General features: G+C 34.1%; 5 protein-coding genes across 5 annotated transcripts in view; 4 read left to right on the forward strand and 1 right to left on the reverse strand.

Moving 5' to 3' along the window:
* Positions 1-15,525, forward strand: part of LOC136822954 (14 kDa phosphohistidine phosphatase-like) — a 16,532-nt gene extending 1,007 nt beyond the window's left edge. Inside the window, exons 2-3 of the mRNA XM_067079256.1 lie at positions 15,039-15,157; positions 15,401-15,525. Of these exons, the coding sequence (XP_066935357.1) occupies positions 15,039-15,157; positions 15,401-15,496 (215 nt within the window). The 3' untranslated portion in view covers positions 15,497-15,525. The remainder of the gene's footprint in view (positions 1-15,038; positions 15,158-15,400) is intronic.
* Positions 15,526-17,863: 2,338 nt separating this feature from the next.
* Positions 17,864-21,345, forward strand: LOC136822955 (intraflagellar transport protein 74 homolog). The gene is made up of 5 exons (XM_067079257.1): positions 17,864-18,110; positions 18,446-18,652; positions 19,435-19,653; positions 19,926-20,060; positions 20,557-21,345. The coding sequence occupies exons 1-5, from the start codon at positions 17,912-17,914 to the stop codon at positions 20,778-20,780; spliced, it is 984 nt and encodes a 327-aa protein (XP_066935358.1). The 5' UTR covers positions 17,864-17,911; the 3' UTR covers positions 20,781-21,345.
* Positions 21,346-29,988: 8,643 nt separating this feature from the next.
* Positions 29,989-41,371, forward strand: LOC136822869 (cilia- and flagella-associated protein 299-like). Its single transcript, XM_067079179.1, has 2 exons — positions 29,989-30,109; positions 40,538-41,371. Exon 2 carries the CDS (start codon positions 40,557-40,559, stop codon positions 41,253-41,255), a length of 699 nt encoding a protein of 232 aa, XP_066935280.1. The 5' UTR covers positions 29,989-30,109; positions 40,538-40,556; the 3' UTR covers positions 41,256-41,371.
* Positions 41,372-41,499: 128 nt separating this feature from the next.
* On the forward strand, positions 41,500-97,622 carry LOC136822956 (coiled-coil domain-containing protein 180-like). The gene is made up of 43 exons (XM_067079258.1): positions 41,500-41,688; positions 41,975-42,066; positions 42,188-42,245; positions 42,515-42,566; positions 42,823-42,889; positions 43,596-43,633; positions 43,835-43,969; positions 44,423-44,518; positions 44,812-44,878; positions 45,302-45,398; positions 45,764-45,883; positions 46,814-46,893; positions 47,609-47,697; positions 48,783-48,830; positions 57,735-57,809; positions 58,088-58,216; positions 59,147-59,251; positions 59,797-59,852; positions 63,425-63,551; positions 64,889-64,909; positions 65,124-65,277; positions 65,786-65,861; positions 69,172-69,253; positions 69,851-69,944; positions 70,467-70,579; positions 70,922-70,989; positions 71,522-71,564; positions 71,993-72,096; positions 72,685-72,745; positions 73,149-73,264; positions 87,609-87,693; positions 87,963-88,061; positions 88,457-88,638; positions 89,007-89,077; positions 89,296-89,399; positions 89,952-90,049; positions 91,021-91,125; positions 91,430-91,499; positions 91,687-91,831; positions 92,366-92,526; positions 93,880-94,129; positions 94,722-94,835; positions 97,267-97,622. The coding sequence occupies exons 1-43, from the start codon at positions 41,552-41,554 to the stop codon at positions 97,605-97,607; spliced, it is 4,425 nt and encodes a 1,474-aa protein (XP_066935359.1). The 5' UTR covers positions 41,500-41,551; the 3' UTR covers positions 97,608-97,622.
* On the reverse strand, positions 49,792-53,325 carry LOC136822923 (uncharacterized). Its single transcript, XM_067079229.1, has one exon. It carries the CDS (start codon positions 53,310-53,312, stop codon positions 50,265-50,267), a length of 3,048 nt encoding a protein of 1,015 aa, XP_066935330.1. The 5' UTR covers positions 53,313-53,325; the 3' UTR covers positions 49,792-50,264.
* Positions 97,623-111,671: the final 14,049 nt, after the last annotated feature.

Raw genomic sequence — 111,671 nt, forward strand, 5'->3', positions numbered from 1 at the left:
TCCAAGAAACTGAGTAAAGTGATTTTTTGTCCAAATTTTTGAGCAAATTTTCCCTTACAGATTTAGCCTGAGTAAGTTTACAACAAACAATGAAAATTTATAATTCTAGTTGTAAACAAGATATCGAAAAGCAGTTTTTTGCAGGTTACGGGAAATTTATCTCAAAATCATTATTCGAAACCATGTTATTGTATTTTGGCGCGAAAAGTGTTAAAATCTTTTACAAAGCTATGGGCCACCCGGTGGCCCGTGCGTCATATAGGAACACGATTCATGGGCCACCCAGTGGCCCGTGCGTCCGGAAAGGGTTAAGAGAAATGGGTCTGAGTGAAGAGTGTCATGGCCGACCTTTTGGGTCGGGAGATACGTCAAGTTCTCTCAAAACAAATTCAAGTACAACAGTCAGGCGCATCCTGGCAAATGAACGGGGTGAGCATTTGCATGGGGTTTTCGTCACCCACTGCAAATGAGATAGGACGTCTCAGGCTAAAAGTGTGAAAATGAATAAAAATGAACATCAAACTGAAAACGGGAAAAAAGGTAGAAAGCCGGGAACTTTATTTTTTTGTTAAAAGTTTCTTCAATCTTTGAAGAAAAAATTGACCCATGGAAAAAAAGTTTCATCTATGCAGTTCTTCAAAATGAAGCAAAATATTTCAAACCTGGTTCAATTGCCTGGGGTATTCAGCGCTATTACATCACTTTTGTTTTCGACCCCTTGCATTTGCCACCAATCACAAGTGAAAAATACCCCGTTCATTTGCCAGGATGCGCCTGACTGTACAAAACTTTTTTGGGAAAATAAGCACGCAAAAACGTTTACAGTATTGTATTTCACAAACAAGGTTCATAAATCAGTCGAGGATTATGCCCTAAATAAGAGTTATACTCTATTTAAGAGAAGGTCTCTTAAGTAGGAGATTTCTTTCTCTTAACTAGGAGACTTTTCTTTCTTTGTAAATTTTTGGCCTTCTCATCATTTTGCGCAAGTTTTGAACTTCATAGATCGACTCAGCACGTTTTTTTCTCCCTTCTAGCAAAATTTGGTTGAGTTCTGCTTTTGTTTCGTGGACCTAGGATGGTTAGGGTCTATCAATCTAAAGGCCGATCTACATCATGAGAATTTCGTGAAAAGTAATAATATAGATCGGGCCATATTTAAGAAACGCATTTAAGCGCAGTCAAAACGGGGGTCAAACAGAAAGGGCCATTCCAGAATTTGTCTGTAACAGGGGGGCGGACGACACAGGATTTCCGAGGGTAAAAGTTTTCATTAAAATTCGAAATTTCCAAGGCGAGAGAAGAAAATGTATGAATTTCCAAGGCAATTGAGTTAAAAAGGGCAAAAAAGAGTGGATTTTCCGATGCATTTTGCAAAAGTACATGAATTTTTATCGGAATTTCCAACCACCACTGGAAAAGAGAAATTATTTCCGACGCTAGAAAAAAATGAAAAATGCACGTCGTCCGACGGGGGGTAACAAAAATTTTCTGCAATGGCCCAAAGTGAGTCGCTCTTGTCTCTCCTAAATAAGGGGGTTTGAGAAAAAACGAGTTTTGAAGGTCGAGGGTGTTTCTTCATTATTTTAAAAATTACGTCAACACATGCAAATGAGGCTATTTATGGTTTTTCGAAGTTTGAAAAAGAATTTGGTTTTGGGTCATCGGAATCATGGAAACGTGACGGAAACGTGATCTTTCACGTAATCTTATTTTCATATTGCGCAAATAGTCTGCTCTGAAGTAAATTTGTGAAACGTACAGAATTCTCCTAGTTTAGGTAACGTTCTCTTAAATAAAAGACTGAAAATCTCCCAAATAAGGTAATCCTCTAACTTGGGTATTCTCTTATTTAGGGCATAATCCTTGACTGTAAATACGACGGGTATAAAATGCATAAAACATAATGCATAATGCATAATAGTAACAAGGATCATAAATACGACGGGTACAAAATGCACAAAACATAATGCATAATGCATAATAGTATTGTGTAATTTACAGAATGATTTTAAATTTTCTAAAACTCTCCTTTGTAGAGGCTAAAATCCCTTTGTAGAGGCTGAAACCGTGATAAACCTCTTTATTAGAAGAGTTTCTTAGTAAACATTCCGATCAGAGGGGTTTCCCCAGACATGATATTTACTTTTCGAATCCGAACGAAAGAGAAAACATTCGAATCATAACAACAAAGGGTTTTCCGTCAGCATAAATAACAAGAAGATGCAACAGATCAAAAGGCATACAGGAAAAGTGGGAGCCGGGAGGCGGGAGGCTGAACCGGGAGTCGGAAGGCTGAAATCGAAAGTGGGAGGCGGGAGGCTGAAAACGAAAGTAGGAGGCGGGAGGCTGAAAATGAAAGTGGGAGGCGGGAGGCTGAAAACGAAAGTATGATGAAATTGGGGAGGTGGGAGGCTGAAAACGAAAGGTTGGAGGCGGGAGTCGGGAGGCTGAAATCGAAGGTAGGAGGCTGAAAACGAATAGACGAAAGGCCGAAAGCGAGAACTAAGTTGCAAAGATAAACAAAATCTTGTGAAGATAAACAAAGACAAAGGTTTAAAAAGCAGTCTCTCGAGTTCCGTATCGTTTGTTAGTATATATACGATTTTTCAATACAATAAGGAACCTTAACTTGGTTCCGAGCTAGCTCTGAGCCTGGAGTTCCTTATTTTTCCAGAGAATTTCACTCTCAAAGTTCCTTATATACTTACTTTATTTAGTTAGCTTGAAGGGGGGGGGGTGGTCACATTGAAAAATTAAAGCATGTTGCCTTTTAGTCATTATTGATCTAAACAGTTAGCCTAGCCTGTGAGGTCTGTTCACCCGTATATGTAGTAGTGTCTTTTATAAAAAATTTCAAATTTCGTATTCTTCGTATCGGCTCAATAGCACATTGCTAGCGTGCCGTACTCAGAATCAGTGATAAGAGACTTTGGTGGTTCGAGCCGGGGTCAAATTCACAGTTTTGAAACAAAATTCTAAGCATTTAGCTACATTTCACTGTTGGTGTTTTCAAGTTAGTCTTTGATTATTGGAAACGGCAGGTTCATAATGCATATTGCATAATGCATAATTAATATTTGAAAAATGCCAATTTTAGAGGCTATAATAAGGAGAATTTGAAAGATAATACTTTCAACAAAACAAATATACTATTTTCTACCAGAAAATAAAGGGAAGAAAGCTGTAAATTTGAATTTTGGATGATGAAGAAAATCCATGATCCACTGAAAATGCTTGTCGCCATTTTGGTTTTCATAGTTGTATTTTACAGAACGTAGTTTAGTGTAGAAAAAAACACGAAAATATCTCCTCCGTATGTTACTTTTCTAAACTCGAAAACGTAAATTTTATAGCAAGATCTTTATTCTGGGTTTTCTCAGAGATCTTTTCGAACGAACAATATTGCTAACAAGCCGTATATGTATAAAAGTTGCGAAGCGATCCAGTGCCACCTCGATTCGCAAGTTGCAAGCAAAACATTTAGTTCCAAATAATAGGAAAATTTCATATTTTCAAAAAATGGAATAACTAAAAATGTTTAAAAGGAAAAAAACTTTCAAAACAAGAAGCAATTTCATATTATACTTAAGTTCAACAGATTGCAAGGATGGAAAAATGTCTTGTATATTTGGAAAAAATTTTAATCTGAAAGAATGCCCTAAGGGAAAAAACTCCACTCTCAGAAGCCATTTTCCATTTCAAAAGCATTCTGAAAAGTTATAAAAACATTTTATAAGGCCACAATCACAAATTACTAGTGTTCGCACTGTCCAACTGACTGATAATATTTTTCTTAATTTTCCGAACACTGCAATACAGTAGTAGCTATTTATTCAAAATTTTCGTTGGATTTGATTTCTGCCCGACACATAGTTTGAAAATCCAATTTTTCTGACGTTTTATCTGCCGACCAAACGATCAATTAATTTTTTAACCTAAAAACGACGCAAACCAGCGCAAAAACCAGTTATTAGTGATGGTGGCTTATTTTCAGAAAAGATATCAAAAAGGAAAAAAAAATTCATACTGTACCAGGAATTATTTCCTTATTTTCAATTAGTACGTAAAAAATTGCAATTGTAATCAACAAAAGTTTTCCACATTTTAAACGTGGAAGACAATATTATATATAGTTGACGACAAAGGTTTTCCATGTTTTAAATGCATGTCAAAAAAAAAATTATAAGCTCAGGCGAAAATAAAAAAGTGTAGCGTTACAGGAAACCGGTCTGACAAAACTTTTTTCTGACCCGGTCGCAAAAATATATACTCAAATGCGATAAACTTTTGTGGAGATTAAATTTTGCGGATTTCACGGATTTGGGTGTCATCCCCAAAAATCCGCAAAATTAAATCCCATTGAAAATTTGAGTAGGCCTTATCAGCAAAATATTTCAAAACAAAATTCAAAAAATGTTAAATAAATACTTTTTTTGGAGGGGGGGTACTAGGGTTGGTAAATGAGGGGTAGTGCAGATGACCAGACTCTCCGAAAACTGCCCTTAGAGAGACCAAATTTTTGAAAAGTGACCCTTAGCGACTTTTTCGAAAATTTTTCTCTGATTTCAAAATTTCCTACCCCATGCGACTTTTTTGTTTTTTTTCTCTCAAATTCAATTTTTTGCTAAAATCGGGTTTTTTCCCCCCTTAGAGGACCCCTTTTTTCCTGATTTTTGTACCCCTTAGAGAGACTTTGAAGGTGAAAACCCGACCAACGTCCGCAATACCCAGCGCTTTTTTGCCCTAAGTACCCCCCCCCCCCGATCTGTTTTGCATTTTCTTATTACTACAGTATGCTGAGGGAAAACCCTTTCTGTTGTTATGATTCGAATGTTTTCTCTTTCGTTCGGATTCGAAAAGTAAATATCATGTCTGGGGAAATCCCTCTGATTGGAATGGTTACTTAAGAAAGAGTTTCTTAAGTAACCATTCCAATCAAAGAAAGAGGGTTTTACACGGTTTTAGCCTCTACAAAGGAGAGTTTTAGAAAATATAAAATCGCTCTGTAAATTACACAATACTGTTATGCATTATGCAATATGCATTATGTTTTATGCATTTTGTACCTGCCGTTATTGGAAATATGAATTAAAAAAGTCATTTTTCTTTTTTTCTACGCCCCCACGTCAATTTTCAAGAGAGGATTTGAGGTTTGTTTAAACATCAGAGGAAACCCTGTTCTATTTGATTGTTAAAAAAATTGCATGACACAACATTCGGAAAAGTAGAATAATTGGGCTTTCCACAAATATATATAACACTCGAAAACTATCATGTTTTATTTTTTTGTAATTAAATCTTGCATCCGAGGGGCAAATCACTAAAATAAATCTCGTACACAATTTTATAAATAAAAAATAAATAAAAGATTAATCATAAATCAAAAATATCTCTTATCACACAAAATGTTGTGCTCTGCACGTGCGACCGGTGACGGTGGAGCGATGAAATTTGGCATGTTTTCCCCCTTTGATGTGCTTGACGTCTCCAGAAAGTTTCAAGTCGTGAGACCCACCCAGTCCGGCGCTAGGGGAGGGGGTCATTTACGGTCCCGTACGGGTCCTTTACGGTCCCGTAGCGCCCTTCCGTCAACTTTTCAGAACTTCAGACCTATTTTTTCGGAATCTACACCCAAAAAAACATGAAATCTCAAAACCTGGATGAAAGTTTAGAGGCGACTCTGACCCGATTTGAACTGGGACCCCTAGTACGTGAACCCATTGCCTTATACTACTGGGCCACAAGACAGTGTAAGACATGCAGCCTAAAACAGCTGTACTTTTGATTTTCAAAGGGTTCCATTTTGGGTCCATTTGATGGTCCATTTGGGGGGTCCAACTTTTGTCGTCGCTCGGAAAAAAGAGAGAACGGAGAAAACACTTGGTTTAAAAAAACATACTATTTGAAATATTTTTTATCGATGTATTGTGTTTGTAAAAAATAAATGATCTGATTTTTATTAGCTCTTTGTTCCCTATCCCTTGACCAAAAACGTTTGTGCCCTTGCCTTATAAATGAGCCTCTCACTTTTGTTTTCAGCCTCCTGCCTCCCACTTTCAACTTTAGCCTCCCGGCTCCCGGTTCAGCCTCCCTGCTCCCACTTTTCCTGTATGCCAATCAAAAAAGGTTTCCCCCTTCTTCTTTCTCAAAAAAAGGTAGACACATAAACATTCGAATGTAAGATTCGAAGTCTATATTTTCTTTGATCTAGCTTTCGCATGAAGCTCTTTAATTTATATTGGCTGGATATTGGCTTATCTAACAAAAAGCATTCACATGGTTAATGCTTTGTAAGAGGGAAAAACCGTTGAAATTTATTAGCGATTGTTCGAAAAGATCTCTGCAAAAACCCAAAATAAAGATCTTGCTATAAAATTTACGTTTTCCAGTTAGAAAAGTAATATACGGAGGAGATATTTTCGTGATTTTTCTACACTATAGTACATTCTGTAAAATACAACTATGAAAATCAAAATGGCGACAAGCATTTTCAGTGGATCATGTATTTTCTTCATCATCCAAAATTCAAATTTACAGCTTTGTACCTTTTAATTTCTGGTAGAAAATGGTATATTTGTTTTGTTGAAAGTATTATCTTTCAAATTCTCCTTATTATAGCCTCTAAAATTGACATTTTTCAAATATTATGCATTATGTACCCGTCGTTCATAAATATGATATTTTTTGCTTTAAACTGATCACACAAAGAGAAAACAAAATATAATAACATCATACACAAACAATATCCCTTAAAAAGAGAGAAATATCATAAACAAACATCTTTATATTATCAGTAGAAGAAAACTGAAGCTATAGAAAATGAATACAAACCATTACTGAATACTTTTATGAAGTTTATAAAGTATAAAGACCAAAAAACTTGAGTTTTAAAACGATAACAAATATCAATTTTCACCTTCCGCCTCCAATTTGAAATCTTTCCAGTCGTAAAGCATTGTGGGATAGAATGTTAATTCCTATCTATAAAACGCACTTTTCATTTCAGCTGATTTTTAATTTTGAAGTTTTCGGAACAAGACAAAAAGTTGACTCAAAATTTCTGTAGAGATAGGGCCTTTTTCCTCAGATGTTAGTTTTTAGCGATCTTTTGAGCTTCAGCGTGTCGCGTTAAGAGGTGCAGCGTTTTTCAACGTTTTTTGCCCTTAACTGCTGAGTCAGCAAAATTTCAAACTAAAATATCTCATGATCTAGCCTAGGAAACCCTATAAATGACCCCTCTAATCGATAGTACTCTTCGAGACGCATCTGTTAAAACTGGTGTCTTTTGCTGAAAATTTTCTCAAAAATGCTGACGTCAGCACAAAATATTGCATTTTTGAAGACCTTATGGGCCAATTCCGGTGGACTAAGTCCACTAAATGAGACAAATGACCCCATTTTGGAGATTCACTCTTCAAGCTCTATCTAATGGCACAACCAGTTTTAGCTAAATGACGGTTAGTGTAAAACGCAGGTCACAGGTCACGGGTCACAGGTCACGGGTCACAGGTCACAGGTCTTACAAATTACAGACCGGAAAACTGTAACGCACTCGTAACATACAACTCATAACATAAGCTCCTGAAAATATTTTATGTAATGTAAATGTAATATCAAAATATGTTATTTAGAAGACTTAAATGAATAATCATAAACCCCAAATATTGACAACCAATGACACTTAAATTATGTAAATAATGATTTTATCTCATGATATTTCAAGCCTTGTAATTTTAACCTGATGCAGCATATTTACTAATTGTAAGGGTGATCCTGGATCGCCGCCGGACTATATTACATCAAAGTCCCAACTTCTCTAGATCAAAAGTTATGGATGTATTTGTGGTCAAAAGCTGATGGAAAAAAATTCCCTGAATTTCACACCTTTTTTGACCACAAATATATGCCCATAACTTTTGATATAGTGAAGTTGGGACTTTACATATAAAAGCATTTAAAAATAAAAATAAAGGTTAAAGAATAATGCAAATGTTTATGTTTATTCGTATATATATAATAAAAATCTTTATAGAATAAAAAATATCTTTGTCAACAGAGAAATCTGCAAAATAATAAGTCACTGGATGTATAGTTAGCAATTGCAAAGAATATTGACTTGAAAAGAGCAGCCAGAAAAATATGAAGTGACTCAGAAATTGGGACAAAAAAACTCAGACGCAAGAAAGAAAACACACAGGGACTACACAGAAAAAATTAGAATATTGTTTTGAACATTACTAGAAATGAAATTTTGCCTTATGTAAAAATTTTTAATAAGTTTAACGATAAGTGACGTCAGACAAGCTTGAAAGTTAAGATTGATTGAGTATGAATAGAGTGTCCTGGATACAAAAGAATAGACTTAGAAGAAATAGACTTAGCTTATTAAATAATAAACTAGAAGAATGGAACCAAAGATTTAATTACATGGAGAATGGGTCTGACGTCTATAGATGATGTTAAATACTATGTGATCTAATTCTTTATAACAAAATGAGAATAAACTGCTAATTTAAAATCTTTCCTATCCTTCATATTTAAAATCTTGTTTGGTAATATAGGTAACAGTAACACTTGGTAACCAGCTAACAGTTGCTGGGATAAAAAAGTCTCTGTACTTACTTTTGATGGGTTTTTTGAGTCTCTCAATCATCCAATTTGGAAATCTGATGATTCACCATTTCTCTCGCACTGTTTAAATCTGCTCTCCTGTAGGGATAATAATTCGGGATCAGTGGTTCGTCTGGCAGTGTGGAAAGAAAAAAGTCAAGTTGTCTTTTAAATTTAATTTTAGTGCAGTTTGTGTTGTTATACGAATGTAGAATCCGAGAGAGAATTGAAAAGCTTAGGTCTTTCTTCAGATAATGAGCCTCTCCAAATGTTTTTGTGCTTAAAATTAACTTCTTTAAGGTGGCATTTTTGTCTGAGCCTCTGGTTTCTGTAGCAGGTGATACCTGTATGCTATAACTCGTCCTTGCAATGATTGGAACTTTTTACCGTCCTGGACTGATTTGGTTAAAATGCCAGGCATTGCAAGGTTACCCTTATAGCATGAAGAAGAACAACTGAGTCAACTTTTCTTAGAACATCATAGAAAAGTTGACTCAGTTCAGTTGTTCCTCTTCATGCATGGTATACTGTAAGAGAGGGTAACCGTGCAATGCCTGGTGTTTTACCCAAATCAGTCCGGGACAGTAACAAGTTCCAACCAAACGATAAAGCCTGATAAAGGAATTTGGCACAGTAAAACACAATGAACACTCTTTCCCTGCAAAGGAAATTGATTAATGTTTAAATGCCATGTCTCATGCAGTGATAATCACATTGATATATCAAAAAATACATGTTTGTAAAGTTAGTCTTGCAAAATCATGGCAATTAGTGTTCATAAGTGGGCCATATTGTGTTTAGTGAATTATGCTCTCACTAGAAAACAAAATTAGCCTGGTGAACTAATGCGCACTTAATGCAATTCTTACTGTAACACAAGTGAGTACCAAGGTTCAGAAATTGAGATGACAAGATAAGTTAAAAGTTAATAAGTTAAGTTTTTATAAGTTAAAAGTATGGCTAGTCGGTCCCCAGCCTTTCCCAATATATATAAGGAGGTCTCCCCAAATCGCCTTTTTTGGGGTGTAACTCACTGAAACTCCAAGAGACTGACACTACACTATGTAATGGTGTCATTTGAATTGTCTTTTTGATATGTTTTTTCTGCAGGCAAATCAGTGGTTTTAAAGTGCTTTTAAAATTTAGTATGGATTTAATTTTGAAAATTGGAGAATTGGATTTACAGTACATTGTTTTTGTGTTAAAGATCTGATTTTGAAAATTCCTGGATTTGATTTTGAAATTAAATTGAATCTTGGAAAATGGATAATATTAAAGTACTCTAGAAACATAATCAAGCATGTTATTATTCAAGTTTCATTTATAGATGTTTTAGTTCTAAAAATAACAGATTATATTATATTGTGCATCGAGTTTAGAATAGAATAGTGCATCCAGAAATCAGTCATTACATAAAAAGCCAGTCATTTAAACTTTCTTAAAGGAATGGTTTGGTGAAAATGGTGTTTTCTTTTTTATTATGTTGTTGCGTGAAAGCAAAAAAGCTGTAAATCAATTTCATATGTTTCCTTTTTTAAAGTGGGTGAACATGAAAAATTGCTAATCGATAATTCTCAACATTTGAATAGAAATATCTTGAGATCTAGACATCAAAACTTAACAAACTTTACCATTTTTGGATACTACTTAGTCAGGGCTATCCATCTGTGGGGTTGATTTTTTCTAAAAATGTCCCCAACAAATTGCTGATGTCATCAGAAAACGCCCAAAACATTGTTTTTTTTTGTCTTAAAAAGGCCATTTATTGGCACCAGGTGGTTTAAACTTCACAAATCAGGGGGGGGGGGTCTGTAGTAAAATGTCAGACATATATGAGTAGTAAAAGGATTTTTACGAATTTTTACATACCACCACCCAGACTCTTGGAAGAGGTATTTTACTACCCTGGTAGGAAAAGTTTTTGGGACAATTTGTTATGGAGACCACCTATTTTTTGGTTGCTTTTTAGACTGATTTTACAAAAAAGCTAAAAAATGATCATTTCTGTGACACATTTTTCACTTATAGTGCAAAAATTAATGTTTTGCCCTTAGAATTAAAGTCTTTTTTATATTGACAAAAAAATTCGAGAATTCTTTGTTTGCAGTAAACAACTTTCCAACAGAAATTTTTTTCAAATTATAAAAATTTTCAGATTTTTTCAGAAAAGTCATCCAAAAAATCTAAAGAATTACAAAAATAGCTAAAATTTGCTAGTTTTACCAGTTTTAACTACCCAGGTAGTAAAGTTTTTTCTGCATTTAACACATAGATACCACCTATTTTAGTATTTAACTACCCTGAGTAGTAAAGATTTTTTTTGATTTTTCGTCACACCACCACCGTAGTAAACGTCATTATGTCTGAGATTTTACTACCGACCCCCCCCCCTGAACAAATAGCCCCATTTTCTTTATCCACTTTCCACTTTTTGCGCTCAATCTGTTGGTAGCATCAAATTAATTTTCAGACCTCAAAAAAATCCTTGATAATTCAATTGAAAACTGCAGGAGGTCTGAGAGGCAAATATTTGTTTTCAATTCTACACCCTATTGGGTGTAGAATGCCCTGACCTAAGGCAGGCAGGGATAACTTCAAATTAGCCTATCATCTCGGAATACCAGCTAATTAGCCTAGAATAAGCAAATTAGCCCATTTTCATATAGGCTAATTAGCTCATAAAGAAGAAAAAATTTATTTTTGAGCCAAATACTAATAGTGGCATCTTTTTTTCATTAAAAAACAAATCTTATACCGGGTGCACCAAAATAAAGTATACAGGTTTGTCGAGATATTGTGAGCTTCTGGATTTATATTTTTTGTTCATTCTTTTTTATTGTACAGGGGTTGCTCTAACTTGAATTTTGAGCTATTATACATTAAATTTGAAAAAGTAGTTTGAAAGTTATTTCCAAAAAACTGAGTTTTTTTCCATGTCGAAATTTCAAAAAATCATTAAAAACAGCAATCACGCTATAAATAAGACAAAATGACAAAAACACAATCTCATAGTCTTTTTGATTCTTTTTTCTCCTATCTTATATGTTGCCAACTGTTTGTCCATCTTATTTACACGTCGTGAATATTTTCAACACCAGCAAACTCAATGCAGACCCAAGTTCTTTGAGCAACTAGTTGAAGAATGGTGATTTATTTTTTCAAAAATTTTCTCACGTAGCACACCACACCCTCTCTTGGAGATTTCCAAAAAAAATTTTCACCCTTACCAAAAATATTTTTCCACATGGGAATAGCTTGTTTTACCATATTCTTAAATTCTGTGACGAGTTTTGATGAACACCGTTGTATTTTTTTGTATTTTTATGTGTAAAGAAGGTAAGTGCCAAGAGAAAAGTTTGCTCGCTGTTTTTAATGATTTTTTGAAATTTCGACATTAAAAAAAAGATAAAAAAAGAATGAACAAAAAATTTAAATCCTGAAGCTCACAATATCTCGACAAAGTTGTATACTTTTTTTGGTGCACCCGGTATGTTTCAAAGAACCTTCTCCACTTAAAAATCTTTTCTGTTCAGCTCCCAGAAAAGATGTATTTTAAAAAAGCTAGTTGATGGGCTAAATAACTGATAATAGGCTAATTTTCTGATCTTACTACCGTGTGCAAAAAAAAAATATATAATTTCCGCGAAAAATGCATGCGCAGTTAGAAAAAATTAAATATCTCCTATTCTGGAGCTGATTAAGGGATAATATTTGGAATATACATTAATTGAGTGATTAGAGATTAATCTGAGAATTTATAGAATGCGACTATTAGTATTTGGCTCAAAAATCAAATTTTTCTTCATTATGAGCTAATTAGCCTATATGAAATGGGCTAATTTGCTTATTCTAGGCTAATTAGCTGGTATTCCGAGATGGTAGGCTGATTTGAAGTTATCCCTGCCTGTAAGGGGTGCCCTAGGAAGTGACACAATTCAGTACCTTGGCTGTTGGACATTAAAATCCTAGGCAAAATTCAGAATTCCAAAAATGATTTCCTTCTCTTACTTTGTTTTTTGAACTGGAACTTTGATAGGAGGGACTCTTTTATTTCTTGCTCTGCTCAGAGTTAAACCAGGGTACTTCTCTCATTTTGGAGGACTTTAGCTAAGATGTCAAACAACAATATTTCACCATCAGGAGACTGAACTTTGGCTCATGCGTTGTCATACATGAGTCTAACAGAGATTTTTCTAAGAACCTTTTTATGTCCGAATACCTGCCAAAAAAGATTGATTTTTTGAAACTCGATCCAAAATAGAAAAGATATTTCCTAGCAGAATTAATCTTCTTAATTCTGGGAACTTCGCCCTCTGAACACCCACCAGACCCCCAGATTTGTACAGCTTTGCTGAGTAAATTCCTTTTCAGGTATATTAAAAACTCCTCTAAGTTTACAAAACGGCCCCATCTCAAAGTGCTTAGAAAAATTCCTGAGTTAATTGGATGAGATTGTCAGGGATGCCATTTCCTTTAAGTATGACTGTGTGAAACATTTTTCCAGTGTGTTTCGTCAAACACTTTCGGAAATCAAGGAACAGTAGTACTTATTGTAGATTGTTTGACTTAACCCCTTTCTATGAATTGCCTCAATGCAAGGATCTGTGAGGTGGTCAATCTGCCTGGTCGAAATTCGTGTTGATCTAGGACTAGACTGGTTTAATGAATCATCCAATTGATCAGTTTGGTGATGATGACATTGAGTGATATGTATGTCTTTGCTTAGGTTACCCTTTTTCTTAAGTACCGGGATGATCTTGCCGTATTTTTCCATGATTCCATATTTGACATCAGCAGCTCCTTTCACAACAAGATTACTACCGCCGTTGGTGGCGTTTTGTGAGTAGCCTCTTGAAGTTAATTACCTTATTACACGAATATTACTAGGCACAGGGGGGGGTGAAGCAGTTAGTACAAGACATTATGCCTACTAACTGCTTTCTCGGAAGAAGTTAGTAACACCACCACCTTGGTACACTTAGTACAGTTGGTACTAACTGAATTTAGCCTTGAAAAAGGCTTTTGACCTTTATAAATTCAATAAAATCAAAGAAAATAAAATTTAATATCTTAAAAATGATTCAATTTTCCATAGCTTTCAATAGGAAAAAACAACATTTTAGAAAATCAAATTTCTATTGCAACCAGCAAATTGTTTTTAAGATTTTAAAAAAAATTCCGAAAATTTGAAAAAAAAATCTACTTCCCAATAATTTTTTTTGGTAAAATACGGTCTTTTTTTTTAAATTTTCTCACAAAATCCTATTTTTTACACAGTCAGTACCAAAATTTGGCAAATTTTTAGCAGGGGACCACCCTTTTTTGCAGTTAGTACATCTGAGTACTAAGTGATTTTGTCCAATTCATATGGCACACCACCACGGTACTAACCGGCATGATGTCTTGTACTAACTGCTTCACCCCCCCTGCTAGGCAAGTATTCAACGGCCTTGAAATTAACACGCAAAAAATTAACACAAATTTGATTTGCTTTTTCAGGGACACCACGGCTGGTTTTAAGGGGGTTTTTATTAACACGAAATTTTTCAATTCGTGTTAATAAAAATGACTAGTAATATTCGTGTAATAAGGTAGTACTTTCTCCTCTGAGATTAGACGTATGACTTTGTTGTCCATTATGCCAAGTATAGAAGGGTTAGAGTTATTTTTAAGAATATAAACATATTATTATTATCGTTATTATTTGGGCTCAAATAAACCGTATTTATGATGTTGTCATATATCTTCCCAGTCAGATGGTAAAAAATGTCTTAAAATTAAAAAAGTTAAGAAAAACTTTAAACAAATCTGCAAACTTGAAAGAAAGAAAATGTGTTTTGTACTTGCCATTTTCTTAGTTTTTTGTGCTTATTGAAATAACTTTCCTTATCTAGTGGCTGTTATTTTCGACTCTTTGCTTTTCTGAAGTTTCTTCTTAGCCTAATATGAGATCACATTTATGACTTCAAAAGTTTTGACGGCTACTTCCAAAGGAAATACTTTGCAATATTTTTAGGAGAATCCTAGTAGGAACATTTCTTGATGTTTGTAGTTTAAAAACTGTTTTAATAATATCAGCACACTTTACATATTGTAACAGAGAAACAGGAAAAAGGTATTTTTTCCTCTATGGTTTTTCATGTATGATACTTTTTTTACAGTATGGAAAGATTTTAAATGTCATTCAATAGGTGTAAATGTAAACAATAAGAGATTTATAAGTCAGATTAAAAATCTTTTATTTTTTCACTTTTTTTCTTTAGATGTTGAATCTATAATTTCTGTCATTTTATTGAATACTGCTGCATTTACTATCAATCTAGCACAATCCATTATTTAAATTTTAAGTAACTTCTCAGTCCAATATTTCATCAATTTGTTTGAAAATAACACTATATTAGAATTTTACAATTTCTAAATTATAGCTGATATTTATGAAGATTTTCAGAAGAGAGTGATGGCCCTTGGTATCGAAACAGAATGCTTAGGTGGTGGCCGCATTGAACACAGTGAAAAGAAACTTTTTGTATATGGATATTCTATGGTAATTCTTTTTTTATTATTAGTTTGATTTGAGCACATCTGGACTCATCTAAAGATATTGGGTCATTTTGATCGAAGAAGTATTACAAAGTAAAACAAATTACTTTCTCAATTATTTTCCCTATATGAATTTCAAGGTTAATTCTACCTCTGTATAACAGAGGAAAAAGTTTTTTGGAAATAAACCCTGAACAAAAAAAATTCTAAAAATTCAGTCAAATATTGTCTTTTTTATTGTTTATAGGGATTTGGGCGTGCTGATCATACAATAGCAGTGAAATTATTAAAAGAATCGTACCCTGATTATACTTCAATAACTTATTCAAATGATGGTTATTAGCGTTAATACACATAGCAATGTTTTTTAAATTATATACTATTTATTTTTGGAGGAGTTTTCTAATTACACCCTTTACTTTTTTGTTGCACCCTTATTTGTTGGCGTGTAGAAACCATATCACTCTTGTTAGCCTAATTCTCTTGAGATTGGTTTCCACCTAGTAATAAAAATAAGTGCTCACTTAAGGGTATCAACTGAAGTTAAGTTTGATTAAGTTGCGATATGGTTTTGCTCACTAACTGATACAAAGAACTATTTTACTATGTATCAATTTTTTGGACCTACCACTTTTGCATTTTGCAAAAAATTGTTTGGGCAAATTTGGGCCAAAAAGAGCCTAAAATGGTTTTTTTTTACTTTGTGTGAAATTGCTTCATTAGTTTTTTCTGATTTTTTGTTTTTGAATAAAGATAGAGGGCAAGGTTCTCTAAAAAGTGGCTCAAGCAGATTTTTCGGACAAATTTTTTGGCCGTAAAAATTGGATTTTTTTATTTTGGGGAAATTCCCTGATGTCATTTTTAGGGAAAAAGAGCATTTCTCGCGATTGGATAGATTTTTTTTCTGATTTGGTGCACTTTGTTGTAAAATGGTAATATTTAAAATCTGATGAATAAGTCCGATTTTCAAAAAATAATTTTTTGGGCAAACTTGGGCCAAAAAGTCCCTAAAATAGGGTTTTCTGGAAAAAATTCCCTTTTGCCATATTTAGGGGAAATGAGCAAAGTCATACGACTTTAACTATACTTCACAGGTCAATATTAATTTGAGCTGTGATACTCACCATAATCTATTCAAGCTGCTCACTACACTTTTTTACTCTCTTGCTATTTGTCCTATTTTTATCTGATTCTCATTATCAGGTAGGTTCATTCAGCATGTTGCTTGTTCATTCTTGTAAAATGATTTGCTACTTTTCAGGGGGAAGATTACCGTAATATTTTGTAACGTTCTATAACAAAATTATCAAGAATTCTGCCATTGGGTCATTCCAAGAAATTGTTACCTACGATTGGAGTTCGGCTATGCCCAATTGAACTGCCTCTATGGGTGCTATCAAATGGTGCATGGGTGGCTGGGCTTAGGTACCTATCAAAAATAAGCGTGACGTTATGTAAGGCCGTTAATTATTTTTGATTTATCTCAAAATTTGATCTTATAGTAATACATGTTTTTTTTTATAAGCAACATGCCCCTTGGTCAGGCTCGTGTATGCTTAAGTTATCAAAGCATCCAGGCATAGTTTATGCTTATTATATGCTTAAGAATCATGCTTATGATTCACCCTGAGCCAAGCTTTTAATTAAATTTCAGAAATTTTGTAAAAATTTGTTCAGATTTTGGGTGCAGTGGAATGTAGCTAGCCGTGGAATGTCTTATTTTTTACTTGACCTCTACCAAACCTTTTTAAACAGATAAAAATGACCATTTGAAAAATATTTTAGGCTGAAATATATGCTCATGTTATGCTTAGAAATTTTGCAAATCTGAGCCTTCGTATGCTTATAAGCGTTATGCTTATAAAAAAACAACATGTATCTGTGTTATTCTTCTTGTGAGAAACAACATACAGGGAAAACACTTGTTCCTTCCATTTTATTTAGTCACAGTATTATTGACGCCAGAGAGACAATTGTTATTGTATTCCATTTTCTTTCTAGAATCTAGCAGAAGAAACCTAGATAAGTTTTAAAATCATTTAGGGCACGTAATAAATATTTTAATAATAAAATACTGACCAGACCTTTGCTAGACAGACTCGTGAAAATTATTTTGAAAATCTATTGTTTCATGATAAGTTTCTTTTGTTATCTTTGATTAAACAATAGCGCTAGGTGTTATTCATCAAACATTTTTTCATCAAAATAGGAACTTTTTATTCCACTCTCCCTTATCCAACTAGTTTTAAACGTTTTGGTTGTAATAATAAGAAGAACATTTTCATGTTTCTTTTTAAGCAAAATCTCTACTTCTATTTTCCCTGTAGTTAAGCTAACCTTGAAGATTAGTTTTTTTCTATAATTTTCCCTTCTTTCTCACACAAGATGTTTTTTTCTCTCTCTTTTCATTTTCTTATTTTTAGTTTTGGACTTGAGGAATCCTGCAAGGAAATTTCATGTTATAGCTTGTAAAAGGGGAGTATAGGGGAAATGGATATACATTTACTTCAAATTTTATTCATGAATAATTTTTTATGTTTGACTTCCAGAAGACTTTTAAAAGTTGACTTCTTATCTCACAGAGAGTGTCTCTCTTTTTCTTGAATTTTCGAGATCAATCTTTTTTGGGAGGAGGGGCACTGTTTCCGAAAGTTGAATATTGAATGAAAATAGGAGTACAGTTTTAACGGTTTTATACGTTTTATTTCTTATCTACTCTTAGACCACTAAAAAAAACTAAAAAAGTGATATAAATAAAATGACAAGTACAACTGAGGATTTGACAGATTTTATTGACGACTTTATGAGTAAGGATAAGAATGCCAATATCCAGACAACTACACAAGATCAAGAAGTTGGTGTTGATGAAGATTTAATTCACATTGAGAAAGTGGAAACTGTGGAAGCCACACCCTTCTTTCCAGATACTGTTGAGCTTTCACCTGATTCTCAAGAAGGTCAGTCTAGATATTGATTTTCCTACTATACCATTCAGAAGATTTACAGAACTCCATATGAGAGGTTAAGTAGCCCCCTTTTTTATTTTTTTGCTGAATTATTTTTCTCTGGTTTGTCATTATGATGAGTTTGTCTTCTCAGAGCCAGTTGGTCTATTCTCTTATTTTCTTCAGCAAAAGAAATAATATACCATCTTACAACATTTTTTCTTTAGCAACCTTTATAATATGCCATCCTTGAAAAATAATATTATAAGATAGAAATCTCACTGGAGAAAAACTTTTCTACTGTGTACTCAGACCTTCCATAATTCATCAAATGATGTTATTTCCAGATATTTTGAATGGAGAAGATTTCAAATATGCAGTTGAACGTCAACTTTCGGAGAGTGGTAAAATCACTAGTATTGATTATGAGGTTGACGGAAATAAAATCATGATTCAAGAACTCAAAAGTTCTGTGGTTTCTCTCAAAGTTTCAACATCTCGGATTGAAAGAGAAGTGAAAGAATTGTCGGACATTGTTGGCAAATTCAATACCGGTATTCCCCTCCGTTATTTAAACACACTTATCGGCAATCCAAAAACGTATTTAGATAAAATATTGAGAATTTAGTTGGACAGTATTTATGCGTGGAGCTGGGTAGGGTAGTCTTCGGTAAATATATTATTTATTTTAGAAATTGAAACCGTAAAAAGCACAACTACTATTAATTTCACGTAAAATTTCACAATGTTAGAATGTAGATTGGAGGTATTGGAACTCAACTACATTACGATGCAGCTTCCTAGTTTTGTTCGTATCAAAGATTGGAAATTTCGTATGAACTAGATTTCTTAACTGTGTCATAAATATTTCACACCTTTGACTTTGAATTAGTTTTGACATTTTATATCAAATTGAACACGAGATAGATCTACTTTGTCTTTCTCAAACACGGTAGTTAAAGCGAAATAATGCGTCATCTTTGCTGAGTACACCACAGTGGTAGAGCACTATTCGGTACCGGCAATTTGCTCAATATGAACAAACAACTGACACGGTAGGAAAGGAGGATACGAAAAATTGGTCTTGATCAATCAAATTGCCGGCACCGAATTGTTGTCTACTTTTAAAGATGTTGCAAATTTTGTATCAGCCAGGGATGGAAAAGCTCTATCTAGCGTTTCTTTATCAGTCATTGTACAGAAAGAAACACGGGTGTGTCGTTCGACGTTTCGACGGTTGTCTTTATCCTATCAAGTGTTTTATATTAGATCTATGTGGTTTTGGCTTGAGTATAGTATGAATAATAAATTTTCTTTATTTTTATCAAATTTTCAGACAGACAAACATTGGATAATTCGTTGGTAGATTTAGAGTTTCGTTTCAACGAATTGGTCACGCACGAGGATGGGGATCTGGGAACCAGGAGAGAAACAACAAACACTTCTAATAATGAAGAAAGTGAAAAGAATGCAGATTTCCAAAAACATATAGTGACTCTAATTGAACGATTGGAAATTAAAGTCAAATTGATGGACGAAAAGATCTGCACTATTGGTATGATTTGTTTTTTCAATTCTCTTTTCTTTGTTTAGCTTTTGTTTATTTTGTTCTCTCTATTATGACGTGGAGAATCGTTGTTCGAGTTGACGAAGAATATTATAAAGATGATATTACAGCACTAAGATTAATTGTAAAAGAATTTTAACTAAGATTTTGAAAGATAGGAAAATAGGTAAATTCTACGCTGACAAGAAATTTCGATTCTTTGGTATTTTTTACCAAAGGCTGGTTTTGTTTTTAACTTCTTTGTTATGATATGGTTTCAGATCAGCAAAATGCAAAGGTGAAATCTTTATCAGAAGAAATTTTAAGACATGAGAAAATTGTCGAAGATTTGAAAAAAATGCTGACCCAGCAAGCAGACGAACTTACGAGAATCAACTCTCAGAAAGCACAACAAGGTAATATGAATCAGAAACCTTATCTGTTAAAAGACCTAGATAGGGAGAACATTCTCAATGCTATTTGTTGCTACTATTTACTTTGTTGCTTTTATCTGACAGTAAAACTAGCGAGAACCTCAATACACCTTTCCCAAGTTTTTTTCGACCTCTCCAGTTTGAAACGAGAACTTGATACTTTTGAAGCTTTTGGTGATACAAAGTCATTCTGAAAATATGAGCTTTTTTTGTTGGTTTTGTCGTAGTAGAATCTTTCTAAATTTGAATGCAAGTAGAGCAGGGTTTTGGAATAGTGTTTTTCAAAAAGTCGAAATAAACTCGGGAAAGGTGTATTTGTGCCGGAAAAGTTATTGTAAGATTGGTGTAAATATGGCTGTGAAACCAGTGAATATGAAATATATTTGAAATAAAACTCTCTGTTTGTCGGTCATGGGAGTTACGAGGCCTTATGTGAAGTGAGACGTTTAGAAATAAACTTTATCTGTTTTTTATACAGTCACCACCAAAGTGAGTGAACAAAAAACCACAACAACGGAAAACATTAAACCGTCATACGCAGCATCGTCCCCATCTAGTAACTTCGTCGCTTTACAATCATCAGTCAATGAATTCATTGCTAAAACAGAACTTAATGAGCGTAGCATTGCCACAGCTTGGGTAGGACTTGTTGGTGCGTTGCTGTTGATTCCCATGGCATGGATCATGGGAAAATTCTTCTAAATAATTCAACATGGAGATGTTGAGGATGTCAGCATCCTTCCGATTTGTTACACCAAAAACTCTTTCAGGTATGTGCAACCTAGGAGACGTGAAGTCATTACCAGAATGAGTACTGTTTACCGTTATTCCATCATCTATTAAAATGGCAGAATATATTTGAAAAATCAAAACTTAGAAAACGCCGGAGATTGGTTCCCGTCGAACTGGCCACTGGTTCGTTTTTGTTGGCTTCTCAGCGTTTCGTCCGTTTACTTTTAGCAAGACGAGTTTTGTTGATTTTGTTTTTATTTTTAGTCAATAAACATTGGACTGACCAAAGATACCATTGCAGATCTAATTAACTCTCAAAGAATTATTATCATTTGATCAATTATTGGTCAAAATTATTTATTTTAGATTTTAGAAATATATTAGTTTATTGTGACCTGAAAATATTATACATAATATATTTGTCGATTGTTCTTAACGTGTATTTATTTTAGAAGAGCGTGTTATATTGTTTTTAAGTATAGATATTTATATTTCTTGTTCATGATGATATTTAAAGAAAGTTCTGTTACATTAACATTTAACATCTACTAGTCTACTTAGTAACTATAAGGACTACCGTGGGATTGCTAAACTATCTCATTTCTTCATGTCGTCACTTTACAAAGGAAAAAGAGCGAGACTTTGGTTAGGTATGACAGTTTAGTATCAATATAATTATTTTCTAATTCGTTAATTCGAAAACTCAATCGAAAATAACTTCATTTATTTTTCGTTCAACACAATATCTTTATATATCTTTCTCGATAGTAGCAGCCGTCTAGTTACATGAGCAAGGTGAAAATACCAAATAATTAATAATAAATATTTACGTCCTAGACATAAGTTATCCGTAATCAAATAATTAAACTCTATGTTTGGCCCATATTAGAAACTCATACGTGTTAAATTTGAAATTGTAAAAGAAAGTGTACTCTGGGGGGGGGGAGGGGAGGGGCAACTAACGACTTGTGAAGACTGAATTCAGACAGCCGAATAAGTAACACGTGAAAGAGGCTATTCAGCGGAACGCTGACGACTATTTTGCGGAACGCTCAAAATACACATAAATTGCGGAACAATATAAAGCTATTTTGCGGAACGCTCAAAATAAATCCATGTATTATCAAACGACACAAAGATACAGAACTTAAATCGTCAATTTCAAACTAGCTGGCAGTGTTTTTTCAAACATCAATACATTTTGATAGAATTTGAATTATGTAGCGGTTTTGTGCTCGTTGAGACAAACAGGAGTGGGATATTGTGATAAAGAAAAAACTCAAAGATATAATTATCATTTTCACACGAGTGATTCTTTGATTTTAGAACATAATTAACCCTTAGACCACGAGGGACGCGTATATGCGTCCAAAACAAGCCACAATACTGAGTCTCAGACTTGAGGCCATAGCTCCTGATCACTTGATTTAAAGGGGCATAAACCGAATGCTTTTCGAAGTATAAAAATAGCTTTCTAATGGTAACCATCTTCTAAATCAAAATGGCACTTTAAAGTTTTGAGTTTGAAAAAAGAAATTTTAGAATGGTTAGTGAAAGAAATTTTAAATAAATTATTCCATCGAAAGATACAGTCCAAAGTTTATCAATATAATTGACTTAAAAAAAGAGCCCTTTTTTAAGTTAACCAGGGCAAAGTTTTAAGCTGTATTTTTTGATTGAATGAAAAGTTTTAAATCATTTTTCGCATTTATGACGTTCTAAGATTGAAGAGTTTCTGGTACAAAAATGATAAGATCATAGCATTATTCTACAAGAAGTTGATTTTCTTCTTCTTAATTTTTCCATTTCTTCTTTTTTGATAATATTCCCCACTCCGGATTATCTTTTTAACGAGCACAAAACCGCTAACTAATTCAAATTCTACCGAAAGTTATTGAGGTTTGAATAAACACTGCCAGCTAATTTGAAATAAAAGTCCGTGATGAAGTCTCGCTATGATGTTGAATTGACACGGATGTGTGCCAAGATTGGTCAGAAAGAAGAAAAGAAAAAATCTTTTTGCTTATATCAGCACAATATAACAATAGGCAGACACTGTCCTGGTATGAAATATATGTGTCTAATATGAAACGGGAACACTTATGTAAAAATAAAACCTTTTATTTTGGTAATCAGCAAGTTTGAAATTGAAAAAAGATTAACAGTTTGTCAATAATCTAATAAAGCAGATACAAAAAGGCTGTATTGGAAAGCGTTTTTGTATGCTTTGAAAATATAGAGTCTGCTAAATTGCGTGGGTTGCGTGGGTGCGTGGGTCGATATTTTTGCGTGGGTCATTTTTTTGCGTGGGTGCGTGGGTCAAAATATTTTTTGCGTGGGTCAAAAATTTTGCGTGGGTCAAATTTTTTGCGTGGGTCAAATTCTTTGCGTGGGTCAAAATTTTTGCGTGGGTCATTATTTTTTGCGTGGGTCATATTTTGTGCGTGGGTCATATTTTTGGCGTGGGTCATTATTTTTTGCGTGGGTCAAAATTTTTGCGTGGGTCAAAATTATCTCTGTAATTCGAAAAAATGCCTTCCCTTGAAATTCTAACTGGTCACATCCAAAATGTTGGATGTGTTTTACATAACACCTTTTGGTTTATTTTGTTTATATTGCATAGCTGTAGCTGTCTTTTTATAAGAGAAAGCTTTATAGCACGCTTTAATCTTTTGGGTTTCCTTTGAGTGTTAAAGAACAAAGCAAATGGCGACAAAATCTGAAATTTTTTCTACAAAAAGTTATATTCATTAGGCGACCGATTACTAAACAATTTAATCGTTGTTAATTATTTCGTCCACCCCACTTGTAATTTCTTTGATTTAAGTACATTAAAGGCCAATTTACAAAACTGGACGCAATAAAGACGCTGTACTTTTTTTCAAAGCAATAGAAAAGGGAGGAAAAAATTAAAGTTATAGTGTTTATTTCCATGACACTGGAATCCTGAAATATAGCATGCTAGAATTCAAAAGTGTGATCCTGAAGTGTGTCTACAAAAATTAGACGGGTGTGTATTGATTCTGTATAATGTTACAGCAAATAAGTGCAGCTATGTAAAATAAACCACAAGGTGTTACTACATAAAAACTGTGTGCTTTTGTTTAGTTTTTGTAGATATATACACAACACATTTTTGTATAAGATAACTTGAAAATTTTAATTTGACAAAAAAAACGTTTTAGCTAACTCGAAAGTTTTAATTTGGTAAAAAAATCGAGTTAGCTAAAAAATCACCAAAGAAATACTGACCCACTCAAAACCTTTGACCCACACAAAAAATAATGACCCACTAAAAAATATGACCCACGCACAAAATAGGACCCACGCAAGAAATAATGACCCACGCAAAAATTTTGACCCACGCAAAAAAAATTGACCCACGCAAAAAAATAATGACCCACGCAAAAAAAATGACCCACGCAAAAAATTTGACCCACGCAAAAAATATTTTGACCCACGCACCCACGCAAAAAAATGACCCACGCAAAAATACTAACCCACGCAAAAATATTGACCCACGCACCCACGCAACCCATGCAATTTAGCAGACTCGAAAATATATTATTATTATATCATAGTGCTCTTAATGAAATATGTCACCAGCGGTCAATATTTTTTCTTTGAAAACTTGGCCTCTGATAGGACCTGATACTCATTGTAGGAAGTCCAGGCCCCTAAAAATACCATTTTTCGGCACCAGGTGGTCGAAAACAAATAGCTCCATTTTCTTTATTTTCTTTTTTCGCGCTGAATAGACCTTTTCATCATAAATTACGTCACGAACATCACTTGCCTCGTTTTGGAATTATTACCATATAACTCCTAACTCCCAGCGGATTTTATTAAAACTACATCCTATTATGAGATTCGAAGGGCAAATTTTTTATATGTTCCTATTCACAATTACAAAACACTTCGACCTCGCTGGTCTATCTGATCTATAAACAATTTTAAAAACAATATCGAGATTATGTATCTGGAATTTTCTAGGGCTACGGTTGAACTTGAAGTGGCGAGGGTAATGGCGAATAAAATGGCGAGTGAAAGCAAGTTCGATATTTGACGTATGGCATTATGTCGACTTTGCTTCTACGGTGTTTTGGTGTTTTTCCCGTACAAAGCAAAGTAGACAACGACATGTCGCCTTTGGTGACGACCCGTACGAGCCGCCCCGCAACCGTAGCCGTAAAATATCTCCGCTAATAGCGAGATTATGTATCGTTTGTTGATTTATTTCATGTTATAAATTAGTGTAAATAATTTTTCTTTAAGATTATCGCTTATAATGTAGTATGCATTTCAAAAACCAAGTGCGATAAAATGTTCGAATGTTTTTAGTTCTAATGATATAAATCACCGAATTCAAAGAACTGTTTATCATGAGGGCCACTCCAAACAATGCATCAAACATGCCCTCAGCTGAAGGTACTCTAAAAACCATTTGAAAAGTGTTCGGAAAATAACAAACCACATAGAAAAAGGTGATTAATAATAAAGTCTTAATGCTCTTCAATTTTTGAATCCTCGACTTTTCTTCTTGGATGTTAATGTTGTTTCCATTAGCAGTGTTGGATGGATTTTGACACTTTCCAAGTCTTCTAAGGTGGAAATACGATAACATATTCATAGTGACTATTATCATTAAAGTTAGAAATAGGAGCACCCCGGATATTACTTCGATGACATTCAGCAGTTCCATAATCTCAAGGGCTAACATGACGTCAAAAAGAGCTGGGTACATACAACTAAGTAAACACGATACGGTGATAAATACCCGAACGAATTTTGACCCTAAAGGTCTAAAAGGTTTAATTAAGGAGCGATATCTTAAAATTGTTATTAGTGAAAATAAATGGACGCCTAGGATCTGGAAAAAATTCCCCAAATTGAGAATTGCAATCATTAGCCAATTGTCTTTGTCAAAACTCTCTGAGCTCAAAATGAAATACAAAGATAGGTATAAAACATCGCATATGCATAATGCTATGAACAGTTTCCCAGATGTTTTGTTATTCGTTTTGGCCAATGCGATAATCATGATAGCATTTGTGATGATTGAGAATATCAATACCAATACAAAAGCGTATTGCGGGATCATTTGGTCTTCTAATTGGTTAAAAAAGCTGTCAGTTGTATTTTGATTGGCTATCTCCATTCCTGCTTGTCCTGCTTTTGATTTTGCTCTGTTTCTTTTACCTAGCTATCTCACCAATTTTTTTATCACCAAATCTGCAAACAAGAAAATATTAGTTAGTCTTTGACGGCTTCCAGTTGGCTTTGAATTGCTGCTTTAAACTGAAAATACATATAAGAAAAAACTCGATGCTTTAACATTGATTAAAAAGGGCAAGAATATGCGAAAATCGTGAAATCTTTCTTCATACCTCGTATATCTGGTACTTTATCTATGCTGTTGTTATTCTCTTCTTGAACAAGTAACATTAGAGTTTTATTATGAACTTTCTTCGTGCTTAGCAGGTGGTTTTCATATATTGTTCATGAGTCTACAATCTAAACAAAAATGTCTATTCGCATTTTAAATCATCATAATTAGCAGATAATTTAAATATATACTGGAATATTAGCAGTATGTTCAAAATACTACACACTAAAATGTTCAGAGATTTACAACTTTCCTAAGCATAAACATAACACGCCCCCATTCAGGGCTGGGGAAACATTGAAAAAATCTCTCGGCACAACGACACAGTAATTATGTTTTCATACCACGAACAGTTGGACCACGACCTTTAGAGGAACAAACGTGAAAACGGGAGTTTTTTTCGGGGGTAGCTGACTCTTCAGCCCTGTCTACGCTACTGAAACCAGTTATCAGTAAGAATATATTTCCTGCGAAAAATTGGAATGAACTTCTCAAAGCTCCAATAGAAAACTTCAGATAAAAAAGGGGGTTGTAATTTTACGGTGTGACGGGATTGGCCCTATTTTAGTACGGTATAACGGGATTTGACGAAAAAAAAGACGGGAAAACGGTATTTAAAAATCAGACGGTGACGGTATTTAGCCTTATTTTTTGTCATTATGCCGGTATTTTATCCTCTACAAACCGGTGTGACTGTGTTATTATTTTTTCGATTTTCGGGATTCTAGGATTCAGCAAAAATTTTGACGGTATTTTGAACCCCTACAACCCTATGGGGATAAGACAGCATTATACTCATTGGTCTTGCTGGAATAAATTTGGGAATAATATAAAACGATAAAGAAGAAGCTATGTCATAAACGCATAAAGTTATAAAAAGCTTGCCCGACATTTTCTTATGTTTGTTAGTCCTCACCATAGCAACAATCATCATTCGAATGTTTGGGTTCAGGAAAAACGATCATTATTGGTACATGAAACCATAATGCAATGGCGGTAAACTGTCCATAATATAATGTCCGGCCTATTAGTATTGATACCTTCTTGTGTTTTGTTTACGTGGTTCAAAATTAAATTACTGTCCATCTTTTGGGACCCCCCCAGCGGACCTTCAATTCACGCAATCACGCAGTTTTTTCCCAAATTCACGCATTCAAACAAAAGTTTCCCAATTCGTGTATTCACGCATTTTGTTTAAAATTTCACGCATTCACGCAAGTGAAAAAGCCCATTCACGCAAACCGCTGGGGGAGTATTTCAGCTGCTCAGGTAGTATGAATTTCTTAAATTTTGATTTGAAAAAAGTCAATAATATTTGTGATTTATTTTTACTTTTAAGGTTACATACATCTTAATAGTTTATTTCAACATTTATACAAGCAATTACTGGGTAAAATGTTTAATATACCTCTTTTTAATTACCCATCGGCCTTTTCACTTGAACGTGAAATTTTCGAAAGTTTCAATTACATCGGAATTACAGTAAAGCTTGATGTATACCCTTCCTCGCAAAAGCCCAAGGCGAGATGTTTACTAAAATCAATTCTTTTACTTTGTTCTTGGGCTTCTTCGGTAATTGCCCAAACATAGTTTACGCTTTTTATCATGATCGAACGCATAATTTTCTTACCAAATAACAATAGAACTTTCGAATTTTTCTGATCCTTACTTAAAATGTACACAATCGAATTGAGGGATGCATTAGCTAAAAATACGTCCCCTAAAAACAGTGCTCCAAGTACTATTTATGTTTTTATCATCTAACGCATAATTTTCTTACCAAACCACAATAGAACTTTCGAATTTTTCTGGTCCTTAAAATGTACACAATCGAATTGAGTGACGTATTAGCTAAAAATATGTTCCCCAAAACAGTGCTCCAAGTACTATCTATCGGGTAATTGATTATCATCAGAATACTTCTTGGAAGTATGCAGATTACGTAAAGCAATGTTGTCATGAAAATTGTGTTCACACTTTTAATCTTGTTTCGGCGTGATTTCGCGTCTTCAAGACTCGTCATTCGCTTATCAAAATCACCATTTTTCGATTGAGAGTTTCCAGAGCTGTCAAGATTAGTTTCCATACACTTATGAGCCTTCTCAGGATCCAGTGATACTTTCACTGGTTTGTTTGAGTCTTAAGCCTTTGAGGACAATATAAGATACCAAATTTGCAACCAGCATTAAAAATATGAAAATACGATACGAGATACCACCAAAGAACTCGAATTCTGCTTTCGAATCGTAATAGCGCCCTATATAATTAATAGAATGTGATATAGATGACTGGGAATAGAATAGCGAAAACAAGGACAACGCTTAAATATCCATAAATGTATCCCTTTCTGATTGGAATTAAAGGTTTTGCCAGGGATCAGCATCTTATAGACTCCTTCTTTGTTTTGGCGAGTGCAATGAGCATCAGAATATTCGGTTTTAACATCAATACTAGTATTGGTAATGTCCAAAATAAGGGCAGTATTTTAAAATGCAAAATGTCGCTGTAATCTGTGGATGTTGCGTTGTTTCTTTCCATTTTGAACAATTTTCAGCAGTGATAGTCGATTTTGCAATTGATTAAACAAGAATTTGAATCAATCTCGCAACCAGTGTCTTAGTTCACAATTCACAATTTACGTTTTAAGATTTAAAGGTTTTATTTTTATTTAAGTGTTCCCGTTTCATATCAGACAAATACCAGGACAATGTCCGCTATATTATCCTGATATAAGCAAAACAAGAATTTGAATCAATCTCGTACTCAGTAGGCTACGTCATATCTTCCTTCGTTTCGAGCGTAAAACTCCTACTCTTCGGGGTATGAGCACTGCTCTTGTTTTGAATATTGAAATTCTCCAGATAAATCGCATGCGCACTGAGGTTTTAATGAAACAATAGAGAGTTTCGAAACCTAAGCCAATCAGCTGTGTTTTAAACATTCTTTTATTTAAAATCTCTATTGATGATAAACATCTTTTGTGAATGTTGTCTATTATGCCCCTATTATGTTTAAAACTATTAATAAGCAATTCCCGGTGGGGGTCACTAGTGGCCGCCTATAGCAGTGCCTATAGACCAAGAGTAAGGCCTAAAAGCCTGGATCTGTCTATTGTATAGACTAGTACTCAGTCCCTTAGTTCACAATTTACATAAACAAAAGAAATCCTGGAAATCAAAGTGAAAGATTCCATTTTGCCACAGACACGCCTTTTCGAATCGGCAGGTCCAAAATGCATAAAACATAATGCATATTGCATGATGCATAATGCATAATATTTGAAAAATGTCAATTTTAGAGGATATAATAAGGAGAATTTGAAAGATACTACTTTCAACGAAACAAATATACCATTTTCTACCAGAAAATAAAGGATAGAAAGCTGTAAATTTGAATTTTGGATGATGAAGAAAATCCCCGGGGGGGGGGTACTAGGGCAAGATGGGTTACAGGGATGCTCCGCTGGTCAGGGTACCTTTTCTAACCTCCACGAGTCCCAGGGAGGGTCGCAAAAACACCAAAATAGAAAAATCAGTCCCTCGTAGGGTGCCTTTTTTTGGAAAATTTGGGGAAAAAGTAGAACATTTGAGAACATTTTTGAATTTCAGTCCCATTCAGGGTCACTTTTTTCGCAAATTTCGAGTCCCACGTAGGGTCCATTTTTCGAACCGTCGGTCGACAAGGGTAGTACCCCCCCCGGGGGCTCTGGGAAATATATTTTACCTTATCTTTAAAAAAAGTAGCTGAAGTTGATTTACAATCTTACAAGCCGTCCTTCGATCAAGGTACGCGTACAATACAATACCCGTAATGGCAGCCGAGTTGTGCAAGTTGTTTCTCCGTTGTCAAGCAAAATGATCATTGAACTTTTCTGATGTTTTAGATTTGTTTGAGATTGGCTTTTTATTGTCTAGTAAGCATCTTTTCACTTCTTCTAACACTTTGGTAAACAAAATAGTCTACTTCTTTGATTCTTTAGCTCTAACTAGTTCTTAAGAAATTCAGAAATTCAGAGTTGCTTTTTAAAGTTTAGTTTTGGGATCACAATCACAACACACGATCCATTCACCATTGACTGATTGACCCACATGATAGACAGTAGCGGCCTGGCTTAAATTTCTTGGTGGTGCAAACTATGAAATTGGCGCCCCTGGTATTTTTGTCCTTATTTGCGCCCTCCATCATTAAGTGAAAATATTAAACTGTAAGAGAGCAGTGACTGTTTGAAAGTAACGCCCCTGATCTTTGAAATGGAAATTTTATACCTGGTAAGTCGATTTAGTCTATATTTTTGCCTTCTAAAACTCTTATCAGAAAAATTACCAGATATAATCTTTAAACTTTCGCACCACTAGTCTTACTTTACTCTCTATTTAAAGATCAATGGCTGAAAGAGGCCCCAAAAATTCAGAAGTTGGGAGGAAGGGTTCGTTGTTATTGTGGTGGCGCCGCAGGCAAAAAATTTTGGTGTAAGAAAGGTCAAACAGCTTAAAAGATAAAAACCACAGCGAGAATCAACAAGTTTTGATATTTGGCAATCTCTCATTTTGGGGGTGAGCATTCTCTTTAATCCCTGGTGGATACACAACACTTCTCTACTTCTGATTCAATATTGATAGAAGTTTTGAAAAAATTCAAGAGAGAAAGAATGTAAGAGGGTAAAATAAAGTGCCGCAGGAGAAAAAAATTAACATTGTACTCATAGAAGGCGCTATAAACGTGTCGAAGGGCGCCAAATTACCCAATTAAACATCAAAAAAATTTTGGCGCCCCCCTTAAAAAGCTCCTTTGGCGCCCCTCTCAGATCTTTCTGGGTGGTGCACTGCACACCCTGCACCCCCTGCCAGGCCGCCACTGATGATAGATATATTAGGATGGCCCAGAAGGTTCAAAATACGCACTTCTAATTTTCACGCACTTCCAGTTCTTATAAAATTTGTGAACTAGAACTGTCTAGGGTCAATGGCCCAGAAGGCTGCAGAAGGCTCAAGTGACACTGCGCGTGCACTTCTGACTTTTTGTCACGGCGGGAAATTTCCAAGCGAGCGGCCCGCCCAATGAAAATTTGTTTGGTCGTTAAAATGAATGTCGAGTTACGCAAAATGAGTTGAAATTTCCGAGTAGTTCATATCAAGAGTTATATACAGGTTAAAATTTTCAAGTTAAGTGTTGGTCAGCAAAATTCCCCCCTGGTGGCAAAAATCGGGGAATTTTCGGGCTTAAATCGGGGAAGCAAAAAGTGACCAAATATCAACTTTGTTTTTTCATCAAAAAATGTTGTTATATATGAATCACGAGTAGATTTAGAATTAAATTTAGAATCATTGATTTAACACTCACAAATATCCAAAGGAATGAACAACCTAACCAAACCCAAACAAAAGATGAGCTTGATAATGTTTTTACAGTTTGGCTGAAAGTTCCTTACTTGGGAAATACTGGTCAGAATTTAGTTAAGTCTTTGGAGAGAAAGATTCGCAGAAATTTGAAAAGAGATAAAAAACTCGTCTTCAAATCCTTCTATTCGACAACAAAAGTAAATCTATTTACAAATACTAAAGATAAAACGCCGTTTCTTTCAAAATCCAATGTTGTGTATCGTTTCCGATGTCCTGGTTGTTCCTCAGAATACATTGGCAAAACTGACCGGAACCTACACGAACGTTGTCTCGAGCACTCGTAGGCCAAAAAAAAAAGTAGTTTTGTTTCCGGAAATGCGGGTGACGGAAAAAAATCTCACCCGGGCGGCCGGAAAATATTTTTTTTTTCAATTTTCATAGAAAAACTCTAATTGACGTGTACGAAAAAATAATCCAGGTTCGATGTCTCTTTACTTGAAAAAACGAAATTTTAAGAAGAAGCTGTACTCTAAGGTAATTCTATTCACAACAACATAAAACAGGAAAGTAGAAAACATTTGTGACAGAAGATTTTCTTTTTCAAAACACAAGTGACATACGTAAATCTTTGAATACAATCGTTAAATGGATCGTAAAATCGTAAAATGGAAAATAAACTCTTTATAAATCTTTGAATACAATCGTTAAATGGATCTTCGATTGCACAAAAAAAAAGTTTTTTTCTATTTGCGGCTGGGTGAGATATATTTTTTTCCAAAAAAAAGTTCACCCGGCCGATTTCCGGAAACAAGACTACTTTTTTTTGTGGCCTACCGTAAAGATAGTGCTATATGTAGTCATCTTTTGTCCTGTTCGAACTTTAACGACATCAACAAAATGCTCTTGTTTGAACAAGAACCATTGAACAAAAAAGAACAAAATGAATATTTTTTGAACACAATAGAAAATAACACTCGTATTATTGATAGGTCTGATAAATGGAATATTCTTTTAATAAAAGAAGCAATTTATATCAAAAGGCATTCTCCTATTTTGAATAGTGGCCTTAAAGCCTCTAGAGATTTGTATCTATTTTCTTAGTTTTACTGCATTTTAACTAGTCATTTAATTGTTTTAGATTTTGAAATCGTTTTTAAGCTCAACTTTCTTTTACAGAAATCATTTGCCTGAATGATGTATATGATACTATACGAAATATAGCTGTTTTTTTAAATCCAAATTTTCATCTTTTGCTTTGAATATCTTGGCTTGATGAATTTTCTCGGACTTGCTTTTATCCTTTATTGGTCTAAATTATCAGTTGGTTATGGATTTACAACTCGTCAAACCACAAATTATTTTGCTATTATCATCAACTCATTTATTACAACTCGGTATCTATTTTGCTGACTAGAACGGCTATCTTTTTAGGGAGACTTTTTTTTCTCTAAAATATTTTTAGAAGTGCGCAGTGTTGTCACAAAAAAACTCGGAAGTGCGCAGTGTCTCTTGAGCCTTCTGGGCCATGACCCCTAGACAGTTCTAGTTCACAAATTTTATAAGAACTGGAAGTGCGTGGTGAGCCTTAGGGGCCATCGTAATATATGCCCCAATCTTTTCCAGGCTTCTCTGCAACTCGAGGGTGAAAATCCAAGATTTTGTGGCCTGAGATATTGCACGAAAAAACAGTTTTTTTGAAAAACATAACCGTCTTGGCTTGGGACGACTGGTCGAATGAAACATGGGACTGTTTATTATATGGCCTGTATTTTCACTTATACTGTTAAATCTCTTTGACAACAAATTTGTTTTGAGAACCTCCAAAATTGAAAATAAGAAAAAGAAGATCCAACTTTGACAGCTTGAATCCAATGCAATGTGATGTGAAGTTTCTAGCTCTGGTTTGAAATAACAAAGAAAACCGGTATATTGAATCTCCGGGTAGACATATATAAAAAAATTCCCGCCTTTTTATCAAATAAAGACCCTCCATAGCCCGCCACTTTCAAAACAAAACAAAAAGAAACTTATATAATAAGAAAAAAATGGTGACTTAAAGAAAACTTCTGGAAAAAAACATGCCAAACGGAAATGACAAGGGGCTATTTCAAAACAAAAGAATGAGTGAAATGAAATTTATAATGGGAAAGTTTATGAGTTTTTTATCGCCGTGATTAATCCATATGACTTTTCTATTTCTATCCATTTATTTGCATAAGCCTAAAAAAGCTAACATCGCAAATCGACTTAGTCTGCAAGTAGAGCCAGTTAGTGGAAATACTTTGATTTATGAAGCGTCTTTACGTCACACTGAACAAAAGAAAATAGCAAAAGAACAAAGGAATTACGCATACGTAGCTACCATTTCTCAACCATGGGGAATCGTGATTTTACGGAAATGAGAATATCCTCATATCGTATAAAGTATCTTCTTAAAATTTCATTCTTCCCCATAAGTGCGAAAAACGAAGAAACTTTCGTTTTATACAGTAATTGTCTTTTTAATCTGCCATGAAGTATTAAAAAATTCCTTATTGAATGACATGTTCTCCTACTAAAAGGTTTAAAAAATTCCGCAGAAACAAGAAATTGTCTATTAAAAAAAAATCGATTACAAAACCTACGTCACAACCACGAAGTGTTGACTTTTAGTTATAATGACTTCTTCTCACTTGTTTGGTTTTCCGTCATAAAAAGAAAGTCGTTATTGTGAACTTTGAACATGCTTTAAAATGGAGGTATTTCCACTAACTGAGAGCACTGATTTTCTCTAAGTGATCCACCCCAGTCTGGTACATCGGTTGGGAACTGGGCACTAGTACTCCTTACTTCAAAAGTTTTTTTTCTAAGAAGATCGCTTCAAACCAAAATCAAAACAAACCATGAAGAGCGTGTTCAAAGTTGTCTAAACGTTAGTTGAAAAGGATTTTCAAAAAAGTTAAATGTTAAGTGAAAAAATTGAATTGAAAAAATTGAATTGAAAAATTTTAGTCGCCAACTGGTCAGGGGACTCTACTAGTAGCAAAACAATATACACAGTTCGGGGATTGAGCCGAGTTAAATAAAGTCGATAGTGCCGCGAATCATCAGTTCATAGTATTCAAATATCACCATCCTTTTACTTATAACGTTGGTTGAAAAGGATTTTCAAAAAAGTTAAATGTTAAGTGAAAAAATTAAATTGAAAAAATTGAATTGAAAAATTTTAGTCGCCAACTTGGTCAGGGGACTCTACTAGTAGCAAAACAATATACACAGTTCGGGGATTGAGCCGAGTTAAATAAAGTCGATAGTGCCGCGAATCATCAGTTCATAGTATTCACCATCCTTTTACTTATAGTTTCTGGAACTTTTGCAAAAAAAAAGGAAAAATATTTAAAAGTTGTATTTTTCCTGCTGTATTCACATACTGAACTTGTAAGATCTTTAATTGTGGCCTTTTTTGCAAGTGCGTGCAACATTGCATTGGGTACAAAGTCCAATTATATGTTTCCTGTAATTTTTGTATGAAGTGTTAGGGACATGTTTTTTAATTGTTTCGTTTTTAGGGGTCTTGGGAAATCATCATTCATTTCTAATATAATGAATGAACTAAAATTATGCCCTGATGATGGTTGCTTGGAAAAGATGAACTTTAAAAATTTAAAAGAATTTTTTCTAAAGCTTAAATCTGTCATGACTTATGCTTCAACAAAGTGCGGTCCAAAAATGAGCCAATACTTAGCATTTTAGTAGGAGCAAATACTTAGCATTTGGATATAGAGGCTTGTATCTCTCTCAATTTTTCTGCTATGACTCTAATACTTTGCACATGCCTTTTTATACCTTGTAAGATCAATATACCAACATAAGCAATCACTAAAAATAGTTGTATGGTCCTATTATGAGCATGTTTTTAGCATTGGGTGTGGCTTTTTTTTAATCCACCAGCACAGTTAAGATAAACACAAAAGAACTATGATATTGATATTATGCATACTTGAGGCATTCAAAAAGATAGAAAAACCAAATTTGGCCGATATACCGGGTGGTCCAAAAAAAACTTCCATAAATTTCAAATTTTGACGTAGAGCGCTCTAATTGAGCTATCAACTTAAAATTTTGCATAGTGAATTTTCAACATCTTTTATGTCCCTCCTTGAAGATTCAGATTCCGAAAATAATTTTTTCAAAAGTTATAGCTATTTATAAATGATGTTTCAAAATTGACTTGTTCAAAAATTGGCGTCAGAAGATTCACAAATCATCAACCTGTTTAGTGCGCGTTCTTTTTATTATACATGATTGGGATAAGTAGAAGCTCCGTTAAACGTTTAGTAAAACGAAGAGGGTTTACAAACAATTTAAACTTATGAAAACGCCTCGTATGAGTGAAGTCACACGTCAGCGAAGAACAGAACGTGCTGGGAGACTTGCAGATCAATTTGAACGGAATCCACGCCTCATTGAAAAGTGCGCTTTTCAAGATGAAAAAGAGTTTTCACTAGAGGTCCCTCTGAATCATCAGAATGATCGTGTTTATTTCAAGGGAGACAAAAAGGACGTTCCTTTAGAAAATCTCTGTCATCATACAAACCGTCAATCAAAGAAGGTTATGGTTTCCGCGTGTTTGACATGGAATGGTGCCACCCAACCAGTTAACGAAAGTTCTATGAAGGTCAATGCAGTCAATCACAAAAATCATCTTGAAAAGAAACTCATCCCTCTGTTGAGAAGCTCTTTACCCTTGAACAATGGATCTTTTTACAAGATGGTGCTCCATCGCATGGTTCCAATTTGGTGCAAGATTTCATGGATGAAAGACTGCGGAAGCGTTTTGTGAAAAAGACTGACTGGCCACCCTCTTCGCCTGACTGCAATCCATTAGATTTTTATTTCTGGGACGCAGTCAAGGCAGAGGTGTACAAAGGTTGATTGAGCAACCCTTTTAAAGATGAGAATGAGTTGAAAAGAAAGATACGTACGGTATGGAAGAAAGTCGGTTCAAATCGCAAGATAATCAGAAAGGCTCTAAAAGAGTTCCTACCACGAGTGAGAACTGTAAATGAACAGAAAGGTGGTTGTATCAAATTATTTTATAGTTAGACATCAATATTAATTGTGAACCCGTGGAAGGATCTGTTGCAAAGAAATAGTCTTACAACTTAAACTTTATCGATGTTTTTTAATGATTTGTACGAAACCATTGAGTTTACGAACAAGTAAGAATTTTAATTGACGTCAGTTTTGAACAAGTCAATTTTAACCTCTTTTTTAGAAAACCACATAACTTTACAAAATATTAGTTTCTGACAATGAGATTTTCAGGAGTGCCTCGATTTAAGTTGAAGTTTAGCCATACGAAATTTGAAGTCGATAACACAGTAAGAGCGCTCTACGTCAAAATTTGAAACTTATGGAAGTTTTTTTTGGACCACCCGGTAAAGCATTCCAGGGTCCTTTTATGAGCAAAAATTTAGCATTGACTGGACACAGAGTTCTTGAAGGCCATGTCTTTATGCTAAAATTTGAAAACCAGAAGGTTATTGTTATTTCATAGCTCATTTAGGCGCTATTTGATGCTTGGATCATTCACGAAGCTTAAAAAGTCTTTTCTGTGATCTTTGTCATAGTTAAATGGACCAAAAACGAGCAGTATTTTAGCATTTTAACGGAAATATTAAGTATTTGCTCGATTCTGGACCCTGAAAAGGTTTTGAACATCAAATAAGTTATCATTAATGTTTGATACACAATTGAACAGAACTTCATGAGGTTATTTTATGTTCCTAGGTCTCAAAATGAGCTGAATTTAGCAAAAATTAGACTAGGTGTAAAGTTAATTTTAGTAAGAGAAGCAGAATAAATTGGAGTATTTCCAGTGGAAAATGCTAAATTTAGCTCCAAACGGGCCCTTTAACAGCTTGTACAACAATGTTTTATTGGTGTTAATAACTTGATTATTAAACTACTTCAAAGGAAGTTATGAAGGTTTTACACCCACTCCAGCCTTTTAATTAGGTGTTTAGAAACATACTAGTAATTCTGCTACATTATTTTTAGTGGAAAAATGCTAAATTTAGCTCCAAACGGGCCCTTTAACAGCTCAAGTGCTATATTGGTGTTAATAACTTGATTATTCAACTATTTCAAAAGAAGTTATGGAAGTCTTATACCTAATCAAGCCTTTTACTTTGGTGTTTTGGCACTTATTGTCAATGGGGAAATAGGTGCTAAAAAAGTGCTCTAAAAAGGGCCCCATAATAGGAAAATGTGGGCCTTTTAACAATAGGCTACTTTAATTGCCATCCCTCTATGATAATCATTGGTCAGATAGACAACTTCCTGGGTTTTTAGCTCTGATTTAGATCATTTTCCGAAACACATACAAATGCTAAAATTTGCTCCTAACTGGCCCCTACAACAGCTAGAATTTTGGGAAAAGAACTTTTTGGGGTCCTATCATCACTACTAACATTCTGTGAAAATTTCGGACCTCCAAGTTACCCCAATCAAAATTTAGCTTTTTTGAAAATGCCAAAAACGAAACAATTAAAAAACATGTCCTTAGGGCTTTACTGCCTAAGAATAAAAAAGAAGGGATATTCTATTCGCTGTGCGAACGTACTTTTTTTAGACAAGTCATTATAGAACTTTTTACTCGCTGGATTGATGGTTGTGTAATATTTAACTTTCTCATATACTTACTTCTACATCATCTTTTAAGGCCGACTGACAGCTGACTATTAGGCTAGGCTAACCTGAGATCAGATCGTCATGTCTTCTGCACACTACCCTGAAGCTCTAATGGGATTTGTGAAAATAAACAATTTGACATATCTGCAATCTCAATTTCGCAAGGACCTCGCTTGTTTCAAAGGACTGGTAATGACAACAAAGTGATTTTGTTTAAAAAGTGTATCAGCGCTGTATCAGAAAAAAGTTCCTTTTTGACATCGTGTCACATAAGATTTTTTTCCTCAGATGTTTAATTTCCAAGTGCCTTCAGAGGTTTTCTGTGTGTGTAAGAAAATTATGGCCATCTGTTATTGGGTTAGGCTAGGCTACACTTACCTCTTTTCTCTTTCCTATTCCAACAATATTTGATTGGCAATTGGATTGGTAATTTGGTATCTTTGTTTCGTCACAGTTACAGTTTTTGTTTTTTTTCAGTTTGTATCTTTGCAAGACCCTAGGACTTTGAGAACGGTTGTTCGATTAGGACCTCTCATGGTATCCTGGTGCCCAAAAATATACGGAAAAACAGCTTCCCTGACAGTTTTGTAGATCCACGTTTTTCATTTTCAATATATTATAGTCATATCAGAGAGAAAAGCCTTAGGTGGAAAAATATTTATTTCACACATTATGTTACACACATTATGCTATATATGCTATACCATAAAAAATTGCAGATGTTTCTCAATGTCTCGAGGTTGCTTGGATAAATGTCCCAAAGTGCTTTGAGATTTGATACTTAAAAAGTAGATATCGTAAGTAACTTAAAATTAGAGTTTTTTTTTATTTGACCTGCTAGTTCCAGACTTAATGAGCTTTAGTCATTATTCATATTTCAGGAAGTATGAAACGGGCGTTAAAATTATACAATAATTGGAAAATTTACTTATTGAAAGTCATCTTTGTTTTAAAAGCATAATTTTTATAAAGATCAGCAGTATTTCTTAAAATTTTCTCAAAAACTCCATATCAAAAACATCCAAAAATGCCTAGTTTAAAGCCCTTTTTTATGTGTCTTTTACACTTTTTTGGAAAATTAGAATTTGGCTTTAAAGCTCATAAGTTTGGAACTATTGAATAGCTCAGACTTTAAGTTGGGGTATCTACTTTCAAAATATTAAAACAAGCACTTTGATCTATTTGTTCAGCCTTGAGACATCAAGAAACATCCAATCTTTTTCATCAGCCACCAGGTAGGACCTGGAATTATTTACAGTGTAGAATAGGGACTATATTTTAGTTGGTTTTTAATATCTGGGTGAAGTTCTTGCCGGATATCATAAAAACATGCCAGATCTTTTGCTTTCATCACAATCACAATTCAAAAATAGTACCGGGTGCGCCACAAAAAGGTTTCTCTCTTTAAAGCTAATTTTCTAGACATCTAAATCTTTTAAAAGAACCATTCCAATTTCATTGGCAAGAAAGAAGATAAACTTAAATTTTGATGTGTCATTTATTAAATTCGATTCATTAGATCAAAAGTTCAATTGAATATAAAAGATACTTTCAGAAAGTGCTCGAAAACGTTGAAAATCGACCTATCAAATTTTTATTTTAAATTGGCCATCGCAATAGCCTTTTACATGATAATAAGCGTTTTCCAGTAGTTCACATAAATTTCGAAACTTAAGGGTCGAAAGGGTTTAAAATCTTTATCCAGATCAATTTAATTCTGTTTAATTAACTTTTACCGAAATTTTCCTCAGATTTTTTCTTTTACACTGGATAAAGTCTATGTAAGGCTGGATTACCTCGAAACCCATATTTGCTATATTTTAATGAATCTTACCAGGTTTTTTGGCCTTTTCGACAAATTTTCTGCCTTTTATTGAAATTCAACCTTCCTTTATGTAACAAAAGGTCATTTAGACAGCTGATTATCATTTTTAATGACTGAAACGAAAGTACTGATGTATCAAGTAATTATGCTTCTGTTTAATTTGATATGTCAATTTTTAACGTTTTTGAGCACTTTTATTTAATTGAGCATAACTTTTGATGTAATGAATCGAATTTTCAAAATTTAAGTTTATCTTTCTTCTTTCCAATGAAATTGGAATAATTCTTTTAAAATTTTTAGATTTTGAGAAAATTAGTTTTAAAGAGAGAAACTTTTTTGTGGCGCACCCCGTATTTTTCTGCTCATTAATGAATCCTGATAAGGTTATTTCTTGTACTTAAGAAAGGTACAAGAAGAAGACCTTGCTATGAGGGTCATGAGGGTTTTAGCAAGGCTTTTTATTAAGAGAAAGTATTGAAAATGTCTTTTGCCATCGTTTCAGCTTGTTCTCTGTAGAAACAATGGAAGAAGATGCAGCCCCATCAGACAATGTAGTGACAGATTTTGCAACATATGAAGATTTTCTCGATAGTCAAATCACATCTCTTGATTTATACTATCTTGAAGATGAAGAGTTAGCCCGTCAACTTGTGGAATTAGGTTACAGAGGTAGTGGGGAAGTTCTCAAAAGAGAAGAATTTATCTCAAGAAAGCAAGCAGCTGAAGCCAGTCGTCTATCCAAGAGAAGTCAGCAAAAGACACTCTCTAGCTCAGGGAAAACTATCAAAGACCCTTTCCTACTCGCACTTGCTCAAAGAGAAGAAGCAAATCGAAGTGGAAAAATGACAACTATTGTCTTCATTCGTGATCAAAATACTAAAGGACAAGAAATATCTGGCTATATAGACTTTGCTCAAAGACTAAAAACTGAAAACTTTGAACCTTATTTTTCTGGAAAGAAACGTTTCCTTCCTAGAGCTTCAGATTTAAGCTTTTACAATTGGGAAACTCAAACATGTACATCAAATCCTTCGAGTAACTATCAAGTGATTGCTGAAAATGCTAGTGGTCTGCTGTTCAAAAACAAACGTGATCGAAAGATTTTGAATGTTGATCCCAAAGCATCTTCACCTGGCGACAACTCAACAAGATTGGTGATCAACTCACCTAATTACATCCAAGTTGTACTCTATGATCATATCACTCGTAGAAAAACTTGAAATGTATTTTGTTTAAGGAATATATATAAAGTATGTGTGATCATTTGTAATTATGAAATAGTTATGTATATAATGCGATAATTTTAGAACAATAATGATGATTTTAATTAATTTAATTCTGCTTTGTCTCGGTTTTTTAAATTTGTGTTACTTGTCATTTTAAAAGTCTAAGGTCGTTATTCCTTATTTAATAATCCTTATCCCCCCTTGAAAGTTTTACTCTAGTTTTAAATATATTTTTGTCTTTTAGCCATCAAAGAATACTTTAGATAACACTGTTTGAAAATAAATAAAAAATGCCTGCAAGTGGAAAATTGGCTATTCCTCTGATTCACGATTCAAAACCTTATAATGGAATATTGACAGATCGACAACAAACATGGGTGTCTTGTGCTACAAATGACAATATCACAGAAAATCCAGTCATCTACAGGTATATGAACCGAAAACTAACGGTTGACCGGGCAACAATTTTTATTTACAATACTTATTCTTCAAAGAATCTAATATTTTTGTTCTTTCCTTTTTATAGACATGTGGCATGAAATAACGATTTTAGGGCAAAGCAAAATATCAGATTAGGATTGCTTTAGCTTGAAAATAATGATTTTTTTTTGTCTGACAATGGACAACTTGGGTTAAACAATGTTCATCCAACTGTTATTTAAAGCCCTGACACATGACTTTGTTAAGAAAGATTTTATTTTATTTCATTATAGACACAAAGCCAAAGAAGAACTAAGAAAGGAGAAGATTTCAGAAACAGAAGCAGAAACTGTCAAAGTTCGTGGACTACCTGAAGACGTTACAGGTTCGTATTGAATAATTATCTTGAAATAATTACCACAAGCACAAATAACTTTTGTAAACCTTTATCATTATTTGATGTATGAATAAAATCAATGAATTATATTTCATACTTAATTTTTCAGACAATCCAAAAAGCTCAGCTGGGTTGATAGAGAAACTACAACAAAGTCGAAGAGAAAGGTTGGACTAATACAATATTTTATTTAAAAACGCACTTACAAGATCCACACCCAACCAAACTCCTGGTTCTACAAATATGTGCTATAGAATCTGAAAGGGAAATACAGATTTTCTACAAATTGTATTTTTAGAAATATATTTGTGCAGAGTAAATCAAAATAAACTTGTTAGTTGATCGACCCTGAAAATTTCAGCACTCAATTTTCACAGGCCGTTAGTGCTTGAAAGACTTATCAGTAATTTTTGATCTTGGATTTTTTCTATTTCAGACATGATTCAGCTTTTGAAGATATGATCCAGGAATTAGCTGCAATAAGTTTTGTATGTTTTTGTGCTTTCCTTCTTAATCCTTACCTGATTTTTCCTTTTTCTTTTCATTTTGTTGTCAAAATTTTCCAATTGCTTATTTTTTGATTTTTCACTGGGTGCTTCACTTTATAACTTCATTTCGAAATTAAAAAATTGGGGTAGAAAGTTGTTCTTTCTTTTTGTTTAAAAATGCTATCTGTAATCTGATCAAATGAAAAATGTTAAATGACATCCTTTACAGTAGTTAATCTTTTTGGTTATATTTTAGGATTTAGAGCCACAAATTAGTGAAATTTGCAGAACAATTAAAGGCTATCTGGATATGGATCTAAAAGGTATGTATTATTCATTTATTTTCTGACTTTATTGATTTAACAATACACTTCTTGAGATAAATCTAAATCTTTGTGAAACTGTTGTTTTTAAGTATAATGATATGCACCACTAGAGAGTCTTCTGAGAACTTTTAAAACTTCCACCCAATACGTCACTTAAACAATAGAAAAAGTGACGTATTGGGTGGAACAAAAACAGAAAAGTTCCATAATTTCGTGAAGTCATTGCAGTGGTGCATATCATGAATATACATAAAGGGCATTTTACATATTTGTATTTCCAAAAGACAATTATCAATTTGGATACAAAAGCGCAAACACTCCATTATAAACGCTAATGATTTTATGCATTTCCAGTCATAATGATTCCAGATTTAATGTATGAAACAGTATAGAAAAGACTTTTATTCAAAAATTAGATTCCGCACTTTCTTTGTATTGGTAGTAGTCAAAACAAAAGTTTAAATGTTCCAAATCAAATAACAACATACAAAATATTTAAAACAGTCAAATATCCTTACAATATTAGAATCTATCTTACAAGCCTAAAGATATAGGCCGATTTCAAAGGAGCAGGCAATTAGTAATTAATCGGCCCTCTGAATTCTGAACTTTTGCATGAAGTGCCAATCAGTCAAGATCGCATTTTTACTCTTTTAAGATTTCATTATTAACAAATTTTTCTATCATTATCTCTTCATTTTAGAAATGGAATTTGAAATGTCTATTCTGGAGGTTGATGAGGTATGTTTCTTTTTATTCCGAGTGTTGATCCAATGCGAGCTCTTCTTTCAGTACAGAAATGGTTGAACTGTAGACCATCAATAACCCTAGTCTATACACAGACCCGGGTTACAGATGTATACTAACCCATGTTAATTGATATTGTTCAAGTTTATCTTAAGAACTTTTACTAACAGATCTTTTTTGCAATTTCATTTTTAGTCTCTGTTAATATTAAGTATGAAAGATTTGAATGGTTTATGGCGAAAGATTGAGGCTCGTGCACCACAAAGAAAAACTTGGATTGAAGGTTTGGATAAAACAATACAAAAAGTTGAACGTAACCGTGCCTTCTTAGTAAGTTCACTTTGAATTTTTAGTTTATTTCAATTGACCAATACTATATGATGTATAAGGATTCAAGTTATTAACTTTAGCATGCCTATCGGATCAAGTCTAATCTCTTAGCAGATCCTAATATTGTTCTATGCATAGTAGGCATTTGCTCTCAATTCCAGGACTCGAAGAGGATCTACCAAGGTTAGCAATCTTTTTGATGAATCTAGATTTTTGATGAATGTATGCTCTGCAGTGATCGGATGGAGTAAAACTATCGCAATAAAATATCTACTGTCATAGATATTAGAACCAAGTCACTTTTGCTTTCGCTTTCATGCAACAGTTTTGAATGTTTTGGCTGGACTTAAGCTTGTCAGATTATCACATTCGCTGTAGAGTATGGTGTTGACAGAGTGGATGATCTGTATGAGGTTAAGATCAACCTTATACATTTTGGTATCTTTTTTCCAGATTAGTGAAGTATTTAAAGCATACAAAGTCACACTAGAGAATATTGCACACATGATGCCTGCTGATGTACAACGACTAATGGAAAATGAAATTGTAGTAAGGGACTTATTCAAGTACAATGTAGTCTGTATAAGTCGAACCTCTACAAATCTAATGTCTCCTTAACTCGAAAAATTTTTATGGTCCCTTCAGTTAACAATGCCTTATAAATCTTAAATGCAATAACTTGAAATTTCCTTAACTTGAACAAGTTTGTTTTACCCGTGCATGTATGAGTTATGGACACTCCACTGTATCAGATGGACTGTGATTTCCCTACTTACTGAATGCATCTCTTCTTCAAAATACCATTTTATTATACATTGTGTATTTGTCTTTCTTGCTCATAGAAAACCAACAAGTTTATTTTAAACAATAAAAAATGCATTGCAGATCTCATTGCTAGACTTTTAATCGGTAAGGTTTTTTCACATTTTTACTATTTTTCTGTACATTAAAGTTAAAATTGTAGAATAAAATAAAAATGTGCCGCTAAGAGAAAAGCAAGTCAGTCCAATGATATGTAGGTATTCTGGTTGTTTTCAGTCAGTGAGTTTTTTAAAAGCCAGGATCTACCGGGTGTGCAAAAGGTTTTAAAGGTGTCAAAAAGGCTTTTTTTTCAGTGTTTTATAAACTTGAATTTGATCCCGTCTTTTTTCTCAAAAATTACGCTTTTTTCGAATTTTCTTTTTTTAACTTTTTAATGACGTGAAACAAATCTTAAGTATGATAGCCCAAAGTTTAAATAAGTCTTTCCTCCATGGAATGGCGAAAAGTTTCGATTTATAACATTTTTAGTTTGTCACAGTTTCAATTTTTTTTCTGTTGAACGTTCTTCAGGTGACATTGATCTACAACGAAGATTTTACATCAAATGGCAAAACCGATGTGCAGATTGGAAAACTTTGAAATTGAAGGAAGCCATTCAGAATCATAAGTATGTGTTTTTAGTATCATCCTCCTTGTGCTTGCTGCATGCAGATTTCTTTTATAAGATATTTTTAAAGCAGTGACATCACATATATCTTATATTAGCACTAAGTGGAGCTTTTCTATCTTTCTCAAGAGCAGAGCAACAGTAGGTGAAGCAAAACATTGCGTCATCTTTGCAAAATCTAGATCATTTGACCAACTTCCATGACAGGCATACTATTTAGAGGCGTTATTTTGCTCGTTTATTAAGTAAGAATTCTTTTGATTCTATTGAAGTCAATGATAATTAAACAAAGGAACAAATTAAACCAGTTTTAGATATTTAGATTTTTGTCAATTAAATAAATATGTTTTTCTCAATTTTTTTAGAGCGTACATGGAATCTGAATCGGTCGTGAACCCTCCATTAATCAACCGTCTTCTTAGTGATCTTTCTTTCAAACAAAAATCCATCAATAAAAGACGATTGGATCTGCTGACGCAATTAAGGTGAGATAAAAACATTAATCGCACGATGGGTTATTTTTTCTTATTTGGCACGCCCTCAAAGAGAGCAATTAATCGTTAATTGCATCCTGTAGAGAGCAATTAATCGTTAATCACACTCTCCAATGCGGCGCCAATGTTTACAAAATTGATTTTAATGTTTTTTCTTACATTTTTTTTGCATCGAACGTTTTAATTGCATTCGAAATTTATTTTGTGAGCAAGAAAATCAATAAACAACAATAAAATAAAGACATAAGAGAAGAGAAAAATATAAAACTCTCAGTGCAATTTCTGTAATTTACTTTCCTAACTGGGAAAAAGTAGTGAAAGCCATTGTGCGATTAGCTCGTAATCACATAATAACTCGTACAATTCGAAAATTGCACTCGTTATCATGTGGTTACATATACGTATCGTATATTTGTATTGAAAAACTTTAAATTATATATTTGATCTGTACCTCTTCTGAATAATGCTTACGGACATAATATGGAGTTACAAAATTTGATATAAAGTAGCATTCAGCTATCAAATGTCACAGAAAGAAATGTCAGAACGAAAAACCAAAACATTCGATTAATTCTATTATTCTTTTACATGCACGTGATTTCAATTATTCTGTTCAATTGTTGGTTCACGTAATGTTTACGTTTGATAACAGGCGTTTCCCTTCAAAAGGCTTTCAACAAGGCTCAAAATTTACATGTCCGTAAACCCATCTTCTGATCAGTTTTCTTCCATCGTTGCTCGGTTTTTTCCAAAACATAGACTTATATTCTTAGAAAACTACTCTTGATACAGTAGAGGAGATTTGAAGAAAAAAAGTACTGTTTTAGTGCAGTTTCGCACTTTCTGTCCCGCTTGGAGATTTGTCATGATTAAAAGTAGCCGTAAAAATGTTTTTTCCTATCTTGAAATCAAATTCTTTAGAAATATGAAGCCTCCGATATCTACTAAGACAGCTGTTTATCAATGGAATTGCGCTTTGACCATTATCACTGACGAACTAGGTATGTACATTGTAACAACAAATAACACTTTGTTTGGCAAATCCATTTATTGCCAAAAAAGTGAGTACGACGATTGACGTGAATTTTTTTCCAAACAGCAAGGTAGACAACCCTTGAATTCCTTGAAACCCTTGAATTCCTTTAAAAAAATCAAGAATGTTCCTTGATTTTTTGGGTCAGTTGAAAACGTTGGTTACCCAATATGGCACCCGAAAAATCGCTGTCACAGCCTGATTTTAAGCTGCTTAATCGTTAGATAAAAAAATAAAAAGTCAAGGCCAGTGTGAAAAAGCGGCTGGATATTCACGCCTGGAATTTTTATGACATATTTATAGAGGTTTAAAATTTGAACGAATTGATTAGGCACTTAAAGGGTTAGTTAGAAACTCCAATATGACTGCTACTAATTTCTAGAAGTGTTTCAATTATTTCGCTACTTTGGTACAGGCTACTATGATATTTTTGCAAGATTTATACCCTTGAAACCCTTGGAATTTCAAATTTTGTGGCCATTTTTTAGGAGGGAAATTACAAGTTTGTGGAAAATTACAAATTAACGTATAAGCAAAAGCGTCAATCCAGGTCAATCTGGACCCCCTCTTAAAAAAGTTATTTTTCGGAATTTTGAACATATGCTACTGCCACTTTGGAATTTGGTTAAGCAAAGAAAGAATCATCTCAAATAACTCAATATTTAAAAAAATATTCAATTTAGATTCCACAAATTCCAAGTTCATTTTCGATGTCAAGTCAGAACAAAACCGAATTTTAAAAGATTGTGACGATTATATAATTAATCTAAAGGTATATATTTTTGTGTTATTTTTATATTTACAGTTGATTAAAATTACTATTAAATATTTAAATGAAAAAGCACAATCTCTCCGACATCGGTGGACCTTCACTCAAAATAAAGAAGAATAATCAGGAAAATGATGCAACCCACTGTGTCTGGAGAGCTAAGCCTTGTGAAAGTATTTGCGATTATTATCCGACGCGCGAAAATAGCGACATTTGATTGGCTTCTTTACTGTCTAATATTTCCGAGTATATAGATTCCATGGAGGCTACGCAAATTATTTTTTCCGTACATGGACGAGAGTATCATCGACGGTCGGGAGTATCTCATCTTTGTTGTTTAGTTTTGTTGTTTGGAATTGCTTAGGTCAGGGGTGGTAGTAACGGCTTGTCACTGTGCCGGGTGCATACTCGGCGCCTTGGGCCCCGCAGGGTTGCTAGTAACGGCTCGAATTTCAGACAGGTTAAAAAAGGGGCAATTTTACCCATATTATGATAACATTACCCCCGTCTTTTTTGTCATTCTATAAGTATTTACAAATTTTGAGTTCTGCTGTGCGAGTGTGGCTGAATGGATAGCGCGCTGGGTTTCTGATCAGAAACTCTTTCATTTGGTGGGTTCGAACCCCGGTCGGGTCGATCTTTCAAGGTTTAAGATACTCCCGCCCGTCGATGATACTCCCGACCGTCAAGATGAGATACTCCCGACCGTCGATGATACTCCCGACCGTCAAAATGAGATACTCCCGACCGTCGATGATACTCTCGTCCATGTACGGAAAAAAAATTTGCGGAGGCTACATATTTCAAAAATTGTCGTCACGCGACAAGTTCAATGACAATTGAGCATCTTCTTTTTGACGTTACGTCACAAAATGAAAATAAGACTTTTGAATAAAAACCTACCAAGAAAGCAGATTTATGAGCTTATAAATTGGAATTATGCTTAAAAATTATTTTATCACATTATTTTAGTGATGGACGGATAATAAACCATTTTTATTTGGACGCAGTCTCATCCAATATGAAAAATATTTGGCGTGCGGATAGAGTATGAATATAATATGAATTTTTATCTTTTCTTTATTCAGGACAAATTATTAAACGGAAAGATAGTGAATAGTGACGTAATTGATGAGGTATATTAAGCCGTGGTTACACTACATTAATATCTTTAAAATTTTTGAAATTTTTTAATCAAAAATACATTAAAGAAATTAACTATTTTCTTTAAAGTCTTTTTGAAATTTTTGTGTTGTATCAAATCTTCAATTGTTTTTTCTCAACTCATTTTCTCACTCAACAAACGACATGAGTGGAAGGAGGAAGGCAGCTGCACACGTATTGTGTTAATTATTATCATAGTGTGGAAAGGGGTCTGATACCCCTTCTTAAATGATCCCCCCTTCTTGGCACCCCCCCCCAACCTTTAAAAATGTCTATCCTCAAGGGTTCTGGGCTAAATTTTCGAAAATATATAGTGCGATCCGATAATCCCCTTTTCGCTGCTACCCCGTAATAATAACTTGCTTCTTGTTGACTACTCAAAAAGAAAAACTTCCTTTCATGCAGACCAAACTTCATAAATAATCTACAATATATGTAAGCCCCCCCCCCTTCTTAAACGATCCCCCCTCCTTGCTATCCGCCCTTTTTAATGAAAATTTCTGATCCCCCTTCTTCACTTTTTTGGAAGGCGTCACAAACCCCCCCCCCTTATGAAAGGGCGTCCGTACTATGCTTATGAAACGGAAATTTCAGAGGAAATATTCGAAAAAGAAAAGTCGAGCTAAAAGATCTTGCTGGGTACGCCTAGTGGTTAAATTTGAGGAACGAAAAAAGTGCCTACAACAACATTGCTGAACTACGTGACCAAGAAGAATTCATACTGTATCTTATTTAGAACTTATCCTATCTTTCACCCTTATCTCTTCCAAACGCTAGAAAATCCATTCACCGAAAAAAATGTACAGAACTATCATGTCGGTGGCTTTGATCTCGAGAGAAGTGAAGAAAAAAACTTTAAACTCTTTACCAAAAAAATGGTAAAGAATCGCAAGAAATAATTTCTTTTTCAAGAATTTATACGTCTTTATTTTGTTTAAAAGAGGGCTGTTACACTTGTAAACTTTTTAATCATAAAGACTTGATTAAAAAATTTCAGAAATTTAGAAATAAATTAATGTAATGTAACCACGCCTTACATTTATCTTGGGGAAGTAAAGTGGCGAGCAGTTTGATTAATTCAAGTATCTTTTTTTTGTAATTGACCCGGCGAAAACAAAACAAAAATTATTGGCCGTTCGACTTTCTTGATCAATCAACTTTAATAATAGTAAATCGAATGTTTTGATTGGCTATGAAAATATCAGATTCAAATGTAAGTTCACAATGAGGAATATTTGAAAAACCGCAAAACACACACTAAAGGATACTTCGAGATTTTCTTAGGCCATAATCATAAGTAATGAGAAAAAGACATTGCTTTTTCACGGGTGTTTTTGGGATATATAACCCCTCCCAAACATTTGATAACTGCAATCATCCTAGAAATATAGTTCGCTTCTAGAAATTTATAAAATGAACATTCCATCAAATTTATCAATGATAGCTTTCTTAAACAAGACCATATTTCGAAGGATGATTATTAGTTCGTCCTGTGCTCTATTGCCATCGTTTTTCAGTGTTTGAAATTGTTTATGCGCAATGGCGTAAACTTCAATCCAGCAAGTTAGAATTTCAGCCTTACCAGCATGAAGCATGGGTATCATATCGAAATCGTTTATCATAAACTTTATGTAGGATAGTATGAACGATAGGTGACGGTTCGGAAGACAGTCTTCATCATTCGGTAACAATGCCCTCGCTTCGTGATGTCTGTGAAGCTTGATAAGAATTAAAGCTTTTCCGTGCCTGAATTCAGCGCCTTGTTTGTATGGCAGCGAACTCTTTTCTATAATATTCAACGCGTCTTGATATCTTTTTAGGACAAATGAATACCTAGATTTTAACGAGTTGAACCTCTGTCTGTAACCATGATTAAGCGGAATGTTATTACTCATTAAAAATTGTTCCAATTCTTCAATCTGTTTACCAGCTCTTGTTAAATTTTTGTTCTTAATCGATATCCTTATTTCAGTATCGAACATTTGGAATTTATCATGTACGGTTAAGTTAGAAATGGAAAGCCTTCCAATAATAGTTTCAGCCTTATTGTTGTCACCATTGTTCACAAAATAATCGGCAAGCTTCAATTTAATGCTGTTCATACCAGTCACAGAAATGAGACAATCGTACACTTCATTGATTCTCTTTGAAAAAGATTTGTACTCTTTTCCTTTCAAGTGATTAAATGCAAAGGCTACTCGGATTTTGTATGAGAATACTTTTTCGTGAGGTTTGGTCAGTTCCTTTGCAAATTCCCTCTCGAATTTTTGAATATCCTCCAATTCAACCTTCTCATCATTACTATACATGATTTCCAGTCTCAAATTTTTCAGCTCCAACGCACTGATGAAATACGCGAAATCGTCAGTAATGCGATACATCTTTAGACATTTTTCATTGTTGATATAGTAATTCTTCATAAACGGAATGTCAAATCTCGAATCTGCAGTCCGAAACAAAGTAGTAATGTTAATGATTATTTTACCTAGCAGATCTTTCTCATTCAGTACATTCCAAAGATTTTTTGCATGGATGTACCAAAGATCTTTTTCATCCGTATGAAATTCATCTTTAGAAAAAGCCATAGCGATGTTGTTTAGGAGCTCTTTCAACATCAGTGCTATCTCATTAATCGAAGTTTTAAAAACTCCTGTTTCCAAAGAGATGCAAATAACTTTTTGCACAAGAGCATGAATATGTAGATGGCTTTCAGATTGTTGGACCAACGAAAGAGAACAGATCTCATCCAAAATTTCATTTAGCTCAATTTCGTCGCTGATTTCCTTGAAATAAAGAAAAGTCTCTTTTTTGATGCAACTGTTGTCCATAAAAGCCATCATTGCCAAGACACTCCAAGCTTTTGGAGAGGACTTCAATTGTTCAAAAGCCAATGACCAGACGGTTAACAATGTCTTATCATAATCTGAAAGCTTTTTCTTTGGATGTAGCAAGGACGAGTTTGATTCCTTGAAGCTTAAGATGTAAGTCGAAATTTTTGTTCCATGTTTTTTTATGTAACTCACAGCCTGTTGCAAAACTAGGGGGAATGATTGTAGCTCTTCAGCCAATGAATCAATCTCTTCCCGAGTGGCGTTTGGTAAATTATCTCTCAAAAATAGTTTCCCTTCTTCACTTTCAAATAGTTGCAGTTTGTAGAGAACGATTTTGGGATCATCAAATTCATTCAATTGTGTTGTTAATAGTATTGAGATTTTTTGGGATGACACATTGCTAAGGAAAGTTTTCAAATCGTTTAAATGTTCTTCAAAAACATCATCAACCATGAATAAGACTTTTTTACCATCTAGATATTTTGTTAAAAGTTGGCAAACCAAAACTAGAGACTCTTTCGGAGGTACTACCTCTTTTGAAATCATATAAAGAATGTCACATAAAGTTTTATGTAAAGACTTTGCATTTATCCAAAATATTTTATCGTAACCGTATTTGTTAACATCAACAAATTTCGCAGCTGTCTGTGTTTTGCCTGTCCCACCCAAAGCTGAAATAGCAACACAATTAGAAGAATCGAACATAACTTTAATGTCTTTGATGACTTTTTCTCTTCCAAAGAAATTAGCAACAGGTAATCTTAAATCCCAGTAGAATGGTTGTTTTTGCGTAATCTCAACTGTCGTGCTTTTGCTCGAGTCGATCAGGTCTTTCTTTAATGTTTCTTTTGTATCAAACAATTCTTTTTCGATCATTTTCTTAGTGGTATCTAGATCTTGGTTTATTTTCTTAAATTCTTCACAGCAGTTTAACATCGCTTGGGTCTGTTCCAAGCTTTTGATTTTAAGTTTCAAAGCTCTGATTTCAATCGCATTGTCTGTCGCTTGATTACTTAGAGAATCCAAATCGTGTTTAAAATTTTTCACTATCTTTAGGATTTCTGCATTGTATTTATCCAATGAACTGGTTCTCAAATCATGGAAAAATGTCATGTTTTGGTATTTCAACCCAAGTAGGATGGATTCAATCTTATTCCAACAACTATTAAATTTTGCCACTGTGTCTAAATCTGCTGCATTCCCATGTTTGATTTCATTTCGAAGTTGTCTTGCTCGATCAACAAAAGCAGCTTTACTTTGATCGGTCGATTTCACGTTCTTCCAACCACCTGATGGTTTAAGATTTGTTTCATTGCGAATAACAGCAACGATCAATGTTATATCCCAATCCTTTGAGTCTGTTTGTTGTTTGTTCTGAGGACATAATTTATCCCATTCATCCTGCTTGAGAATTTTGTGAAGTCCATTTTTAGTGTTTTGTTTGCATGTCAACATATGTTGGTAAAGTTGACCTGGGTTTTGTGGTAATCCTTGGTAAGATGGATCATTGTCCAGATTGTGTAGGATTGACAGGAGAGCATCTTTGACACAAAACTCGAGAGCAAGATTTACTCTGATCCAATAATCACTTTTTGTGACAACATTTTGCCGAGTAGAGCTCATCGCTTGAATGTTTTAAATTATTTTCCAATTTTACATTTTTTTCTGATATTTTATCAAGTTTCAAATAAAAATTTTCCAAACGTTTGCATAATTTATATGATTTCAATGAAAGACAATCTAATGAATAAATTATCTTATATGAATTTATAATGAATTACGCTTGGTCATATGATATGCATTCTAGGTCAGCAGACTATTTTTGGATTAGAAATTCTTTCAATGGAGTATTTTAAATGATAGATATGAAACTCAATCAAATTTGTAACCCTTTTTGCAGCCACAAAAGATTCATTAAATTTGAATTAAAAACAAAATAGAAAATTGACCTATACACCTTTTCGATCGTAGCCGCCAATTGCCGCGCGGGCATTTTTTGTCCGCTTTATCCCACTAAAACCGTCCCAGTCCTTTTTTCGCACCTATAGACAATAGTGGTACGCGTCTGACCGCGCGACTACGGTCGAAAAGGTGTATTAGAGACTTTTGCTTGATTAAATAAATTGTTCTGATTGCAAAAATTAATCCGTCAAGGTTTCACTGGTCTATCTCATACGAAATACAAGCCGTATATATATAAAAGTTGCGAAGCGATCCAGAGCCTCCTCGATTCGCAAGTTGCAAGCAAAAAATTTAAGACATACAAACACTGTATATTCAATGGCATTTGTGAAGTTTTACTTAATACATTCGCTGCAGTCTTTCCGAATATCCTATCATTCGCAAAAATTTTATAGTCCCTCTCTATAAAAATGACATCTGTAGATTCTCTCATTGATGAAAAATGAAGCTTCAACCGTTCTATTTTTCATTTTCTGGAATAAATAGCAAAAAGTTTAAACAAACAACAATATAAGAAAAGTAAGATGAAAACACTACAGTAACACATTCAGGGCATTTCAAATTTAAAAAAATAAAAAATAAACTGTACCCTTATAATCATAAAGGTTGGCGAGTCCAGTCAAAACACAGATTTGATCTGTAGCGTCACGCTTCACCTTCACAAAAAATTTCATAATTAAAAAAAAAAGTCATTTTGCATTATCATGATATACTAATAATGTTAAAAAAGGGAAAAAACTTTCAAAACAGGACAAAGCAATTTCATACTCATAATTTCCAACAGATTGCAAGGAGGGAAAAAAATCTTATGGGAAACATTTTTGTAATCTGAAAGAATGCCCAAAGGGAAAAAAACGTATGTGGAAGAAAACTTCAAGTCGACAACAAAAGTTTCCCATACTCTTGGGTACCTAATACCGTAAGTTGGTCTAATATCGACATGCCATATAAAGGGTGTCGGAATTAGGGAAGTTGGCATTAGACCAAGTTACGGTAGCCGGGGGTGGGGCTGCTAATTAATTTTTCCAAAATTTTCCAACCCCCCATCGCTTATTAAATTTTTCCAAACCCCCCGACTAACCGAGAGTATTAGACAAACGTGGAAGAAAATTTCCAAATTGACAGCTTTCCACATTTAAAATACAATTATATACCGTGAGATGGGGTAACTTGCAAACAAAAAGGAGAAAAGAGACTGTTTTAATCTAACGTTTCCAGTCCATCTAAAAAGAACGACAAATATCTATTAAAAAGCAACAAAAAAAAGAACAACAAACCCTAACTAATCAAAGAACAACATATTTTGCCATCCACAACCCCGACCGTAAGTGACTGTACCACCCCTACAGATTCATTCATCATTTTTTGTAACAGGAATTAACTACATGTGGTTTAAAAGAACGCAAAATTATACATGCGAATAAGTCTCTATTTGGGTGAGCTGGAAAGATTAGATGAACTAACTCATAAGCAACAAAGGTTTTTCACATTTTAAACAGATATGTGGAGGAAAATTTTTATAGTTGACGACAAAAAATTTTCCATGTTTTACAAAAGGCATGTCAAAGAAGGTTCAAAAGTTCGTGGCAAAAGTTAAGAAAATTTTCAAGTATGTTGACAACAAAACTTTTCCACGTTCAAAATGCACAAAGAACATTTCAAAGTAAGTTCTGCAGAAGCTGGGTTCTGGGTTCACCTCGATTCAGCCGGTTTACCGGATGAGTTCACCTCGGTTCCATCCCCCGGTTCACCTTTTTCTAATTTACGTTTTCACTTGCCAGTTAAGTCAATGTTGTAGAAGAAGAAGAACTCAGTGAAATCCAATTATCAATCAGTCCAGTTTGCTCCAAGGTTGAGTTAAAACTAACCTAAGTCAGTGAAAGTTATAAAATTGTCCTGTTTTTGCAATCAAGAAATTGAATCTCTCAACCATCAAAATGGAAACAAATTTAGATTCCCTAGTATAATGCATTTTCAAAATGAGTTTCAATATTGAGGTTGGGAACTAGTTTTCTTGAAGTGTTTGATGCCTGATCATAGCAAAATATTTTTAGTGAGACAATCAAATATTCAGATATGTTGATAATTGTTTTACTTTTCGTAGCTATTGTGCGAGATGGACAATTTGCACACTCATACAAGTCTTGAAGCAACTCTCTATGTGGGTCATTAACTAATCTTGAAACTTCATTTTTTATTGAAGGATGGTTAAAACGATTAGGAAACTCAATATGACAGATAGTTTCATATGTAGTTTTCTCTGAAGCATATGATGAGAGAATATAATGCTTGGATAACAGAATTAAAAAAGCAGACATTTTGGCCCAAATTTCTTAGCCCTAGTGGGGAAAGTCGTGATCGCCTTGACATTTTTTTACGCACACGATCGACGGATTGGTCTTGGATAATTTGTAGCAGTGTGGGACTGTTCTGTTACAGTATTAATTTTTTAAACGTTATCGATATCGTTGATAAATGAATGATATTATCCAGGGGATGTCAATCGAACAACTTCGAACAAAAATCGATTGAGTTCGAGTAAGGTTAGATTGGTTTGATTGATAGTTGACTATGCTCGATTGGTTTGATTGATAATTGACATTGGATTAATCTTTGATTTCGTTCGATTACGATTATGTTTGATGAGTTTGATTGCGATTAGATTAAATTGGATCACTCTGTTAGAGCTTTTTAGCGTGGGCGGCCGAGCACTTAATTACCATACCAAAGCGAATAAAATCTAATACCATTGAATCAATCGAACGTAATAGGTTAGGTTAGGTTAGGTTTATTTCAAATTGAATAACATAAAGAAAGAAACTATGTACATAAGTTTTTAACCATTGGTGGCTCTCGTGCTATGTACACTTTGCAAGAAAAATAAATGATTAAAGATCAAAATATTAGTTCCAAGAAAATGAAAGTACAAAATACGGAACAGTAAATGTTAACAGAAATAAAAGAGTTAAAATCTAAGGAAAAAATTTATATCAGAAAATGATAAAAAATAGAAAAAAAAAGAAAAAAAACAAAAAAAAAACAAAAAACAAAACAAACAAACAAAAAATCAAATTATGTAAAAATGATAGCAAACAACACAAATACTCCAAATAAGAGAGTTTAAGAAAGATGTAAAGACATGATTCAACAAAGAGATTAAAACGTGAATGCAATCGAACGTTATCGAAGCAATCGAACGTAATTGAAGCAATCGAACAGCAAATCCTGGGTAATATTCGATCAATTCGATTTATGTTCGATGGCATTCGATTAATTCGATTGGTTCGATTGACAATCGAACGTTCGATTGACATCCCCTGGTATTATGCCTAAAACAATTTCTTTCGCAAAAATTAGGTGAAACTTTTAAAAGGTCTATAAAGAACGGAGTGAAACCCTAATTCAATATATTTCCTTCCCACAAAGCAGTGAAACTAAGTGAGGAAAAAGTCAACAAAATGTACTTCTCTATACATACCATAAGTTGTGTTACTTGTGTGTAGGTGGTGTTATAAATCCAAAACTATAGATGGTGAATGAAGCTGATGATATGATTTTTCCAAGTGATAAATGCAACACCAATAAGAAAGACAGCAGAGCAATAAATTTACTAATCTGTAGAATTTTCAGTATAAGCTTCGAGGTCGATGAAAGTCTTCCAGGAAATTCTTTGAATGCAAAAAATTCAAAATGGATATACAAAAAGATCGAAACCATGACAACGAAAATATCATAACCAATCAGCTGTCTGATATAGTGGGGGCGGGAGGAAATGTACGGGAACGATGGAATATCTATTATGGAAATTGCCCTGACTCGGAGATTTTCGGCGCCGTAGAGTGGTTCCTTTTTTGGACGAAATCATCCTAAATACAATCTACCAAACCGATATTGAAACGCCTCCTACCTGGATGAAAACAACCGGGATCTGAATAATAATCCACATTTAACAGATGGGAACTAAATTTTTGTTTTCGTCTTGCGCTCCCCTGGGTATATAGAATTTAAAGGTACATGCACACTATAGCAAAACTGCTTCGCTCATGTATATTCGCTTCGCAATAACCTTTAATTTTTTTTCAGCTTTTTGAAGATACTTTCCTCCCACTGGTTGGTGAACGCAAAGCTTTGTTTGAATATCAAAGTGAAAAGTTCGAGGTATTGATAGAATCATTTGAAAAAAGGATTCACAGACTCCTGTCAAATTTTATACCCAATAGATTCTGATTAGATTTTATAGGTATTCCACTTTTATTACACCGCCTATAATCTTAACATTATACCATAAAGATCAACTAATGAATAGCCGTAAGAGTTCATATTCTATGGTTTTAATTTCTAACTAATGGGTTAGGAAATTGCTTTCTTTTTATGCTATGTGACCTATCGTCCTTGTACATTAACGTAAATTCTTGCTCGTATTTCGTCGTTATTAGAAACACATTAGTGAAGTATCAGCCAGTCAAAAGTTACAATTCAAATCACTATTCAAATACACGCAAGGCATCGCACACATTTGGGACATTCATGAAATCGGGTTGACCAAAGAAGAACGACAACTCCAGGTATGTAGGGTCACAGAACTCGTAAATCTACACCCCTTTTTTCATAAGAGGCAGTAAAGGCCGGTATCCACTTTCGCGCGAAATGGGCGACATTTTTTTTCTCGACTGTTTTTGCCTAAAGAAAAGATTACGTCATAAAAAAGTTTCGCGCGAATTAAAAAAAAAGTTGAAGGAAGTTCGTCAATTCTTTCGTGGTTACGTCAATTTTGACCAATGGAATTGCTTCATTTTTCAACCGGCCAATCACCTTACAAAAACGTTAAAAAGTTTTCATTCATTTCATGCGAAAGTGGAGACCGGCCTTTAAACAGTTTCGCTCATTTCGCGCAAAAGTGGAGACCGGCCTTTAAGTTTTAATGAAGCTCTTCTTAAAGGACTATCTTTTGCAATTTTCAAATTTTGATATTTAAAAAAATTCAAGCTTTGAAAATTTGAATTTTAGTTTAAATTATACAAGAACCCTTTTTCATAAGAACCAGTAAATCTTGGCTGAGGCTCGGCTATTGCTATATTTTGTTGTCATAGAGTTAAATATTCTCAAAAATGTTCTTTTAATTACGCTTACTAAAGTGGCTTAAAAACGTTTGAAACTAGCTTTTTCTTTGCTTGTTCTGAAATCTGAAGCTGGGATAGTTATTAATTATTTTGACCAAAACGAAAGTGTCATGCTCATAAACTTATTCTTATAAAAAAGGAATGATACCAACCCGTCCAAAGGAAATTTTGACCGGTTTTCAAGTAGAAGATTCCTAAAAAGACGCTGAAATGTACAGATATTCATTTTAATTTTGATAATCGTTTATTCAAACTTCTAAGTAAAAACAACGAAAATAAAGAGCTCATTATCCATACATGATAGTGGACGGAGTACATAGTAATCATCGATTGGTACAATGCAATTCTTATTTTTTATCAACTATTCGCTTTTAGGAAATGCTGGATAAAAATCGTAGAGAACATGATTATCAAAACCAGATCAAAGAAGCCAAACTCGATATTGTAATGGACCGTATGCGACAAGACTCATCGAGAGAAGTAATATTTTCTAAACGCTATTTTATAGATTCAAGAAAAGTAATCTGGTTAATCTCACGAGATTTAAGTCTAAGCTTTTGTGAATTTATTGCCATTTTCGCGATAATAAATCTCACAAATTCGCGTGAGATTCCTGAATCGCGAAATTAAGTCTTTGATAAATTTTCAAAACGTAAACCCCCGAGAAAAAATCTAAAATAAAAGCTGGTGAGTTTTTAACTCGTGATAATTTTTAGATGAGGTTTGTACTGGATGATACTACAACGGAGCCTCTTTCATTCGAAACTCTAAAACTCGAATTTCCCTTCAGTTAACAATGCCTTATGAACCAGCCTCCATAACTCGAATGTCTCCTTAAGTGGAACAAATTTGTGTTCCCTGCCTGTGAATGTTCGAGTTATGGGGGCTCCACTGTAATTTCATAAAAAACTGTGTTTTATGTAGCCTATATTAGACGTCACGGCTTTTTTCTTCGCAGTGAAAATGCCGTATTTGGGTCGTGAGGTATTCGCTATGTATTAAAGTGTTGAATTTTCTTTTGATAGGCGTTGAACGGAAGTTTACATCAATCTTTAAATATGATGGAAGGTATCAAGAAAGGGTAAGTTTGATTTATACCGGGTGCACCTTTAGTCCAAATTTTCAGATATATAAAACTTTCAAAATTGGCACTTTTTTGAACTACCTCGGAGGTCCTCGGAGGTTAATTCAACCTTTGTTCGTTCGTCCGTTCGTTCGCTCATCCGTCCGTCCGCCCGTTTGTCTGTTACCAACTTTTCTCTGCTCTCAAAAAACTTTTAAAAATGTTTCAGTCACACTGCTCTCAGCAACAAGATTCAAAATAACGCACTATTCAGGAAGTAAATGTATTTATCATAAATATGATTCTGTCTTTTAAAAACAAAAACCCCTATCTAAATAAACTAAATAATGAATAAACAGCATTTTTACGCACGAGCAAGCGCAGCGAGCGAGTGCGATTCTTTTGGCAAAAGCGCGGGAAAAAAAAGCTGATATGCGGGGTGATAAAATCAATTTTTACCCTTTTTCAGCCTCGTTTCCATTCAGACTTTCGTCGTCGTGTGCAACTGTCTTAACTCCGAACATGAAGAATTGTCAGTTACACCCGACTGTCTGTTGGAAGCATTACGTAATGGATCAAATCTCTTTTTAAATCGAGCTCCGGCGTGAAAAACAGTAGGATGTTTTTCATACGACGATAAATACGTCATTTCTTCGAGAAACGTCGCGGGAAAATATATAAGTATCCTTCTCGATCGGGAAACGTCGCTCGGTTCGGAACCATACTGCCTTTTAACAGTCAAAACAAAGATGGCGGCAAAAATAAACAACTGGTTGCTACCGCTCTTTTGCTATTTTTCTTTGGTTTTTATGCTTTAATGAGTTGAATTGGATCATGATTTTTGTGTGATTGTTACAAGAGATGGTTGATGATGAAGTTTTCTTATTATTCCTTCCTGAATTTGATGTTTCGTTTGGTTTGGCATGAGAGATTGATGCAATCTCTTCTTGAAAACAGGATATTTTATCTGGTCGATATTTTATCAACTTTCACAACAAACTAACTTCAATTTTGCCCGTATATTTACACAAATTCTAACAAGGCAGTTGACTGAATATTTGTGGATAAATCTGACCATGCTATATTTGAAAAATTTTGCGATATCAAAAAAGTTTGAACTCACTTTTTTATGATGGTCAGATGGTAGATGCGGCACCCAAGGCCAAGGAAATGGTTGTGGTTGGATATGAACTGGTTAGTTTTAATGTAAAAATTTAAACCCAGAGCAAAATTTACTGATTGATGATTGATGGTTTAAAAATGCAACGTGGAAAACTTTTGGTTGTTAATTTGGACATATTCTTGAACGTGCGTTTAAAACGTGGAAATTTTTGCTGTGAATTTGGACATTTTCTTCTATGTGCGTTTTAAACGTGGAAAACTTTTGGTTATGAATTTGGACATTTTCTTCCACGTACATTTAAAACATGGAAAACTTTTGGTTGTGAGTTTGGACATTTTCTTGCACGTGCGTTTTTTAAAACGTGGAAACTTTTGCTGTGAATTTGGACATTTTCTTCCATGTGCATTTTAAACGTGGAAAACCTTTGGTTGTGAATTTGGACATTTTCTTCCACGTGCGTTTAAAACGTGGAAATTTTTACTGTGAATTTGGACATTTTCTTTCACATGCTTTTAAAAAGTGGAAATTTTTGCTGTGAACTTGGACATTTTCTTTCACGTGCTTTTAAAACGTGGAAATTTTTGCTGTGAACTTGGACATTTTCTTCCCCGTCGTGCGTTTAAAATGTGGAAAATGTTTGTCGTTTCGTTAACTTGACATTTTCTTCCATATGCATTTAAAAAATGTAGAAAAGTTTTGCTGTCAGGCAAAAATAAAACAAAATGTAGTGTTTCCGGAATGCGGGTGAAGGAAAAAAGCTTTGATGCGGCCGGCCAGAAGAAAAATTTTTATTTGATTTTTTTGATGACTTATATAAGTAATATATAAGATCATTGAAATAGAACTTTAACAATAACTTTTATGTACAAACAGTATGAAGTAAGCCCTGAATATACTAATGTATCAACTACTAACTAACAAACAATTCTTGATCTACAAGTGGGAATATCTGACCAAACTACTTTAATAGCTTAAATGCTCCAACTTGATTTTTTTTATAATGAACTATATAGATGAACCCATAGTCTGCGGCCAGATCAGAAAATTATTATTTTTCACCCGGTTGGTTTCCACAAGGGCTACATTTTTTTATTTTTACCTCAATTGAAAATTTTTTCAAGCAATATCCTGGCATGAAGACTTTTTTTCTTTTTGGAAATTTTGGAAATTATGATTGTCAATTACTGTATGTGACATTTTTTGCTTTTGCAGCATGATTTCGAAAATTACTAAATGCCTTCTGCTAGGGGAATTTTTTCCTTTCGACGTTCTTTCAGATTATGAAAATGTTTCCCAGTACTGTATATATGAGATTTTTTTTTCTTCTTTTGCATTACACTTTTTTATATAAGAACCAGTAAAATCTTTCTGAGCCTCGACTGTTCTTTTTTTTTTTGCACTTTGAGCTTCTATCATGTTCTTATTAATAGGATGTAAGTCAGGTATTTTAGGAATTATACCCAATTTTTATTACTTTGACCCCTAAATTGATTGAAATTGAGTAGTTTCAGGCTCAGCATTGTTCTTAAATTGTTCTTATTTTTTGGCGATTTTGAGCCTCGTTGTTCTTATAAAATTGTTCTTATATTAAAAAAAGTGTATGTTTGAAATTATGAAATTGTTTCCCTGTTTTGAAAGTTTTTTACTTTTTGACATGCATTTCAAAAAATATAACTTTTGGATGCTATAATTTTTTACCTTTTTTTCAAAATTTTATATAATTTACCTTTTCTCCAATATTTTATATATTTAAAAAACCTTTTTTCCAATATTTTATATATGAAAGTATAGGCAAAATATTTCATCTATTTTGAAAATATAAATTTTCCTTTGGTTTTCTTATTGTAAAATATTCTCAATTTTTGATGAACAAGATCAATTTTTGAAGATATACATTACCCCCTGATTTAAGAAAACGAGAAAAGAGAAAAAGTATTTTAGGTTGAAATTTTAAGATATTTGAGTTAAAAAAACTTCAAAAAAGCAGTTTGTTTTGAAAATAGAATCAAATTTCTTTTGGTTTACCAGAGTTTGTACATGTTTAAAATGCATTGATAGAAATTTTTCTTGCTCTCGTGACGATCATGAAAATTACCAAAAAAGGTTTGTTCACCATGCAAATATCGCGAAAATAGCCCAAATCATGCCTCGAATTATTTCACCCAAACGGCTGGGTACAACTTTTTAAAATTGTATCATAAAATGGCTAACTTTCTCATTCCCGGGAAAACATACCTGCCCCGTCTCCGGGATCTTTTTGCTTCTAGGCGTCTCCGGCTAAAATCGGTGTTAAATCTACTTTTGTGGCGTTTTGGTCCTTTTCCGTTGTACACTAGCAATCGGAACGTTTCGCTGGGAATAAGGAAGTTTAGCAATCCTACGGTATGTAGTGTAAAAAACCTTTCGCTTGCGAACACGAGATTTTCGTATCGTGCGTAACCCCTTTTACAATTGATTCCAATCTAAGGTATTTGGAATTCCACAAGCAACAAAGAGGGTTGATTGAGAAATATCCGAAGATGATCAAAGAAGAAGTGAAAAGATATGCTACTTCTATGTCTTCTTTCTTCAATGCTGCTGAACAAGGCTCAAAGGTACATTAAACGTTAAACTACCTACGAAGGTTGATTTTTTCAACACTGTTCTATACATAGATTTATAGATGGCGTACTTTTGCTGAAAAGTATGCCGTGGTTAGGTTACCTAAATCACGTGACATTGCAATAGAATTTCAGCGCTTGACCAATCAGAAGCTTCGCGGGTTTTCGAAAACAATAGCAGCAATATTTTTTCCGATATTCACTTTTTTTTGCCTGCAATGGCTTAAAGCACGACATCTAGCCCTTCAGGCTTTATAAATCTATGGTTTTATACCCTTCTATTCAGAAAATTTAAATTCCATACAACCAAGTTCCAAGGAATTTGGGGCTTCATTTACCCCCGGAAACCCGTACAGTTTTTAATGACAAGACGATTTTGTCCCATGGAGGACGTAGTGAGTGACTTAAACAATATAAGCAGCGCATAACTTAAACCCGCAAAAATAGTATGAAAGAAAATTTAACGTCGTCCTCAGTCAGTCAGGATCTAAAGAAATCAAAACTAACCATCTCCGCTGAAGAAAAGACGGCATACTGTTAAATTTATTATACTAACTGGTACTCAGCCTCTTCATGGTACCCCCAACGAGTTAGGTCCCCTTGAAAAATTGCTTTGAGTTAGGTACCCCTATTCAGCAGATAATTTCTTTGAATTGACACTTTTTGGTCTTTTGTCATTCTTAAAATCATGCTCACGCATGAACGCCTGCTAATAAGCTTTGTTGTTATGCTATAAAGATGGCGGCTGTAAATCAAAACAATCACATTAGAAAAATATAGCAAAAGATGGCGTGATGGGAAACGAAAGAAAAATTGGATGGGAAACTAGTTGCTGGGGTAAAAAAATTCAAAAATTTTAAATATTTTGAAATATTCGATTTGGAAAATATAACCAGCCCCAAGAGCCTCCATCAAGACAGCTAGGTACCCTTAATGAATAGGTAACCCCAAAGAATTGCAAGGCATTAGTCCCCCTCTACTAACCTGGCTTAGGTGCCCTTCAGATTTCTGGGGGGGGGGGCTGATACCATGCTCTTTCAAGGTTTAGTAGGTAAATTTACAAGGGGTCTGGTTTCAATTATAGTTCTGGATTTCCCCGCCTGTTTTTTTTTCTGGTATAAAAAGGGGAGACAGGCCATATTTTAGAAAAGCAGGGCAGCATCCGTTGGTGGCCGAAAAGGGCACTCTAAAAAGGCTATTTTTACCAAATCTTTAGTGATTTTAGGAGGGGCAGTATCCGATGACCGAACGCTAAAAGGGCATGAAAATGGCTACTTTGTTATAAAACCTGACACATTATCCTTATCTTTTCTCCTTTCTTCTCTTTTTAGGAGTACGCGGAATACGCGAAGGTAAAGATGATCATTTTTCGTTCGTTCGCTCTTCAGCAGACCCTAAATAAACATGTTTTAAAAAGAAGAACGTAAATTAAAAAACTGAAAAACTGAGCCATCATAGAACCTCTTCAAATCGATCAGAAATGATCAAAGCGATATTGTCTTGTACTCGGAACACTCTTTTAAGAGACCTGAATCGTTTTCAACTTCCACCATCAAAACTTTTTAGTTTGTGAAGGTGTTGTACAGCGAAGAACTATCAAATGGTGTGATATACGACATCTTGGAGCCACCTGATATGGACCTTCCATCAACCACGGCAAGTGGTGGAAGATCTTCTCCACTTTCCACTAAAACATTCTTGACTGATTTGGATGACCTAGGTAAATGTCTTTTAAAGTCTATTATTAAAGTTGCTTTCATTTTAAGTGTGCACATTCTTTTGCTAGGCCCATTTCTAGAAATTGTCCTATACCCGATTAAACCGCCTCTATAGATACAATCAAATGGTGCATGGGTCGTCGCGTTCCTATGTTCCTACTGACAGTACCCGTCGAAAAATGAGTATGACGTGACGTACCCCATCCTATGAAATAGCCTTGTTATGATATGGGAAACCGCCCTCGCTTTCACTACGCTGACATGGTTTCTGTATGTCACAAAAATCACAAAAAGGAGTGCACGCTTTAGGCGAACGAACATTAAAATAATATGATTAAATCGTTTCATTTTCTTTGACATTTTTCACTCAGTAAAAATGTACCCGTGAAGAAAGTACTTATTGCTACCCACTCAAAACTTAGATATCTAGTAACCAGTGGCATGCGCAGGCTCGTATTTTTTCTCTATCGAAATATGTTTTGATCGCTCGGTATTTTTTTTTCATTTCAGATGTGGAAAGAGAAAGAATGCCATATGTTGAATCGTTTGCTCTATCACCCAATCTCTTCGAAGAATACAAGAAAAAGTAAGCTTTAGTGAACATTTAAAAATGTTGATTTTCCGGTTTACGGGCGAGGGGAAGGTTTTGACTTGGCTAGCTGCAAATATTTTTACTGTAGGGACAAACCCTTGAGACCCATAGTATCTTTCGAGGGATGCAACCGCATATGATTGGTTCGAAAGTAGATATTATTTTGAGACTTTTTTGAGAGGGCAACCCAGCTGGCACACAACCTTGTTTCAACGTTCATTTAGCATTATATGGACGTTGTGAACGTTAGATAAACGTCGAAAAAACGTTGTGTGCCAGCTGGGAAAACTCCTAACCCAAAAATACGTAAAAAGTTGACGATTTTTCAATGTTGAATTAAACGAAAATATTGATCTATCGGATAGAGTATGAAATTCTGAGCAAAAATGTATACTACAACAAGTGTTTTACTAAGAAAATAAATTAAATGCATCAAACCTTCTCTAATTCGAATCTTTCTATAATTCGAACTAAAACATTGACCCTCACAGAACAGGAAATTCGTACAAAATACTAATATTATGTGATGCCCCGGTGGGGTGTACTAGGTTTGAGAGTTGACGGGTATTTCTGAGCCAAAGTTTGAAAACCCTTAGAAAGACTTTTCCCAAAATGAGAGAGAAAAACTTGACGTTTTTGGGACCCTTTACGGAGATATTTCTCAAAGTTTTTGCCGATTTTCACTCGACTTTTGTCCAAATCTTTGAAAATTACAACCCTTTGAGAGAGGAAATTTCGAAGCACATACCTGACACTCACTTTGCTTAAGTACCCCCCCCCCCCGGAGTATGATGCCGATCTTGTGTCCGTCGACCATTCTATTGACCGAAACATGTACTCTTGAAAGCTCTGACATGTACGTTGTTTGATATAACTTGTGCTTTACATTCCCAGATTTGTTGGTAATCTTTAAATTCATCTGTCCCAACGGAGTACAGAAGTGTAATATGAGATTCGGGAATTCCTGAATGTTTTTTTAGTAAGGTTTTCACATCACCAAATGTATCTGTTTCTTTCAAAGTGATTGTATCCAGCTCTGGAGAGAACTGACAATCAATGTTTAAGTTCATCTCCATGGCTGGTTTCACTATCAACGATAATACCAACGTATCATTACATTCTCGGCTTAGTTTATCGAGTTTTAATGAGTCGTCAAGATGGACATTTTTGAGATATAAAAACTGTTGGCGAGGTTGGATTTCCTTTTGTCTGTAGATCTCTTCTTTCAACTCTCGAATGTTATTCAACGTCAATGATTTGTTTTTATAAAGGTCTATTGAAAATTGACCTGTGAGGAAATTGATATTTATCTTTTTCGATTGGTTTATAGTGTGTTTCGAATGGTCAAGAAGTGTAATTTGGTCGAACCGATTAGTAATGCTTAGATTAATTTCTAATTCAAGAATCAGGTTTTCCTTTAATGTTTCTCTATCAATCCGAAATGTTCCTCTATCAATCAGAAGACTGAACAAATCATGCCAACGTGTGATTGTCATCCCTTCATGTTTTAGAACCGAATTCTGTGGTGAAATGTCTGTCCATTGTTTGCAGACTTGCTCAATAACAATTTGTAGATGTGAGAGTTTATCTTCATCTTTTAACAAAACAGAAAATGGCACCTTTAATGTTTTCTTTAAATGAAAAGGATACTTTATCTTGATAGATCGTATTCGGCTAACATTCAATCGTTGTACGATCTCCAACAGCTTCGTATCTTTATCGTCAACTTGTATGGCAAATTTAATAACCCCATGTGGTCTTTCCCAATTATCATCACTAAGAAAATATACATCCAAATCCTCTACTTTCCGACGTCGGTAACCCCGCCTATGAGCATGGTAATAAATCAGCCTTTGTTGTGGTATTTGTGCTAGTTTATGCGCCATGAATTGTTCAACACCAAGTCCATGGTCACCTTGGTAGTTATAAACCAAACACAGATCTCCCTTGAAACTTGTAATATGGATCGGTTGAATCATTGTGATTCCATGTTCTCGGTAATGGATACGCAGATTGATGTTTGTAGTATAGAGAACAACCAGCTTATATTCTATTAAACTCTTCACGTTCCTTCCATACCCCATTTGATCTTGTATGCTGGATGCATAATGGATCAACTCTTGCTCTTCACACGGTATCCCATATGAATGCTTTATCCAGCATTTCACATCCCAATCACTGAGTGAACCATTTTCCATCAACGGATAACAAATCAGCTTTTTTACTGCTTCTCCTGTGATTATAACTGATGGAAAGTTATTCGCTGTAGTGATAAACTCTATATTTTCAATACACGTTTGGCCCACTGGTAAATCAAGAATAAGATCTTTAACATGTTGCTTATCGGTGAGAATGACCTTGCCTTGAAGGAGGTATTTTTGGTAAAAGAATTTACTTATGTGGCGCTTTAAATCTAATACTGTCCAATTATTCTTAAGCCTGTAATGATATGTTTTATCGTCAACCTTTATATCAAGTGTTACTGATGAATCTGGTAACAGCCTTTTGATGTCAATTTTAATATTAGGGTCAGTGATTCTCAAAAAGAAGTCAACATTGCCTTGATCAAATCTTCCATCATAAAGTTCTGTAAATTTCTTTTCATTGACTTGTTGTTCCTCATAAAAAATTCGAATGTCGTTATTTTCATTTTTCGTTGGAATGCGAAATCTTGTTTTGATGCTTTGGATGAGTTTACTAAGGCTTCGAATGTTACACCAATAGAATGTTGACTTATATCCTCCTTCCTCAAGATTGACAAAGAAGTGATTCTTCATCTTTTAATCTAAAGAGGTATTTTAAAAAAAAAAAATTATTTATCCACAAAAAGTATAAATCTATGTACTAAGAGCGATTTCCAATTCAAACTGTATCAAGAGAATGCGAATTTTGTTGGAAACGAAAATCTTTTAACTCTATCTAACCAATCAAGCAGATTTTCAGCTCTTTCTCTTAACACTGTTTGTTTCTCTTATCTATACGAATATAAATGAATGCTTAGATAAGTACTTTTGATCGATTTAATTACCATCCAACGTGCTTGTTTCGACATTAATTAAATCTCATTTAATTAACCAAATATTTTACGTGGAGAAAATAACCTTCGGGAAGACATTCATTGTTCATGTGTTTAAAAATTAACTCTGTATTATGCAGTAGGTCTTTGTTTCTAGAACCAACAAATTGCGCTCCTGATGGTTTTATAGAGGTCTGTGATTTATAACAATCAACCTTACCTTTTTGTTTGATTAGAAAACTCGACGACCTCTTTAAAAAATCTTTATTCCAATTTTTTCACTTGTAGCATTTGCAAGGAATTTTTGGAACATTTGCAATTATGGGAAGAGGATTCGAAAACAAAAGCTGAAAGTATCATGATGGCGAAAGTAAGCAAAATCTTTGAGAAAATAGATCTCTAATTAGCAACTTGTAATGCTCCTATCAGCCCTAATGTCACAAAAAGAATGGGATTTAGTTTGCTAGGAATAAGTGACGTCAAAATTTTGGCTATGGGAAAGTCAAAGTAACGACATTTGACGTGGTACCTCCTCATGCTCTTAGGGTTGACAAGTGTATTGCAAGTAGGATTGTGGATTACATAGATTTACCGTGCGTAAATCTAACAAAATGACAATGTCAATTCTCGGGTCGATAAGTCTAGTTTTTTTATTGCATGACTAGGTCTCATAAGAAGTTTACTATAAAGTAAACACAATTATATTGTCAAACAAAGGTCAAATCTGCCAGAATACACGTTTTTTTATAAGAACATCCACTTTTTTTTAAGTTTTAAGCCTAAAAATCTTTTTAACTTGTTGCACTTGCACCATTTTTGAGCATTTTTGTCCATTGTCCATGTCTAAAAAGCCTTAAAATGTTCTTAACTTGTTCTTAATATTTTGGCCATTGAAGCCTTATGTTCTTATTAGTTTGTTCTTGTAAAAAAACGTGTACAATTTTCTGAAACAATTACCTCCCCCTAGATTGAAGAAACGAACAATGAATTGGATTTAAGGCTCCATCTACACGACCCGAGACCTGGTCGTGCTGAAAAAGATGTGCACGATGTTCGGTTAAGTAAGTTTGAAGCTTCTTCTTCTTTGAATTATTGTTTGTACACTTATACAATTACACGGTTTTAAGAACCAGTAAATTTTGCCTCTGGCAAAAAACACGCTTAGTTTCTTTACATATAAAAACTTGAAATGGTTTTAATATCTGTTAAAATCAGCACTGTCTTAGTAATTTTTGAAATCTGAGGCTCAGATTATTCTCGATTTATTCTTAGATTTTGGCCGATCTTTAGCATCGTGTGCTTATAAAATTGTTCTTATAAAAATGTGTATTTTAATGAGAAAATAGACATTGATAATAGATAGATTAAACTTATCAACCCTACAGCCAAGAGCTGACGCAAACATCGAAATTCACTTGACCCTAGTAAGTAAAGGCGAATTACTTACTGACATTTGGGTCGTTAGGTTTCACATATATAGCCCTCTCAAATAGAGAAGTGAAGTTTTTCTTACATTAACGAGTAAAGGCGTATTATCTACCCGATTCAAAATCTCATTTTTTATTGCCATTTTCACTTTTAAGCTGAGTTGACCGCTCACCAAGATCGCGTGGATCAACATTGTGCAGGTGTTCTTGAAGCGTTAGAATCCATCAAAAGATCTTATCAAGATATGTCTTTCGGACATCTTCAGGAGGTTTTCTTTATCATCTTTTATCAATTCATATTGGAAGTTTATCGTGGCTTGGATCACGAGATTTACGTTTGGCCACGTTTCGAGAGAATCTTCTATCATCATCGGGCAATTTTATCGATCCGTCGATTTTGATACATTACTCCCATTGAGTTTTAAGCCGAAGGCTAGAGGCAAATAATCAACCTTTCCCAAGCAAGAAAAAATGAAACTCCGAAATTTGCACCGTATTTCGGATGAAGGATTGAATATAGCACTTTATAATATGCCAGTTATGAAAGGACAAAGCGAGTGAATTTAAGTAAAGTGACTCGAATAAAAACTCACGTCTGCTTATCTTTTTAGAACGATAAATTTCGTAAATCGGTTGAAGAATTGGAAGTCTCCTTCACAGCAGCTTCAAATACGCATGAGTATGTTATTTCAATGAATATTCTTTATACTAGTTGAAACTGTCCATTGGCAGACCCGCTGGGAGCCCTTTCCACTGGAAAGATGAGCCCTTTCCACTGGAAAGATTGACAAAAATTTCGTCCTCGGTGGGAAAATACCTTAGAATTTCAGCCCACTTGGAAATTAACTTTTATTTCATCTCCAATTCGAAATTCAATGTTTAAAAATTGCACTTCAAAACCATGGTCACTGAATTTTTTAATCTTGGGACAAGGGAATTTCTATCCTCATTGGGATTACAATAGGAATTTTTATCCCTACTGAGAAAAAAAGTTCCACCCGGGCTGTGAGACAGGGGTGTTTATGTATTTCAAATATTTCAGTCAAGTTTATATATTACCACAATATGAAAGTGTGAATATTAAATTAAATGCTCAAGAAGTATATTTGATTTGAGAGGCCAAGCTTAAACGAATTAGGTGAAGTTTTATGTTTAATGTACGACGGTAGGTGCAAACCATAATTTTCCCATCTTTGTTTTTTTTTTTTCAGGTTAAAAGCAATGCAAGAGGAAGTGCATGGGAAGCTTGACCAGGTACATGCATAGATATCTTATATAAAACACTGTATTTGCCAAGCAACGACAAGTGAAGCAAAATAATGCGCCATCTTTACTGACAGTAGGTCACAGTTTGGCACCGGCAATTTTTTCAATCAAGCAAAAAAACTGGAATGGCGCGAAGCGATGAGGCGAAAGATGGATCAAATTTCCAGCACCGAACTATGGTCTACTTATTAAACATGGCGGATTATTTTGATTCGAATAGGGACGGAGTAATTCTATCTAGTGTTTTATATAAGATATCTGTGGTGCATGTCGTTATGTTTTCTCGAATATAGTGATGTTCATTTTGTCATGTAATGACATGTAAGGCACATTTTCAAATTCCAATGACTTCAACAATTTAAGATTTTTTTAAATTCCAGAAATATTCTTTTTGTTTTTCTTCAAAATCCCAACAGTTCAACGAAATCATTCGTGCATCGATTCGTCAGTTTCGAAACACGTTAGATACCACACTCAACAAGCTGAGAGGATCCAATGCACAATTCAGAAAATCACTCAAGTGAGTATAGTACCATTGTATAGTTTAGCTAGGTTAACTACAAAACCTGTCCCTCTTTTAGCGGGGCTAGAACAGATAGAGGTATTGGCATGGTCATCTTAGATTATGTTATTGTCTAAGACGAATCACTATCTAAGAAAAAACCCAAAGCCGAAGAAAATTCGCAAACAGGTTCAGAGTTTATAGTCAGTAGAGTTGCCAGTCTTCTTCGAAACTCTCCCGCCGATTTTTTCCGTATACCGCCATAACGCCATCCGTCATATTTTCTCGCCTTTACTATCACTGTAACGGACGATAACATTGTCTATGGTCATATGTGATACATTTTCTTAGCCTTAGAACTAAAAATCACAAGGATAGGGTTAATGGGCGTTTCTCTGATGGAGTGGAATGTAAAATACCTTACGAAGGAAAAAAAAATAGCGAGAAAAAATAAAGTGAAGAAACTTTTAGGCAAGTTTTCAAACCTGTTCAACTTCAAGGGAGTCGTTAGAAAGATTTTCACAAAAAATGACGAATCTTTACCTAACTTAAATTTGAAGTTTTCCCCTTTTAGGTAGTCTATCTCTGTCCTCTTATTTATTTCAGGATATTTTCAGTTGGAGGGAATTTTTCACCTGAAGAAGTTGATGAATTTCGTAAACGACTTGTAAGTCTAAACCTATCATTATAAAGTCTGTCTCAAAAAAGTGTGTGGACATGTAACTTTTTAATAATTTCCCATTTATTACCTACAAATGCTATGCTAAAAAGTTAAACGCCGTTGGAAAGATAATTCTCGAGGAGAATTATATAAAAGATTGAAGATTTATATAAAAAATCAAAAATGAAGAAATGAAGATTAACAAATGAAGAACTTTTTTTACTTGGCTTCAGAATCATGACATGACACTTAGAGCCTCACGGATTGCAAATCTGTGTTCAGATTTTCGTATCGTTTTTAGATAAATAGTTACAGCCCTGCTGAATTAGGTCTAGTTTGTCATTTATTTTGGCAATTTTAGCCCCACTTCACAGGGCTGTAACTTTTTATCTTTTTCTTGATAACTCAGGAAAGAATGGCGTCAAAGATTGACCACTGTGAAGGAAATGTTACTGGAGAATTGGAAGGGTTGGAAAATAAACGATTGGAAGTTGCCAAAGAGAATGCCGGGAAACTTGAAGACAGGTTTGTTTTTGTTTCTATTTATTCGTGCGTAACTTTCCCGCTTGTACTGAAAATGTCTGACAGACTCATGTTAGAGTTGATGATAAACACGATGATATGATTGTAATATACACGCAATACCCGTAGCACCAAGGTAGGATATTTGGCTACAGTTGGCAAGGTTATGGGTTCAACCTCTAGCCGGTGGGTCATACTAAAGACTCATGAAATGATAACTGATGCCTTTCTCTTATGCTTAGAAGTCGAAGATACAATTCAAGGGTAAGTTGATGAATCTAGGGAAAAGAGTGAGGTCGTTTCCTATCTTCGGGTAGAGATGAAAAAGGGAGCCTTCCGGTCGCCCTTGACTTTCAACAAACATGAGCTGCTACTACGATGCACTTCAACTCAAGATCTTTGAGAATTATAGGTTAATAAACTTTAAAAGAAGAATACTCAAACAATAAAATACTCTTTCAATAATTATTTTGAAATTGACGGTAAAGACAGTTCAATCATTTGTGATCATCAATTTTTTTTAACAAGATAAATTGAGAATGAAAGGAAACTCAAGACTCTTTTAAAATGAGGAAATAAGAAATAAGTCCATTTGCGTAAAAAGAATATTCAAACCCTTGATAATCAGAGTTTGTCCATCAACGAGTTAATGTCAAGGACCTAATTAGGTGCGAATTGGTGAAAGGGGATTTTCTGATTTTCACAATCAGTGGAAGGATTTTGAAAATAATTGCCGACTAAAAGATGACGAAAATACTTATTAAACCACCACAAATACTTTTCCCCGTTTCGTAAGGAGATTCTCATTACATAGCTGTGTGTATTTTAAAATATTTTAATACTTTAACTGAGTATGTAAAAACTGTTCTCAAAAAAAGAGTAATATTAAACTATTAATAATCAATTTACAATAAGAAGTTCTGTAGAAGTATTAAACAGCCAAGGGAGACGACAAGTATAAAAGGGAAAAGGGGAAAAATTCGATAAATATTCACTCGTTCTTAAGAAAGAAATGGATGTAAATGCTTCTAGTCATCAAACCATAAACGGTAGTATCATTCAGATGAATTTCTTAATGAGCTTTGGTGAAAGCAGAAGAAGGAACCTTCACAGAATTCACAATTTGAATGCTTTAAAAGAGTTTCAAAAAGAGATAGATCAACTTCACTTATGTCTGTTGATAATAAAATGGGTCGTTTTCACATATGTTATATTGGCAAATTTGACGCTTATCCTTGGTCTGGTCAATATCGGCAAACAGAAGAGGCTATCCATTTCCAAGAAATTGTTCATCTATCTGTCATGTATTGATATGTCAACGGCAATAACGGCGGTTGCTAATGGTTACATCAAAACTCAGCACCAATCTTCTCAATTTGCAGTGGCTATCATTTCTGCTATTTCACAAGGAACTTTCTTAACTGGAATTGTAACTTTTGTATTGATATCTACTCTTCGGTTTATTTCACTGAAATCCCCTTTCAAGATGATAGCCAATCGAACGATCTATTTTGCGTTGATTGGCGGGTTTATTTTTGGACTATTTAATGGCGTTTTGAATTATTATCTACAATCATTAAAGACATTGGAGATATGGTTTTTATGCATGATCTGGCTTTTCTTAGTTTATCTTTTGGAAATGTCCACTCTAACGACCATGAGTCTTCTCTCTTTCCGATATTTGAAGAATTTTGAATTCCAGTCAAACGATGATGCGTCAAAAAGGAAGGGAAATAGAAAAGATATTTGTAGACGCTACCATCAGAAGAAGAAATATGCTGTAAAAACACTGACATATATATCAGCATCTTACATTTTGAGTAATTTGTCCATAATACCTATTATATGGTTCTACTTTCAAATTTTGTCCTCCAAGACAGATCACCAAACCAAAACAAGATTATTCTATTACAAAGGTATTTTATTCAACATCGCTTTAACGAACGCAGGAAATAATGCAATGATCTATATGTTACGGTCAAAGGAATTACGGAAATTTTATGTTAGGCTGATCAAATGCTCCAAAACAGAAATCAAGGGTAGTCGATATAATGTGACTTTAAGAGAGACAATTACAGAAACGAGACACTGAAAAAGTTCGTGAACACTTAACTTAAATGCAAGACGGGGAGCAAGTTGGAACGAGTCAAAAAGGACTTGCAGTCGAAATTCCGAGAGTACGGGGATGGTTTAGAGATCGTTATTGAGTGCAATAAGACAATCGTCAATTATTTAGATATTACTCTTAACCTTGAAGATGGTTCATTCAAGCCTTACCTGAAACCAGACAACAAACTTCAATATATAAATACTCAATCAAACCACCCTCCAAACGTGATCAGGCAAATACCCAAAACGATCGAACAACGACTGTCAAATCACTCATCCAACGAACATATCTTCACCGAAGCCAAAAAACCGTACGAGAAAGCGTTGAAAGAAAGCGGCTACAACGTCGAACTTTCGTATAAGCCAACCAATCCAAAGAACACACAGCCAAAAAATCGCAAACGCCACATCACATGGTTCAACCCGCCATATAACAAGAAAGTTGAGACGAAAATTGCCAGAAGATTTTTGCAGCTTATTGACAAACACTTCCCGAAACACCATAAATTCAACAAAATCTTCAATCGCAATACCGTTAAAGTAAGCTATAGCTGCACCAAAAACATCAAAAGCATCATCCAGAGCCACAACAAAAGCATCTTGAAACGCAACACTAACGGTAACGAGATCCCACCACAGTGCAACTGCAGGGTGAAAGCATCTTGCCCCCTTAACGGCTCATGTTTGGTGGAGCGTTCAGTTTATCAAGCAACGGTCACCTGCGACGACGAACCAGATTACGGTGAAAAGTTCTACATTGGGTTAGCCGAACCTAAGTTCAAGAAACGATACGCCAACCACAAGTCATCCTTCGCCAACGAAAAGTACGAAAAAGAAACTGAACTTTCCAAGGAGATTTGGAGGTTGAAACGAAAGAATCGTGCCCCAAAGATTACTTGGAAGACAGTCCGTAAATGTCCACCGTTCAATCGTGCTTCGCTGAAATGTTCACTCTGCCTTAGCGAAAAATTAGAAATTGCCACATTCGACCAACCCGAGAAACTGTTAAATTCAAGGAATGAACTGATCTCGAAATGTCGGCATGTGAATAAGTTCACCCTCAAACTCCACGACACCAAAGACTGAAATGACGTCAATTACTTTGACGAAGACTTTACAGTGCACAGTATATTTTTGTAAACTTGAAACGAATTTTTGTATAGAATTTTTGACTGAAGATCGTGACGAAAAGAACACAGATCTCGTGGGAACAGTGTTTTGTATGGAGACGTATGGAGGTAAGTTCCAAATTTGCCAAGAATGCCAGATTCACCACTTCTTTTTTATTTGGCATTTATGGCACTCCAATTTTGCCAACTTTGCCAAATTTCTGTCAATCGAATGTAAAATAATTGGCAAACAGGGCAAAATTGGCATATTTTGAAGTCAATCGAATTGGCTGTTTAAGTATCAAACAATTCTTATCTCAACTTCAATTTATTGTGAACACTTAACTATAAATTGTTTATAGAATTTTTTATTGGTTCTACATTAATCCTATTCGTGCTGGGGTTTTTCTGATTGGTGGTGAAACTTATGTTGATAACTCCTAAAATAATATAGCTTTTGGTATGAAATCTTCTGTAAATTCCTAACTTTTATTTAGCTTCAAAATGAAATAATTTCTGACAACCTAAAAGCATGATGAGTGACGTTATCAAAATATTTTCAACTCTACCATTATGTTCCAAACTATTTCGATGTACTTTATTCATATTTTCACTAAATCGATTTTTCCACATTACCCATTTTACCCTGGAATCGTTCTTCAAAAACACTATGTAAATTTTTTTGTAGATTCAAAACATTTCTAAATACATTTTTAAATTTGCAGTTTGTCTTAATTAATGTAAGATTTCCAGGGCAAGGAGTAAGTTGCTAATGTATGCTGAATGATTGGCTATTTAATTTTTCATGGACCGTACTGGCCGTTTTGTTCTCCATAATTTTCGTGAATTGGTCAACTTCATAAGTTTTCTTAATCATTAACATTTTAGGTTCTTTGCTAAGTCGAAAATCAAATAATTAAAACACTTCTTGTATTTAATTCTACTGAAGAAAGTTTTTTCCATTTTCTATCGTTTTTATGTGAAAAAAAACATCAATTGCGTCCTAATGTTCAAATTACAATTAATAATGTACGAATGAAAAACGAAATTGCAGCAAGAAAATGAAAGAACAATTTGTCTCGTTAATTTCGGGAACATTTCAGCCCATGTCCCCTTTCTTCGTGTAAGAAATGAATTTATTGATGGATCAGTCAAACAATTCAACCAATGTTATTGATTGGGAACATTTTTTTGAAACTTTCAAATTGAACAAATCAAATTACAATGATACCGATTGGAATAGTTTATCGACATTCAATCAAGAGATTAACCTTCTTCAAACCATTTCTTTTGTGTTAATGTGGTTTGTCTTTGTTTATTCGTTGTCCACAAATTTGATGCTCATTTTTGGTTTAATGAAGACAAACAAGGGCAAAAATTTGATAACCCCGAAGAAATTGTTCTTATTGATATCCTGTATTGATATTTGTATGGTATGTATGGCCATCTTAGAGACTCACTCAGAAAGAATCTCGATGCCTCGGTTTTCATTAAGTCTCGTCATTGCAAGCTCTGGTGCATCCCATGTATTTGGTTGCAATATATTTGTTATCATATCCATTCTGCGTTATATCGCACTTCGATACCCCTTCAAAAAAGTGTCAAGGAAATCTATTCAAGTCGCCCTGTTCATTGCATTAATGATTGCCATTACTGAAGGAATATTGGACTTTATGGATAAAACTTTGCCACAAACCCTGTTGTTGTCTATTGTATTAATATCCTGGTGGTTTGTGTTGGCTTTCGGAGAAATGGTTTTGATGACTGTTATCAATGTTTTATCTTTTCGGTATTTAAGGGAGTGCCAACACGAGATAGAGAAAAGAGGTTCAACAAATGGCGACAAGAAATCAGAGACAAGGCACATCAAAAGAAAAAGATATGCAGTTCAAACATTGACTTATATAGCAGTTTCGTACAGTATTTGCAATTTAGCAATGCTTCCCATAATGTTGTTTTTAATCGACCCCTTTCCTGAGTTATCTAACTGGCAATGGCATTTAAAACTCACACATATCTGTCAAATTCTCTATTACTTTCTTCTGGCAAATACTGGCAACAATGCTCTCATATACCTTTTACGTTCTAAGGAAATTAGAAAGTTTTACCGGAAGACGATTGACGGTTGTTCAAATGAAGAATGATCAAGATTTTTATTTTCTTTAAAAAATGTTAATAAGACAAGTTTCAGTATATCTATTAATGAAATGTAAAGTTCACTTTAAAAAACAATTAACAAGCTGCGTTGGAAAGTCAGCCCTATTTAAAAGCGTAGAATGATTGAGAATAAGTACGCATCTGTTTTCTTGAAAAGTCCAAAGGGAAATGGACGAAAAGCCATTTTCCAATTTGGATTTGTTTGAAAGTTGATCTTTCAAGGAAAAAGTTGATCTTTTTTTATGTTTAAATTTTTTTTAGCAATTTGCATCTTTCTAATTTGGAAAGATGTAAAAAGATCAACTCTAAAATAATCTTTCCAAAGCATCGGCAGATGATAAAAATCTCGAACCGATTTGAAGAGTCACCTGGGCTGACTAATAAGGTTCGGTTTTATGAGACAGCAAACAGTATTACAAGGATTTACAATTAAGAATATGAGCAAGAGCGATTGAGAATATTTAAGTAATCCATATACCTATTTAAATCTAAATGGTTATCATACATTATACGAAACCATTTTTCTTATTTACCCCAATTTTTGCAAAGAAGAAAACTTATTTTTGACATTTCGTGATCTTTGAGAAATGTTAATCAAAATTTTTTGAGAAATCCCAATTATTGCAAATCTACGTTGCACGTCCATGTGATCATATGGCATCGTCATTTCGAGATTTTTCGTTTGTAATCATTTCCAGGGCAATTGACTGAGAAAGAAAAATATCACAAATTCTACATCATCAAGTTTTTTTAATAAAACGCTCTTAGGTTTTGAATCGATCCTGTGCTAATGAGCCGATCTTTGCTTGGAAATTTTTTGTTTGTTCTTTAACTTTCCAATCAATATTCGTTATTGAAAATGCTTATTTTGAATTAAACCCGTCCTCGTTTACCCTTTTCATAATCTAAAGATAGTTTTGAAAACTTTCATATCAATGTTTTTCCCTTTTTGAGTTGCACTGAATTTGAAGGCTACCATGGGTGGACAAGCCAATCAAAACCATTTCGAAAGTCTGGACTATTTCTCCAAAGCACTAATACTTTTTGTTTTAATTTACGTTTTGATTTCAAACTCATTACTCATCTATGGTTTACTCAAAGCTGATGGTCACCAGAAGAAACTAACAATCTCCAAGAAACTTTTTTTGTTTCTCTCCATAAATGAAATCCTGGCATCAATCTTTGCTGTTTTAAACGATTCCTTATATTTGCTGCAACCGCCATTATATCTCCAAGCCTTGATCGCTTTCTCAACACACGGATTTTATTTCACCGGCTATGTTTTATTCATGGCAATCTCTGTCTTTAGATTTGTATCGATTAAATACCCTTTCAGAAGGATTCCCAAATCTACCATCTATACAGGAGTGGTAATTGGGATACTAATAGGAGGTATCAACGGCGCCTTGCAATTCTTTTTAATATGTAAACCGAGTGAAAAGCTTATGGGTGTGGTGTCTGCTTATTGGTTTATCGGCTACTTTGGACAAACAATTCCTTTGATTACAATGACTGTTTTATCTCTCCGACATCTGAGTAAACAGCGTTTCAAAATTGACGAAAAAATGGAAAATGATGCGAGTATGAGAAAGGACCATAATGTAAACGTTAAACACGTTGAAAAGAAGAAGTACGCAGTTAAGACATTATTGTACATAACTTTATCCTATGTTTTTTGCAACATGCCGATTTTGTTTATAATCCTAAGACAAGCTCGTTTGATTGTTAGCAGCGACGTTAAGGTGGATGCTATCCTAAGACATTTGCCCTCTATATTATACTCCATTGCACTTGCTAACACAGGTAATAATGCCACCATATACATTTTACGTTCAAGTCAACTACGCACCTTCTATCGGAAGAAAGTTTCGAGGAGTAAAAGTTATACACGAAAGGAGAGGAAAGACTCTTTTAATGATATCGAAAGCGAGCTCTGAGTGCATTTTTAAAAAGTGTGCAGCGACACTGCCGTTATTTCGTTACCTAATGGTTAGCCCAGCAAGATAAAATTGTATTTGAGCGTGTGTCAGTCAGCCAGTCCAGCACTTGCTTCAAGTAACCGGACTAGCCAGGCAGCTGACAGTAATTAAGAAAGTACTGGGAAAGAGAGAATTTGTTGTTACCAGTGGATACCCCTTAAAACCACATACCCCTTAAAACCCACAATGTTGCATTTTTGGCTTTCATAACTACCAGATTTAATTTTATGTGGTATGTTTCACTTTTTTACAACCTCTTATAAATGTTCTTTCATAAAATACCAAATTTTAAGGATTTTAAAGATGCTAAAGTATCTTAAAATTCGAAGTTATTCAAAATTTTATCAAAAATCCCTTCAAAAAATCAGGTTTTTTGGACCTAGAAATTACCCAACTGAATTTAAGGTCATAAAACCTATACTTTTTAGATACCTATACTTATGGTAGGTATGAAAAAATCATTTTCATCTTCGTGAATAGACCCCAACGAAAATGACAGGCCCTTAAAATTCTACTTTAAAGCACTTTTATGGTGATGATCAATAAAATCTGAAAATCGACTTTCTCAAAACCTGGTCATGTTGCATACCAAAATGTCACAAATTTGATGGAGATTTAGAAAAACATTAGAACCATAGGTCAAAAATGAAGCGAATGAAGGTTTTGGCCTTTCGTAGCCGTTTTTGACGAAAAAACCACACACAATTGCATTATGGGCATGAAATCCTGAAAAATGAAAATATTGTTGTGGGAATGAATTTCTAGCAAGTCTTTGAACCATTGAATCACGAAGCAACACCAAATTTGTATCCATCAGCTTGAGTATCCCGTTAGCAAGGGTCGGACTTTGTGGTTTTTAGCCTTTTTTTTGTAGGTTTTAAGGGGTATTTTGATTTTAACACATATTTTTGAGATCATTTAGGTACTAATGGTATATTCATAACATTAGTAACTTTACAGTGAATCACTGTTCAAAATTTGAGGTCAAAAGAACTTTTTTTGTAAAAAGTTATTCGAGAAAAACCATTTTGTAGGTTTTAAGGGGTAAATAGCTAAAACTGCACTTTTTCACTTCCTCGTGAAAAACTGAAAACTGTTTTCTACAAAACATCACTGCTAGGGAAGACAATCATAGACAACGTACTTTCAACACAAAAAGTTTCAGCCTTACACTCCAACTAAACAATGAGATAGAGGGTACCACTTTTTATTGTGGGTTTTAAGGGGTATCCACTGGTACGAAAATATAAAATGTTGGATCATCGACAATTAATTGAGCAAACATGAATGTAGAAACAGATTGTTAATGAAGTCGTTTGTTTTTTCGCAAAGTAAGATTTAGATTGTATGGTGTTTTCGTTTTTAAATAAAACCTCTAATTTAGCAAATATTCCCTTCCTATAGCTTTTTCATGAAACTCTATGTATATTGAAGGATGTAAAAAACAAATATAAATCTTTCTCTTGATTGGCCTCGTTTTTTTTATGACGTTCGATTTCGTTCCCTTGAAAACGTTCTTTCTTTTCATTGATTTATATTACAGTTTTAAACATCAAAATATGAGATTCTACAATCAAACATCTATTCTACACGTCAATGGTACTAACTCTTCTCAAACCAAATCGCCTGGTATAGATTATAATAATTTAACATTACGAATCAAATGGCTTATATTCAGCTACAATTTCGTGTCAAATTTATTGCTGATTATCTGCTTACTCAAAACCAATCGTGGGAAGAAGTTGAACCGAATAAAGAAATTATTTATATGTTTGTCTTGTGTGGATATACTAACAAGTTCCTTATTTCTCTTACATGCTTATCTTGAAGGATACAAGATCGTAAGGATAACAGTAGGAGCAATAGCGCAAGCTTTTTATTTGATGGGATGCACGATTTTCCTGGCAATATTCATTCTTCGTTATATCTCCATTCGATTTCCATTCAAGAGAATTTCAAACCGAGAGGTTCATATGACTTTGTTTACATCCCTCGTCTTGGGTTTGGTGAACGGGGTTTTAAATTACTTGGACGATGATTCTTATCTCAGGAGAGGGGGTCGTTATGTTTTCCTTGTGTGGTGGTTTCTGATATTTTCCACAGAAATGGTTCTGATGACTTTGATGAGTATACTTTCATGGCTTTTCCTGATCAAAAATCAAAATTTACAAACAATTGATGTACAAATTTCAGCAAGTTTGTCAAAGAAAAAATATGCAGTCAAATCACTATCCTTCATCACTGTTTCTTATGTTACGTGTAATCTCTCATTGCTTGGATGTATTCTCCTTCAATCCAAAATCATCTTCAGTGATAACGAAAAAGTGCAAAAAATCCTGGGTTATATCGTTGGTATTTTTTATTCTATTGTTCTCCTTAACACTGGAAACAATGCTGTTATTTATCTGGCGCGGTCAAAAGATTTGCATGTATTTTACTGGAAGAGTCTCTCGGTGTGTTTCAAACAAAAGACGAAGCTGGATGCAAGATCAACGAGAAGAGAAATGCAAGACTTAGGATCAGCGAAAAAAAAAAGCGAATTATAAATGCTCTCGAAAATTGTAAAACTTTATTTTAAAACAAAAAAGTATTTGAAATTTCAATTATGAAGTACCTTTATTTTCTTCGTTCACCGTTTGGTTTCTATATACCAATGTCTGACATGGCCTATATGTAACCTAGGCTGATGGCACTCACTAACGGATTCGCGCTCCTTAGACTGATACACCACCGACGGAACTGTAGAGGTCTGGTGTTCAGGCTATATGTAACCCCATTTTGAATTCTAAATCGTCACTTTTGTTCGAAGTTTGAAGACATATATCGTTCTTCATGGTTTAATCGAAAAAAAACAATTTGACCGTTGTTCTTATTTTAAGAAGATTGTGTTTTGGACCATGATCAGACGTTACGGTTCCGTTCCGAAACGAAACGAGACGAAACGAATCCAAACGAAACGGTTTCGAAACAAGTTTGAACATGAAAATTCGAAACGTAAAAAAAGAAGACGCTACAAAGCAAAACAGATCAAAATGATTTCGATCCACTTTTTTCATCGAAACGGAACTACTGTCGAAACCAATATGGACACACTCGATCCGTAACGAAAATCATACCGGAGCGAAACGGAACAGTTACGTGTGAACATGGTTTTAGACAATGAAAATTTAAAAACCCAAACATAAGATTGCGTGCGTTTTACTGTTGGGTGATTTAACCCAGGCTCTAGAGAAGTCAAAGAGACACCTACTAACTCCTGTATCGTCACCATAAAGGATTTGGGTTTAGGTTCAACAGAGTCGCATGCCCGGGGGGGGGGGTACTAGGGTTGCGAGCTGACGGGGGAGGGGTGCCGCCCGACTTTCGAAGTTTGGACCCTTATCGAGACTAAAAAGGAGAAAACAAAGGAAAATTTTGGGAATCTTCCGACCCTTAGCGGGACAAATTTGACCAAATTTCGATCTTTCAGGGGGTAAAAAGCTAAAATTTTCCTACTTTTCCTTTGGAAGTCCAAAAAAAGTACCCTTAAGTGCGACACATACCGTACCCTCCATTTGCCTAAGTACCCCCCCTCCCCTGGGGTCGCATGACGTCAAATGTACGAGGTCAATACTATGACTTTAGACGTTTGGCGTTATTCAAATTTACTGACCTTTATCGAAACCCTAGACAAAGCTACTGACCTTTATATGTCCCTGGACCAAGCTATATCCACCATCTTTGATTGGAGTTTTTTTGGAGTTGGTACCCGAGAAGAAGCCATTGCAGTGTTAAAGATTAACGTCTAACGGCGCTATATCATCAAAAGTATTTGAGGGAAATAGACCTAGCGCTTTCGATGCATTCACAAGTGCCGCAGTTAGGGTACCACTTTTTTTAAAAACACCGATCAAAGATTTTGCTTTGCCGAGAATGAGAAACTTGGTCCAGGGTATATAAAGGTTAGTGGACAAAGCTAAGCTATATCCACCATTTTTGTTTTGATCATAATTTCTGTTGAAAGTGGTATCCTCATTGCAGTATCCAACTCTTTCCCTAATGTACAACGGTGCTACATTACAAGTATTTTTAAGGAAAAGCACATATAGTGCTTTTGGTGCATATGTGAATATACACAACTATATTGAGTAGTGGTATCATTAGGGTATCACTTTTCAAGGATAGGGGGAGGGGAGGGATAGACGAACCTATTCAAGGCAAAAAGAGATTCTTAGAAATGTGTGGATGCCCCCTGGAAAGTGACAAAACTTTCAAAAGAACCCCTGGAAATTTTAGAACAATCTTTTATCCCCCTGGAAAAATGAAAAAACCCTCCCCTGGAAATTCCTCTCCGTTTACCCCTTGGAAATGTTCGTCCACCCCCCCCCCTGTATGGATATAACATGAAAATGGCCCAATACACGTTTTTTTAAGAAACATGCTGAGGCTGAGAATGAGAAAAGAACATTCTTTAATTCGGTTTTTCTTAAGAATTTTCCAATCCAGCCTTCCATGATGCTGAAAAGTTGAAATTTTCTAATTTTTCCTACCCTTAGTGGGACTGAAATTTGATTTTATGATTTTTCCGACCCTTAGCGGGACTTTAAAAGTCCAAAAACGGTACCCTTAAGGGCGGCACATACCGTACCCTCCATTTGCCTAAGTACCCCCCCCCCCGGCATTTAAGACTCAAAAGGCCAATTTCTTAAGAAACATTAAGGCTGCTTGGTAATACTAGTTTCTTAAAAAAAACGTGTAAGTGAGAAATCTATTTACTTGCATAAATATGAACTCTTTGAAGTATTCTTGACTATAATTATCTGTAGCTTTCATTTTGAAATTTCCTAATGAGTTTTTTAATAATTTAGACTTTCAAGATTATTAAAAGATTTTAGTTATTGCAATTTATTAGGAAAGTAGAAAGCCTTAATTTTCATAGAACCTATTCGTACCTTGAAAAATGGCTTCTTCGAAATCTCTGTTCTATTCACATCATTTTATTCGAGCAGCCTGATGACACAGTTTTGAAGATGTTGCACAACAACGCATCTTTTCCCATTACAAAATTCACCATTGGTAGGAATTTTAAAGATACTTATTTGCGAATCAAGTGGGTTGTTTTCAGCTATGTTTTCATATCAAATTTATTGCTGATTATCGGCTTGCTCCAAACCAATCGTGGAAAGAAGTTAAACCGCATAAAGAAATTATTTATATGTTTGTCTTGTGTAGATATACTGACACTCACTTTATTTGTCTTGCACGCATACTTTGAAGAATTCAAGAAGATAAAGATGGGTATTCGAGCGATATCTCAATCGTTATATATGATGGGGTGTACAGTTTTCCTCATAATATCCTTTTTGCGTTACATTTCTGTCCGATATCCGTTCAAGAGAATGCCCAGTCGGACAATTTATTTGGCCTTGCTTGTAGCCTTCATTTTAGGCCTGGCGAATGGAGTCATCAATTACCTTGACGACGAATCTTATTTTAAGAATGTGAAATTGAAATATTTATATACAGCTTGGTGGGTGCTGATATTTTCAACGATTATGATTCTAATGACTTTGATGAGTATACTTTCATGGCTTTTCCTGATCAAAAGTCAAAATTTACAAACAATTGATGTACAAATTACAGCGAGCTTATCAAAGAAAAAATATGCAGTCAAAACACTGTCCTTTATCACTATTTCTTATGTCACATCTAATCTTGCTTTGTTGGGGTGTATTCTTTTTCCAGCAAGATTACTTTCGAATGGTGACGAACAATCTCAAATCTTCTTGATAAGATATTACATAATCGTCATCTTATATTCTATTGTTCTCGCCAACGCTGGCAATAATGCTGTTATTTATCTGGTACGATCCAAAGATTTACGCTCATTTTATTGGAAGAATATTTTGGTATGTTTCAAACGGACCAAAGTGTAAATTATATCTAAAGAAGTATAAAGAAGAAACACGAATTCATCAAATGTCGAAAATTCAGTTTGCATTTTTATTACAGTGTCAGTTATAATATCACAACCATTGTCCTCGTAAATATATTGTACGCCAAATAATTACTCGTTCGACACCCTCATTTCGTTTGTTCTTGCCTTGAAACGTCTAGATGGTTTATATGTTTTCAATGTTACGAAATAGAAACAACTTGCTCAGAAATGAGAGCCTCCACCCTCGCCGGTGCTGCTTCGTAAAAAGAAAAGCTAGAATCTTAAGGGGTTAAGTAATGTAATTTGAGAATCTTTCAATTCAAACGACCGACAATCTATAATGTCTGCTATATGAAAAGAGAACTGTAACTCGTAGATTTTGTTCATTTTGAGATATTTCGTTTGTTAAAAGGTATCTCGTGTTTACATGCTGTGTCGACTATTCACTTATTAACCCAAAGATTTAAATTAATGGGTGGTGGCATGGCCGTTCTAGTTCCTCGAATTCGGCGAGGGAATGCGTGAATTGAAAAACCTTGCGTGAACGTGAAATTCTGGTTTTTAATAGATTATATATTGATGATATACTATATACAATCTGTCAATATTTTTGCTTGAATACCTGAGTTCTGAATCTTAATTTGCGTAAATTTCTAAATTATTTTGCCCGAAACCTTTCCTGGTTTCCTAGTCTAGCAAGCTAGACGACTAATTCAGATATAGTAGAAATAAAGCAAAAAGTAACGGAAGGAAAATTTTTTAGTTGTCTAGAAATCTTTGAGCAAGCCAAAAGTTGCTTATTAATTTTGGTTTGCTATTGTTAACATAAAAAAATCTAGGGGCTTGTTCGAAAAAAATGGTTTGTTTTGATTTCGTAAATCGATTTATACAAATTAAATCCCGTAACAATAATCGTATTATCATATAACGCCTATACTACTGTGGGTCTACTGGTTTACGAAAATCGAATTTGCCTAAATTACGAGAAAATATTACGTAAATACGTGAATAACGAGAAAATATTACGTAAATGCGTGAAATTGTGTGACATATAATCTTTATCATTTCCCTTTCAGGTTCAAACATCACTTGTTTGATATGACCTTCATTGAGAAGATCAAAAGATGGCTGACCAACATCCAAGTTAAAATCAAAGCAGAGGTATGAACGGTTTTATTTATACTTAAGAGATCTCATTCATTTTATTTTCATTTCTTGGATTTTTATAAACAACCTGACCAGCGTTCAAATATCTCCCGTCTCAGCGAAATGTGAAAAGACTTTTTCGCCTCATAATGATTATTTGAAAGATCTAGGCTTATTCGTTGTGAAAATTGTAAGCTTCGTCTACCAGGAAAACTTCTACTTTGACCATTTACGACCGTCTAAGATATTTGACTCCACTGTATCACTTTTTCTCACCTGTTTAGGTCGCCAACAGTAATTCGCAAGGTCAACATTTAAGCAAAATGATTTCTGTTTTCAACACCAAGCTGAAATTGATCAAAAACCCGCAAGTGGATTCTGAGGTTCGTTTACAAAAGTTTTCATACATTCTTCTGTCAATAAGGAATCCTCGATAGTTCAAACACTTTGAATTGATAACACAGTATCATTGATTGAAATTCAATGATACTTTACTGCTGCGTTGTCCCATTGGACAAGCTGTTTGATATTAGGAAGTATGATCGAAGGGCCAACAAAACAGTAATTGATGATTTTTCAACACAACTAACTTTGGGAAAATTAACTGAAGGAAAAATGTCCCTGACAGCCCCGGTCCGTCGCCACGAGCCTGCAACAAAAAAGCGATTGAAACTTGATTAGTTAATATCATTCAATGGCGCTTCTAGCATTAAATAATTTGATGGTACGTCATATTTATAAACATTAAAACAACAAATCCTTTATTTTACCATTTTAGAAATTTACAGCATCGGAAGCATACGAGACGTTGATTCCCATTCTCAAGGAATTTCGTAACCGTGTTAAATATTTGAACTGTGCTGTGAAAAAAGAACGTGTGGCCGTTGTCATACCAACCACTGTAGACACACTGGTCAAAACAACTTTGGAAAAACAGCGAGAGAAAGCCGCAATGAGAGGGTATGTTTATTGAAGTGTATTTTAAAAGCTTTAGTAAGTCTTTCGCCATTCACCTCATACAAAATTAGTATATTGTCCCCGATTGTATCTTACGGTTATAGTAACAAAAAGAATGAATTTTGAAATTTCTGTGGATATCGGTTCTGGTACAAAATTGAAAAAGACACGTATCGTTAAAGAAAAATGTGTTATGTTTTATTTTGGGTCTGGTACAAATATATCCACAATTCTTTATTAAGAGTTTGGCTGCTCTGGGTTGGGCAGGATGATGAACTTGTTTTGTTATCCAATTTCAGCAAGTGATTCGCCAAAAACTGTATCCAAGCAATGTTTCAGACTCCTCGTCAAAGAAGTGTTTTTTCTTTCAGCGCTCGAAACAAACGATTACCATTGCAACAAAAGTCAAGCAAACTTGGTGGAAAAGGCAAAAAGACCTCCAGTAAGAGTTTCAATTCCTGATAGAAGCCTTACCAAGATTTTAATTCATTCTTTGTTCATTACGATTTGTTTCACAAGAAATCTGGGGAATGATTTCGAGCTTTACTAAAAATCATTACTCCATTGAGACCTTGTTTTTACCAAAGTCTTTAAATGACTGTCAATTTCTAGAATCAGTTCTGTTTACCAAAAGTTGTCAAAAAATATTTATTTTTTTAGATTTGGCACAAATGGCGCAACTTGTTCAAGGAGGAGCTTTATCAGCCGCCTCTAAACAAGTGCTTACGGCCACACCAAAAACCGCTGTCGCTTCTAAATCACCTGTATGTTTCATTCTTGAGCTCTAAAAACCTGATAAAAACTGGTCTACTTTAATCGGTTTAGCTTTCGCGAGATTAAATTTCGCGAATTTTTGCCATTTTTGTGAAATTTAAACTCGCGAAAATGCGTGAGATTCCTGACTCGCGAAATTAAATCCACCACAAAATTTTCAAATTTGTATTTTCGGCGGAGAAACCAGTCCAAAGTCTCCACTTGTGGCAAAAAAATTTCCAGCTTTTTTCAGGTTTATTCGCGAAATTAAATACACGTGAAATTTTTCAAAACTCGCGAAATTCAATTTAGAAAATTTATACCTGCGAAATTTATTCCGATTAAAGCTATCTTTAAAGAGTCTATCTACAGAGAATAGATTCTATGTGTTAGAAATGATATGTGTTTCGTTTGAAAAAGGAATTTCTAAAGATAGAAAATTGTTTGTTTTTTTCCATTTTGGTAATGTTTAGCAATAGACAATATTTCGATATTGAAGAGTAACATTGTTCGCATATAACAAATACTTTTAAAATAAAAAAAATCAATATTAATTTTAATAGCTACCACCGCCACCATCAGAGACGCCATCATCCGCAACGAACGATGGAGGAGAAACAGCTCCCTCTACTCCCGCCCCACCTAAACCTACTACTGCAGGGTAATTGTCTGTACTGTCTGCAACTTCCTTAAATACACGCTTTTTTTATATAAGAATGGTGTTTTTTCATGTCATCATGGATATTCTTAACTTTTTGGCGAAAATCGTCCAAAAATATTCTTACGGTATTCTTAGGTCAAGATCGAAATTGGCAATCTACAGGTTAAAATACATTAAAATGGCATTCTTAGGTTTAGTTGCTAATTTCCATGATGGTGATATTCTTACCATATTCTTAATTTTTTGGCCATTTTCATCATGGACATTCTTATAAAATGTATTCTTATAAAAAAAAAGCGTGTAGGGAATCTTCGCTTAGAGATAAACTTGGTAACTTAAAGTTAAAATGTAAAAGTTATGAAATCTTAGCCCCAGATGACAACATTCTAAAATAGAGGGTAGAATTATTCTCTAAGACCAATATTAACTTTAATAGCTACCACGGCTACCATCAGAGACGCCATCATCCATTAACATTTTTAGTCAGAGACTTTCATCATAGCTCTGAAAGTTAACTCGTCTTCCAGAATAAAGCAAAAGTAATAGTTGTAAAAGTAAATTCCCGAATTTTCTTTTTTAAAGTCTCTATTTTCTCCTATTTCGAAATGTGTTTGAACCATCTTTGTAATATAGGAAAGATTTCAACTACCCACTAATTTTTGCGCGTCTTCTAATTTTTGCGCGTATATTACGAATCAGGTCTATTCTTTTGATGTTTACAAATTTCATTTAAGCACTAGTTAAAAAAAAGAACCCTCTAGGATATCTAGCTAAAATGAGGAATAAAATTTAGTTAAACTGAATTCACGTCTTTTTTTGCCCTATATACCTATAAAATTTCCGGTAAAAAACGCTCAGAAAATATTCTATTTATTGCAAGATGCGCGAAAATTTGAGGGTGCGTGAAAATAATTGATATTAAGAGACTTGCTGAGCCACTTTCTAAAAAAATTAATATTACACATTCTCAGGTACAGCATGCGACGAAATAGTGGCGTTCGAACGTCTTTAGGTGGAAAATACGACAAGAAGTATTTGGCTTTTGGTGATCCTAGTCAAGAGCCTGAAAAACCTGAGTGAGTTGATGCAACTTAACTATAAAATTTGGGATTTTCTCTTGGGGAAGATGTTCAAAGTCATAGGGTCGGAATTTCAATCCCAATTACTAGAAATCTGACCGTAGTAAAACTGACAAGGAAATTTGTCCTAGGATTTCCTACGTTTCCCATTTTTTTAGTGGGTTTTTTATTTCTGGCGATATATGCCTTTTGCCTATTTTTGTTATTTATCTCTGGAGAGGGAAAAATCACTGATGGATTGAGGTCCGCCCAGGTCACATTATTTTGTTTCTAATCACAATCTATCGTTTCTACTCCTCAGCAAACACTTCTTAGCATTACAAATAAAGATTTTACAATCTGGATTGGATGGTCTTCTTAGTTCAGCTGAGGTAATCAACTACGCAATTGTATGCTTATCTTATATGGGGTCCTCGTTCCATTGAAGTGCTGCGATGGCAAATTTCTCAAAAAAATTCTTAAAGTTGTATTTTTATGTTTGCAAATAGGAGGGGGGTTAAACATTTCAAGACGAGACACGTAATGTAATTAATTAATAATTTATACTCTCTTTATCAGCACTACTATCGTCAGAAAGGCACTCGCCATCCGACACGACCCAAAGTCATCAATGACACTTTTGACTTGTGCGCAGAATCAGTCATCGGGAGATTACGAAAGTATAAAACGCAGACTGAATCTTATCACAATGACTGTATTCAAGGTTGGTATTAGTCAAAGATATTTTGAAAATACAAAGTCTTTGTACAGACAGAGTCTTGACGTGCTAAATTTGTTCAAATTGTATTGTACGGTTTTAGTTGTGTTATTTTCATCTATAAACCCCGAAAATATTTTCATGTAAATAAGTAAAGAGATGCCCTCATTTTAACCTTGTAAATCCGTACTTGATCCCTTCGCAAGGAGCTAGTGACATTTTTATGATATTTTTATGATATAGAAAGGAGGTGCGCCTCGATACTGACCTAGCCTGTCTCTATCCCAACACGCGATTTTTTTATCACTCTGTCGAGGAAAAATCCGTGGTCGTGTGGTACAGGCAAATACTGATCATGCAGAATGAAGAAAATAATTTCTTTCGCTTTGAGGGAAGTGGTTGTTCTTTCTTTTTGTTTAAAAATACTGTGTAACCAAGATGTAGGTGATCCGTTAATGATGTCATTTAATAGGTGTATTGACCAGGTATCGGTACCTGTAATAATCAGTTTGAAAATTATTTCGTAATTTCCAATCATAGAATTTCGTGCACAGATCAAGTTGTTCAATGGGATTATGATCGAACTTCCGTCTCTTCTCATGATATCCCTGATCACTAAACATCAAAATACGCGTTCCAATGCTCAAAAAGATATCAGTAACACGCTCCAATCTAAAATTGAGATCAGTGAACGATTAAAAGTAAGTTTTTATACATGATGCCGTTAAGGGATATGTTCCTTTTTCTAGTAATACAATCAGAAACAAATGCGAAAATTAAATTTAAAGTCGTTATATGGATAGACCTTTTCATAGGGTGGTTTTTCACTGAGACTGTCTGGCGAAAATCGATTAGCTGAAACAAAGAAAATTGATAGGAAAGCATTACTGAATCCCAAAACAGTTGTCAAAGCGTTTACAACCCTTTGAATTTGAAGAAAATTTTATTAAAATTCGTCAACTCGCATATCAAGGGATTTAAAATTACAGCCTTCTAATGAACATTTTCTGTGACAAGATTCCTCGTCTTTTGTATCAAATCAATACATATGAAAGTTTGCTCTTCAACTCTATCGGGAAAGAAAACACTTTTCCCATAAGACCAATTTTTTACAAAAGAATCCCACTGCACATTCTGCTACTTTTATGGCAACCAATTTTTTATGTCTTTTTCGCTTAATTGGTCATTAAGCCAAGAGAGCTCTAGCCCTCTCTTGGAGAACAAAAGGTTTAGTGACCAATTGTCGACGTTAAATCTGGAATGTTAATATAAAGCGATCAAAATCTGATGTTAAGCACGAATCTTCATTGTATATTTTTTACAACCCTTAGAAATTTATGAAAAGGACCGTTGATGTGAACCACTTATCTATCTAGCGTAGTGAAAAACCACCCATAAATTATTTTGAGTGTAACGACTGCCTCGTTTTGAAACCATTAGTGATTAAATCCCTTGAGCCTCAAAGTATTGCTTTTATGAATAGAGTAAACTTGTTCTACACTCTTCTGGGAATCGATTACCATAGTAATACAGGGTGTCCCTAATAAAAGTATCGAGTTTGAACATGCAATTGTGTAAAAAAGTTTGTGTGTGTTATCGCTAAAATATAAGAACGTTCTCCATCACATAGGCTCATTACAAAAGGTAGTTACAACGTATAAATTAATCAATTTCTACCGCTGCCTAGTTTTACTTTTTTATTGTTCCATACATTCCATTTTTATTATTTTCATAGTTTTACATACGATTCTTTACAAACATGTTTTAATTGTTGCGTTTTTCTCATGATCGTAATTTCGTTGCATTTGTAAACAGGCAGAGTATGTTTTTATTGTTACGTAATGACAAAGAAAAAAGAGGGAGAGCTTAAAATACAATTTTGTGAATACACACTTAAAACTTTCTACTCAATCGCATGTTCAAACTCGATACTTTTATTAGGGACACCCTGTATTTTGATAACGAGGTAAGCGTTGCTCCTGATGTAATCTATGAAAAGGCCTATGTCAGCCGGATCGCAATCTTTTACAATTTACGTCCTTATTTTTTCACAGAAAGAACATCAAACATTACTTCGCCCTACACTCGGTCATCCAAACAATAAACCAGAGCTTGACAAACTAAAATCGTCTGAGAAATCGAGGCAAAAAGAGTCGGAGAAATCACTTGATGACTATCAAAAGTTGATGTTAGATTGCATCAATATGAGCGTGAGATCGTTTGTTATCGAGCTAAATGAGAAAGTGAACACACTTTTATCACAATTCGACGTTGCATTGACCTTGGATGAAGTGATCATCGGAGGTACTTTAATATTTCAAAATCCGGTCTGATTCGACGAACTACTATTCGATACTACCCATATTCGATAATATTGAAAGTCACCGTCAACAAGGAACTCTCCTTAACGACGCTCTACTATTTGATACGCTCCCTTATGTGATGAAAATCCAATTTCCGCTTGAAAGTCGAATAGACGATATCGGCTTTAGGAATTCTCCCCGAATGATTACCCATGATGCATTGCGCAAAAAAATTCGAGGACAATATTGACTTACTGAATTTTTTTGCGCAATGCATCATGGGTAATCATTCGGGGAGAATTTCGTTAAGCCGATATCGTCTATTATAAGCGTTAATTGTATTTCCAAACATATATCACACTATAGTGTTTTAGGGCAGTTGAAAATTGGCTTGATTCGTCAAATTAAGAAAGCTTCTGGATTCCTTACCATTTGTATTTGTAAACCTCTAGACGTCAGACATTGAAACGTATTTTAGGCTTCTTTGTATTAACTTACTTTTTTAAATATTGCGGAATCTCCAAATTTTCCTTCTTTACTTGTGCTATTCTTTAACTTTTCGGTGAAAATTGTATTATCTTTTCTCTCGACAGACCCAAAGATGAAACCAAAGGCGGAAAAAGAATTATTGCGTGAAAATCAAAAACAAAGGAAGCAAGAAGAAAGTGAAAAACAAAATCAACAACAGAATCTTTCCAAAAATGAAGGTATTATATTTTCATCATCAACAAATTATCGTTTCATTCAATTCAAAAGTCATCTTTACTTGAATTTAAGGCTAACTGAAATTTCAATGTTTAAAAGCTATCAGGCCACGAGCTATTAGAATTATCAGACGGAACCGAAAATCTTTTGTCCGAAATGTTTGTTCGTTGGATAGTACATGGGATCAGGTGTTATCACCAAAGTCCATTCGTGTGCACTTATTCTAATATTAGCGAATTTACTTTAGATACAATGTTGTCACTTTAATTTCTATAAACAAGATTGAAACAAGTTTTGCAAGCTCGATTGACATTGACATTTCAGGGATGCGTAGCAGTCTTAAAGTTCAGTACAATTTTCTTGTGATGAATTACTGTCTGGTATGCTCCTGAGAGTGTTTTGGCTCTTCTTCCATTTCTTGATACAAAAAATACACACGATCCACTCGAAAATGTATTTTCGAAAATCTCTAAATCTTCCAGCGTAAATGAAAACATTGATAACTGAATTTGCGAAAAAGAAAATCAAGGTCCAAACGTTAATGTCATTGTAAATCGGGTAGGATTCTTGCGATTTCGTTATATTACCAATATTAACCACCATGTTACCAATGAAAGTTGGTAAAACACAGACCAGATAGGAAGCAGCAGAATACAGGACCATTTTCTCTGATTTGTCGGTCTTGAATTTAGAGTTCAAGGTTGAACATCGTCGTCTATTCTCTTTCACGAGAAAACACTTCAAACGTAAACACAAAATTATCATAATGACGGATGGAATGGCGATCTTTATTTGTGTTTTAATGATATTTAAATTTTGTGTTATTCTTGTGAAAACCAAGAAGCATTGGCCATTTTGAATTCGTACTGAAGTCAAAGAAAATGAAAAGAACATTGAGAGGCTAAAAATCCAAATGAACATTAAATACATTTGAATCATTCCTTTCGATAAGGGATGAAAAGGCTTTTTGAATTTTCTATATCTTTCATATGTCATTCCGCAGAGAATCCATCCGGAAGTTATTCCGGTTAATCGCCCGATCGGGTTAAGATAAGTACAAGCAAAAGAGCCCAGTACCCACTGACCGTGGTTGATGATTTCAAAGATGGTGAAAATTGGTACCAACAGACAGCACAAGAGATCAGCGAACGATAAATGAGCGATGAAATAACGATAATTTGATTTCATTCGTTTTGTCTTGAAACCAAAATATATGAACGAAACCAAATTCATGAAACAGCCAATCGTTAGTAGGAGCGAATATGCTGTGATTTTGATGTAGTCGTTCCATTGTAAAGAGATAAAGTCTACAGTGTTATTTGTGTTCGTCGACATTTCAAGATTTGTTATTTTCAAATTCAACGCAGAAGTTGTTGTTTGGGGTTCTTAGGTCGTCTTATTTGCCTCCCCTTATCTTGAAATTGTAATTATAAAGTACCATATTGACACACCCCATTATCACTGATTACTCTCAAAAGAGAACGGTAATTAAGATGATCTAAAATTAGAAAGGTAAGAATGGCAGGTGCCAGTTATTAGCGTAAAACTTTTTCATTTTAAAAATCTAGCAAAACAATACGATAAAACTTACACTGACAAAATAAACATAAAGATTGGAGGAAGTGGTCCTCTCGTATCTGGTCTGTATTTTACCACTTTTGATCATCTACCTCAACATAACAAAATTCAGGATTTTTCACAAAGCGTTTTTATTTACACTGGAGAATCTGTGAACCATCATAGGTAGACAGGGAAAGACTCTTTAAACTTAGGAAAAATACTTGCTTAAAGGGTTAAATAGAAATTCAAAAAGCTAGTCATGTACAATCACGGTCGTAATACTAATATTTGAGAAAAAAAGGGAAATTCCTACGAAATCTTACAACCTCAAACGCTCTAAATTAGGTTGGAAGGGTAGAGTTTTAACCCTGAGTTTTAAAGCTAGACTTAATACTTAAGGATCCAAAGGTTCATGAATGGTCCAATAGGGCTCAGAATATAGCCTGGAAGTCTATAAACCCCTCCCGAATTGAAATACTCGAACAAATTTATAAATTAGCCCAAAAGCGATTTTCTCGCCCAAACTCCAAATTTCGAAAAACGAAGAAATAACCTAAATTCTCAATGGATTTTGACCATGATTGTAGGGAAAGACTCTTAAACTTAGGATAAATACTTGCTGAAAGGGCTAAATAGAAAGTCAAAAAGCTAGTTTGAACATGAGTCTTTTACCGAGTGTCTAGAATCAGAGAAATGTGCAGTACAGTAGAATTAGTTGCATGAAAGATAAGGTAGAATTAGAGTGGAAGATTATTTTTCAATTCTTCTCTCTCCTCGCAATGTTACTGAACGTTTTTCAGTTGTAGGATCTTAGAGCCCTGGCTCTTAGGTTTATCATTTATAGATCAAAATAACTACAATTCTTTTCTACAGATCAATTCGAAACTCCCACTCCACACTATTGGCCAAAACTTGATACATCGAGTCTCATTGAAAGTGGAATATTGAAAGCAACGGATTTCCTTACCATACCGAACTCGATGAAACAAACCGAAGCACATAAAGCAGTGATCAAGGCCAGAGATGAAGAATTCCAGGTACGGTTACCAATACAATTCTTTTCACAAATACACTGGGAACCCTTGCCACTGGAAAAATTCGCCAAAATATCGTCCCCAGTGGAAAATTATCCTTCAATTTTTGTCCCCACTGAAACTAATCAAATAAAAAATCCTCACTGCAGAAAACTATGCTATTTTTCCAATCCCCTTTGAAAACAAAAGAATTTAAATTCCCGGCCATAAAGAGTATGGGAATGTCAATCCCCATCGAGTTTCAGTCCGTTATTTTTACCCCCACTGGCTGAAAAAATTCTACCGGGTCTGTGAGAAGGGGATGTAGAAATACCTCTTCTTTTCTTCTTTGTTCCTCCAAAAGTTAAAGATGCCCCAACATAGTCTATGACATTTGAATATCGTTATGTGCAAGTTGACCTTATTTCGATTTTCAAGGGGCAGAGGGATAAGGATTAGACCTTTTCTGTGAATGGAAAAATAAGTGGGTTCGAAGTGCATCGACCTCTAACGGATGGACGGATAACTCATTGTTTCAAAAACAAAGCGCGGCTTTATCCTTTGTGCAGGGAGCGCGTTGCCGCCAAAAGTTTGAATTTTGGAGATTTTCAACATGGCGACGAAAAAAATTTTTCCGACATCTCCTGCATAACAACAACTGCAGCTGGAATATCTTTCTTTGTGCTTATGCTATCACTATGGAGTTTTTTTCAAAGCATTCAAAGATTGTTGTTGTACCAATATCCAGAAGGAATAATTCTCAAACTTTTTATTCATCGAGACAAACAAACCGACACTTGCACCTTTGAAAACCCGACAGGCTCTCATTTTGAAATTGTGGATGTCAGAGCTGGAGCAATATCTTGGTTTTCCCTGAATGAATAGGATTGCTGCTTCGAATGGTGATAGATGAAGAGTTGCTCGAAAGGATTGAATTGGATCCACACCTATTCATGGTCGAGGGGCTCTATTCATTTTATTTGAAAATCATGCTGAGACAGACCGAAACGACGTCGTTACTAGGCTGATTTGCCTCTATCATCTCCTGCAGAAACTATGAAAGTTGGAACTTGAATTTTGTGTATCCATTCTCCTATCTAAAGCTAGAGATTGTATTCAATGAACAAATAAACTCAAAAGACATCTGGAAATGGAACATGATGCTTTGCAAAACATATATCTTATACATTTGGTGTGTAAGAACTGCTGCCAAAACACGTCAAATCACTCTAACTCAGAAATCAACTCTACAGCACACAACCGTGCGTTGAGCTAAAGAAAAGTTAATAAATCCATTGCAGTTGCATACTTCAGATAGCAGAGGGGTGAGTTTGTGTTTATTTCTACCCCATCTTGTACTATGTTACATTCTTTGGTCATGTTTTAGCTGTGATCAGTGGTCCTCTGTACTCTGTGCTTTATTACTGCTTTTAGCACCTGATCATATTAATTTTTTAATGAAATTTAAAGTATTTTCCAACTCTATAAAGTACCACAATAACACTAAAAATAGTGGAAGAGGGAGGCAGATTTCAGGTTGTCAATGGAGGAATATTAATCTATATACTCCAAAGTGAACCTGCCTCTGAAAATCTCTAGATATAAACTTTTAGTCATCTTATCGTTTTATACACACATATCCTTATAAATTTTTGTTTCTTTTTTCCTACAGACTAACAGAAAGACGTTGGGAGTTACGAACTAGAATCATTGGATCCTTGTATGACGCAATAAGAATCAACAAGGCCACAAATGCTGGATATCAATTATTATGATTTCATGATTTTTGTGTGAACAATTGGTGTGTATGGTACAAGCTTGTGAAACTGAATAAAACTAAATCAAATTTTTATCAGAAATCTTTCAACGCAAGTCAGTAATATTGCTAGGAAACTATGACAGTACAACACTAACAGATTGAGATGAATTAAAAGATAATATGCTAACTTTAAAGATCCATTTTTGAACAATGAATACAAATGTGAAATGACAAGAATATGATACTTGCATTATCGCCCTGCCCTTTGGTTAGACAATCGGGGTCGAATTGCACTACAGTGAAATGATTTTTCTCATCCTTTGTGAGACTGCTTGATATTTTTCTATTTTTTTATACAATATATATTTAGATTTATAAATTGTAACATAGAATTTTATTGAAAGGTCCTTCCTTGAATTTCTTAAGCAGATTTGTAACTCTCTAGTTAATTAAACGTACCCAGAGTACTAGGTTTGCGAGGTGACCGGTAAGTCATCTTTTCTCAAAATTGTTGATTTTCATGATTTTTGGACCCTTACAGAGACTCAATTTTCTTTTAAAAGGTTTTTGTACCCCTTTAAGAGACTTTCGAGGGTGTAGAAAAGGGACCCTTATGGCTCACACATACTCGGCACCCATTTTGCCTCTCCAGTTTTCAAAATCTGTCAGCTATTCAAATTGTCTGCTAACATACTTTGGGATGATCTCAATTGAAATTTTAAAAAAAGTTCTCTTTTTAGTTGACAAAATTGACATGCCCTTGTTATCTTAAATACTTTGGCTGAAAATTTCTGAGTTTAAGTTATAAAGTTGTTGTGAAGTTTTTACAATTTTAGAAGGCCATGTGATGATGTTTTCACCTTTTCCACCCTTTTTGTAATAGGAAATTTAACACCTTGCTGTTATTTCCAGGGAGTAACTAGAATTTTTATTTGTCACTTTAAATTGTCATTATTTTTACTTAGGTTTGTTGTGCCAGTTAACCATTGTCCTGGTAAATATATTTCATACTTAATAATAAAAAAAATTATGGATTGTTTCTAAGTGAAAACCATGAAATCTGAGTTTATTTCTCAACAGGTTTGATTAGAGGCTTCTTATCGTATGCTTATGCTTGCTACCTTTAAATCAATTTTGAACTACGTAACATTTCTTCATTTATTCCAAGCCTTGATTTTGGAGCTTATATCATAATACAAGTTTATGATAGTACCAAAATTTGGGTAAACAAAAAGGTTTTAAAATGCATGAAAGTTGAAATTAATATCCTTTTTATTAAATTATTAACAATTTTAGCTTAGGTTCAAAAATGGATATGTATAGTATTGTGCTGCCAAGGTTTGATTGAATAGAAATAGAATCTACTGAAAAATTAGAGAAATGTTAATCGAACTCTTCCTGCTATATAAAGTACCATTACCCAAAAATATTCAAAGGGATTATCACCATTTTGAGAAGACGACATTGATTGGTCTTTAAAAAAATAAGATGATGCACATGATTCAAGTCATACATGAAGCTGTCGAAGCTGTAATTTATTGTCAGTTACAATAAGTCTCACCGTGAGATCGGGTAACTTGCATCAGTGGAGGCTAACATGCATAGCCCTCAAATGAATGACCTGGCTGGTCATTAAAATACAAAGTTAAATCAAAACAAAAATGGTAGTAGAGTACAGCTGTGAGCGGAGCTGCTTAGTTCATTTGTTTTGAAATTTTGCTGCTTTGATTGGTCAGTCATTTGATGGCTATGCAAGTTTTCCTCCACTGATGCAAGTTACCCAACTTCACGGTATATCAAATCATACAATTTACAATTACACATGAAGAAAAATTTCAATTTCAAAACATAAATTCAGGGTCAATTTGGAATAAGATGCAAACAATTTAAATGAACTTTTCTTAAAAAAAAAACAACTTTAAATTAAGAAATAATGGAAACATTTTTCAGTCCAAATTATAATAAGCCATAGTAGAAAAAATAATAATACCTTCAATTTCAAAAATAATACAATACAAAGCCATTTTCAGCCACTTGAAATAATTTGAACTTTTGATTAACTTAATTTCTTTTTAGTAAGATGAAAAACAGCTAGAATTATATATTCAACAGTATTCAAGGATTTGAAGATACCAGATGGCAACAACTTAAAACCTAGTGACTGTAAAGAACAAAGAATGCACATATATGAATTTTTGCCCCTTTTGTTGTGGAACCATATAATGAGTGTTTCTACCAGCAAACAAATATAGTACCAAAAGCCTGATGATGATTTTCATTTTTATTGTGCATATTATCGGTGTTTTTTTTTCTCGAGGAATGTCGGTCAAGCAGTTCATAACTGTGTATTTTACTAGGATCATCCACCACACTAACATGGTAACCGAACTCAATTTTGTCGTTGTCTATATATACAGGTGGAAAATGGAGTTGCACGTTAAATTCAGTTTATTGCCAATTACGTTTTATTTGAAATCCAACATGATAATTTTTCTTCTTGTATGACAATGGTTAAATCCAGGTGAGAAGTTGATCATAAGCTCACAACTAGTAGACAGTAGACAAGCATTATTTTCACACTATGCGCCACCACCACAGACTTCGTATGTTTCATCTCAACACTCTACGTTCATAAAAAATAACATTTGTTCCAGCTCGTATTCTGTGTGAATGGACACGTGTAAACAGGATGGACACCTCTGTGTGCTGTGAGGATGAAGAACCTGTAAATGAAGACAAAATTTTGTGAGTGAAAGTGTACTGTTAGCAGAAGCTGTGATATTATAGATGGAATTCCTGATTTGTTGAAGTTTCACATATATAATAGTATTTATCTCAATGAGATAGAAGGAAGATTGATCATGCATGATCAACCCACCTTCACAAATCAAATGTATGTAAACATTCAGATGTCCCTTCAGATGTTTAGATACTGGAGTGACGATCTGTATTTTATATTTATATCATTAAGTTTATGATACAAAAATATGCTAATACTATAGATTATCAAGTTAATTTTATAAAAAAGAACACACATCAGACGAAAAATAAACAAAACATCTATCTACCTTTCATAATTGTATTAGAAACTGGGTTTGAAGATGATCATGGCACTCTCTTTTACAGGAACAGAATTTGATGATATTCATTGACAATTCCATACAATTTTCAGCTTCTTTCCTTCATGAGCTCCCTTCCCTGTTTCCTTCATTTGCAAGTTGTTTTTTATTTTTCTACCCGACATCCAGGAGAATTACATCAACTGGGTTATCGAGACCTCGAATTTTTCTGATGCAATGATCACGTGGTCATTCTATTGATTCGGGAACAATAAAACCAACGCGCTTGAAAACAATGAGTTATCCGTCCATCCGTTAGAGGTCGATGTTCATAACTTGCGGATAAAAACTCTCCCCCCCTTTGAGTCTACCAGACTAGTTAAAACCGTTCAGTCCCGGTATTGATACGGAGTATCCCCAAATATTGGAAACTTTAAAGAGATTATCAGATGATTTGATATTTGGCTTAGAGATACCTTTTATATGGTCCTAAGAAACACCTCCAAAGTTTTTGACCCAATTATTTTCCAAAGCTAAGATATTTGACTTTGAATTTTCAAATTTTTACTTGAAAACAATAGAAATTCAACGTCTGAGATTGTGTAAAGATTCATTTTTAGAGATTTCAAAAGTCAAATATCTCAGCTTTGGAAAAAAATTGAGTCAAAAGATTTGGAGGTGTTTCTTAGGACCATATAAAAGGTATCTCTAAGCCAGATATCAAAAATCATCTGATAATCCCTGAAGTAATTGAAGTACACTAAAAAACAATGAATCGAATGTCTTTCATCGAGACATCTTTTACTTTTAACACAATTTTATCTACGAAAACCGACACTTACAAACAAGTCCTCATTCCAAGATATGTATAGTTAAATTTTTTTCTGAAAGCTGGCTTATATTTCCCTCTTATCAATAATGCTCAGTTCAGTATAAAATGATGTCTTAATTAACTTCTAGATAATAGCTTATTGACTTGATTTTCCAATTATGTTATTATTATTGCACTAATTTTGGTATCTTGTGGAAACCACTTTCGAGGGAATTGACCTAATTACGCTGGCATGGTTTTCATATGGTAGCAAAGAAAATTGCACACTTCAAGCAATTCAGCTTTAATTATTGCGGTTGGCGAGGGAAATCTCTTGCCATATGAAAAATCCCAGTACAACATATAAGAAAGAAAGGTCAAAGGCCGAGAAACGTAAAGCAAAAACAATTTCACCACCATGCTGGTTTTCTTTTATATATCCTTTCTTGTTTTAATCTTAAAAGCAAATATGCAGTATTTCGGTCTCGAACATATTAAAGGGGATGCGTTCAGTCTTGATTACTACAAGCCATTTTATAAAAAGGCTTGTTTTTGTTGACCAAGATACATGTTTTTTTTATAAGAACAAACTATACAAGAACACAAGGCTTCGATGGCCAAAATGCTAAGAAAAAGTTAAGAACATTTTAAGGCTTTGCGGACTCGAAAACACCCTATTTATAAGGAAAATGCGGGTCAAAATGGTCACAAAATGGAGAAAATAAGAACATTTCAAGAACATTTTAAGAACATTTTTAGGCTTAAAATCCAAAAAGTTATGCCAGCTTATCTGGCACCCAGATGGTGAAATTTTCATCCGACACGCTAAAGCTCTGAAGGTCGGGAAAATTTTCAACATCTGGAAGGTTTAGATTACGGAATTTTGCAAGACCGCGTCAAGAATTGTGCAGCGGGAGGTCTGGTAACCCAGCCCTCGGGGATTGGCGGGTCCAATTGAAATAATCTCAGGTTTACGCGCAAGGGTAGTTGAACCCGACTGGGGATGCGGCACATCAAAGGCCGACTATCCTTCCTCTCCGATGGGAAATTGGCCCGCTCCTTTAGAGCTTTAGCGTGGACGGCCGCCAATCCGCCATCGGAATATCAGATAAAGGAAAGGCGTGAATTTCGTCCGAAATTGAATTTTTTTAAAGTCATGTCCGGTAGGACTGGATCTAGGAGAGATCTTGGAGTACTGCGATCCTTATTGTCCAGTAAATATGATATCATAATACTGTTTTCTCCTATATGAGTTTTGATCACCTTTCGAATGCCCTACTGAGTTATAAACCTATCTCTATCCCGATATTTTGATCGAACGGGGTCGAGGAAAAAGCCGTCGTACAGACAAGATAGATATATAAAAATATTTCAAACAGTGCCGACTTACCTAGACTAGAGTCTACCTCTGGCTGAACTTTGGTTTTTGATAATGATAATTTATGATGACGCTGAGTCCAGTGAAGTAGACTTGGAGCATTTTACGAGGTCGCCATTTTGAGAGAAAATAAAAAAATCCAAATAACAAAAAAACTACTTGGAGTTGAGAGATGTAATTAAAAATGATAAACAAACACATACCAATAACAGATTTGCAATCCCTTATTCTTGAATAAAAACATTGCTTTATACTGTTTTTACCGTCCAAAAACAACTAAAATCTGCCTAAGCAAAAGCATATTACCATAAACTACCGGGCCACTTAATCCAGTCCAGTCTATACCCTTACGGAAACTAAATGCTCGTATTCCATTGAAAACGAATATAGAATGCATTAAAATAGAATAAAATTTTATTTTCGAAACTTTGATGAATTTCTAATTCATTGGGTATCAAAATGTATTTAAATTCTAGACTTTAAATTACATATAAATGTATAATAAAAGATTACGTTGAACTTGAGCAAAGAAAATACAATTCAAATGTTGTTTCAATTAAATTCATTTTCCATTAACTTTTTTAAACGTAGTAAAATTATATTTTTAATGTGAACCACGGATTCACTAAAATAAAATGCAATTCAGATGCTCTCACAAATAAAATGCATTTTTTATTCCATTTTTTAAACGCATTTAAACTAAATTTTTCGATATGCTGATGAATTGACAAAAAAAATGCAGTTCGAATATTTTAACAAATAAAATGCACTTTCCATTCGATTTTTTAAACGCATTGAAACTAAATTTTTCGATATGGTCACGAATTTGATAAAATAAAATGCAGTTCAAATAGTTTTACAATTAAAATGCACTTTCCATTCCATGCTGTTTCAATTTTTTTGCTGAAATTCATTTTTTTTCTAATTTTTTAAAACCAAAAATTAAGTAAAAAGATAAATTACATAGTAAAGATAATGGTACAGGGATTACCAAAAATTTCCATTTTCGCCTATTTGAATTCATTGCAGAATGGAGATTTTTCGCAAGCTTTCAAATAAAATGTTACCAAAATTCTTGAAACTTAATTGAAATCCCATGTTCTTTCTTTCAGTGTAACATTCTATTTCAAGCTAACCTTTTCCGCGGCTAAGTAAAAGACCCAGCGTTTTTGTAATCTTAAAACCTTATTTACCACAAAAGAATGCGGCTATCGCGAAATCGCACCCTTACAATGAAGATCATCATCGTCAAAAATAAGGCACGCTGATGACAGTACAGTATTTCGCCATCAATTTTAAATCTTTAATCCATGTTTATCATGTTTTGTTAAATCTCCTCCTTGATTAACTCTCTCGCAGCTGTTCACAAGCTAGAGGAAACAGCCCCTAGAAACAGACTCGGTGGGACCCCTCCTCACTGGAAAAAGCCGCCAAAAAATGGTCCCGGTGATAAAAATACCCTGAAATTTCATCCCCATTGAAAAGCTACAAGAGCTCTCATTGCCGCTGGGAAAAAACATTGAGACACTGAGGCCATCCTCACTGGATTTTTGAGCTGTAAACATTAGAATTTGAAATCCCCACTCATTTAAAAACAAGCGGTTTTCGACTCCCATTGGCATAGCTCATTTTATCTTCACTGGCTAAATAATTTTAACAGGGTCACTGAGACAGGGGTGTCAGGAAATGGATCTGAAAAGAATATATAATATTATATGTCATTGAATATGCTATTTTTCATGAGTTAAAAATTACAGTTCATTGTGGTAGGTTTCAAAATTAAATTCTGTCAGAAAATAAATAAGTACTTTTCAGGAGTTCTGTCTTTTTGAGAGCACGACCAGTGCACGAGTTTAAAAAAAATCAAATACAGCTTTTTGTGCACATAAGCAGGGCGGCTCGGGAAATCATTTAAAATTTTGAAATTTTAGTGACCCAGCCCCCAGCCGCCCTCACGATTAGTAAAGAAACTTTTTTTCTCTGAAGCAGATAAACTTTCGTTTCAATAGGTTTTTTATCGGACAAAAAGTGAATATTTGTCTAACAACAAATACTTTAGATATTCGAAAAAAACTTGGAAAAGCGAGCGCGTAGCAGCCATTTTAACATAACATAATATGTTAGCTTTTAGTTGCAAAAGTAGCGCATGATCCTGAAATAGGATGAATTTTTCCGCAAATTATGAACAAAAGTTTTTGATGTTATTATTATCACATATCATAGTATTTCACAATAATGGCGCAACTTTCTTTCTGATTCTAATCATAAGTTTTTTGTCTGACAAAAAAAATGAAAAGCTAGGGTCTAATTTTATGTCTTACTTGTAAAAACGAGACTAGCACAGTATTTCCATGGATTTGTAAGTTGAGTTAGTTCACAATAATAAGGACAGAAATCTTGTTTTATCACAAAGAAAATATCGTTTTTGATGTTTGATTTATTCTTCAATGCAGAAGAAACTTAACCAAAATTGTAAAAATTTGTGACGATTTTTTTAAGGTTCAAAATTCTTAGATACGTTTAAAATACATTTATTTTTTTCGAATAATTTGGGTAAATTGCTCTGCTCCATTGATAATTGTAGCAAATTAGTTAGCTAAATTGTTTTGTGTATTGGCGGTTTAGTTTGATTAAATTACGAGCAATTAGAACACAAAAGATTTGAGAAAATTGATGTTTAAAAGTTTTATTTTAACAAGCCAAGTTGTCAGTTGTGTCAGTCACATGTCCGTCAGGCCATGAGCTATGTTAGGAAGAGTCTCTTCTTGGCTTAAATTTAACAACTCTGTTATTTCCAAAATTTATCTATTAATATTTATTTTCTTTCTAACTTTCAGGTAAAACCATAATATACCGACGGAATACTGACACACAATTGAAGGATGATTAAAATCACGATACCGCAAACTAAAGACGAAGACGCCATCTTATTTTTCAATTTTTTAATTTTTAATCTTTTATTAGAATTTTCGTTGGAAATTTTAACTTTAACTTCTGTTTATTCTACTAAATAAAAAATTCCATTTGCAACTCAAACGATTAGATTTGTATCCTGTATCTCAAAACGCAGTTAATCTGAGTGAATATTAGCCAATAACCCATCGAATACAGCTCAACAATGTATACCCCTTACAAGCATCGATAAACCTCGGAAAATAATCAGAAAATGCCCCGATAAAATCCCTATAAGGACCCGAATACTGGTAGTGGTATTCTTACAAAGAAAAGAAAAATAATGCATTACAAATTCTCAATTCTTATGAAAAATCTTTCCTATAAGAAATATTTCGGATATTGAAAAGGCATTTTAAATTTTGATTTTCAATTCATTTGAAATCTTGTCCGCTATTTAAAGTGCATTTTAATTTTGACGCCGTTCATTAAAAATGTATTTATAATTTTCCTCAATTCTCTTTTTCATGTTAAAAATGTATTTGTAATTGTGAAGTATCAACAAATTATAAAATTGTTCAAAAAAGTAAATGCATTTGAAATAAAATCCTAATGAATTATATATCCTATTTTTTCAAATGTTATTTCAATGCAATTAAAGTGCATACTGTATGCTATTCCATGATGCATTTTATTTACAAAGTTTTTACTCTAGCAATGCGATTTAAATTCGTTTAACATTTTTGTCCAGGTCCAGGTTTCACTAAATTTAAATTGCAATTAAACTCAAATTTCAATGAAAAATGGAAGTTCCACGCGTTTTAAATGCATCGAATTTTTCATTGAAATTTGAGTTTAATTGCAATTTAAATTTAGTGAAACCTGGACCTGGACAAAAATGTTAAACGAATTTAAATCGCATTGCTAGAGTAAAAACTTTGTAAATAAAATGCATCATGGAATAGCATACAGTATGCACTTTAATTGCATTGAAATAACATTTGAAAAAATAGGATATATAATTCATTAGGATTTTATTTCAAATGCATTTACTTTTTTGAACAATTTTATAATTTGTTGATACTTCACAATTACAAATACATTTTTAACATGAAAAAGAGAATTGAGGAAAATTATAAATACATTTTTAATGAACGGCGTCAAAATTAAAATGCACTTTAAATAGCGGACAAGATTTCAAATGAATTCAAAATTTAAAATGCCTTTTCAATATCCGAAATATTTCTTATAGGAAAGATTTTTCATAAGAATTGAGAATTTGTAATGCATTATTTTTCTTTTCTTTGTAAGAATACCACTACCAGTATTCGGGTCCTTATAGGGATTTTATCGGGGCATTTTCTGATTATTTTCCGAGGTTTATCGATGCTTGTAAGGGGTATACATTGTTGAGCTGTATTCGATGGGTTATTGGCTAATATTCACTCAGATTAACTGCGTTTTGAGATACAGGATACAAATCTAATCGTTTGAGTTGCAAATGGAATTTTTTATTTAGTAGAATAAACAGAAGTTAAAGTTAAAATTTCCAACGAAAATTCTAATAAAAGATTAAAAATTAAAAAATTGAAAAATAAGATGGCGTCTTCGTCTTTAGTTTGCGGTATCGTGATTTTAATCATCCTTCAATTGTGTGTCAGTATTCCGTCGGTATATTATGGTTTTACCTGAAAGTTAGAAATAAAATAAATATTAATAGATAAATTTTGGAAATAAAATTGAAGTTGTTAAATTTAAGCCAAGAAGAGACTCTTCCTAACATAGCTCATGGCCTGACGGACATGTGACTGACACAACTGACAACTTGGCTTGTTAAAATAAAACTTTTAAACATCAATTTTCTCAAATCTTTTGTGTTCTAATTGCTCGTAATTTAATCAAACTAAACCGCCAATACACAAAACAATTTAGCTAACTAATTTGCTACAATTATCAATGGAGCAGAGCAATTTACCCAAATTATTCGAAAAAAATAAATGTATTTTAAACGTATCTAAGAATTTTGAACCTTAAAAAAATCGTCACAAATTTTTACAATTTTGGTTAAGTTTCTTCTGCATTGAAGAATAAATCAAACATCAAAAACGATATTTTCTTTGTGATAAAACAAGATTTCTGTCCTTATTATTGTGAACTAACTCAACTTACAAATCCATGGAAATACTGTGCTAGTCTCGTTTTTACAAGTAAGACCCTAAAAATTAGACCCTAGCTTTTCATTTTTTTTGTCAGACAAAAAACTTATGATTAGAATCAGAAAGAAAGTTGCGCCATTATTGTGAAATACTATGATATGTGATAATAATAACATCAAAAACTTTTGTTCATAATTTGCGGAAAATTCATCCTATTTCAGGATCATGCGCTACTTTTGCAACTAAAAGCTAACATATTATGTTATGTTAAAATGGCTGCTACGCGCTCGCTTTTCCAAGTTTTTTCGAATATCTAAAGTATTTGTTGTTAGACAAATATTCACTTTTTGTCCGATAAAAACCTATTGAAACGAAAGTTTATCTGCTTCAGAGAAAAAAAGTTTCTTTACTAATCGTGAGGGCGGCTGGGGCTGGGTCACTAAAATTTCAAAATTTTAAATGATTTCCCGAGCCGCCCTGCTTATGTGCACAAAAAGCTGTATTTGATTTTTTTTAAACTCGTGCACTGGTCGTGCTCTCAAAAAGACAGAACTCCTGAAAAGTACTTATTTATTTTCTGACAGAATTTAATTTTGAAACCTACCACAATGAACTGTAATTTTTAACTCATGAAAAATAGCATATTCAATGACATATAATATTATATATTCTTTTCAGATCCATTTCCTGACACCCCTGTCTCAGTGACCCTGTTAAAATTATTTAGCCAGTGAAGATAAAATGAGCTATGCCAATGGGAGTCGAAAACCGCTTGTTTTTAAATGAGTGGGGATTTCAAATTCTAATGTTTACAGCTCAAAAATCCAGTGAGGATGGCCTCAGTGTCTCAATGTTTTTTCCCAGCGGCAATGAGAGCTCTTGTAGCTTTTCAATGGGGATGAAATTTCAGGGTATTTTTATCACCGGACCATTTTTTGGCGGCTTTTTCCAGTGAGGAGGGGTCCCACCGAGTCTGTTTCTAGGGGCTGTTTCCTCTAGCTTGTGAACAGCTGCGAGAGAGTTAATCAAGGAGGAGATTTAACAAAACATGATAAACATGGATTAAAGATTTAAAATTGATGGCGAAATACTGTACTGTCATCAGCGTGCCTTATTTTTGACGATGATGATCTTCATTGTAAGGGTGCGATTTCGCGATAGCCGCATTCTTTTGGTAAATAAGGTTTTAAGATTACAAAAACGCTGGGTCTTTTACTTAGCCGCGGAAAAGGTTAGCTTGAAATAGAATGTTACACTGAAAGAAAGAACATGGGATTTCAATTAAGTTTCAAGAATTTTGGTAACATTTTATTTGAAAGCTTGCGAAAAATCTCCATTCTGCAATGAATTCAAATAGGCGAAAATGGAAATTTTTGGTAATCCCTGTACCATTATCTTTACTATGTAATTTATCTTTTTACTTAATTTTTGGTTTTAAAAAATTAGAAAAAAAATGAATTTCAGCAAAAAAATTGAAACAGCATGGAATGGAAAGTGCATTTTAAATTGTAAAAACTATTTGAACTGCATTTTATTTTATCAAATTCTGACCATATCGAAAATTTAGTTTCAATGCGTTTAAAAATCGAATGGAAAGTGCATTTTATTGTAAAATATTCGAACTGCATTTTTTTGTCAATTCATCAGCATATCGAAAAATTTAGTTTAATGCGTTTTAAAAATGGAATAAAAATGCATTTTATTTGTGAGAGCATCTGAATTGCATTTTATTTTAGTGAATCCGTGGTTCACATTAAAAATATAATTTACTACGTTTAAAAAAGTTAATGGAAAATGAATTTAATTGAAACAACATTTGAATTGTATTTTCTTTGCTCAAGTTCAACGTAATCTTTTATTATACATTTATATGTAATTTAAAGTCTAGAATTTAAATACATTTTGATACCCAATGAATTAGAAATTCATCAAAGTTTCGAAAATAAAATTTTATTCTATTTTAATGCATTCTATATTCGTTTTCAATGGAATACGAGCATTTAGTTTCCGTAAGGGAAGTCTTTATAAATACTCAATCTTGTTAATGCCGACTTGCGAATTAATCATAAACTTCTAAAGCTTCTTAGTATTTTTTTATTGGGACAATTTTGTTGATCAAGCACTCTCTTGGGGTAACGATGCGCAATTATGGCGAAATGAATTAACGATGTGCAATTAAGGCGAAATAAATGTAATAAGAAAGTAATTTA

Source organism: Clytia hemisphaerica, unplaced genomic scaffold (assembly GCF_902728285.1).
Source record: "Clytia hemisphaerica strain Z4C2 unplaced genomic scaffold, Clytia hemisphaerica genome assembly, whole genome shotgun sequence".
NCBI classification, from domain to species: domain Eukaryota; kingdom Metazoa; phylum Cnidaria; class Hydrozoa; order Leptothecata; family Clytiidae; genus Clytia; species Clytia hemisphaerica.

What these genes read in the sequence shown, in the direction of transcription:
- LOC136822955 (XM_067079257.1), top strand. Translation starts at nt 17,912, where the DNA reads ATGACAAGTACAACTGAGGATTTGACAGATTTTATTGACGACTTTATG. An exon ending in TGTTGGCAAATTCAATACCG is followed by an intron (nt 18,653 to 19,434) that starts GTATTCCCCTCC and finishes TCAAATTTTCAG; the next exon opens with ACAGACAAACATTGGATAAT. An exon ending in CGAAAAGATCTGCACTATTG is followed by an intron (nt 19,654 to 19,925) that starts GTATGATTTGTT and finishes ATATGGTTTCAG; the next exon opens with ATCAGCAAAATGCAAAGGTG.
- LOC136822923 (XM_067079229.1), bottom strand. Translation starts at nt 53,312, where the DNA reads ATGAGCTCTACTCGGCAAAATGTTGTCACAAAAAGTGATTATTGGATC.
- LOC136822956 (XM_067079258.1), top strand. Translation starts at nt 41,552, where the DNA reads ATGCCTGCAAGTGGAAAATTGGCTATTCCTCTGATTCACGATTCAAAA. An exon ending in TTCGAAGAATACAAGAAAAA is followed by an intron (nt 65,862 to 69,171) that starts GTAAGCTTTAGT and finishes TTTCACTTGTAG; the next exon opens with CATTTGCAAGGAATTTTTGG. An exon ending in GCCGGGAAACTTGAAGACAG is followed by an intron (nt 73,265 to 87,608) that starts GTTTGTTTTTGT and finishes TTTCCCTTTCAG; the next exon opens with GTTCAAACATCACTTGTTTG.
- LOC136822869 (XM_067079179.1), top strand. Translation starts at nt 40,557, where the DNA reads ATGGAAGAAGATGCAGCCCCATCAGACAATGTAGTGACAGATTTTGCA.